Source organism: Macaca thibetana, chromosome 19, assembly GCF_024542745.1.
Source record: "Macaca thibetana thibetana isolate TM-01 chromosome 19, ASM2454274v1, whole genome shotgun sequence".
Classification (NCBI taxonomy): Eukaryota; Metazoa; Chordata; class Mammalia; order Primates; family Cercopithecidae; genus Macaca; species Macaca thibetana.
Genome location: NC_065596.1, coordinates 25,032,681 through 25,176,859, shown reverse-complemented (window position 1 = coordinate 25,176,859; position 144,179 = coordinate 25,032,681). Strand labels below are relative to the sequence as shown.

The following is a 144,179-nucleotide window of genomic DNA, read 5'->3' as shown; positions in this document are numbered from 1 at the left end:
TCTCTTGGTGACCTCATTCTTCATCCCATTGATTTCACAAATGTTCATCCAGGCCCCTTAGCCGCAGCTGCCTTCCCTTAGAAATGGGGAAAGGTTGAGGAATTTCCCAGGGTCTTTATTTAGTGTGTTATCTTGGCTCCTAGTAGTGGGCCGCTGAGTCAGTAAAGGCTTACGCCGTTTCAGCGCTGTGGTAGGGAAGAAACGCGGGGTAGAAATAATTGGAGTAACTGTGATGGTGTATATGAACTGAGTGCTTACTGTATGCCAGGTATTACGCTCTACCCATGGTGTCTAGGACAGTGCCAGGCTTGCTAGTAAATATTTAAATAAATGAATGTATTTCTATTGAATTTTCTGAGCAAGTTTGTATGTCAGCTGTTATCCCCATGTCACAGATGAGTTGCTGAGGTTTAAAAAGTTTAAAAAACTTAAAAAGTAAGACCTGGCCAGGAGACCTTCTAACCAGAACCAGGGTCTTTACACTTATGCTTCCTTCTGGGCTTGTCTCATCCCAGCTTTTTTCACAGCTGATTTATTTTTCAAGCAGCTCTTAGAGACTGTCCCTGATCACTTGATTTAATGTTGCTCTTTCCACAGTTACCACGTATGTTTCACCTGATAGAACCTACATTTGTTGGAAAACAGGAATCTTACCATGTTTGCTTTACTTTCTTCATAGCCCTTTTTGCAATCAAAAGTCACCTAATTTGTAGAGAGATTAACCCACCCGAATGTAGGCACCATGGGAACAATTACTTTTTCCATCTTAATTTACTGCTGTATTGTCATGCGCCTCCTGTGAAGAGACCACCAAACAGGCTTTGTGTGAGCAACATGGCTGTTTATTTCGCCTGGGTGCAGGCGGGCTGAGTCCGAAAAGAGAGCGAAGGGAGATAAGGGTGGGGTCGTTTTATAGGATTTGGATAGGTAAAGGAAAATTACAGTCAAAGGGGAGTTCTTTGGCGGGCAGGAGTGGGGTCACAAGGTGCTCAGTGGGGGAGCTTTTTGAGCCAGGATGAGCCAGGAAAAGGAATTTTGCAAGATAATATCATCGCTTAAGGCAAGGACCGGCCATTTTCACTTCTTTTGTGTTGGAATGCCATCGCTTAAGGTGAGGCCGGGCATTTGCACTTCTTTTGTGATTCTTCAGTTACTTCAGGCCATCTGGGCGTATACGTGCAAATCACAGGGGATGCGATGGCTTGGCTTGGGCTCAGGGGCCTGACATGTATCTCTAGTGTTTATTCTTCTAAGATGTTGTGTTAGACTCTGAATGTACATTTACTAAATGCATGAGTTCCTGTATTCCTAGGTTAATACTGGGTTGGGTCAATGGTAATAGTTTATTGATGATTTTCTGTGTACAGGTACTGGGCTATGAAGTTTATTCACATAGGCATGTGTGTGTGAAAGAGTCTGTTAGTTTTGCAAGTAAGGATTATCTTTATTTGACAAGTACAGACTCATTCAAAAGGTTAAGTCATTCCTGTGGTGTTAATGTAACTACAAAGTAGCTGAACCAGAATTCGAACCTAAACCTTTTGACAACTCTAGTTTTGAGAAACTAGAACTGCAATTTTCAAAACCCGACTCTTCCTTTTGCTATCTTATCATAACTTCATCATTTACCTGGTTTTTCCTCAGACTTCAACCTCAGAATCATATTTATTTCTCCTCCTCTTCATCCCTACGTGGAATTATTCTTTTAGTTTTGTTATTTCTACCTCTGCAATATCTCTTATTCCCACTACTTCATTATCCCACTGCCTTTGTACGAACTCTTTCTGTCACCCTCCTTTTCTCCCAGTGTGAGCTCCATGCAGTCCAGAAATGTATCTTTTACTGTATCCTAAGCACCTGGAACACAGTAGAAGTTCATTATGGCTGCTGATTTCCACCTAGATTGTTAGCAGCTGCATGAGCACAGAGTCCTTGTCTTCCCTGTTCACTCTTGGATCCCAATACAGCCAGCATAGTCCTTAGCACCCAAATTACAGTCCATGAACTGGAGAACAAAATCACTTCTGCTCTGAAGATGACATCAAGAGGACCCAAGGATCCATATCAGTAAGCTGAGTTCAGATTACTTCCATTCTCCTATTTAAATATTTGTTGAGTACCTGCTGTGTGCCAGGTGCCAACTGAAATCCTAGCCCTCATAGAGTTCACATTCTTGTGGGTGGAGAAAGATGGTCAACAAGAAAAATAGACTGTAGGTAAGGTGTCAGTTTCATGGAGAAAAATGAAGCAGAGGAGGGTGTAGGAAATGCTGGTTTGCCAATTTGAGAAGGATAATGAGGGATGAATTTCACTGAGAAAATGGTGCTTGAATAGGGACCCAAAGCAGGTGAGGGGCCTGCAGGCATCTGAGGAAAAGCAGTTTTCTCATTCTGCTCAGCTGAGCAGAATGAGAAAGAGGGAGGGATAATTGAGAAACTGAATATTGGGAAGGAAGATAGTGTAAGGTCTTTGGGCCATTGAAAGGACCTTGGTGCAAGGTTTTGAGCAAAGTGATGGTTTTGGTCAGAGAAGAATATGAGTTTATATAAAAGATCACTCCAGCTGCCATGTAGGAAGTAGACTGAAGTGAACAGAAGTAGGAACACAGAGGCGATTTAGGGAGCTGTCACATTAATTCAGGTGAGACATGATGGTGGTGTGGACGGTGGCAGCAAGAATATTTGATCTGATTCTGGTTCTGATTTGTACGTATTTGCTGATGGATTGGATGTAGAGTACAAGGAAGAAATCAAGAATGACTCTAGAATATTTCCTCTTCATTTCAAAGGAGAGAAGTACCTCTGGGGCAAATCTAGAGTTTGCTTTTGGACATGTTTTTTAAGTTGCTTTTTAGACATAAGAGTGGAGTTGCCAGGTTGCCATGGAGTCATCAGTATGTAGATTCTACTGAAGGCCTGAGGCTGGATGTCTTCACTAAGGGAATGTAGGAGGATAGAGAAGAACTTCATGTGCTGACTCTTCAGGCTTCCTGACCAGAAGAGTTCAGGGACAGGAGGAGGAAGCACAAGGAAAATTTGTACCCACTGGAAGTTTCTGGAAACCCTGAAAATCAGCCAGTCGGAGGAAGTGAGGGTAACTTAGCAAGTTTGCTTCAAATGTGGCCCCTGGACGCACTTTGTCACCATCCCCTGGAAACTTGTTTAAAACACAGACTCCTGGGCTCTACTGCAGAGATACAGAATCAGAATCTTTGCAGAATCTAGCAGTCTGTTTTCATCATTGCTCCTGGTGATTTGTAAACATACTGAAGTCTGCAAAGTGCAGTCCTAGAGGATCCTGAAGTTTGGGTTTAAGTGGCATTGGGGTGGAGGCCTTGTTTCAGATCTGGCCTCTACTCTTCCCCTTTGTCCTTTGTGTAGGAGGGTAACGTGTTGCCTGGTTGTCCACACCTGGGTCAAAGGGCCATCCCAAGTTCAGGGCAGTACATGAAGGGAGGGAGAGAGAAAGATGCTTGTCACTGTGGGCCATGCAGAGGGCTGGTACAGATGGTTAGAGGAAAGAAGGAGATTTGAGTTCCTGAAGCAGTAAAATTCAGTGAGTGTCCTAGAGTAGACAGCCCAAGTATGTGTATCGGTTTGTCTGAACTTGACCTCATTGAGACTTGAATTTCAAGAGGAAAGAGTTCAGGCAAGGTGGGGAAGGGTGGGAACTTATGCCTGCTGTCTTTGCACTACCTCCTGAGTAGCTCTGAGCAGATTGCAAGAGTTTTGTTCAATCTCTGTGCATTGCTTCCTGCTGATAGAATTGCTTAAGTGCTTCCCATGTGCCGGAGCCATGAAAGGTAAATAAAGAAAAAGAAGTCTCAATTATTTTGATGACTTACAGATCTGACCATGGAGGCAGTGTGAAAGGTGGTAACCAGCAATTTACACCATGTGTTGCTGGATCCCAGAGTAATTAATTCAGTCTGGGGAGCGACGGGGCAGAAGAGACTTAATTTCAAAAAGGAATTCTTGCCCTGGGTTCCTTGAGCATAACTCAGGAGTTCCATGAATTTGAGTGGGAAAAAATTTTATACTAGTCTAAGTCACAAGTAGCGTTTCACTGTGAACATAGGTGCTAAGCCACAATATTAGCAGTAGTTGTGACTTTGTCATCCATATACATCATAGATATTTTTATGTCATATTCTGGTTTGCACAGATATTTCAGAGTATTGTTTATGCTCATTACTCTTTTGAAATTGTAGTAAATTTGTTGTTTATATTGAATATGTTAATAAAGTAACACTGTACTTGCACAGTGAGCCATGCGGAGTTGTAATAGTTTTGAAGTTTGTATTTCAGTATAATTCTTTGCATTTCTTTCTATGCATTTAAAACTTTATTCTGAGTAGAGGTCTTTAGATAACATCAGATTAGTGAAGGGGGGTCATGGCACAAAAAAAGTTAAAAACGCTGACTTAAAGATGGCTCTAATCTTTTTTTTTTTTTTTTTTTTGAGACGGAGTCTCGCTCTGTTGCCCAGTCTGGAGTGCAGTGGTGCGATCTCAACTCACTGCAAGCTCTGCCTTCCGGGTTCACGCCATTCTGCCTCAGCCTCCTGAGTAGCTGGGACTACAGGGGCCCGCCACCATGCCCGGCTAATTTTTTGTATTTTCAGTAGAGACGGGGTTTCACCGTGTTAGCCAGGAGATGGCTCTAATCTTTATCCTGATTTCTGTAATCCCTAAGTATGGAGATTTAGTTTATTTTATTTTTTGCAAGTCCAACATTATTGCATTAATAAAGCTTTTTCTCTCCAGGTGTTTCTTCACAGGGCACAGGTCCCATATGTTTGTGGAGTCTCCCTGCCCTTCTGAGGAGCCCTGTGCCTCACTGAGAATTTAGCTGCAGGGCCCTTCTCACAGACTCTTCTGTGACTGTCCTTACCCATCTGCAACATTCTTGGCTTTCTGGACTATGAGACCCTTCAGTGTAGGGGACTAAACCTGACTAGTACTGAGTAGATGTCCGATAAACTACTGAGTGAATAGTATCCAGAGGATACGAACCACAGCCTTGGGGCCCAGAAGAAAGGACTAAGTAAAGTTCCCTCCTGAACCTATAGGTCCCCCGACCATGGGAAGCAGTCACGCTCTGGACAGTAAAGGTGAAGACAGCGACTTGTCAGAGCTTGGAGAGTCTCTAGAATGAAGAAGGCCTGGATCTTCTGTGTCTCCAGCTTAGGAAGACCAGACAATAAACACAATTGCTGCTGCTCTCAGAAATCCTAGCAGAAGAGACCATGGAGACTTTGACCTCAAGGCATGAGAAAAAAGGTGACGGTTAATAGAGGGGGTGGGCAGAGGGAGAATCCGAACTTAATGTGGAGCAGAAAAAGTTGGGTGTTGAGGAATTTCCTCAAGTGAGAAGAAACCAGTCTGTAAAGCTGGGCACTTTCCTACCAGATAGATGACCTAGAGCTCCGGGCAGCACCAACTCCTCCTCATGGCCTCTTTCTCCTCCTACAGCTCTTCATTCTCAAGCCTCAGCCCTTTCCCAAGATAGGAAGGACAAGACCATGTTTCAGGTGGGTTGTTTTCTTTTCTCTCCCGAAATACCACCTTAGGCATCAAAGAGAAAACATACATCCCTTCTTGGTAAAAGGAAAAAGAGTGAAAAATGTATTGGGTGAATACATTACATTTTTCATTGCATTTATCCATAGAATAGTGATGTGAGACAGATAGTATGATTCTGTTTTAGAGATGAAGAAATGAATGGGAGATTCAGGATTTGAACTCAGGCCAATTGGATTCGATAATCTACCTTTCTGGTCTGCCTTTCTGCCACCACAGTAGCTTCATGCAGAGGCCCAAGCCTAGATGAGCAGAGAGATGACTCTCCAAATACTGAATCATTTCTGCCTAGGTTGTTCTCTTCTGTGGAACATGTATTGATTTATAGATGTAATATTCTCCATGTAGTAGACCCTACCAAAAAGTATACCATGCACAAAGTTTAAAAACAACATATTAGGGGAGAAAAGTTTCATCTGTGAAAAAATTTTAATATCCTTATTTTCAGAAGAGGGCTATGCATAAAGACCTGAGGATTCTTGTTCAGGAAGGGAGCAGAGAAAAACTAATGCCCACTAATCATATGAAAAGATAATGAGCCTTTATTAATCAAAAGGATTCACTTTGGAATAAGATTTATGATTCTTCCAGCAGACAGCCAAAGATTTGAAAGGTCAGCATTCACTGTTAGCTGAGATATGGAGAAATGGGTACATCCACATAGCTGCAGGAGTATTTCAGCCTTTCTAGAAGTTCTCCTTATTCTGGTCGAGCATTTCCCACTCTAAGAATTTTTTCTAAATGAGAACAAATGTGCAAAGAATGATAATTGCAGCCTCGTGCATAACAGCCAAATATATATACACACGCATACATGTAAACACACGTATATATACATATGTATACATATATACACACACATATACACATATATATACACATGTGTATACACATATACATATACACACACATGTATCTGTATATATACATACAAACACATAGAAGGATTCCGTGTTCATCTCTTAGTGAATTGTGGTTTCATTCATTCTTTTGTCTGGATTCTAAGCTGCTATCAAGTGAGATAAAGTAAATGAAAAAATAAGGATATGGAAATAGGCTATCCTTTAGTATATACATATTTCTTAATTTTCTTTTAAATTGAAAAAAATCATAGCCATTGCAGAATTTTAAGATTATGTTTTTTCAACACATAAAACATTATTTTCTAAACCTTTCTTTTATGAAAAGAGATTGTGAAAGAGTTTTGAAGATTTGATTCACGTCTTTTATTGTATACCTTAATTTTAAATATTATTGATTACTTCCTGCTGTGAAAGTTGAAGCAATTAGCACGTTTTTACTTCCCACCATCTTCTGATTATTATATTGTTATTGTCATTGTTACCTTCTGATTCATAACCGTCAGTTCCCCCAGTTGAGACTCACTTCTGTGTATTTAGGTAATTGCTCACCACCTCTCCTTTTACCACGACTTTCTTACTTGAATTTATTTGTTGATTGCCTCAATTTCATCTACAAAAACTTTGGATGCAGTCTTTTTGTTCCCCCATGCTAAAGACTTGCCTGCAGTATCCTCTGCATTTTTCCAAGTTTAAGAATGTTGTGGGCCAGGTGAAGTGGCTCGTAATCTTAGCACTTTGAGAGGCTGAGGCATGCGGATCACTTGAGCTCGGGAATTCGAGACCAGCCTGGGCAACATGGTGAAATCTCATCTCTACAAAAATACTAAAAAAATTAGCTCACTCATAATATTAAACCTCTGTAGCTCAGCCATGTTAATAATACTAGTTTATATATATTTCATTATAACTTTTAAAATAAAGATTTAGTAGAAGACAGACCATACCAAAGTCTATAATGAAATAAATTAGGTTTCCCCTAATTGAAATTCTGTCCTCGCTAATGTGCCCAGCATTAACAAAGAGGTGTCCATCCATCAATATCTTTGTCGTGTGAAAATATATGTTACCCTCTTTAAAAAGGAAATGGGGCCAGGCACGGTGGCTTACGCCTCCAATCCCAGCACTTTGGAAGGCCTAGGTGGGCGGATCACCTGAGGCCAGAAGTTCAAGACCATCCTGGCCAACATGCTGAAACCCCGTCTCTACCAAAAATAAAAAAATTAGCTGAGCATGGTGGCGCATGCCTGTAATCCCAGGTACTCGGGAGGCTAAGGCAGAAGAATCACTTGAACCTGGGAGGCGGAGGCTGCAGTGAGCTGAGATCATGCCAGGGCACTCCAGCCTGGGCGACAGAGTGAGACTCCATCTCACAGAAAAGGAAATGGAAACATGTATGCTTTCCGTGTAGTAAGTATTTTACTACTATAAGATACTCAGTTCTGATTACTACCAGTTTTAGCGCTACAGACAGTACAAACACATGTGATTTTCGCATCCTATGCTTTAATCTGTAAATTCTATGATGTAGACGTCTAAATATTGCTGGCCCAATGGGGTATACTTTGTGTGGGGAAAAAACCACTCAAACTCTAAGTGCTTTCTGTATTCTGACACTCAGCAACAGTAATCACAGGCAGAAGACTTATGTGGTCAACCGTGTGGGTTTCTCCTCAAACACCAAGTAAGCAATCAGTTTTGTGACAGTTTTGCTGGGTTCCCTTCAGTTCAGTTCTGACACTGTTTACCTGGAGGTAGTGTCAGATCCCACAGGTTGAGGATTCGGTCCCACAAGAGACTGCTCCTCCCTCCCACCACTTGCAAGTTTAGGCTTCCAGAACTTGTAACCAACCAGCTGCAAGTTGGGGTTCCCGCAACCCACTCTTTGGGTTTGATTAATTTGCTAGAGCAGCTCACAGAACTCAGGGAAACACTTATGTTTACTGGTTTATTATAAAGGATTTTACAAAAGGATACAGATGAAGAGATGCATGGGGCAAGGTACGGGGGAAGGGGCATGGAGCTTCCATGCCCTCTCTGGGCATGCCACCTTCCCAGAAGTTATCTGAACCTGGTCCTCTTAGGTTTTTATGAAAGTTTCATTAGGTAGACACCAGTGATTAAAACCATTGGCCAGTGGTGATCAACTTCACCCTCAGTTCCTCTCCCCTCACTGGAGGTTGAGGGGGCGGTACTATAAGTCTAATCCTCTAATCCTGCCTTGGTCTTTCCAGTAAACAGCCCCGTCCTGAAGTCAACTCATTAGCATAGAAAAAGACATCACGGTTCTTTTTTTTTTTTTTTTTTTTTTTTTTAATTATACTTTAAGTTCTAGGGTACATGTGCACAATGTGCAGGTTTGTTACATATGTATACATGTGCCATGTTGGGCAAGGATCTAGAACTAGATGTACCATATGACCCAGCCATCCCATTACTGGGTATATACGCAAAGGATTATAAATCATGCTGCTATAAAGACACATGCACACGTATGTTTATTGCGGCACTATTCACAACAGCGAAGACTTGGAATCAACCCAGATGTCCATCAGTGACAGACTGGATTAAGAAAATATGTCACATATACACCAGGGAATAGTATGCAGCCATAAAAAAGGATGAGTTCGTGTCCTTTGTAGGGACATGGATGCAGCTGGAAACCATCATTCTCAGCAAACTGTCGCAAGAACAGAAAACCAAACACTGCATGTTCTTGCTCATAGGTGGGAATTGAACAATAGAGATCACTAGGACACAGGAAGGGGAACATCACACACGGGGACCTATTGTGGGGAGGGGGAAGAGGGGAGGGATAGCAGTAATAGATATACCTAATGTAAATGACAAGTTAATGGGTGCAGCACGGTAGAGTTTCTAAGGGCATTTGAAATTGTATGCCACAGAGACCAAATACCCATTTCACAGTGTCACACACTTCATTGTAAACTGTTAATATATTATTGCCACAGTATTTGAGAAGAAATCGTAGCAATTTTTGCTCTTCTGCACACATGCAATTCCAAGAATTATTAGTACTAAATACTTTTGCTCATCTGACGGAGGATATATGGCAAAGATGCCCCCATTTTATTTTGCAGTTTCCTGCATTGTAAACATGATAAGCACTTTTTCATATGTATATTGGCTATATTTGTATTTTCTTATCAGTAAATTGCTTAGAAAATACTTTTGCCTATTTTCTCATTAATTCATTTTTTACCATGTTTTTAGAAGCCCTTCTGAACACCTATCAAAAGTATAGTAATTATTTTTTCTCAATCTTTACTTTTTTAAAAATTTCAGGTTCAGGGTACATAGGTTTGTTATATAGGTGAATTGCTTGTCATGAGGGTTTGTTGTACAGATTATTTTGTCACCCAGGTAATAAGCCTAATGTCCATTAGTTATTTTTCCTGATCTTCTCCCTCCTCCCACTGTCCACTCTCAAGTAGGCCCCTGTGTCTGTCGTTCCCTCTTGTGTGTCCAAGTGTTCTCATCATTTACCTCCCACTTATAAGTGACAACATGCAGTATTTGATTTTCGGTTCCTGCATTACTTTGCTTAAGATAATGGCCTCCAGCTCCTTCCATGTTGCTGCAGAGGACATGATCTCATTCTGTTTTATGGCTGTATAGTATTCCATGGTATATATGTTCCACGTTTTATTTATCTAGTCTACTATTGATGGACATTTAGTTTGATTTCATGTCTTTTCTGTTGAGTAGTGCTGCAGTGAACATGCGTGTTTATGGTAGAATAATTTATATTTCTTTGAGTATATACCCAATAATGGGATTGCTGGGTTGAATGGTAGTTATGTTTTAAGTTCTTTTATGAATCACCACACTGCTTTGAATAATGTCTAAACTAATTTATATTTCCACCAGCAGTGTATAAGTGTTCTTTTTTTCTCCACTTGCCAGTGTTTATTTTTTGACTTCTTAGTAATAGCCATTCTGACTGGGGTGAGGTGGTATCTTGTGGTTTTGATTTTCATTTCTGTAGTCATGTTGAGCATTTTTAAATATGCTTGTTGGCTGCATATATGTCTTCTTAAATTTTACTTTTTTTTTTTTTTTTTTTTTTTGAGACGGAGTCTCGCTGTGTCGCCCAGGCTGGAGTGCAGTGGCCGGATCTCAGCTCACTGCAAGCTCCGCCTCCCGGGTTTTTACGCCATTCTCCTGCCTCAGCCTCCCGGGTAGCCAGGACTACAGGCGCCCGCCACCTCGCCCGGCTAGTTTTTCGTATTTTTTAGTAGAGAGGGGGTTTCACCGTGTTAGCCAGGATGGTCTCGAACTCCTGACCTCGTGATCCGCCCGTCTCGGCCTCCCAAAGTGCTGGGATTACAGGCTTGAGCCACCGCACCCGGCCAAATTTTACTTTCTTAATGGTAACTGTAAAGAAGTTTAAAGTTCTTATATAGTTAAATGATTTATTAGTTCCTTTTTGAAAATTTGGTTTCATATAATTTCAAAAGACCTTATCCATTCTCAGACTAATCAAAAAGTCATCTAAATGGCTGTTTAACATTTATATTAAAAATGTTTTTCTCAGCAAGGTCTGAAAAAATGTTTTATCTCTAGTATAACTGTAATTTATTTTTGTAAATGACATGAGGTTGACATTTAAGTTCATTTCTTCAAGATGGATACCCAGTTATGAAAATGTTATTTTTACATCAATCATTCTTTTTCAAGTCAACCAAAATACCACACTCATTTGTGTGTGTGTAAATATATATATATGTTTGTACATATAAATATACACACACATATGTATGTATGTGTACATATCATATACAAAGACAGAAGGAAATACAGCAATTGATTGCTATTTCACATGGACCTGACTGCTCTGCATTCTGTACTCTGGTTCACTGAATTACTTGAACACCTGCATTGAGTACCAACTTATTTTTTTAAAGACACAGTCTCGCTGTGTCACTCAGGCTGGAGTGCAGTGGTGCAGCCACAGCTCACTGCAGCCTTGACCTCCCAGGCTCAAGTGATACTTCCACTTTAGCCTCCCAAGTAGCTGGGACTAAGGTGCGCCATCACACCTAGCTTATTTTATTTTTTGTAGGGATGTAGGTCTCCCTGTGTTGCCGAAGCTGGTCTCAAACTCCTGGAATCAAATGATCCTCCCACCCCGGTCTCACAGAGTGCTGGGATGACAGGCAGGAGCCACTGTGCCTGGCTTAAACACCTACTTTTGAAATTTAGAAATTTGGAAAAAAAAATGATGTTGGAATTAAAGTTTGGCTAGAACTTAGTAATGGTGCCCTTTGTTTTATGGTAGTTTTTGGGTTGGTGGTGTTGGTTTTTTTTTGTTGTTGTTGTTGTTGTTTGAGACAGGGTCTGTCTGTCACCCAGGCTGGAGTGCAGTGGTACAATCTCAGTTCACTGCAGCCTTGAACTCCCAGGCTTCCACCTCAGCCTCCCGAACAGCTGGGCCTACAGGTGCGCACCATCACGTCCCACTAATGTTTCTATTTTTTGTAGATATGGAGTCTTGCCATGTTGCCCAGGCTGGTCTAAAACTCCTAGGCTGAAGGAATCCTCCCACCTTGGCCTCCCAGAGTGCTGGGCCTATAACTTGGAGCTACCTCACCGAGCCCATGGTAGATCTCGAGCTACTTTTTTTCAGTTACTTTTGTGGCATTGGTCTGTTCACATTTTCTTTCACTTATTCATTCAGCAAATATTTGTTGAATACCCAACTATGGGCCAAACATTAAGCACTTGTAATATATTAGAGAAGAAAATGGATAACATCCCCACCTCATGGGGCTGACATTCCAGAAGGGGAAGATGGGTAGCAAATCAATTAAAAAGTAGACAAGTACCCTTGAGTATTTTAAGGGACATAGCCAGGGTGAATGGGTGGCTGCAAGGTTTTTGGCCTGAAAAACAGGTTTGGGAGCACCTCAGTTTATCCATGTAGGGGAGATTAGTAGACAATAACTTGAGAGTAACAGCTCCATTCTGATTGGGCTCTTTTAGGTTCAAGATTCCTTTAGATGCCCAAGTAATAGCTGGATATTCCAGTACTCAGTGGAGAAGGCAGGGCTGGATATTAAAAAATGAGAGTTGGTGTCTAGTCAACAGCTGTTTAATTAATTGCCTAACTGACCTCTTCTGGCCTGAGCTTTCTCCCTTCCACAACACCTCTAGTCTTGGGATTGATGGTTTAGTTCAGGATTCTGCCGGGAAGAGGGCTCTGTTGGTGTTTCTGCCTTAGTCCACTCGTCACTCAACATTTATTAGGTGTATATTTTTGGACAAATAATAACTCAATTTTCTGAGACCCCATTTTTCTCATCTGTGAAATGAGGATAGCAATGGTAACTATCTTGCAAGTTCTGTGAGGATTAAATGAGATAGGTCCTATAAAAATTCTTAGCCTAGTACCTACCTACCTTATAATAAGTTTGATGTAAGTGTAAGGGATTGATATTATCTGCTTTAAATCTTATTTTCTGGTCTCCTGCTAACACACATCTTGGCTTTTATAGGACAGTTGTTAAAGCATAGCGGCTCTGGAACTAAGCTCTATGTGTTCAAGTTCTAGTTGTGTATCTTCCTAGCTCTGTGACTTTGGCCAAGTTACTTGACCTTCTGGTGCAGGGGTCCCCGGGGTCACCTTCATATTTGGTGCTTTGCCTGGACTCCTGGGCCTAGTGTGTAGTTTTCCTTATGGCTAAAATTTATTATAGTGGCACAGTAAGAATATACATCTGGATTAGGAAGGGAGATAGACACAGGCGGAGACTGGTGGAATTCACGTGCAGGCTTCCTGTGCTCTCCCTCACATGAAAGGTCTCCCACAACACACTCCCCAGCGCAGCATTGCAGCCACTTGTGTACAGTGTTTCTGCCCAGAGGAGCCCAGTACAGGCTCAGCAACCAGATTTTTGTTGGGAACTGGACACATTGGCACCCTCTACCTTCCATGTACCAAAATTCAGACTCCTGGAAGAAGAGTAGGCATTCATCATAAGTCACATTGTTCCATAAACCACAAACAGCTGGTATACCAGGGTTCCGTGCCCCAACCCTGTGTGTGAGGGGAACATTTAAAAAGCCGAGTTCTCAGACCCCAGCCAAGGGCCATCCAACCCTGGAAGCCTTTATGGAGATACCAGTCTTGGGCCTGCTAAGTTAACCCTTTTCTGCCCATCTCCCTGTGCCTCAGTTTCCTCTGTAAAGAAATTATCCACCCCAAGGAACTTTTAAAATCAACTTTATTGAGAGAGAATTTACACACAATAAAATAAACTTATTGAAAGTGTTCAGTAAATTTTAAGACATATATTCACCACCATATCCAAGATACAGAGCATTTGCAACACTTCAGAAAGTTCTCTTATGCCTCCATGCAGTCAGTCCCTCTTAATAATACAATCTGTCTGCTTATTTCCATTTCCCAAGCCATGTCCAAGTCCGGGCTAACATGTCTCCCTGTAACTATTGCAGTGGCCTCCTATGTGGTCTCCTTGTGTCTATACTTGATCCATTCCTGTGTTTTTCCATGCTGTGTCGGGTTCATAATTTTAAGACAGCTCATCTAATTTTATCACTACCCCCTGTAAACCACCCTTCAGTGTTTGTTTCCTGCTTTGAGGAAAGACCAAAATCATCAATGTAGCCTAAGAGACCCGGAGTGATCTGGCCGCCGCCTGCTTCACAGCGGCATTGCCTGAGGCTGAGATACGTGTGCCCTGCTTCTTACCACTTCCAGGTTTTCACCAACTGTTCCCACTGTCTGGAATTTCCTCTCCTCTGTTTTCCCTCAGTTAATTTCTACTTGTGCTTCAGAATTGAGATCCAGTTTTGCTTTCTCAAGCAAAGCATTTGCCTCTGTAAACATTGCTTCTGATAAGAATGGCATACAGTACCTGGACTGTTTGTGCAAACAATATGGTTTCTACTGAAAACCTGCTTTTCTGGAAGTCTGAAACTTTGGTATGTGCTAGTCAGGAAGTCAGGAGGTGACTAGCCCCCAGTGAAAATCCTGGACACCAAGTCTCCACTGAGCTTCTCTGATAGATAGCATTTCACAGGCCTTGTTGCAATTGATTTTTGGAGGAATTAAGCATACCTGTGTGACTCCAGTAGGAAAGGACTCTTGGAAGCTTGCACTTGGTTTCTTTCCAAGTTCACCCCATGTGTCTTTTCCCCTTGCTAATTGTATTTTATTTTCTTTCACTGTAGTAAGTCTTAGCCATGAGTGTCATTGTATATCAGGTCCTGTGAGTTCTCATGGCCCATCATACAACCTGGATCTGGTTTTAGGAACTGCCAATACTAGCTCCATGAAGCTCTAGCTTTTTGGCTCATCTCTGTAATTCCTGGTGACTAACATTATTTTATAGGTACTGAATATTTCTTGAAAAAGTAATATGGCATGCATTCTGTATTAGTCTGTTCTCATGCTACTAATAAAGACATACTCGAGACTGAGTAATTTATAAAGGAAAGAGGCTTCAGTCACAGTTCCACATGGCTGGGGAGGCCTCACACTCATGGTGGAAGAGCAAAGGATGTCTTACATGGTGGCAGGCAAGATAGGCTGTGGAGGGGAACTCCTATTTATAAAGCCATCAGATCTTGTGGGACTTATTCACCATCATGAGAACAGCATGGGAAAGACCCACCCCCATGATTCAGTTATCTCCCGTCAGGTCACTTTCATAACACGTGGGAATTATGGGAGCTACAATTTAAGATGAGATTTGGTTGGGGACAGAGACAAACCATATAACATGCACTAAAACTTTCTATAGCTACCATGCCTTCATATCAAAAATATATGCATGACTTAAACAACAAAGTCAAGTAAAAGTAGTCACTCATTCTTGACTTGTAATACCTTGTTGCAGGTACTCCAGGGACATGCTGAAGGCAAAGTATACTTCTTCTTTTTTTTTTCTTTTTTGAGACAGAGTCTTGCTCTGTCGCCCAGGCTGGAGTGCAGTGGCGCGATCTCGGCTCACTGCAAGCTCCGCCTCCCAGGGCCATTCTCCTGCCTCAGCCTCCCGAGTCGCTGGGACTACAGGCACCCGCCACCACTCCCAGCTATTTTTTTTTTTTTTTTTTTTTTTTTTTTTGGTATTTTTAGTAGAGATGGGCTGGTCTGGAACTCCTGACCTTGTGATCCACCCGCCTCAGCCTCCCAAAGTGCTGGGATTACAGATGTGAGCCACTATGCCCAGCCAAGGCAAAGTATAATTCTGAGAGCTCCCATATGCAGTTCTCAAGAAAGCTTGCCACTGTCCAAGCGAAAACAGCAATGATATTACAGTAATATTTTGATGATCACTGTATTGCAGAATACGCGACTGCCATCTGTTCTTACTGGACTGGAACAATTAGCTTTAAAAACACAGGTCACCATTCAGAGCTGAAGGGGACACAGCATAGTTTGAAATTCCTTGGTTCGAAATGCTACTTTTGAGGTCTCACCTGGTTGAGGAGATGGTTGCATGACATACATTAGCTGATTTCTGTCAGTGGTTGACATGGAAGTCCCTTAAAAAGGGTGTGGAATGGAAGAGGGGCTGTGGTCGCAGAGAACAGGATTTGCGCACCTGGTGATGAAAGAATAGATTGGGAAAGAACCATCATTCTGGCAGAGAAAATGATTTCAGGGTACATGCAGGCATGGGCACAGTAAATTAGGCACTGTTGGAACTGTAAATTGTAACAGCCTTCTTGGAGAAAAAATTGGCAATCTGCAAGTCACAGATTATAAAATGTGCAGACAAGTGATTCACGTGATCTAGTTCAGAGAAATTTCTCCAAGAAGTGCTCACAGTAGGCTGGGTGTGTTAGGCCATTCTGGCATTGCTACAAAGAAATACCCGGGTGGATCAGGAGATCAGGCGATTGAGACCATCCTGGCTAACATGGTGAAACCCTGTCTCTATTAAAAACACAAAAAGATTAGCTGGGCATGGTGGCATGCACCTGTAGTCCCAGCTACTCAGGAGGCTGAGACAGGAGAATCACTTGAACCTGGGAAGCAGAGGTTGCAGTGAGCCGAGATCGCACCACTGCACTCTAGCCTGGGTGAGAGAGCAAGACTCTGTCTCAAAAAATAAAAAACCCCAAGACTGGGTGATTTATAAAGAAAAGAGGTTTAATTGGCTCACAGTTCTGCAGGCTAAACAGGAAGCATGCTGCTGGCATTTGCTGGGCTTCTAGGGAAGCCTCAGAAAGCTTATAGTCATAACAGAAGGTGAAGGGAGAGCAGGAACTTTACGTACTGAAAGCAAGAAGTGTGGTTGGGGGAGGGGAAGTGGAGGTGCCATACAATTTTAAATGACTAGATCTCACAAGAACTCACTATCATGAAGACAGCACCCAGTCATGAGGGATCTGCCCACATGATCCAAACACCTCCCACCCCCGCTTCCTAGTACTGGGGATTACAGTTCAACATGAGATTTGGTCAGGGACAAATATCCAAACTGTATCAGTGGACAAATTTCCAAATATCAGTGGCTCACCCCTGTTAATCCCGACACTTTGGAGGCTAAGATGGTAGAATCGCTTGAAGCCATGAGTTTGAGACCAGCCAGAGCAGCATAGCAAGGTCCCATCTCTACAAAAAAAAAAAAAATTAGCTGGATGTGGTGTTGCAAGCCTGTAGTCCTAGCTACTTGGGAGGCTGAGTGAGGCATGGGGATTGCTTGAACCCTGGAGATTGAGGCTGCAGTGAGCTATGATTGCACCAGTGCACGCCAGCCTGAGCCACAAAGTAAGAGACCCTGCGTCCAAAAAAAAAAAGTGCCCTAAGTGAGCACAGGATACGATGTGTTTGTTGCTTGACGCTGCATGTCTGGGGTAGTTCAGTTGGTTAGAATTGAAATTATTGGCACTAAACATTAATAAACTGAAGTTGACACATCCGGCCGAACAACTTCCTGCTGTCTTGTCTTCTTTTTTTTTAGAGATGTGCAGTTTATCTTTAGATTTTTAAATTCTGTTGTTTCTATAAACCTCCTCTGTGGACACCAATTTGTCTTCATCTAGTAGATGTTTGTGTTAATGGTTTTTCATTGTAGGAGCCATTAAGCTTCAAGGACGTGGCTGTGGTCTTCACTGAGGAGGAGCTGGGGCTGCTGGACTCTACCCAGAGACAGCTGTACCGAGATGTGATGCTGGAGAATTTCAGGAACCTGCTCTCAGTGGGTGAGAGGAATCCTCCGGGTAATTGGAACTGAACTTCTTGGAGTGTTCTTGTTCCTGGAGAGAAGATATTTTTGACTTTTTTACACAGGTTAAATCTTATTTTTATAGAACTCGTAGCTCCGGCTGCTATAAAAAATTGCCAGACTGGGTAGCATATAAACAACAGAAGTTTATTTCTCAGAGTCTGGAAGGCCTGGTCCGAGATCAGGGTGCCAGCATGGTTGGGTTCTGGTGCGAGCCCTCTGCCAGGGTGCAGATAGCTGACTTCCTTTTGTGTCCTCACATGGCAGAGAAGAGCTCTCTGGGGATCTCTTTTCTAAGGACACTAATTTCTGTTCTGGGGGCTCCACCTTCATGACTTAATTACCTCCCAAAGACCCACCACCTCCTAATGGTATCACATTGGGATTTAGGATTTCAACATAGGAATTTTTGAAGACTGGGGTAACAGGTGGAGAAACTCCAAGAGATGCATCTCCAGGTGAGAACCATGGGGCCTAGAGGTCTTGGAGACAAGAGCCTGGCTGGGCAGTGAGGAGTGAGCTTGCCACACAAGAGGTCCCATTCATCACCCCTTGTGTTGCCTGTGGGTACTGTTGGCAGCATCGTAGATGATTGTTCTGCCACTTCATTTATTCCGTTCAGTTCCTACCTTCTCATGGTTTCTGTGTGTCTTTCACAGAATATCATACCCAGAATGAGTGAGGGACCTCTGGACTTCCGTCCCTCTAATAGAAACAGCCAGGCAGTAGAAGGCAAGCCAGTGGCAGAGAGACTGTCCCAGAATATTGAGAGTCCTCAAATGAATTTCTCACTTTCTTCTAGCATTATACTAGTCCCTGGTTATAAACAGGTTCTTGTTACTCAAGCCCTAAAAGATAAAAATAGCCAATAAAGAATATCAGAAAACATGGACACAATTTTTAAATCATCCAGAACTATGGTCAATATGCCAGTTTGATCCTTTGCAGCCTGGGATCCAGAGGATGTCAAGGCATAAGTAATGATTGTAAGTCAAATATGTGTGTGTCTTCCTGCCTTAACAGTGTTTTCTGGATTCCTGTTGAATCTGCTCACACGAGATGACACAGGTGGTGCACTGTGGAAAATTTGGCACCCTCCTGAAGTATGGCTTACACATACCCAGAGTACAGTCGCTCTGAGACACAGTGCAGGGAGAAGGCCGTGTGGGCTTCCTGCATTTAAATGCCAGCTCCACCACTGCCTCACAGTATGGTGGAATAATGTGCTAGGTTACCTACCCTCTTTCTGACTTGGTTTCATCATTAGAAAATGAAGATAATATAATGATTTCTACTTCGATATTATTCTGAGGTTTAAGTCAGTTAATATGTGTACATCATTGGCAGATAGGAAGTGTTACAATTGTGTCAGATATTATTTATATACAGTGTCAGATACAGGATCATACTAGCATTTAGCTTCAAAACTTCTTAATAGGAGCCTCTTCCTGTCATAAACATAAGTGCTCTAATAGTTATGATACATAAAGCGTAATTTTTCTCTAGGCTATTATTACTTCAAGTCTGAAACTCTGATGTCCCTGAGCCAGTCTTTTACTAGTTCTCATCTCTGAATTGTCTTTAACCTCATAGGAGACAAGAATGGAAGGGATATGGAATATATTCAAGATGAAGAATTAAGGTTATTTTCACACAAAGAGCTCTCCTCCTGCAAAATCTGGGAAGAGGTGGTGGGTGAATTACCTGGGAGTCAAGACTGTAGAGTAAATCTGCAAGGAAAAGACTTCCAGTTCTCAGGAGATGCTGCTTCCCATCAAGCGTGGGAAGGAGCATCTACACAGTGTTTTCCAATTGAGAATTTCCTGGACAGTCTACAAGGGTATGGGCTTACCGCTTTAGAAAATCAACAGTTTCCAGCCTGGAAAGCTATAAGACCAATCCCCATTCAAGGATCTTGGGCAAAAGCATTTGTGAACCAGTCAGGGGATGTTCAAGAAAGATGTGAAAATCTCAACACAGAAGACACTGTATGTAAATGTAATTGGGATGATTACAGCTTTTGCTGGATGTCTTGTCATGTTGATCACAGATTCCCTGAAATAGACAAGCCATGTGATTGCAATAAATGTAGAAAAGACTGCATTAAAAACTCTGTACTTCATCACAATAACCCTGTAGAGAATGGCTTGAAAAGTAACGAATATGGAAATGGCTTCAGGGACGATTCAGACCTTCCCCCCCATCCAAGGGTACCTTTGAAAAAGAAAGGTAAGGACTTGAGGCAGAGTTCCTATCTTAACAGACATCAAAGAATTCCCACAGGAGAGAAATCTGTTAAGAGTCTTGAGAACAGGCACATACACAACCACCCTAGAGCCCCTGTGGGAGACATGCTCTATAGATGTGATGTCTGTGGAAAGGATTTCAGGCATAAATCGGTTCTTCTTATTCATCAAGGGGTGCACACAGGAAGGAGACCTTATAAATGTGAGGAGTGTGGGAAGGCGTTTGGTCGAAGTTCAAACCTGCTTGTCCATCAGAGGGTCCACACTGGAGAGAAACCGTATAAATGCAGCGAGTGTGGGAAGGGCTTCAGTTACAGCTCAGTGCTTCAGGTCCATCAAAGGCTGCACACAGGGGAGAAGCCCTACATCTGCAGCGAGTGTGGCAAAGGCTTCTGTGTGAAGTCTGCACTCCTCAAGCACCAGCACGTTCACTCTGGAGAAAAGCCCTACACCTGTGTCGAGTGTGGAAAGGGATTCAGCGGCAGCTCCAACCTCAGCAGTCATCAGAAGACGCACACTGGTGAGCGGCCCTACCAGTGTGACAAGTGTGGCAAAAGTTTCCGTCACAACTCGTACCTTCAAGCTCACCAGAGAGTTCACATGGGGCAGCATCTGTACGAATGCAATGTGTGTGGTAAGAGTTTCATTTACAATTCAGGGCTTCTCACCCATCAGAGACTGCACACAGGAGAGAAACCCTACAAATGCGAATGCGGGAAGGGCTTTGGCCGGCGCTCCGACCTCCACATCCATCAGAGGGTCCACACAGGAGAGAAACCCTATAAATGTGGTGAGTGTGGGAAGGGCTTCCGGCGGAATTCAGACGTTCACAACCACCAGTGGGTCCACACGGGAGAGAGGCCCTACGTATGTGATGTGTGTGGGAGGGGTTTCATCTACAGCTCCGACCTCCTTAACCATCAGAGAGCCCACACTGGAGAGAAGCCCTATAAATGTGCTGAGTGTGGCAAAGGCTTCAGTTACAGCTCAGGGCTTCTGATTCACCACAGAGTCCACACTAGTGAGAAACCTTTCAGATGCCAAGAGTGCGGAAAGGGCTTTAGGTGCACGTCAAGCCTTCACAAACATCAGCGAGTCCACACGGGGAAAAAGCCCTATACGTGTGATTGGTGTGGCAAGGGATTCAGTTATGGCTCTAATCTTCGCACCCACCAGAGGTTGCACACGGGAGAGAAACCCTACACTTGTTATGAATGTGGGAAGGGTTTCAGTTACGGCTCAGGTCTCATTAGTCACAAGAGAGTTCACACTGGTGAGAAGCCATACAGATGTCACGTGTGTGGGAAGTGCTATAGTCAGCGCTCACATCTTCAAGGTCATCAGAGGGTCCACACTGGTGAGAAACCCTATAAATGTGAGGAGTGTGGGAAGGGCTTTGGCCGCAGCTCCTGTCTTCATGTTCATCAGAGAGTCCACACTGGAGAGAAGCCCTATACATGTGATGTGTGTGGGAAAGGCTTCAGGTACACCTCAGGGCTGCGGAACCACCAGAGAGTGCATTTAGATGAGAACCCTTATAAATAGATGTACATAGAGGATTCCGTCTGGGACCTGGGGCTTTCTGTCCATCTGAGAGCCAACACAGGAGAAAAACCATAGGAAAGTGACATGTAGGAGGGCTATAGGAGAAACTGATGATTTTACATTTATCTCATAGTCTGCATAGGAAGGGAAGACCTGGAAGTGTGATAAGTAAGCACTTCAGTTACAAATTTCAGTCTTTAAGAGTCTGTTGTGCAGCAGAGCAGGCTTTAAAGAAACAATGCAGCAGTGGTTTCACTAAAAATCCTCACTTTCATCAGAATCTGCCTGGGAGGGAGCTTTTACAATGTACAAGTGGTGAGAATGTATCCAAGGTGTCAATTATGGACAGATTCTTTGTGTGGGTTGTATAGCTATATCAATAGGACAGTGTAGGAACAAGTTTTCACCTTCCTAAAACCAGTGTGGTACATACCTTATAAAGATCACTTTATAAAAACAAAAAGGTAACATTAACAGTTATTGAAACAAGTCACTCTGAGAAGACCAGGAAGAGTCCTCTTAGCAGATCTGTGTGTGTCTCACTTTTTTTTTTTTTTTTTTTTTTTTGAGACGGAGTCTTGCGCTGTGTCACCCAGGCTGGAGTGCAGTGGCGCGATCTCGGCTCACTGCAAGCTCCATCTCCCAGGTTCACGCCATTCTCCTGCCTCAGCCTCCGAGTAGCTGGGACTACAGGCGCCCGCCACCACGCCTGGCTAGTTTTTTGTATTTTCAGTAGAGATGGGGTTTCACCATGTTAGCCAGGATGGTCTCGATCTCCTGACCTCGTGATCCACCCGCCTCGGCCTCCCAAAGTGCTGGGATTACAGGCTTGAGCCACTGCGCCCGGCCTGTCTCACATTTTTATTATGTTTTTGTGACTGTATTTTATCTCGTAGGTAAGCTTTACAGCTCTCAGAGGAGTTGTAGTAAACTGCAGAAATAGTTTACTTTCCAGGTTTATTGTTTTTTTTTTTTTTTTTTGAGACGGAGTCTTGCTGTGTCTCCCAGGCTGGAGTGCAGTGGCGTGATCTCGGCTCACTGCAAGCTCCGCCTCCCGGGTTCACGCCATTCTCCCGCCTCAGCCTCCCAAGTAGCTGAGACTACAGGCGCCCGCCACCACGCCCGGCTAGTTTTTTTTTTTTGTATTTTTAGTAGAGACGGGGTTTCACCATGTTAGCCAGGATAGTCTCGATCTCCTGACCTCGTGATCCACCCGCCTCGGCCTCCCAAAGTGCTGGGATTACAGGCTTGAGCCACCGTGCCCGGCCTACTTTCCAGGTTTAAAAAACAAAATCTGGCGTTGCATTGAGTTATTAATTACATTTATTTATTTATTGGCATTGCATTGAATTTATAGGTTAATTTTGAAAGAACGTGGCATCTTTGAAATGCTGATTTTTTTTTTTCACTTAAACAAATGACTTTTTCCCACTGATAGTATTTTATATGGTCCCTTAGTAATATTTCTTAGAGATGGTTAAAAATAGGTTCTGAGTCATCTTAAGCATATTTCTAGGAATTTGTTTTATTGCTGTCATGAATATAATGGTTTTGCTCCAGTTCATTTCATAGTTTAATGTATCAAATATTAGATATCTTAAAAATCACAAATGCCATTTCACCCTAAAGTAGTAAAATTAGCAGTAGTAAAATAGAGTCATCAAATCCCCCATCAGTGGGGGGGGGTTGTGGAAACATGCAGTCTGATATGGTTTGGCTCTGTGCCCCACCCAAATCTCATCTCAAATTTTAATCCCCATGGGTCAGAGGAGGGCCTTGGTCAGAGATGATTGAATCACGAAGGCAGATGTCTCCCTTGCTGTTCTCATGATAGTGAGTTCTCATGAGACCGATGGTTTTAAGGTGTAGCCCTTCCTCGCTGTCTCCTTCCTGCCCCCCTTGTGAAGAAGGTCCTTATTTCTCCTTTGCATTCAGCTGTGACTGTAAGTTTTTGGAGGCCTCCCCAGCCATGTGGAACTGTGAGTCAATTAAACCTCTTTCCTTTATAAATTACCCAGTCTCAGGTAGTTCTTTATAGCAGTGCAAAAATGGACTTATTTTTGCAAAAATGGACATAAGTCTTATGTACTTATTGGTAAGAGAGAAAATGGGTGCACTGTTTTTGAAAGAATTCGTTAACATATCAGTTCAATTTCTATAACCTTTGAAGTGGCAGTAAATAGGTGGAGTTTTTTAAAGGTTTTTTTTTTTTTAAATAGCAAATGTTAATATTTCCAGTTTCCATTGGTAGGAAATTTTTTAAAATAAGTTCAGGCATATGTATGCAACGGAAAGCCATTAGAAATCTCCAGGCACACAGATAATGACGATGAAGGTTGCTCGTGAACTGTTTAGTGAACCAGGAGAGGTTTAGAACAATTATAGCACGACCCCATTTTGTTAATATGTTTTTCTATTTGTATGTTTAGAGCAACAGAGAAAAAAATACTTATGAGAGGTCACTATCATAACTCATCTCTAGTGGTGGGATTCTGAATGTATAATACATACATTGTACTTTTGTGTATTTTACTTTGTAACAAAGTATCTTTCAGTTTTATAATAACAGTAAAGCTATTTTTAAAAAATTATCCTGATGGAACAATCCGTTATGATTAAAGATTCATGTTGTAACCTCTACAACTTTTTTGGCTTTTTCTCCTGTTCACCCAACTCCCTGTACCAAAGATAAGGCATACAAATGAGTGATGTGAATACTCTCAGAGGGTACATCATTTTTGCTGACTGGTAGGAGATGAGGCCATCTAGATAATTAGGAGCCACGGTGTATCCATTTTGCAGTCCTGCCTTCTTGGACTAGTGAGCTCACAAGCCTGGTTTTGTAGAGGGCAGCACATCATCATGTGTTCCTCCAGGATAACCTCTCTGTCTTGGTGACTCGGGAAACCTGGGTCTGCTCTGGTCTGAGCCCTCTGCTGCCTGGAGCTGCCAAAGAGAGAAGACGTGTCAGGAGGTGGGGAACAGGCACTTTATATCTAAATAAAGAACATAACCAAAGTATTTACTGTGGGAAATAAGGTTTCGGAAGAGGGCAAGGGATAAAAAGTAATTTATGGAACCGCAGCAGGGTCACTCAGGATGTAGGATTTCATGGCCAATAGAACAAATGCAGACACCATCCCCATCCCTCCTACCTCAAAGTTTGTGGCTGAAAAGTTTAACTCATTCTGTATTCCCTGAGGTTGTCAGCAGACTCCTCAAATTCTAGGCAGTATCTCCCCCAATGTTCTAGAGGCAGCTGTCAAATGTTGGCAGGAGCTGCAGTCATCTGAATGCTGGACTGGGGCCTGCAAGTTCTGCTCCCAAGATCACTTCAGGCAGGAGCCTCTCAGTTCCTTGCTGGCTGTTAAGAGAAGTCTGTTTCTCACCTTGTGGGCTTCCCAGGGCTAAAGGCCTTCATCATGCAGCAAGTGACATCCCCCAGAGTAAGTAATCAGAGAGGAGAGAGCAAGCTGGAAGCCAGGGTGCCTTTTATGACCCAATTTCTTAAGTCATCATCACTTCCGCTATATTCATGAGGAGTCACTAAGTCTAGGCTACACGTATGGGGTGGGGTCACATCTTAAAACCACAGCACCTGTGTAATCATGGGAGACTAATGTGGATGGAATGGTCACGCCAACAGTGGGTCTGCCTTGTGCACTTGTGATGTCTCTTCTACTTCGGGGTCTGCAGTCCTTGAGGTCTCACTGGGTTGCCTAAAGTTTACTCAGGTGCCAACCAGCTGCTAGGATTTCAGTGGCAATAAGGTATACAGACAGTTAAGGAGAGAAAGCTGCAACTGTTGTGCAGTGGGTTGCTGTGGGGGTAGGAATTCAGTGCTTTCTATTAGATAAAATGAGGCATTACTCTGGTGTCATTTTTTTTAATGCTGTATGGTAGAAAGGTTAATACAAGTTTAAGGGAATTTGCAGAGTTGTAAAAGCAGCCTGTCTGTGGGGACAACATTGGAAATAAAATCTGGTAGTACATAGATATTAAGCAAGTTTTCGCTAACTGGAGTGGGTTGGTAGGGGAGATGGGTCTGGTCAGAATCTAAGGTTCATGCTGATAGTAACATTGTATCCTGCCAACAAGTTGATGATGTGGACTTGTTGGCATTACTTGTTTGGTAAGGTGGGTTCAGATACAAAGGACACCAATATCCCAGAAGCATTTGTGGATCTAAACAAGTTGCAACTATACTTCAGGACAGTCGTCAGCCTGAATACACATATCTCAAGTATAATAAGGGCGTTGTGAAGTAACAGTATGCCTTCAAAATGAAGCATGCCAAGTTAGCAAGGGAATCTCCCAGCAACCATTAGGATGAGACAGTTTGACGGGAGGTCAGAACTTAAATTCAGCTTAGCTATACTTGAGCGATCTCGTGCATCCAGATGTGTTGCTAAGAATACCGAAAACACCTCAGCCTGTTGCACTGAACCCTGGAGTCACAGCATAACATGGGATTGTGCAATCTGGCCATCAGGAGTGACTGCATGTCACATTCAGCCTCTCGAATGGCTATTATTGACATTTGGCCAGTCAATAGATACTATGTCAGACCCTATTTTAACCACTAAGAGTTCAGCCATTAAGAATCATGCTTCTCCATAATCTGGGCATGGGGCCCTGCATGCAGCTGTCACAGGCAGGCAGCATGCAGAGCAGAAAGGCAGATCATGAAGTCGTACTGACCTGGGTTTAAGTCTGAGATCCGCCATTCCTTTCTTCATCTCTAAAACAGAATCACACTCTCTGCTTCACATAGAAATGTGATGTATTCACCCAATACATTTTTCACTCTTTTTCCTTTTACCAACGGGGTAGGTTTGTTTGCTTCCTTCAGGCCTGTTGAATGAAGCCTCCATCTAGTCCCAAAAAGACTTGGTTCCTTCTGGATGGAACACTTGGGAAGGCAGTGCACCCCTCCCCCAAAACTTGGTCCCATGCATCTCTTCACCTGTACCATTCTGCAATTTCCTTCAGAATCAACTGCTAAACATAAGTGTTTCCCTGAGTCCAGTCAGCTGCTCTAGGCAGATTAATGGAATTCAAAAAGGAAATGGTAGTGGAATTCTGATTTCTAGCCGGCCTGTCAGAAGCACAGGTCAAACAACCAGGGGCATGCCACTGTTTTCAATGTTTTCATTTTGAAAAGTCGTTTTAGACACACGGTCTCTGTGCAATCGTCCTGAATCGACCCCCTGAGTAGCCAGGACCACAGGGGCACACCACCATGCCTGACTGTTCACCCATTTTTCCATTATTCATTTTTCCCCCATTTTGTGTTGTGTAGCTACTGTCTGTCATGTGTTCAGGATAATTTTCTCCAATAATTTGATCTCTGTTCTTCCTTTAATATATGATCAAATTCATAGACCTGACCTCAGGGCATGTAGGTTGAGAAGCACGATTTCAACCAAAAATTGGTCCTTCCCTTTTTCGGTTTGAGACTTTATTTCACCACTTGTTTCCTTAAGAATGTTTGCATGTTGCTAGGACTTTATTTCTTCCTTTGGAACCAAAACTTGGTCTGTCACTTCTTTGGTTTGAGACTTTATTTCACTCCTAGTGTCTTGTAAATATGCATATTTCTAGGACTTAATTTCTCTTTTTCCTAATGCAAATTACCCATATGTTTAAGATAATAATTGGCTTATGTTAAAATGCAAGCCCCCTTCCTACATCAACCACCTCTCCCTTAATTTCATTTCTCTCCCAAAATAACCATCAGTTTCACCTCTGTTGTTTCAGATCAGCTTCTATATATTCACATGCATATTTGTGTACAGATAGAGCACAGATAGAGTGTGACAGTTTTTGTTTGCTTTCACTTAGATGGTGCCATATTGACTAGATATTCTGCACCTTAGTTTTGTTTACATTGTCTCAGAGTTATTTCCATGTTCATATATATTAGTTACCTTATTTTTTGGGGGCATAGTATTCCATACTATGGGTCTATCAAGTTAATAAACTGCTATAAACAGGGTATCACCACTGATCCCACAGAAATACAAACTATCATCAGAGAATATTATAAATACCTCTACACAAATAAACTAGAAAATCTAGAAGAAATGGATAAATTCCTGGACACATACACCCTCCCAAGACTAAACCAGGAAGAAGTTGAATCCCCGAGTAGATCAATAACAATTTCTGAAATTAAGGCAGTAATTAATAGTCTACCAACAAAAATGCCGAGGACCAGGTGGATTCACAGCCGAATTCTACTGAATTCTACAAAGAAGAGCTAGTACCATTCCTTCTGAAACTATTCCAAACAATAGAAAAAGAGGGATTCCTTCCTAACTCATGTTATGAGGCCAGCATCATCCTCATACCAAAACCTGGCAGAGATACAAGAAGAAAATAACATTTCAGGCCAATATCCCTGATGAACATCAATACGGAAATTCTCAATAAAATACTGGCAAACCAAAATCAGCAGCACATCAAAAAGTTTATCAACCACGATCAAGTTGGCTTCATCCCTAGGATGCAAGGCTGGTTCAACATATGCAAATCAATAAACATCATCACATAAACAGAACCAATGACAAAAACCACATGATTATCTCAATAGATGCAGAAGAGGTCCTTGATAAAATTCAATCTCCCTTATGCTAAAAAAAACTATCAATAAACTAGGTATTGATGGAACATACGTCAGAATAATGAGAGATATTTATGACAAACCCATAGCCAATATCATATGAAATGAGCAAAAGCTGGAAGCATTCCCTTTGAAAACCAGAACAAGACAAGGATGCCCTCTCTCACCACTCCTATTCAACACAGTATTGGAAGTTCTGTCTGGGGCAACCAGGCAAGAGAAAGAAATAAAGCATATTTAAATAGGAAGAGAGGAAGTCAAATTGTTCCCGTTTGCATACAACATAATTGTATATTTAGGAAACCCCATCATCTCAGCCCAAAAACTCCTTAAGCTGATAAGCAACTTCAGCAGTCTCCTCAGGATACAAAATCAATGTGCAAAATTCACAAGCATTCTTATACACCAACAATAGACAAGCAGAGAGCCAAATCATGAGTGAACTCCCATTCACAATTGCTACAAAGAGAATAAAATACCTAGGAATAACACTTACAAGGGATGTGAAGGACCTCTTCAAGAACTACAAACAGCTGCCCAAGGAAATGAGAACATAAACAAATGGAAAAACACTCCATGCTCATGGATAGGAAGAATTAGTATCATGAAAATGGCCACCATACTGCCTAAAGTAATTTATAGATTCAATGCTATTCCCATCAAGCTACCAGTGAGTTTCTTCGCAGAATTAGAAAAACTACTTTAAATTTCATATGGAATCAAAAAAGAGCCCGTAGAGCCAAGACAATCCTAAGCAAAAAAAAAAAAAAAAAAAAAACAAAGCTAGAGGAGGCATCACGCTACCTGACTTCAAACTATACTACAAGGCTACAGTAACCAAAACAGCATGGTATTGACACCAAAACAGATATATAGACCAATGGGACAGAACAGAGACCTCAAAAATAACACTACACATCTACAACCATCTGATCTTTGACAAACCTGCCAAAAACAAACAATGGGGAAAAGATCCCTATTTAATAAATGATGCTGGGAAAATGGGCTAGCCATGTGCAGAAAATAGAAACTGAAACCCTTCCTTACACTTTATACAAAAATTAACTCAAGATTGGTTAAAGACTTAAATGTAAAACCCCAAACCATAAAAACCCTAGAAATAAACCTAGGCAGTACCATTCAGGACACAGGCATGGGCAAAGACTTCATGACTAAAACACCGACAGCAATTGCAACAAAAGCCAAAACTGACAGGTGGGATCTAATCAAATCAAAGAGCTTCTGCGCAGCAGAAGAAACTATCAACAGAGTGATCAGGCAACCTACAGAATGGGAGAAAATTGTTGCAAGCTACCCATCTGACAAGGGTCTAATATCCAGAATCTTCAAGGAACTTAAACTTACAAGAAAAAACAAGCCCATCAAAAAGTGGGCAAAAGATATGAACAAACACTTCTCAAAAGAAGACATTTATGCAGCCAGCAAACATATGAAAGAAAGCTCATCATCACTTGTCATTAGAGAAATGCAAATCAAAACCACAATTAGATACAATCTGATGACAGAATGGCAATCATTAAAAAGTCAGGAAACAACAGATGCTGGAGAGAATGTGGAGAAATAGAAACGCTTTTACACTCTTGGTGGGAGTGTAGTTTAGTTCAACCACTGTGGAAGACAGTGTGGCAATTTCACAAGGATCTAGAACCAGAAATACCGTTTGACTCAGCAATCCCATTACTGGGTACATACTCAAAGGATTATAAATCACTACGATAAAGACGCATGCACATGTATGTTTACTGCAGCACTATTCACAATAGCAAAGACTTGGAACCAACCCAAATGTCCATCAATCATAGACTGGATAAAGAAAATATGGCGTATATACACCATGGAATACTAAGCAGCTATAAAAAAGAATGAGTTCATATCCTTTGCAGGGACATTGATAAAGCTCAAAACCATCAATCTCAGCAAACTAACACAGGAACAGAAAACCAAACACCGCATCTTCTCACTCATAAGTGGGAGTTGAACAATGAGAACATATGGGCACTGGGAAGGGAACATCACACATCGGGGCCTGTTGGTGGGTGGAGGGCAAGGAGAGGGATAGCATTAGTAGAAATATCTAATGTAGATAATGGGTTGATGCTTGCAGCAGATCACCATGGCACATGTATACCTATGTAACAAACCTGCACATTCTGCATATGTATCCCCGAATTTAAAGCAAAATAAATTTCAAAAAAAAAAGACTAAAAGCCAGAGTCCTTCCATTGGTTTACAAGATGGTGTATCATCTGGCTCCCATTTACCTGACTTCATCTCCTGCTGCTCTCATTCACTCTGTCATGCAAGCCTAACAACACACAGTAGTCACCTAACAAATACGTGTTGAAGAAGCTATGCAGTCCCTCCCCTCTAAGCTTGTAGCTGGGTCTGAAGATGAGAAACCACAGTATAGTGCGATGATAAGAGAGGTGCCAGACACAGTGAGGACCTAATATAGTGGGGGATATCAAAGAAGGCTTCTTGGAGAAAATATCTAACCAGAGACCTGAGGATAACAATAATAACAACAACAACACACAGTCTTCAAACTCTTTAGCATGACCTGCAAGATTCTTCAGCATTGGGCCCACAGTGATGTTTCCAGCATCATTTTGGCCACTCTTCCCTGTGATCCCGGTGCTCTGGTCCCTAGCCTAGTGCTTCCTATCATTTCATTGGACCACAGTATTTTCCACAGTCTGTATTTCTATTAAATAAGGATAATAATTCTTATTTGAAAAGCTGAAAGGAATAAGCCTTCTTTCTTTGACACAGACATAGCTATTTGAATAAAGCTCACAGCCCATTGCATGGTGTGGGCGGCAAGCCACCCAGGTGCCGAGGCAAGAGACTGAGGGCATGAGCTGTTCCACTATAATACAATATATAAAATAAGAATATGTATACTAGATATAGATAATAGATGTGATTATATATGAATATCATTAATCATTAGTTTGTAGCAATTACTCTTTATTCCAGTATTATAATAATCCTCGCTCTACAATTATAACCTAGGAAACACCAGGCCATACAGAGATAGGGGCTGAGGGGACATAGAAGTGACCAGAAGACAAGAGTGCGAGCCTTCTGCTATGCCCAGACAGGACCACCAGAGGGCTCCTTAGTCAAGCGGTAATGCCAGTGTCTGGGAAGACGCCCGTTGCCAAGCGGACTGTGGTCTAGCGGTAGCGTCAGTGTCAAGTAAACACACCCGCTACTTAGCAGACCGGGAAAGGGCGTCTCCCTTTCCCCAGGGGGAGTTTAGAGAAGACTCTACTCCTCCACCTCTTGTGGAAGACCTGACATCAGTCAGGCCCACCCGCAGTTATCCGGAGGCCTAACCGTATCCCTGTGATGCTGTGCTTCAGTGGTCATGCTCCTAGTGTGCCTTCATGTTCCATCCTGTACACCTGGCTCTGCCTTCTAGATAGCAGTAGCAAATTACTGAAAGTACTAAAAGTCTCTGATATGCAGAAATAATGGTGTAAGCTATCTCTCTCTCTCTCTCTCTCTCTCTCTGCCTCCGCTGCCAGGCCGGGAAGGGCCCCCTGTCCAATGGATACGTGACCCCACGTGACCTTACCTATCATTGGAGATGGCTCACACTGCTTACCCTGCCACTTTGCCTTGTATCCAATAAATATCAGCGCAGCCCAGCATTCGGGGCCACTCCCAGTCTCTGTGTCTTGGTGGTAGTGGTCCCCCAGGCCCAGCTGCCTTTTCTTTTATCTCTTTGTCTCGTGTCTTTATTTCTACAATCTCTCGTCTCTGCACATGGGGAGAGAAACCCACCGACCCTGTGGGGCCGGACTCTACAACATGGCATGTAGAACATTTCCAATAAACTACTATCATTACAATCATTCATCCATCCCAGCAGTAACCCAGGAATGTAGAAACTCATTCATTTAATAAATACATTTTCAGGGTCTATCGACATCTTAGACACTACAAGAAACAGTAGGGATACAGCAGTAAATAAGTACAAGGGCTTTTTCTTATGGTGCTTGTGTTCTGGTGGGTAAACCAGTCTACAGATGAGGCGACCTTTCATTGAAAAAAGGACTATGAAGAAAATGAAGCAAACATGACAGATTCCGGTGTTTCAGGGAGAATGTAACACGTGAAATATACGCACCAGCAGTGGGAGGGGCAGCATTAAGCAGGTGGTCAGGGACAGTCTCTAAAAGCTGCATGGAAATAATCAGCTGTGCAAAGATCTGAGATGAAAAGAGTTGAGACTTCTACTTCTACTACAAAGGCCCTAAACAGATCTTACTTGTTAAGTTTCTTTACCTTTTTAAGCTTCAGCATTCTCATCTGTGACATGAGGCTAATAAAAACGAACAGCATTGCTCACAAAATACAATAGCATGATATTTATTCATCCAAATATTTATTCACAGGGTACTTTATGCCAGGCATTGGTCCAGGCAACAGGTACACAGTAATGAAAGCGTCATCATGATAATCATGATACTTGGTATATACTAAGCAGTCAGTTATACACACCATCACAGTTACTGTAATTATTTCTTCCCCGTGTTTCATCCTAACACGGCCCTGAAATGCTATAAACCTGAGTGATTTACCGACCCAATGACCCACTACTAGGAGACAGGAGATACACTAAATAAAGGAACTGCAAAATTCCTCACCCCTTAGAAGAAACCCATTTCTGGGGCAAGGCAGCCGCAGTGAAGCAGACTGGGTGGACATCTGTAAACCATGGGATAAAGAATGAGGTCATGACGAGAGCTGGCATTGCCACAAAAAGCAAGAAACCAAAGATCACTCAACTGGAGGTCTAGTGCCAAGAAACCAGGGGTTGTTTCTCCCTCTTCCATACAGCTCTCTCAAGGCTGTGAAAGAAAACTGAGCAGTGAGATAATATGATTTAATCACAGTTCCCAACACACCACAGGGTGAGATCTCTCAGTGTCAGCTGGCTGTAATCTACCTGATCCTGTAATCTACCCCCCTACTGGCTTCGGGATTCTAGGAAAGTGACCTGCCTCCCTACAGGACTCTCGGGACAAAGGGCCACGCCATTGTTGCTGTCCAATGCAACACCTTTCAGGCGACAATGAGAATTAACACACGAACTCAAAATGTGAACTCAGAGCCGTGACTCTCTTGTGCTGTGTGGCACTTAAGAGTGGAACTCTGCTTGTGTGTGCCTAGATAGGTACAAAAGCAGAGCCAGCAACAATACAGAAAACCATCTCTCGGCGGGGGGTGGTGGCTCACGCCTGTAATCTCAGCACTTTGGGAGGCTGAGGTGGGTGGATCACAAGGTCAGGAGTTCCAGACCAGCCTGACCAATATGGTGAAACCCCATCTCTACTAAGTATACAAAATATACAAAAAAAAAAAATATATATATATATATATACACGAACAATTAGCTGGATGTGGTGGCGTGTGCTTGTAATCCCAGCTACTCAAGAGGCTGAGGCAGGAGAATTGCTTGAACCCAGGAGGTGGAAGGTTGCAGTAACCCAAGATCATGCCACTGCACTCCAGTCTGGGCAACAGAGTGAGATTCTATCTCAAAAAAAAAAAAAAAGAAAGAAATTAAAAAAGAAAACCATCTCTCACAACTTACACAATGCTTAGTAAATTTCAAAAGAATAAAAAGAGAACACAAGGAATCAACTTCTGCAGCTCTTTACAAAAATGACTTCACAGACCCAAAACTCTTAAATTAGTACAGAAATGGGCAGGCGGCTACCCTGAGAGAATTGATCTGAGACTGCCGTGACTGGAGTCTCCCACGCTGAGAGATGTCATCTCAAAGCCACAGCTGCCCAACCGGGCCCCGCCCAATGCCCCAGGCCAGGATGCTCAGTGCCTCGGCCTCCTGAAACCCCTTCTTGGCCAGGCCAAGCTTCTGGAAATTCTCTGGCTCTGATTCTGCACCACAGGCCGCCCCTTCCTGCAGGGCCTAGAGAATCAACCATAATTGAGGACAGAGAGAAGACCCCCCACTGAGACCCACCTCCTCATACACCTAACCGTTGTCTGAGAGGAGCTCAGTGGGATGGCCAACGGAAGTGAGTGACTCCAGACTGTCGGACATTTCCCAGAACCCTCAGTGGTGGGGGGTTAGGGGGGCGGTCTGAGTTAGGGTCAAGATAGGGCCATAAATGCCTGCCCCCTCGAGTTCTGCCCACTGCCCAGCAAGGAGAGCTGTCCCTGCATGGTGTCCTATGGTTGGGTTTCGGCACCACCCCACCCTTCTTTCTTTCTTTTTTTTTTTCAGATGCAGTCTCGCTCTGTCGCCCAGGCTACAGTGCAGTGGCTCGATCTCGGCTCACTGCAACCTCCGCCTCCCGGGTTCAAGCGACTCTCCTGCCTTGGCCTCCCAAGTAGCTGGGATTACATGCACCCGGCTAATTTTTTCTATTTTTAGAACGTCTTTCCTCACTCCTGACATATTCGTGTTGAAGAAAACCTTACAATATTCTCAAAAAATCCATATCCATCACCATTGGATATGCAGTATTACTGGTTGTGTTGGTGTAAATTATGTTTAAAGGTTTATTTCAAAAGGTATGCATACTCAATATAAAGAAAGAAGAAAATTCTAACTAATTTAAAGACTTCTGTAATCCTAGCACGCGGGAACACACTATTAATATCTTGGCTTATTTATTTTCTGATGTTTGTGAGTTTATATACATTTTCTTTTTAAATCCCCTCTCCCAAATGGCCCATAATAGCTTGTAACCATTTTTTTCATTCACAGATCATATATTGTAGATGGTTTTTCACTGCATACTGAAATCATTTGTAATGGTTGCCTAGGATCATTTAGTTTTTAGATTCCATACTACCTTATCCTCCAGGAAACTTATACTTACAATTTCAGTGTAAACCAGAAATAATCATTTTCTTAATTTTATCACTACGTGATAGACTAAACATGCTGACTTATTATTGACTGCATTTCCTTGATCATGGAAATGTTGAACAGGCGTCGATATATCAATGGTGGTGAATTTTCCTTTTCTATCCTTTGTAAAGGACTTTTAAATTAAAAACACCTTGATTTGTCCAAATTTGTATCTTTTTATTCTAGATTCTGTATATTCCTGTAGGATCATAAAGACTTTCCTTACCCTGACTCCCAGTAAACTCATGTCTATATTCATTTCTAATGCATCTATTGTTTTTAATCCCTGTGTGTGGTATGAAAGGAAGATCATGTTTTCTAATTCTCCAAATGTTTGTCGAGTTTTGTCAACATTATTTCCTGAAAAATGTATTCTTTCCCTGTAGAATGAAATGCTATTTTGATCACTTACTACATTATTCTACATAATTACGTATATTCTGGGATACAATTCTGTTCCCAAGATAGAACAGACATGTCTAAAGATAGACATGTCTTTTTCTGTGCCATGACAAGAGGTTTCAAGTAGAGTGATAACACATTTCCTTATTTCTCCATTCTCATTATTGTTCAAAAATTACATCGTAGAAGTTCCAGGACTCTCTCTTCCAAATAGACTATTTAATTGTTTTGATACATTCTCAAAAACTGTCAAGGGCTCCATGGCATCCAAAGCCTCCAGGCATTTGGCTACAAACCTACCCCTTTTTGCTTGGATATGAACTGTCCTAGTTTCCAGCCATCTTCCATTTTCACAAGTCTCTGACTTTGCCGCTATTGTTCTTCTGTCTATCCTCTCCTTTGTTTTTGAACTATTACTCAGAATTCATGACCCAAATTGAATATCACTTTCTCCATGGAATCATGGAGAACTGAGGACCAATCCCTATAAAATGTGGGCCCGTGAATCTGTTCAAAGACGCAAGATGAACTTTCAGCCCTAATCCTCCCTCATAAATGACAAAATATTATGTAGGATCCCTCTAATAACGGATTTTTTAAATGCTATAAATTGTATCAGTTTGCCATTGTTAAAGGTGTACAGCATTATTGAATACAATGGAATTGATGAAACCCATATCCATGGACAAACCATGACTTATGATGGTTTGATTTATGATTAAACTTTATGATGGGTTTATTGGGATATTAAATATATTTTCGAGTACACTGGGTTTATCAATATGTAACCCTATACTCCAGAAATAGCTGTAAAAAGAAAAACAGGTGTACCGAAGTAATAAATACTTAGTGACTTCAGAGAAAGCAACAGATGTTTACAATTCGAGAATCATGGAAGAGACATACCGGTAAATAAAAACAATAACACAATTTTCCTGCAACTGTCAAGGATTTCTGAACAAAACAGAGGAAGTAGGATGCACACAATGAATATAAAAGAGAGAGGGCAGAAGAAGCAAGAGAGAAATAGAAGGAAGGAAGGAAGGAAGGAAGGAAGGAAGGAAAGAAGGAAGGAAGGAAGGAAGGAAGGAAGGAAGGAAAGAAGGAAGGAAGGAAGGAAGAAAGGAAAGAAGGAAGGAAGGAAGGAAAGAAGGAAGGAAGGAAGGAAGAAGAGAAGGAAGGAAGGGGAAGGGGAAAACTGGTGTTACTGAAACAAAAAAATGGCTTCTCACATTTAAATATTTGAAATACAAGGGGAAAACTAAATGTTTGCATATTTCAATTATGTGTGGACTGCGAGGTCAAATAAAAAGAATATCTGTAAACAGTAAAAACACAAACATTTCCATCATGACTAAAAATAATTAATCCTGAAAGAGAGTTTTGGAGACCTCAATGTAAAATACATATACTAGATTATTAAAACACAAAAACCACATGATGATTTCAATAGACACAAAAGAGCATTTGACAAAATCCAACATCATTCATGATAGAAAGACTCTAGAAACTAAGAAAACGTCTTTAGGCCGGGCGCGGTGGCTCAAGCCTGTAATCCCAGCACTTTGGGAGGCCGAGATGGGCGGATCACAAGGTCAAGAGATCGAGACCATCCTGGCTAACACGGTGAAACCCTGTCTCTACTAAAAAATACAAAAAAAAAAACTAGCCAGGTGAGGTGGCGGGCGCCTGTAGTCCCAGCTGCTCGGGAGGCTGAGGCAGGAGAATGGCATAAACCCGGGAGGCGGAGCTTGCAGTGAGCTGAGATCCGGCCACTGCACTCTAGCCTGGGCTACAGAGCGAGACTCCGTCTCAAAAAAAAAAGAAAACGTCTTTAACCTGGTAAAGAACATCCACCAGAAACCCACAGCAAACATCATGTTTAATGGCAAAATGTTAAATGCTTTCCACCTGACATCACAAACAACACAAAGGGCCGGGTGCAGTGGCTCATGCCCATAATCCCACTACTTGGGAGAATCGCTTGAGCCAAGGAGGTTGAGACCAGCCGAGGCAACAAATGAGAGCCAGTCTCCAGGATAAATGACAATTATGAAAAATTAGTTTTAAAAAAAGACAAAGATGTCTACTCTTGCCATATTTAGTCAAGATTTTACCAGAATTTCTAACCAGGAAAATTAGGCAATAGAAAGCATCCAGATAACAAAGGATTAAGTAAAAAAAAAAAGATTCCGTTTCTCAAAGACATTATCCTGAATATAGAAAATCTTAAGGAATGCATTAAATGATCTATTCGAACTAATACATGAGTCCAGCAAGGTTTCAGGATACAAGCTTAATATTCAAAAATCCATTAAATTTCCATACAATCACAATGAACAATTTGAAAATGAAATGTAGCAAATAATTCTATTAACAATAGCATCAAAAAGAATAAAAGGCTTATGGAGGCTTATGCCAGTAATCTCAGCACCCTGGAAGGTTGAGGCAGGAAGATCACTTGAACCCAGCAGATTTAGACCAGCCTGGGTGACATGGTGAAATCCCAACTCTAAAATTAAAAAAAAAAAAAAAGGCCAGTAGTGGAGGTAAGCACCTGTGGTCCCAGCAATGTGGGAGGCTTACATCAACAGTGTCACTGCCATGTAGGACAGTCATGCTAGCCATGTCAGCGGTATTGTCACCCGCAGGGACGCCGACATGCTGGAGGTCGGTGTCAGTACGGGCGCTGGCAGCCACGTCGGCAAGCAGGAGGGTCCCGCTGCACAGCTGTGGGGCGATGATAGTCTGGGTGGTGATATCGGCCGTTAGAGGAGCCTCTTCTGCTGGCAAGAGTGTGACAGTAGCAAGTAGATGGACAGGCCTGCGTGTGAGGACGGAATGCAGGAGGGGCTCTTCTGCGGCTGGGTGTGGGGCCCTCACCAGAAATGTGGAGAAATGGCCAGGTAACTGTGTCATGTTGGCTAGTAGATTGGCCAGGCCTTCGAACTGAAGGACAATAACAGGGAATAGCTGTGAGGCCCTGGGAGTGCCTGAGTGTAAATGGAGATGGGTTCGGGGTCACTGAGGGATACGTGGGAGCCATCCCCGTATAGACACAGGTCACAGGGAAATAATCTCGTGAGGCCTGTGAGTTTCTAGGGTTCTCCTGGGTGCCTGGGGCTGACTGCCGCAGAAATCTGGGGAAGGCGGGAGGGAAGGTGGGAGACACCGGAGAGTCCCTGAAGCCTGGGGGTGAAGAGGTGAAAGAAATGGCGGAGGGCTGCAGTAAGGTCTGTGAGTCTGTAGGGGATTCCTGGGTGTAGGAGGCTGACTCCTGCTGAAATCTGGGCGTGGTTGGAGAGTAGCTGGGACAGACAGGAGAGTCCCTGAGAGCTGGCGGTGAAGACATGAGAGAGACTGGGGAGTAACTCAGTGAAATTGGTGAGTTTGGTGGTGATTCCTGGGTGCCTGGAACTGACTCCCGCTGAAATCTGGGCGTGTTTGGAGAGTAGCTGGGACAGACAGGACAGTCCCTATGGGCTGGGGGTGAAGACAAGAGAGAGACTGGGGAATATCTCAGTGAGGTCTGTGAGTTTGTAGGGGATCCCTGGCTGCCTGGAACTGACTCCAGCTGAAACCTGGGCGTGGCTGGAGAGCAGCTGAGAGAGACAGAAGAGTCCCTGTGGTCTGGGGATAAAGACATGAGAGAGATTGTGGAGTAACTCAGTGAAATTGCTGAATTTGGTGGTGAGTCCTGAGTGCAGACAGGAGAGTCGCTGAGGGCTGGGGGTGAGCTGCTGGATGATGGCAGTAAGAACATATGGTATATTATTGAGGAACGGGGTGACTGTGAAGAATCTCCAGAGGAGGACACGGGAGAGCACAATGACATCAGTGACTGTCCTGCTTGGTTAGCCGGGGGAAATGTAAAGTTGTGAAATTCCGCTGATGATGGATGTGCGCGTGGTGAAGTCCTGAGGGATGATGAAAGGTACTTCCACATCCCTGGTGAGGAGCTGCCCCTTGGGTCTGAGTTTCTGGGAGGGGAGAGGGAGAAGCTGGGAGAGGCAGGCATGAATCTTGAGGAGTCAGGGCTGGGGGACCGCTCAAAATCTCCTGAGACCTGTGAGTTTCTGGGGGACTCCTGGCTGCATGGGGCTGACTCCCGCAGAAAGCTGGGGATGGTTGGAGAGTAACTGGGAGACACAGGGGAGTCCCTGAGGGCTGGGGGTGAAGAGATGAGAGACATAGGGGAGGAGCGCCCTGAGGCTTCTGAGTCTGTATGTGATTCCTGGGTGTGGGGGGCTGACTCCAGCTGAAATCTGGGGTTGTTTGGAGAGTAGCTGGGAGACACAGGAGACTCCCCTAGAGCTGGGGATGAGCTGCTGGGTGATGGCAGTAAGAACATGTGGTATATTATTGATGAACGTGGTGACTGTAAAGAATCCCCAGAGGAGGACACGGGAGAGCCCAGTGGCTTCACTGATTGCCCATCACGGTTAGGAAAGGGAAATGGGAGCTTGTGGGTTTCTGGTGATGACGGAGGTGAGTGGGGTGAAGCCCTAGAGGATGGTGAATGGTAGCTCCAGATCCTTGGTGAGGAGCTTTCTCCTAGGTCTGAGTTTCTGGGAGGGGAGAGGGACAAGCCAGGCGAGGCTAGCCTGACTCTCGGGGAGTCCCGGCTGGGGGACCGCTCATAGGAAGAGCCAGACAAGACCCCACTGTTCTTAGACGCAGACATGATTAGGAAACCTGCAGCTCCCGGGGCCCCCTACCAATTTTCTGACCCCCAGAATAAAGGAGTGTGTGGGTATGTGTGTGTGTGTGTATGTGTGTGTGTTGTGAGGTATGTGCTCCTTAAGAAAATGGAAATAAACAAACCAATAAGACAGACAGAGATTCACTTACCCAAGTATTCTGTCCTGTCGTCTGAATCCGCTTCCAAGTCGCAAGACGCTGTAAGCTCCAAGTCCACGCAGAGACCGCAAAACGCTCCGGACGCTGCTCTCCTCTGCGAAGATCTGAGCAGAGGCTCGCCAGGGCGGGTTTAAGTAGTCTTGGGCGCAGCCTGTCAGCGGAAAGGGCGGAGCTTCACTCCTTCTTTCCAGGAGTCTCCCCCAACTTTCCCAGGCTCCACCTCATAGGAAATTGCTCTCCTGATTTGATGTCATGTCACGCATTTGAGACAATCTAAGAACTTCAAGTTTCATTGGCCAAATATAGTATGAATTAAATGTGCTTAAACACTGAAAACCATCCTGTGCTGTGGTTCTGACATTGTGGTTTTGAGACCAGCAGCATCCTTGCAACCCTCAAACCCTGGAGATCCACAGATCTGTTTTGTAACAAGCCCTCCCCTTGACCGTGATGCACGGCAGTTTAAGAATTACCCATGTAAGCGAAAAGACTTTTAAGAAAAAGTGGAGTATGCGTTGTATAAACATTCTGCTGCTCTGGAACCATCTAGAGACTTCAGGGCCAGTTGAGTGGAGCATTCATTGGATGAGGGTGATTGGGTTAGGAATATCAAGGTGTGGTTCCAGATAATTCAATCATCTAATTAAGTTTTCAGTTATGCTAATCTGTTTTAAAATTCCGTTTGTGTAAATCCTATTACTCAGACTGAGAATGGCAATGCCCTAACCCCAATTTCCAGGAGGATTGAGAGCCTGAGGTTGAGTTGATCACCAATAGCCTATGGTTTAACCCATCATGCCTATGTAATGAAGCCTCCATAAAAACCCAAAAGGACTGGGTTTGGAGAGCTTCTGGATAAAACTTCCTGGAAAGTAGGGTACCCCTCCACCCATGCGGGGCCCCATGAATCGTTGTTCCAAATTTTTTGCAATATCCTTTATAGTGAAATGGTAAATGTGTTTCCCTGCGTACTGTTAGCTGTTCTAGCAAATTAATGCAACTAAAACAGGGAGTGGTGGAAACCTGATATGTAGCCAGTCGGTCAGAAGCACAGGTAAAACAACGTAAGATTTGCCATTGTTATGAGAGTTGGAGGCCAGTCTTGCGGAACGGAGCCCTGTGTAATCTAATACTATGTCCAGGTACATAGTGTCATAAATGAATTAGAATATACCCAGCTGGTGTCCCCAGCAGAATGGATTGTGTGCTTGACTGACCGGGAGAAATCCCCATACATATGGTCACAGAAATCTTCTGTGTTGATTCTTGTGATGTGAGAGCAGCGGAAAAACCATTTTTCTTTTTTCGCTGAACCTAAAATGTAAAAGTGTCTATTTTCTCACACTATTGAGGTTCACGTGATTTATAATAAACATGTTTAATCTTTGTCAACTTGATATATAAAAAGGATGTTGGTTTTCATTTCATTGCTAACAATCAAGGTGTCTTTTTGACATTTTTCATTTCACTGACTTGTCAAGCCTTTCACCCATTTTTAATTATTTAATTTTTAATTTAAAAAAATTTTAGGCCGAGCACAGTGGCTCACGTCTGTAATCACAGCACTTTGGGAGGCCGAGGCAGGCAGATCATGAGGTCAGGAGATCGAGACCATCCTGGCCAACATGGTGAAACCCTGTTTCTACTAAAAATATAAAATTTAGCCAGGCGTGGTGGCACGTGCCTGATAATCCTAGCAACTCAGGAGGCTGAGGCAGAAGAACTGCTTGAAGCCGGAAGGCAGAGGTTGCAGTGAGCCGTGATGGCACCATTGCACTCCAGCCTGATAACAGAGCTAGACTCCATCTCAAAAAAAAAAAAAAAAGTGTAGAGACAAGGTCTTGCAGTGTCACCCAGGCTGAACTGTAGTGGCCTAATCATAGCTCACTGCAATCTCCAATCCCTGGGCTCAAACAATTCCCCTGCATCAGCCTCTTGAGTAGCTGGGACCACAGGCACACAGCACCAGGTTTAGCTGTTCACCCATTTTTCAAGTGTTCATTTCCCCCCCTTCATTGTATTGTGACCACTTCCTCTTCACGAAATTAGCTACTAACCGTCATTTGTGTTGAGAATAATTTTTCTAGTTATTTGCTGTATGTCTTAATTGCAATATGGAATCAAATTCTTTGTCTTTACTTTATGGCACCTGGGTTGAGAACCAGAATTTGAACCAGAAATTGGTCTGTCACTTTTTCAGTTTGAGACTTTGTTTATTTTGCCACTATTGTTTCGTTTTTGTTTTTTTGTTGTTGTTTGTTTGTTTTGTTTTTAAGTTCTGGGGTATATGTGCAGATTTGTTACACAGGTAAACGTGTGCCATGGAGGTTTGCTGCACCTATCACCCCATCACCTAGGTATTAAGCCCAGGATGCATTAGCTATTTTTCTTAATGCTCTCCCTCCCCCAACCCCACCCCATGACAGGCCCCAATGTGTGTTTTTCCCCTTCCTGTGTCCATGTGTTCTCATTTTTCAGCTCCCACTATGAGTGAGAATGTGTGGTGTTTGGTTTTCTGTTCCTGGGTTAGTCTGCTGAGGATAATGACTTCACATCACTAGTCTTTTTTTAAATGTCTGCATATTTCTAGGACTTCATTTCTCTTTTTGCTATTGCAAATTACATGTTTGTTGAAGATAATATTTCCTTATGTTTTAATTTTTTTAAGTTAAAATGAAAGTCCCATTGCTATATCAATCTCCTCTCTCTTGTTACTTTCATTTGTCTCCCCAAATTACCATTATTAACGATTTCACCTTAGTTGTTTCAGATTGGTTTCTAAATATTTACACCCATATTTGTGTATAGTTAGGAACAGAGTTTGGGGTTTGTGTGTCTGTTTTTACTTAAGTGCTGCCATATTGACTATCTATTCTGCATCTTGTTTTGGTTTGGTTTTTTACATTGCCTCGGAGATCTTTCCATGTTCATACATATACATTACCTTAATCTTTTTCACTGTGCATACATTTCATACAATGGGTATCTTAGGTTAATAAACTGCTATTGGTGAACATCTACTTTTTTCTCTTAATAATTCTGCAGTGAACTGCTTTTTTACATATTCCTTTAAATGTGTATTTCTGTAGGATCGTTCCCTAGAAATCGTAAATTTAATAAATAAAAAGGAATTTTCTTTTATTTTTTATTTTTACTTTTAAAAATTTATTTATTATTATTATTATTATTATTATTATTTTTTTTGAGACAGAGTTTCGCTCTTGTTGCCCCAGCTGGTGTGCAGTGGCATGATCTTGGCTCACTGCAACCTCTGCCTCCCAGGTTCAAGCAATTCTCCTGTCTCAGCCTCCTGAGTAGCTGGGATTACAGGCATGCGCCACCACACCTGGCTAATTTTGTATTTTTAGCAGAGATGGGGTTTCTCCATGTTGGTTAGGGTGGTCTCGAACTCCTGATCTTGGGTGATTCACCCGCCTCGGCCTCCCAAAGTGCTGGGATTACAGGTATGAGCCGCTGTGCCTGGTCTAGGAATTTTCTTGTAAAAGGCTGAACCAACTTATACTCTAACCAGAGTAGATGAGATGTTCATCTCCTCAAGCACACAATAAAACTGGCTGTTACTTTGGGAGGCCAAGGCAGGAAGATCACCTGAGGTCAGGAGTTTTCACCATGGCCAACATGGTGAAACCCTGTCTCTACTAAAAATACAACAATTAGTGGAGCATGGTGGCAGATACCTGTAATTCCAGCTACTTGGGAGACTGAGGCAGGATAATCACCTGAACCTGGGAGGCGGAGGTTGCAGTGAGCCAAGATCACATGCCACTGCACTCCAGACTTCATGACAGAGCAAGACTCCAGCTCGAAAAAAAACCCAAAAACTGGCTCTTATTAATCCTTTTAATTTTTATTTTTTTTCCCATCAGGTGAACAATTATGGCATTATATTACTGTGAATTTTTCCAGGTAGAAGATATTGGCCATCCTGTTTTTTTTTTCAGTTAGGATCTCACCCTGTCACCCAGGCTTTAGTGCAATGGTGGGATCAGAGCCTCAAGCGATCCTCAGCCTCTTGAGCAGCTGGAACTACAGGTGTGCACCACTGCACCTGGCTAATTTCCTTTTAAATTTTTTTGTACAGTCAAGGTCTCACTATGTTGCCCAGGCTTGTCTCAAACTCCTGGTCTCAAGCGATCCTCCTGCCTTGGTCTTCCAAAGTGCTGGGATTTGAGGTGTGAGCCACCTCTCCCTGCCTCTTCATCCTCTTATAAGCTTATTCTTTTGTATTTCCCTTGCTATTTACTCCTTGTTTCTTTCTGTTTAGGTATTTCTCTTATTTATGAACTCTTTTTGTGTATTTTTATAGGTTTTGATGCTTTTTCTTCTGTTATATGCATTAACAAGAAAATTACTTTCAACCTGTTGATTGACATTTATTTTCATGGTGATATGTTTTATAAAGTAATATTTCTTAATAAGATGAATTATATTGCTAAAAGTTATAATTATGAATTTCCATGCATCACTGTTGTACTGTAATAATTTTAATATATTGATGAATTTTGTTTGCTGCTTTTCATAAAATTTTGCAGTTCTATTCATTGAGACATTTTCCTTTAGTTTTCTGGCTTTTGTTGTTGTTGTTCTCTTATGGTATAATTTGGTTATCAAGATTATACTAGGATTTGCACTACTAATGTAGTAAGTTAAGAAGCCTCCCAAAGTGCTGGGATTACAGGCGTGAACCACCACCCCCAGCCTGGGAGCCTTTTTGACATGCACTTTTCAATAATTGACAGATGCATAATGAAAAAATCTAAGCAAGCACACAAATAAGCATGTAGCAAATTTAAATAGCACAGTTAGCAAGTTTGGTGAAAACATAAATGTATGCATATCCATCTGATAGAGGACACACATGGTTTTCCAATAGACACAGATGTCACAAAAATTAACCTTGTATTAGGCCAAAAATAAAAATATTCCTGAACTCGTTAAAATTCAAGTATGTCAGATTAAATCAAGTAATCCTTCAACTTAGAGCAACGTATAAGAACATCAAACATGTAAACATCAAAAGACACAGATAAGCCAAAAGAATTTCACTGTCCCTTTATGTGCCCTAAGTTGCAATGTCAAGCTATAGTTGGATACTATTCAACCATTTCCTGCCCATTGCCTAGAGGTGGGGGTCTTCACTTACCTGTCTAGTCCAGGACTGGAACTGCCTCACAATCCCTACAGCTTGAGGGTGTGTGGAAAAGAGAATGCCAGCCAGATATTCCAAACAGAGCCTCTGCCAGCAGGACCAGGCGACTATTCCTAGGAGAGATTGTTCTCACCCGTTATTAGGGCTTTCGTCCAGGCTAAAACTGTGGGCCTCTAATGGAATTCTTATTCAATTTTCTTACCCCATTAGGGTACCCAAATTTTTCTTTAATAGAAATCTTAAATCTTAAATGCAATAACATACAGCAAAATAAAGCCTAAGGCCAAACAAGGGGAAATTTTCAAAAAAGAATCTGAAAACTTCCCGTTTTCTTGTTATGCTGTGTTGTATCTCTTCTAGGAGGCTCTCAGTACTCCTGCAATTCCGCTGTTAAGGATTCAGACAGTGGTTGTTAATTCTTTCTGCTTCTCCTGAGACTAGGAAACAAATTACAGGGCTATGTTATATCGCAAGTGTAGATTATCCAGAGTCTTCATCAACAGAAACAAATCATGGTGAGGGGCGGGGAGGGAAAATATTTAAATGAATTTTAATTGAAAAGTTTCGTGGTTATAACATTGAAGGGCATGCCTATAAAAGTCTTCACCATAAAAGTCTTCAGTAGAATGGTAAAGTGCTCATTTCCAAGTAGTAAAATATTGAAACTTTTTCTTTTCATCGTTGATAGTGATTTATTTAACATTTCATTAGTGATTTATTTTACATTTCATTATTTTATCGTTATTATGATTGCCATTATTTTAGACGAATGCACGGAAGTCAAAGGACTTCCGGCCAACCCCTGACTTCACCCGGGTAGCCTTGCGAATGGTCACAGCGGCGCGCGGGGCTTTCTGGGGATTGTGGTCCATAGGCCTTCTAGCGCATGCGCCGTGGTACCGGACCCACGCTGCAGGCGATATTGTTTGGGATGTTGGGGTGAGTCCCGCCTGGACCGCGCCCCTCTTGGAGGCGTAGCCAGGAGTAGGGGTGTCGGATGTGCAGCTGTGACCCGTCCCTGTGGACTGAAGTAGGAGAAGTGGAAGAGGGGACTGGTGACCAATGATAAGGCCTCGTGGGTGGGGTAGGCTGGGGAAGTTCAGCGGCGCGACCCACCTGGGATGGGATGGGGAGAGCTTGGGCTCGGTTTGGGGAGCAGCCCTGGGTTTGAGAAAACAGTGCATCTTCTTCACGTTTCGTGACAGCGACTCGCGCTGTGCGTCCTCGGGTCGAAGCTTAGTGTCAGTCTTGGGATGTGCATCTCTGGATGAAGGCAGGGGGGCGCTGGCTCAGGGTTCAGGAGTAATGGCTGGGTCTGTGCGTCCCTGAATGGGATAAGGGATTTGCCTAATCAGCGTGTCTCTGGGTATAGAGGATGGTTTGGGCTGTTCTCGCTCAGTTTGGTGGGGGCGATTCTGGCTCAGCACCCCTAGGTTCTTGGAGGGGGAGTTGTCTTGGGTCTGAACTCTGGATTTTGGCAGCTCTGACTCCAGCGGGGCATTTCTAACGTCAGGGCAGAGGTTCTGGCTTCTGGCAATAAAGAAACAACTCAGACCGTAATAACTCTGGAGTTTAATGTCACCGAATTTATTTTGAAAAGAACTGCCCCAGGCCGGGTGCGGTGGCTCACTCCTGTAATCCCAGCACTTTGGGAGGCCGAGGTGGGCGGATCACGAGGTCAGGAGATCGAGACCATCCTGGCTAACACGGTGAAGCCCCGTCTCTACTAAAAAAGATACAAAAAATCAGCCGGGCGTGGTGGCGGGCGCCTGTAGTCCCAGCTACTCGGGAGGCTGAGGCAGGAGAATGGCGTGAACCCGGAAGGCGGAGCTTGCAGTTAGCCTAGATCGCGCCACTGCACTCCGGGTCACAGCGAGACTCCGTCTAAAAAAAAAAAAAAAGAAAAAGAAAAGAAAAGAAAAGAACTGCCCCAAATTATTAACTCCATTCTCACCTCACATGCTGTGAGCCAGGGAGTAGGGACTTTGAGGATTATAAAGCAGATGAGCAAATATAAGTTGTTAAATTGCACTCAACAAATTTGAAGTTTGAACGCTCTCTGTATATTTGATAAAGTTAGAGAATTTGTGTTAATTATTTTAGGTGTAATGCAGGATTTATTACATTTCTGATTGTGTTTCTGGGCAATTGCAGTTCCAGATTCAGCTGCACTTTTCCTCTAGGTCCTCATTCCCTGAAGAGGTTGATGTGGGCTTCTGGTCTCATTCCTGATGCATTCCTCAGATCGGAGTAGTTGTCAGGTTGAAGGATGAGAAAGGCATTTGTGTGCGAGAGCTGTGTGGACTTTGGTAGGTAGGGAAAAAACAAGAGTCTTGAGGTGCCATGTGCCCCATGTCTTTGGCTGCCCCACCTTTTCCCCTGCTGTCTGCCCTGAAAGGCCACAATTGCCTTCTGGCCTTGCTTGTCTTTGGCCAATGGGAAGTCTCAACAGAAAAGTTTGGAGAGAGGAAGAATTGTGATTTGGAGTATCTTGTCCCCCAGTTCTCTCTCTGCAGGATTGTCACAGATTAGCTGCCCTTCTAACAACAGATCATGGTTTGGGTGGCCCTGGCCACATGGTCCTCTCAGTTCCCGGCTCCAGGGACTGCTCCCTCCCCTTACCTCTTAAGGCCCAGGTATTATAATAGCACCTCCCTGTCACTTCCCAGGATAGAGCCTTATCCACTGTGATTTCCTTACCCCCAGCCAACACCATTGTAAGCCATCTGTTTATTAAATTCCCCTCAAATTTGAATATGCCATTCTGGTTCCTGCCATGGCCCTGACTTGATACAGGCAGGTAGTGTCTGAAGCCAGAAATTCAGGAAACCAAACCCCCAACCATATATGTGTGAGTGCATGTGTGTAGATGTGTGCTTGAAAATAAACCTGTCCCATTTTTGGCTCTTAAGTGAGAACAGGTACTGGAAGTAGAAGGTGAGTTTATGTCTTTGCAAATGCATCTAATGTATAATATCCAAGCCAATTCTATCTCTGCATTTATTAATATCGAGAAACATTGAGTGCTTGTTAAATGATAAGATCCTTACCAAGTGCAGTGGATAAAAGACTATAGCTTGGTTATTTTTGTTTTTAGGATTTGTAGTTTTTTGACAGGGGAAAGGAGGAGTGTTTTCTTGGTAGCTTTTAATTATTATAAAACGATGTAATTCATGCTGTACTGATGAGTTGAATACTCCTTATTTTGCCCTTTGTTGGAACCCCAAATAAGATGTGATCAATGATGTCTCTTAAAGGTAGGAAAGGAGAGAAAAGGAGTCCAAGGATTTACCAAAAAGACATTTCATAGTCTTTTAATCTGATTTTATAACCCTGTGAGCTGCAATTCAAAGGGTAGCCAACAGACCAGTGCCAATAAATGATGTTGGTCTGTGACCAGATAATTTGAGAACTTGAGTGCAAATGTTTAAAATTTTGTCTTATCGATTAACAATTATTATTGTTATTAATAATAATAACAATTGGGCTTTAAATTGCATACCTTCTTAATTTCCTTTTTCCAGTAATTTCTTTTTACTGTATCTTACCAAAATATCAGTCTGTGACAGACTTTATCACTTTATCACAGATAGTCTGAAAAGCACTATCTGAGAAGGCAGAAACATGGTTTTGGGCTTTTATTTTTTAATCTTTGCAGTTTCCACAGTACCTAAAGTGGCAATTTTATACACTAAGTTTCTCCACAAAGGCCAGAGACAATTGTGTTTACAGGGTTTATCAGATGGAATCCCAATAAAAAATAAATAGAACACTCAAATTGGGTAATTTGAGAAGAGCTTAATAAAGGCACAATCTATAAAGTTGTAGGCAGGCTGTGGTAATCAACAAAGGATATTGCAATATTTCAGAACTAGTGATAGCAGGATAACTTACTGCCTTTAGGACTGAAGGGCTAAGTGAGGAGGCAGTCACTAAAACCTGAAGAAAGATTTATGGGATGACAGCTGCCTGATGGAGACCATGACCTTTGGTAAATGGATATGGAACATAGCCATTCCACAGCTTACCTGGGGGGATAAATATCCTGACTTCACTCTTGTCCCTTCTCTGGATCTCTTGCTGGCTTTCCCCATTGGCTGAACCCAACTGGAAGCTAATTGGCAAGGGAATCCACTGATAAAAGCAGAACAGGAAGGGGCTTTAGTGTATATGAAGTGGCAAGCTTAGAAGGTCTGTGTCTACCTACTTTGGACTACCTGCAGTCTGAGAACATTTATAGTTCAGTATACTGTGAGCATTTCCAGAGCAGAGGATGTGTCTTTTATGTCATAGGTGTGTCATCAATATTTGCAAAAGCAGGGGATAGAATGGGTGCTGGAGAGATAGTTTAGGAAGCCAAGAGTCAAGGTGTAGATGTTTAAAAATTTGTATTATTGATTAACATAATAATAAAAATTGAGATTTAATTTGTATATCTTGGCTAACCTCAAGTTTTTTAGACCACGGGCCTAGCCATACAAAATCAAGTCTTGCATGTGAAAAGTGGAAATAGCAGAAGGTCCCTGTCATCCTGAGATTGCTCTCTCCTCTCTCTCTTCTTTTTTTTGAGACAACTCTGTCTCTGTTGCCCAGGCTGGAGTGCAGTGGTGCAATCACGGCTCACTGAAGCCTCCGCCTCACAGGTTCAAGTGATTGTCCTGCCTCAGCCTCCTGAGTAGCTGGGATTATAGGCGCCCGCCACCACAGGCAGCTAATTTTGTATTTTTAGTAGAGACAGGGTTTCACCATGTTAGCCAGGCTGGTCTCGAACTCCTGGCCTCAAGCGATCCACCCATCTTGGGTTCCTAAAGTGCTGGGATTTCAGGCTTGAGCCACTGTGCCCAGCCCTGAGATTGCTCCCTTAATCAGCAATTCTAGGGCCTCTTTTCCTGCGAAATTCAGATGTAGATTATGTCAGTTCATTCACAAGTCTGAGCAAAGGAAAAGAATGTGCAGGTTTTGACCCAAAACCTTGAGGAGAGAGAGAGGAGTTACACAGTGGTTTGAGATTGAGGGACTGGGGCCAAATCGAGGGAAGTCTTGAGAAGGTGGGAGTTCAGTCTGTTCAGAGTGAGAAGAGATGATATCTAGGGAGTGGAGAAATTGTGAGAAACTTTTACAGATAAGGAAGGAACAAATGTTCATTCATAACTTGTTGAATCCATGATCTCATGGATTCTTTCTTCTTTGCAGTTCTGCTTTTCCAGAATCCTGCCCTTTCCAAAAGGAAGACGATATGATGAAGTTCCAGGTAAGTTAAGGGTTTCTTTCTCTTTAAATATACTGTTCATTGTGAGGAACCAGATACTTCTGTTTTCTGAAAGGAGGTCAGCATTTTTTGAGTGACTGCTATGTATTAGGTACTTTATCTTGCTCATAATGACTTTGTGAGGCAGGCGGTTTGACTCCCTTTATAGAAGTGAAGAAATAACTCACAGATTTCAAGATGTCTGCTTTGGTGCTACTCTAAGTGTGGTTCATGTACCAGTACCAGTACCAGTACCAGTCCATGAACTGCTTGTCACTGCCCCATGAGGGAAAAAGAATTAAGAGTAAGTTCAGAAACTTTTATAGCAGTTTGGTGTTGCCACAGCATCCGAGTGCATGGGCAGCATATACATGACCATACTCTAAATGTCACTGGTCTAGTTGAATAAGTAGCAAGATTTGAATGGGTATGTATTGGTCAGAGTTCAACCAGCAAGGCAGAACCAGTAAGAGATATATATTAAGAGATTTATTGTAAGGAATTGACTTATATGATTATGGGGGCTAACTAGGCAAGTCCAAAATCTACAGGGCAGCCCATCAGGAAGGGTAGGCCAGAACTCTTGGACAGACTGAAGGTACTGTCTGTGGGGGGAATTTCTCCCCCTCCCAGGGAAGCCTCAGTTCTGCTCATAAGACCTTTCAGTTTATTGAATCAGACATACTCAGATTAGTTAGAATAATCTCCCTTAAAGTCAACTGATTATGGACTTTAATCACATCTACAAATTATCTTCACAGCAATACCTGGATTAGTGTTTGATTCAATAACTGAGGACTGTAGCTTAGCCAAGTTGACACATTAAAAAGACCATCACAGTATGGAGGAAGGATTTTCTTTTAATCATGAAAAAATTAATTATGAAAATACACAAAAAGAGCAAATGGTATTATGATCCTCCATTTGCAGTACCCATCATGCAGTTTCAACAATTAACTTTTTGCCAAAGAGATTTGCTTAATCTCTTTTTCCGTTTTTTCTTTCCCAAAGTATTTTAAAGAGGTATGTTATTTCACACTGTATTGGTTTTTCTCTGAGTACCTCACTCTTGTATAGTACCTTATTATATATGCAACTAAAATGAATGGGCTCACACTTTTATCCTTCTGCCTAGAAACCATCTTGCCCAAGTCCAAGATTCATTATGTCCATTTTCTATCTTCTGACTTACAGCAACAGTTTACCAAATATTCACCACTACATCACCCAGGTCACCATTTTTCCAGCCTCCTATAACAGCGTCCTCAATGGTTATCTCCTGGACCTAAAACCAATGCCATGAATATTTGGTAGCACTCTGCTGGTTTTGATTAGCTTGGGTGTGTCCTCATAGTGAAGAAGAGGGGCAAGAGAGCAAGTGGACACGTGAGATCTCTCGAGGCCCAGGTTTAGAACTGGCACGTTATCACTTTTGCTTCATTTTGGTAGCCAGAGCAAGTTCCATTCCAAGTCCAAACTAAAGGGGTAAGGAGACAAACTCTGGTCCTTTAGTGGGACTGGAGAGCATGGAAGAGGATATTTCTAAACAGCAACCTAATTTACCACACTCTCTATGTATTTCAGTATATATTTCCTTAAAAATGGACTAATGAGATAATCAATAATTATTTGGTATTATCTAATACCCAGACAATAATCAAATTTCCCTGATTATCTAAAAAAAAATTTTTTTAACAGTTAGTTTGTTCAAATGGGATCTTAACAAGGTCTATACTATCATATAGTTGGTTGTTACATCTCATAATCTCTTTTAATCCAGAGAAATCTGCCCCTCTACTTTATTTTCTCCTGCTATTAACTTGTTGTAGAAACCAAGTTTGGTGTCCTGTGTTCTTTCCTACATTTGGAATGCATTTGTTTGCTTCCTTTTGGTGTCTTTCAATGTGTTATTCTATCCACAGTATTTCTTGTAAGTGGAAGCACCAGATGCTTGAATAGATTTAGGTTTAAGGTTTTACAAGAATACTTCATAGATGGTTTTACAAGAATACTTCATAGAAGAAAAGATTTAAAGATTTTTGCATGTGTTTATTAGTTTATAAAATTTGGTTTCTTAATATTTTGGGGTTGTCCTTGTACCTGTATCCTGTGACAATCGCTGCCTAGGATTCCTACAAGGGATCCATCCAGCTACAAGGGTGGTGGAGAAATGAGTGTTTTATTTTCCCAGGCTCTATAGTTGAGGCGGAGAATGGAGAATGGGGAGTATGCTGGGTGAACCTCTATTCCTAACCCCTTCTCCCTACGTTGGAACACCCCAAGCAGGCTTCAGGGTATCTGTATTTTCTGAATGGTTAACTCCAATTCAATTTTGTTGCCTCTAACAGTAGTGCTACTGAGAGAGTGGTGCTATTAGGACAACAGTGCTGACTCCCCTAGATTTTGGTTTTAATCATTGTCAGATTTTGGTAGTTGGACAATTGTTAGTAACATATTCCTTGTGAAGTCCTTTGTAACTGCTTACAACTTTTGTTTGAAAGCTCTGCTTTATTTAGAGATGCAGCGTCTATTGAGAGAACATATCTGTAAATACTTAACTCTGAGCAGTGTGATATATGCAGCGATAGAAATATTTTATGTAAAAATTGGTTTCTTGATTAGGAGATGGTTATTAATATCAGCTTATTCCCCACATCCTTTTATTTTGAGAAATTTCAATTTATCAGGAAGATGAAAGAATAGCATAATGTGTAATCTTCACCTTGATTCACCAGTTGTTCAGAATCACCCACAAACATATGCATAATATACGTATATACACACACATATCTATATTTTATTTTGATGACCCACTTGGGGATAAATTGCAGGCATCATTATAATTCATCCCTAAATATTTCAGCTTATAGCTCCTAAGAATAAGAGCATTCTCCTACATTTCCACATTACTGCTAACATACTCAAGAAATTTCACATTGATACCACTATTTTTTAATACCTAGTTGATATTGAAGTGTTCTTATTTATCCTAATCTCCCTTTTCTCTTTTGTGTTTTTTGAATCTAGGGGCCAATGCTTTTAGTTACCCTGTCTTCTTAGTTCCTTTTAACATGATAAAAATAGATTAATCTGCCATGAAAAAGTGAAAATACCAAATCTTGGTGTGTGATGAGAAATGAACTCATGGAACACTACTAGACTTATGTATTGGCACAACACCTTAGTGTAGATTTATCTGCGCCTGTTCCCTGGGCCATATTTTATAATTTGATTAATATTGTCCTTTGGGAATCCCTGATCCAACAGGATTAGTGTCCTTATGAGAGAGACTCAACACAGCTTGCTGTCATTCTCCCTATGCCACGTAAGGACACAGTGAGAGGACAGCTGTCTACAAGCCAAGAGAAGAAACCTGAATGAAACCTATCTTGGTGGTACTTGATCTTAGACTTTCCAACCTCCAGAACAGGAAGAAATAAGTTTATTTTGTTTAATCTAGTCAGACTGTGGTATTTTATTAAGGCAGCCCAAACAGACTTAAGACCAGTCATTTGTGTGGATGATTGATGTGGCGTGTGGTTGATGTTTTAGGAAAGGGTGACATTCAAGGATGTGGCTGTTGTCTTCACCAAGGAAGAGCTGGCACTATTGGATAAAGCCCAGATAAACCTGTACCAAGATGTGATGCTGGAAAACTTCAGGAACCTTATCTCAGTGGGTGAGTAACTGAGCATCAGACCACTGAACCTGTTTCTTCAAATCATCATTTCAAACCAGATAGAATATTCCAGTTAGATCACAAAAAGATGCATTGGCCACTGGAAAGAAAAATCCTAAGAGATTCATGTGCAGGTTAGAACTCTGCAGTTAATGAGCTTTTACAGATCAATGTGAGGATGTGGCCCCTTGTGATGTGAGGGAGCTCTCCCCAAATCTCATACCCCTGGCCTGTGGGCATTCAGTGCAGGTAGTAACCCCTCCCTCCCTACTCACACATTTAGGCTATCATTCTTTCCTCATATTTCTCAGAATGAGACTGATAAAATTCACACATCACCAACGGCCTTGATCTATTGGTTGCTTCTGGAGAAAAATCAATGTTTATCCAATGTTTTGGATAAACCAGTGTTAAAGGAACCAAGGGAGAACTTTGGTTTCATTGGCAGTTACAATAGCCAACACTTACTGGTATGTAGTAAGTGTAATCTAAGTGTTGGTTTATTTGATTACTTTTTGATAAATATCTAACCTCATTTTTATTTCTCAGAGGTTCATATACAGTTATGTGTTACCTAAGTTTAGTTTATGAGATAGAGATATGGTTTGGCTATGTCCCTACCCAAGTCTCATCTTGAATTGTAGCTCCCATAATTCCCACATGTTGTGGGAGGGACCTGGTAGGAGGCAACTGAGTCATGGGGCAGCGGTCTTTCTCATGCTGTTCTCATGAGAGTGAATAAGTCTCATGAGAGCTGATGGTTTTATAAATGGGTGTTCTCCTGCACGGGCTTTCTCTTTGCCTGCCGCCATGTAGGACGTCCGTTTGCTCTTCCTTCACCTTCTGCCATGATTGTGAGGCCACCCCAGCCATATGGAACTATGAGTCAATTAAACCTCTTTCCTTTATAAATTACCCAGTTTGGGGTATGTCTTTATTAACAACGTGAGAATGGACTAATACAGATAGTTACTGTTATTAGCCCCCTTTTATGATGTATTACTCTGTTTTCACACTGCTGATAAAGACATACCCAAGACTGGGCAATTTACAAGATAGAGGTGTATTGGACTTACAGTTCCACATGCCTAGGGAGGCCTCACAATCATGGTGGAAGGTAAAAGGCACGTCTCACATGGTGGCAGACAAGAGAAGAGCGCTTCTTCAGGGAACCGCCCCCTGCCCCCTTTTTTTTTTTTTTTTTTTTTTGACAGAGTCTGGCCCTGTAGCCAGGCTGGAGTGCAGTGGTGCTATCTTGGCTCACTGCAACCTCCACCTCCCGGGTTCAAGCAATTCTCCTGCCTCAGTCTCCTGGGTAGCTGGGACTACAGGCATGTGCCACCATGCCCAGCTAATTTTTGTATTTTTAGTAGAGACGGGATTTCACCATGTTGGCCAGGATGGTCTCAATCTCTTGACCTCGAGATCCGCCCGCCTTGGCGTCCCAAAGTGCTGAGATTACAGGCATGAGGCGCCGCATCCAGCTGGAAACTCCCCTCTTTAAAGCCATCAGATCTCATGAGACTCATTCACTATCATGAGAACAACACAGGAAAAACCCGCCCCCATAATTCAATCACCTCCCACTGGGTTCCTCCCATGACACATGGGAATTGTGGGAGTTACAATTCAAGATGAGATTTGGGTGGGGACACAGCCAAACCATATTATCCCACCCCTGGCCCCTCCCAAATCTTATGTCCTTACATTTGAAAACCAATCATGCCTCCCAACAGTCCCCCAAAGTCTTAACTCATTTCAGCATTAACTCAAAAGTCCACAGTCCAGTGTCTCATCTGAGACAAACCAAGTCTAATCCGTCTATGAGCCTGTAAAATCAAAAACAAGTTATTTACTTCCTAGGTACAGTGCAGGTACAGGCATTGTGTAAATACAGCTGTTCCAAATGGGAGAAATTGGCCAAATCAAAGGGGCTACAGGCCCCATGCAAGTCTGAAATCCAACAGGGCTGTCAAATCTTAAAGCTCAAATGTGATCTCCTTTGACTCTATGTCTTGCATCCTGGTCACACTGATGTAAAAGGTGGGTTTCCATGGTCTTGGGCAGCTCTGCCCCTGTGGCTCTGCAGAGTATAGTCTCCCTTCTGGCTGCTTTCATGGGCTGGTGTTGTGTGTTTGTGGCTTTTCCAGGCACACGGTGCAAGCTGTCAGTGCATCTAGCATTCTGGGGTCTGAAGGACAGTGGCCCTCTTCTCACAGCTCCACTAGGCAGTGCCCTGGTAAGGACTCTGTGTGGGGGCTCTGACATGTGGGAATTATGGGACACGACACGTGGGAATTATGGGAGTTACAATTCAAGAAGAGATTTGGGTGGGGACACAGCCAAACCATATCAATGAATGAAACAACTGAGTCACAGAATTAATAACTTGCCCACGATCACAACTGCTTGTAAGAACTAGGATTTGAGCCCTCCTAATCTGGCCCTAGGTCCTATGTTTGTAATAAATAACCTCATGAAACCAAAGTGTAAACTGTAGACACAGGGCCTTTTGCATAAATCTACATATCCTTGCAGTTGTTTCTCAAACTGCAGGATAAAACCCTCTTGGCGAGTCCTGAAATCAAATTACTGTGTCATAACTAGCAATTTTTAAAAAGCAAAGTAGATTAATAGAACAGAAAACAAAAGAATTTATCAAAGTGCATTGCACATAGTATGTAAGTATCAGCAGATAAAACTTCTGTTTTAGTGACCAGTCTGTGTTGATGCTTGTGCCTATTCCTACTGAGTCACAATGCCGATTTTACTGTGGGTTACAATCAAAACAATTGGGAAACCACTGCTTAAGCCCATTCGGAGCAGCTCATGGTCTCCCTTTCCCTGATACTATTTTATAAACTTAAAGTCACTTTCAATTAACCCAGAAAGGAGCTTGAACCAAAGCGGTATCCAGTGGGACTTGACTATGATATTCATGCCATTTTGAAACCCATCTTAGGGTCCCAAGAATATGATCATCCTCTTCTGCCTCAGGCCCCTGTTTGTTATATACCACAGTCTTGCTTCCCTGGGTGCCAGGCCATTGACAGTGCCACAGTATCTGTTCCCCATTCTCATAGTCATGGCTGTTTGAGATTCTGCAGTAACTTAAAAGGGTAGAACTTAAGGAAATGGATTGTAGGATCTGAGTGGTTTCTATCTTTTCATGAAGACAAAGAACCTTGGGGAAAATAAAAAGGATGTATCTTAAAGCTCATCTCAGAAGTTTAACATATGCATCCCCGCACAATGCCAGGACCATATTTCACAATGTTTATCCCCATTTTCATCCCCATTGCCTTTTCATCCCCATCCCCTTTAGGCTCACCATGTACAGTTGTGCAGGTTGTACACAAAGATACATGATAGTCCTCCATACGACAGTGATGTGAAGGAAGGGAAGCTATCAGGAGATAGGACTTGTTGCTTGTTTCTGAAACCTCTTGTGACCCTTTGGGTCCCTCACTCTGCCCAACATATAGAAAACACTCCATCAATATGTATTATTTACATACACACATACACTACATAAAATGGGAGCCTTTCCCATACCTTTTGTAGCAAGATTATTGAAAGCTTTTTATTGACTACTCTTATAGCAGGGAGGTGAATTTCTTCCTTCATAAATTTTTCCTAAGACTTCCTTTTTTTCTTTTTTTGTGGCGTGGGGGTGGAAAGATCTTGCTCTGTCACCCAGGCTGGAGTGCAGTGGCACAATCTTGGCTCACTGCAGCCTCTGCCTCCCAGGATTAAACAATCCTCCAACCTCAGATTTCCAAGTGGCTGGGATCATAGGCAAAACTGACCCAATTTTTAATTTTTTTGTAGAGATGGGATCTCACCATATTGTCCAGCCTGGTCTTGATCTCCTGGGCTTGAGTGATTCTCCCACCTCAGCCTCTCAAAGTGTTGCTACTACAGGCATGAGCCACTGCACCTGGCCAAGATTTCTCTTAATTTCCCTACAACACTTGATTTCTAATTGGCAGCTCACAGGTTAGAATTACCATGGCTCTAATTGTTTCACAATTAGAACAGGGACAACTTCCCACCCCATCGTATTTCATTTTCTCAAAACCTCTGGACAGATGATTGACTTGTTCTCTTAGCCACATTCTCTTTCTTCTCATAGGAGATGGGATTAAAAACAACATTTTGAATCTTCAGGAAAAGGGGTTAAGTTACCTTTCGCAAGAAGTGCTTCGTTGCTGGCAGATTTGGAAACAAAGGATCCGGGATTTAACTGTGAGTCAGGATTATGTCATGAACCTTCAAGAAGAGTGTTCCCCACATTTAGAAGATGTTTCCCTCTGTGAAGAGTGGGCAGGCGTGTCTCTTCAGATTTCTAAAAATGAAAACTATGTAGTAAATGCCATTATCAAAAATCAAGATATCACAGCATGGCAAGGCCTGACACAGGTTCTTACCCCAGAATCGTGGAGGAAAGCCAACATAATGACTGAGCCCCAGAACTCTCAGGGAAGATATAAGGGAATTTACATGGAAGAGAAATTGTATAGACCTGCTCGGCATGATGGCAGCCTCAATTGGACCGCACGTGATCATCATGAGTCCCAAGAATGTAAAGGAGAGGACCCTGGTAGACACCCCGACTGTGGGAAAAACTTGGGTATGAAATCAACAGTTGAACAACATAATGCGGCCCGTGTAGTACCACAGCCTTTCACATGTAATAACTGTGGGGTGGCCTTTGCAGATGATACAGATCCTCGTGTCCATCACAGCGCTCACCTAGGAGAAAAATCTTATAAATGTGACCAGTATGGAAATAACTTTATTCAGAGCCAAGATCTTATCGTTCATTGTAAAACCCACTCAAGCGAGACTCCCTATGAGTTCCATGAATGGCCTACGGGCTGCAAACAGAGCTCACACTTTCCCAGGTATCAGAAAGTGCCCCCGGGAGACAAACCCTACAAATGTAAAGAATGTGGCAAAGGCTTCAGGCGCAACTCCTCCCTTCACAACCATCATCGAGTCCACACAGGAGACATGCCCTACAAATGCGACGTATGTGGGAAAGGGTTTGGATTTAGGTCCCTTCTTTGTATTCATCAGGGAGTACACACAGGGAAAAAGCCCTATAAATGTGATGAGTGTGGGAAGGGCTTTGATCAGAGCTCGAACCTTCTTGTCCATCAGCGAGTCCACACTGGAGAGAAGCCCTACAAATGCAGTGAGTGTGGCAAGTGCTTTAGTTCAAGCTCCGTTCTTCAAGTCCACTGGAGGTTTCACACAGGGGAGAAACCTTATAGGTGTGGTGAGTGTGGAAAGGGCTTCAGCCAAAGTACACACCTTCACATTCACCAGAGAGTCCACACAGGGGAGAAACCATACAAATGCAATGTGTGTGGAAAGGATTTTGCATATAGCTCTGTTCTTCACACTCATCAGAGAGTTCACACTGGAGAAAAACCATATAAATGCGAAGTGTGTGGAAAGTGCTTTAGTTACAGCTCATATTTTCACTTACATCAAAGAGATCACAACAGAGAGAAACCATATAAATGTGATGAGTGTGGTAAAGGCTTCAGTCGGAATTCAGATCTTCATGTTCATCTCAGAGTCCACACAGGAGAGAGGCCCTATAAGTGTAAGGCATGTGGTAAGGGCTTCAGTCGTAATTCGTACCTCCTTGCCCATCAGAGAGTGCATATAGATGAGACACAGTACACACATTGTGAGCATGGCAAGGACCTTCTGACTCATCAAAGACTATGTGAGCAGAGAGAAACATTATAAACATAGTAAGTCAGGGTTAAATTAGGAAAACAGAAGCCACACTGTATTCCAGATGATAGGGGCTTACTCAGCCTGTGGGAGGGCTGGGGGAGCAAAAGACAGCAACACTCTCATCAATGATGTCAGCCTGCAGCACTGGAGTGTGCCAGGCAAGGATTGTGGATTTCAAGAACTTCTGTGAAGTTCCCATCGACTGCTGTATGCTGCAATGGCAAAGTAGGTGACTCTCGACAAATGGGTGGTTTTTGGTAGTGGTTGTAGTTAAAGGTCAAATTTCCTTTAAAGGGTGTATCCAGGAAGGAAATTCTAATTGGGATGATTATGGTAAGGTCTTCAGTTCAGCCAAAGTCTTTAGATATTTTTTAGTCCCCACTAGAAAAATACTCTCTGTATGAAGAACATTCAAAAGTGTGCTCAGAAATGAAACCCATGCTCTTACTATGAAAGAACATTAGTACTCAGGTTTTCCATGAGATTCTGTACACAGGTGAGAAGCTCTAAAGAAGTGGTATTTGAAGGATATGGCAGAGGCAGTGCTGTGTTTATCATTTCCTTGCAAATAAGGCTCTGTTTCCCAGTAACCCCTGCAGTTAAGAATGTGCCCATGTGATTGAGTTCTAGCCAATGGAGTGTGAGCAAAAGTGATAGAAGCCACTTTCTGGTCTAGCCTTTACACACATCCTCAGGCTTTTCTATCCCTGCCAAGGTGACCTTGGAGGCTGCTTATTCCAGACTGGGTTGATAGAAGGTCACTATCTGATCTGTGTTGGATTTCTTTTTAGAGTAAGAAATAAAAATTCATTGTGTCTCACCACTGAGATTTTTGGTGGTTTATTTTGTTACTGCAACATTTCCTAGGCTATCTTGACTAGCATGGAGGGATTTTATAGCAATATGTTTCATTGTCATTGGAGTACATATACAGAAGTAACAATATAATTCAGAGTTCAAAACTTTTAAATCTTTAAGGCTTGATGTGGCAGTGCAGCCATCTAAAATGGTATGGATGCGACTTCTTCAGTGATAACTTCATTCATTGGTGTGTCCACCAAAGAGAAATGTGCCAGATGATATAGCTGTGGTAAAACTTTACAGAAAAGTACAACCCACAGTCATAAGAAATCTCATACAATAGAGAAACTCTATAATGTGGAATGCTGAATAAGTTTGTCAGCTCACACCTTAAAATGCGATTAAAAATTAACTAGAAGGCCGGGCACGGTGGCTCACGCCTGTAATCCCAACACTTTGGGAGGCCGAGGCGGGCGGATCATGAGGTCAGGAGATCGAGACCACCCTGGCTAACATGGTGAAACCCCGTCTCTACTAAAAATGCAAAAAATTAGCCGGGCGTGGCAGCAGGTACCTGTAGTCCCAGCTACTTGGGAGGCTGAGGCAGGAGAATGGTGTGAACCCGGGAGGCAGAGCTTGCAGTGAGCGGAGATTGCGCCACTGTACTCCAGCTTAGGCGACAGAGTAAGACTCCGTCTCAAAAAAAAAAAAAAAAAAAAGAAAAACCAATATTGAGATTAATTCATTGGTGGATTCTACTAAACAGTAAAGGTGTGAATTGTAAATAAACCCAGAAACGAAAAGAGAAGGGAACGCCCACCCACCCCCAGCTTGTCTCATGAGGCCAGTATTAAGCTGACAATACCAAACCAGACAAAGAAATTATAAGGAAAGAAAACTACAGATGAATATCCTTCATGAACTAAGTGAAAAATCCTGAATACAGTAGTCCCTTGGTATCAGTGGGGAATTGGTTCAGGGACCCTTATGGATATCAAAATCCATGGATTCTCAAGTCTGTTATGTAAAATGGCCATAGTATTCTCACGTAACGTTTTCATATCATCCTGTATACTTCAAATTATTTGTATACTTCAAATTATTTCTATCTCTATACAATAAAAATGCCATGTAAATAGTTGTTATACTGTATTGGGTTTTTTATTTGTGTTATTTTTATTGTCGTGTTACTAATTTTTATTGTTTTTTTTTCTTAATATTTTTGATCCCTGTTTCATTGAATCTGTGGATGATTCTGTAGTCTCCAATGGCTTGAAGATCTCGATGACAGAGATTGAGGTGACCACGGGACCTGGAAAGTGAGGAAAGAAATCCAGGGAAAAAGATGTCAAGCAAAGAATTGCCCCTTATTCTACATTAAACTCGGCCCAAATTTCAGACTGACTGACACCCAGAATATATAAAGACTTGTACAATACAATATTAAAGAGCCCAACATCTCAATTATAATGGGCTTGAACAGTTACTTTACAAAGGAAGACATACAAATTGTTAATATAGCCCGTGAAGAAGTATGACATTATTGATCACCAGGAAAAAGCAAATGAAAACTTCAGAGAGATACAACTACACAACCACCAGAATGGCAGATATTAAAAATACTGATAACAGGCCAGGCGCAGTGGCTCACACCTGTAATCACAGCACGTTGGGAGGCCGAGGTGGGCAGATCATCCAAGGTCAGGAGTTCAAGACTAGCCTGGCCAACATGGAGAAACCCCATCTCTACTAAAAATACAAAAATTAGCTAGGCATGGTGGCAGGTGCCTGTAATCCCAGCTACTCGGGAGGCTGAGGCATCACTTGAACCCAGGAGGCAGTGGTTGCAGTGAGCCAAGATCATGCCACTGCACTTCAGCCTGCATGACAAGAGTGAAACTCCGTCTCAAAAAAAAAAAAAAAAAAAGAAAGAAATTTACAGATAACAGCAAATGCTTGTTAGGATTCAAAACAATCAGAAATTGCATATATTTTGGGAGGCAGTGTAAAATTAATCTTTTGGGAGATGATCTGGTGGTTTCTTAAGCAGTTAAACACATCAAGCAATTCTAATCATAGATATTTATGCCAGAGAAAATAAGGCATATGCCTGCAAAAAGACTTTTATAAGTATGCTGCAGGATCTTTATTCATAAAAATATTTAAACAATTAAAATGTAAGTAAGTTTCCAAAGACATATATTCATGCAATAGAACATCACTCAGTAATAAAAAGGATCAAATGACTGATATGTGCATCAACATGGATGGATCTTAAAAACACTATGCTCAAAGAATTGTAATGCAGAAGAGTACTTACTGTATGGTTCCATATATTTCATATTCTAAAATTGGTAAAATTTATGGTGGAAAAGTAGAACGGTGGTTGCCACTGGGGGAAGGAGTTAGAGACTGACTGGGAAGTGTCATGAGGGAATTTGTAGGGGTAATGTTAATGTTCTGATGGATAAGTGATAAGTAAAATAGCTAGATGGATGGCTAAGACATAAATGTTGCCAATTTTAGAATCTAAGCTGAGAATATATGGGTGACTACTGTATAATTCTTCCAACTCTTCTTTATGTTATACAATTTCAGGGCTAGGCACAGTGGCTTCTGCCTGTAATGCCAGCACTTTGGGAGGCCAAGGTGGGAGGATCACTTGAGGCCAGGAGCTTGAGACCAGCTGGGCAACATAGTGGGACTCCATCTTTGCAAAAAAAAAAAAAAAAAAAAAAATTAGCCAGGTGTGGTTGGGCACACCTATACTCCCAGCTACTTTGGAAGCTGAGATGGGAAGATGGCTTGAGCCCAGGTGGTCAAGGCCACAGTGAACTGTGATCATGCCAATGCACTCTAGCCTAGGTGACAAGCTGAGACCCTGTCTCAAAAAAATTTTTTTTGTAGTAAACTACTGAGAAAAACATAATTTTGAGTGAAAAATTTTAAAAGAGTTTTATAACACTATATATATATATATATATCTCTCTCCAAAATTCCATACATTTTGCCAAAAAGACATACCAGCAACAGACACATGTTAAACAGATCCACCTGGCTACTGATGCAGCAGGGGAGAAAATGAGAGTGGGTAGTGGGGGATATAATGGAATAAATAAATGATATGGTTTGTTTTTTTCTTTTTCTTTTATTTTATGTATTATTTATTTATTTATTTTGAGACAGAGTCTCGCTCTATCACCCAGGCTGGAGTGCAGTGGTGCCATCTTGGCTCACTGCAGACTCTGCCTCCTGGGTTTATGCCATTCTTCTGCCTCAGCCTCCTGAGTAGCTGGGACTACAGGCGCCCGCCACAATGTCAGGCTAATTTTTTTGTATTTTTAGAAAGACCGGGTTTCACCGTGTTAGACAGGATGGTCTCGATCTCCTGACCTCATGATCCACCCACCTCGGCCTCCCACAGTGCTGGGATTACAGGCGTGAGCCACCGCACCCGGCCTTTATTTTTAATATGTATGCCCTCAAACATTCTCCTATTCAAATAAATATTTTTATGTTCACATTTTATTCAGCAGTTCTATGTAAACAAACTAGGAAGACAGTCTGTGGAAGTTTTATCTGTGTTGTTGCCAAAGGCTTGTAATATTTCTTGAAGAATATTTTCCAGAAATAATTTAGAAGTGATTCACAATTGAATCTTGTATGCCAAGAATACAGCACATGAACAAAACATTCTCTGACCGTGGATCAATCTTTTCTTCTCAAAATTCCATAGATTATTTTTATATTACTACTTTTAATGTTGCAGACAATAATTAAAATGCAAAGCTTATTTTTTCATTCCTTTGAATTGACTCAATTCTTTATTCTTCAGCCTTGCCGTTAAAAAATTTCTCAATGTGTACAAGTGCATCTCTACAAGTCTCTTCCTCCTTTTACTCTTACTCTTCCTCCTCCTACTTCTCCTTCTCCTACACACCCTCGCCTTCCTCCCCTTTCTCCTCCAGCTTCTTCTCCTCCTTCCAATATGTGATTTTGCCCATGAGGATAAATTGTTTATTCTCTCTTAATGATTTATTTGTTACCATCTGCTTCCTTCTCTAATCCTCATTTTTTCTCATTAGCTTATAAGATACACCTGATCAATATGCTTATATTCATTATAGAGTTTCTCATTATTTTTAGCCCTTGCCTCTAAGTTCTGAAAAAAGTTCTATGCCATGTATTCAGTTTCCTTTGAAGCATATCATTGATTTTTAAAAATAGACTTTATTTTAAGAGCAGTTTTAGGTTTACAGAAAAATTGCAGAGAAAGTATTAATATTTCCCATATACTCTCCTTTCCCCTGCCCAGTTTCTTCCATTATTTGCATCTTGCGTGTGTGTGACATATTTATTACAACTAATGAACCAATATCGATACATTATTACTAACTAAAGTCTGTGGTTTACATTAGGGCTTACTCTTTGTGTTGTACATTCCATGGGTTTTGACAAAGCATAATGTCCTGTATCCACCATACCATATCATACAGAATAGTGTCACTGCTTAAAAATACCTTGTGCTCTACCAATCAATCTCCCACCCCTGAACCTCTAACAACCACTGATAACTTTACTGACCTTTAGTTTTGCCTTTTCCAGATTATCATATAATTGAATTACAGTATGTAGCTTTGACAGATTAGCTTCTTTCCATTAACAATATGCATTTAAGGTTATTCCATGTGTTTTCATAACTTCATATCTGATTTCTTGTTATGGCTGAATAATACTTGATTGTATTGATGTACCACAGTTTGTTGGTCATATATCATTTTTTTTTTTTTACAGATTTAAATGTCACTCACATTCAGAAAAGTGTCTAAAATCATAAATATACATGTGAAAGCATGAACATAAAATGAACAAAGCTGTATAATCACCCCCCACAACAAAAAATGAAGCATGGTAGAATTGCAAAAACCCCACTCTCACAGCATCATGATGCTTTCTTCCCCATGAAAAGAAACCACTACCCTAAGTTTTAAGATTCCCTTGCTTTTCTTTATATTTTTACTATTTAAATGTCCAAAATCATCCTACAGATGAATTTTGCATGTCTAGTGAACTTTGTACCAATGGAATCACACTGCATCTACTGGGTTTGTCTAGTTATTTTGCTCAACATATTTATGGGAGTAATCATGGTGTTGCATGTACAGCTAAAGTTTGTTCAATGTCCTTGCTCTTACCTTGTGTAAATAACAAAAATATTTATCCATACTATCATCGATAGACATCTGGAGTATTCTCAGCAAGTCATTGTGATGAATGATGCTGTATGAACATTCTTATATGTGTATTTTGGTACACATTTCTTATGGGTTTATACACTGAGTAGATTTAAAGTGTCATAAGAAATGCTTTTCAAATAGGGCTCTACAATCCACCAGCCTTAGATTGTTGCATATAGTCGGAGGTATAGGTCAATTTCAGTTTTATTTCACAATACTCAATTTAACAGCAACATGTATTGAATATTTGCCCTGTTCCCATGGCGCTGCAGTGCCACATTTGTTGCAGTTCTGAAGTCAACATGAGAGTGCATGTAAAATTCAAAAGATCTACGCATAAATTATTAAAATTAATTAGATTAGTTGGCAAGATTGAAGGATAAAGAAGCAAATGTGGTATTTAGTAGAAATGGTTGGGGTGAACATCATTATTTTCTTCCCCGTCGTAGAGGAAATGTTTTCAATATTTCACTGTTCCTTTTGATATTTGTTGCCATTTTTGTAGATCTTTATTATTGCTTAGTTGCCTAAATTTTCTCGTGATGAATGGGTGATGAATTTAATCAAACTCTTTTTTTCAGTTTTTGATACCTAGGTCATGATGTGTTACCCTGTTATATACTGTTGGCGACATTTTGTTCAGGATTTTTGCAAGTTAGTATTTATGATGAGATAGACCTGTCATTTTCTTTTTATCTCTTTCTTTTTTCTTTTTTTCTTGAGATGGAGTCTCGCTCTATCACCCAGGCTAGAGTGCTAGAGTGCAGTGGCACCATTTCAGCTTACTGCAATCTCCGCCTCCCGGGTTCAAGCGATTCTCCTGCCTCAGCCTCCGGAGTAGCTGGGACTACAGGTGCGTGCCACCACGCCCCCCAATTTTTTTTTTTTTTTTTTTTTTGCATTTTTAGTAGAGATGGGGTTTCACTGTATTAGGATGGTCTTGATCTGACCTCGTGATCCGCCTGCCTCTGTCTCCCAAAGTGCTGGGATTACAGGCATGAGTCACCGCGCCCAGCCAGACCTGTCATTTTTCTATTCTAATGAAGCCTCTCACAAATTGTGTCAGTGTTATTATAGTGGCCTCATAAAGTTAGTTGGAAAGTGTTTCCTATTTTGTTATTCTCAGGAATAATTTTAAGATGAACATGATTTCTTCTTTAAATATTTGGTAGAATTCACCGATGACACCAGATTTCAATGCCATACTCTTTTATCTGTGGCTTACTTAAAAGTGCTTTAATTAATTTCCAAACACAGTTTATAATTTAGGGTCCACTGAGGAGATAGAAACCTTACCAATTATTTGAAAAGAAAAATTCATGTATTACAGAGTTGGTAGCTAGATTTCTGAAAGAGCAGAAAAAGAACTCTAATATATGATACAAGTAGCAACTGCTGGAAGTAGCACCTGCAGCAAGCAGCAACCACCTGAGGTCTGCGGAAACAAAGTGAAGAGACAGGAATTACTAAAACTTAGAAGTCTAGAGGAAGGTCATGCTCTTCTGAAACTCAGGCCTCTGAGGAGAGGCCAGTGTTCGGCTGGTTCTGCTGTCTCTGAGCTCAGAAGCAGGGCCCTGCAGTTTCAGGACTTAGACAACTAAGGATCAGTCTTTGGGAAGTTGTTTAATAATGTTTACAAGGAGCCATGATGAAATTGGTTATTCAAGTGTTAGAAAAACTGCAAATTAGGCAGCTGCTACAAGAAAAAGTACTGTTGACTGGCAGGCACAGGATATAGTATATCTCCCTGCCCCCACCACCCCTATACTCTTCTGCTAATAGTTGCCGAACACAGAACCAGATGGGGGGTGTGGAGGTAGGGAAAGATTGGCTGCAGATTCCGCCATTCCAGCCCTGTAAAGCAGAGTGAAAAATGGTGGGTTTGGAGATGAGACAATATTTATTAAATGCACACATGAATCATTTAGTTGTGTTTTTATTGATTTCTAGCCAAATTTCATTGTATTCAAAAACACATTTAGTATTTCAGTATTTTGAAATCCCGTATCATTTTACTCATTTGTACAAATCTTATGCGTGCTTGAAAAGATGTGCATTTTAGTTTTTGCTAGAATCTTTTGTTCCCCCAGCTTCACATAGGTGTCAAAATTGCTGCAGAGCTTCTAGGCTTTTCAGATCCTAGACTAGACCATTCATTCCCAGGAGAAAAGTAGCCCCAAATGCATGACTGTCCCAACTGTTTCTGAATTTTGACCCACCATTTCTCCATTATCTTGTCTTTTGATGCCTTTTGACATTTAAAAAGTTTGCTAACTTTTCATCTGCCAGATGTTTGTTCCAAATCACTAGTTTTATTATTACTGGAAGTGGAAGTACACAAAGTATTATTCTGTCCCTTGTATTTTTAAATTTCCCTTTCATTTTATCAAAAAAAAAAAAAAAAAAAAACCTCACCTATTATCAGATTGATCCTCTTTAATAGGTAAACCATATGTATTTTCAAAAACATTTCCTTGGAAAGGAGTTGTTAAGAATCAAATAGTCTCATCTCTTAATAGTGTCTTTTAAGCCACTGAGCATTTTCAAAGATTGGTCGTTACGTCTTTTTATTTTCACCTTCCTTTTCTTGATTGAGTCAACCCCTTTACGGTCCTCCCTAAATCATCCTGTCCTCCATGAGACAACTTACAGTGTTGGCTAGATCAACAGCAGGGTGAAAATAGGTGATAGATTTTTCTCAAAGAAGAAAAAAATTTCAAGATTTTACAAGGGACTTATCCCTTCTCATAATAATAACATTTTATCTGTATCACTACAGCCCTTCCATTTGCCTTATGACTCGCATTTCATCATCAGTAGTTAAAGCAGAGGAAACGTGGGAACCATTTGCTGTTTCTGCTTACGGCCTCATCAACGGCTGCATCTGTTTTTTGTGGATTCTTGGCATCTACGTTCTTGTGGATCAACAAACACAGTATGGTAGGTAGCAACAGCACTATCAGTTTCAGACGCGTCCACACCAAAATGGAATAAAAAAGTAATCCAAAGAAAGGTTGAGATCCTGTATTCCTTAAATTCGGTGTCCAGTACAAGTCAGCCCAATTTCCTTTCAGTACCTGCATTTTTAGCGCACACATCGCTTCCATTCTGTAATTCTTTTTTTTTTCTTCCTGTATTGCAAGCTTCTCCGTTCTCTCCTTTATGGGATATTTTCTTGGTTGGTAGGTAGGTAGATAAAGTCCGATTTGGTTGAGTTTATTTGGGTTTGTGTTGCGTTTGAAGAAAAAATAAATTCAAACTCTAGGGGGAAGGCAGTAGAGCTGGACTAGCAGTAGAAAATTAGACGGCTAACCAAAAGAGAATAATAACTATACAAATACTGACTATCCAAAAGAGAAAGAGACGACTTAAGGGGAAGTGCTGCCCTGCAAGAAATTCCGGGAATTGTCCATAAGATCCACAGGGTCAGAGACACACGCGCCAGGAAAGGCGCCTTTCATGCACGGTCCGCTGGGGAAAATAGAGAAACATATATTCGAGCTCTCTGTCTTTGGAAGCATTTCGGTTCCGGGAAGGGGGAGTTAAGGAATTCCTTTGGGACCCGCACATGCGAAATATGATCCAGGCTGTCAGCTTGGCAGCCTGCACTTGCGTCCCAGGCAGGCAGAGAGGTGGAGAGTTATTCTAGGAATTCTGGGAAGTGTAGTTTGGGAGCCCCGTGTAGTCGGGTAACTTCCGCTCTAGGAGGCTGAGGCCGGCTCCCTGATCCCGTCGGGAATTCTGGGAAGCGTAGTCCAGGAGGTCTCTGCAGGCAGAGCCACTTCCGCCCCAGGTACGCTAGGCCGCGGCCTTCGTTCCTCCCAGAAAGGTGAGCCCTCCCCGCCCTGCGTCCTGCTCCTTCTGTCCATACTGATGTTCCTTTTGCTGGGGGCCCGTAGCAACCGGGCAGTCGCTCTAGGGGAGGAGAATCCACTTGCGGCGAAGGGCGGGATTTGTGTTTTCTTTGAATGAGCCTTCTCCAGTGTGGGGCGGCTGGCGCATCCCCACTTAGCGCTGGGAGTTCAGGATCCTACATCGCAGGGACTGGGGATCTCCTGGGTTCTGTACTCCCCCAGCCCTTTCCCCTGGCCATCAGCCAGCTCTGCCACTTAATAGCAGTGTAATAACAGGCGCATATCTTAATCTCTCTGCCTATGTTTCTCTTTCTTAAAAATGGTACTAATATCTATCTAATGGAGTTCTTTTGAGAGTTAAATAAAAAGAGAACAGAGCCTGACAGATGGTAAAAGATGGGTCTCTTGTTATTAGCACTTTTTCATTTTCTGAGAAGCACTCAGTTCCCCGAAAGCGTCTGTGAACCCAGGATGGGGTCAGAGCTCCAGCTGCAGAGTATCCCTGGCCCTTTTCTGATCAGTGAGAGATTTTTCTTTAGGAGAGGTTCACTCCCGGCTGTCTGGGTAGTCCGCTGTAATTCATGCAGGAGTGCTGATTTCTCCCATCCTCCTTTCCTTCTTTAGCCTTGACTTCTTGAAAAAGGCTGCAGGGAGAAGGAGGGAATGATCCTTTGGCACTTGGCAGCGGAGTCTCACCTGAGTAGTACTTATCATCCTTTCTTTCCAGGGGAGACGATATTTCCTTCATTCCTTGGGAAATTCTGCTCGAAGATGCCCTGATATTTGTTCAATAAATGCAGAAACGGATGAGGGAGTACTTGGGTATGAGTAATAAAGACAGTATTTAAACATTTAGTGTTGATTATTCTAAGAGTTTGATATGAATTAACGTATTTAATCCTCACAAGAGCCCTTTGAGGCTGGGTTGGGTACTACCATTTTCATCTTAAAGATAAGCAGACACAGAGCATAGGCTGGTTTAGGTCACCCAGGTGGTAAGAGCCTGAGCTGGGATTTGAATTCAAATAGTTTCCATCCATTGCTTTAGTTCTTGATGTGTTTAGTATCAGCTTCAGAAGACATGTTTGGATTTTTCTTTTTTCTTTTTTCTTTTTTTGAGACGGAGTCTCGCTCTGTCCCCCAGGTTGGAGTGCAGTGGCATGATCTCGGCTCACTGCAAGCTCCGCCTCCCGGGTTTATACCATTCTCCTGCCTCAGCCTCCGGAGTAGCTGGGACTACAGGCGCCCGCCACCGCGCCCGGCTAAATTTTTGTATTTTTAGTAGAGACGGGGTTTCACCGTGGTCTCGATCTCCTGACCTTGTGATCCGCCCGCCTCGGCCTCCCAAAGTGCTGGGATTACAGGCGTGAGCCACCGCGCCCGGCCATGTTTGGATTTTTCTAGAGGACCCTGAAAGCAAGGTTAATGAGCTTTGAATTTTTGATGTTGTTTTAGTTATCTGTAATTTAATTTTACTTGAAATATTTATGGTTCACATTCTAATTATATAAATGATTGCATATTGTAAAAGATTAAGAAAGTATAGAAAGTGTAAACGAAAAAAATTAATTATGCTAACCACAGGCTATAACAACAACAATATTAATATTTCAATATTTTCCTCTTCGGTAGACTTCTTTTTGAATTTTTACCCATGTTTAACCAAATAAGCTTCATAGCTTTAATTTTCCCTTAAGTTTTTACTACGGAAATTTATAAGCATAGCCAAATGTAATATGACTAAAATAATTCTGTGGAAGCATCACCCAGCTTCAACCCTTATTAACATTTGCCAATCTTGTATCAACGCCCCGTCCCTATTTTTTTGTTTCAGTATTTTAAAGCAAATCTCTAACATCGACTTAGTATAATATTGTTTGATTGATTGTCATAATTGTCAAACATTGAGGATCATAAATTGCTTATATCCAAGACCGTGAAAGGGAAATGCCAGCAGCTACTCTAAGGTTTTCATTCGTTGCAGCTTACAGAATGGTCCTTACTTGGGAAAGCTAGGGGATGCAAGAGAGTTGTATCTTGGAGAAGGATGGTGATGAATTTTGTGTTCCAGTATAGAGTTTGCCTTGCCTAAGTCTTGTAGCTCTTTGTTTCTTATTTCTCTGTATCTATATCTATACACTGAAAGTTCTTCTATTTCTGGGACCATGTCATATTTTTCTTTGTGTGCCCAGTACACCGTACAAGGTTGTTAAAGGTTTATGGTTAGAGTAGCTACTCAACAGACAGCTGGCATCAAGGATTTGCAGTGTAGAATTGGACTTAGGTATCAAAATAGAATAGGAATAACCCCTGGAGATATTCCTTAATCTCACTGAATATTGGTAGGTTATAGAATCCACCAACTATTTCAGAGTATTGAAGAGTTGAAGAACAATGATTGGTTATGTTTTGATAATCTAAAAAAAATTTCCTAAGAAACCAGTTGTTAGAAATGATAACATTTATAGACCATGCCTTATAACTGAGGTCGTGTTTCCAGGTTTTTAAAACAAGTTTTTAAAAAATGTTTCTACAGTAAAATTGGCTATTTTGTTATTTTTGGTGTACAATTCTATTACAACACAGGTATAGTTTGTATAACAACTACCATAGTCAGAAAAAGAACAGTTCCATCACCCCAAAAACTCCCCTCATGTCTTCCCTCATAATCACCCCTCACCATATCTATAACCACTGGCAACTACCATCACCACTAAAACTCTATTTTTGTCTTTTTGAGAATGTCATGTAAATGAACTGATGCTGTATGTAAAATTTGAGACCTGATTCTTTTACTTAGCAAATTGCTCTTGACATTCATCCAAGTTGTTGTATGTATCAATACTTCATTTCTGTTTACTTCTGTTTAACAGAAGTATCCACTTTATGCATATATCACAGTTTATCTATTCACTGGTTGATAGACTTTTTCCCCTACTTTTTGGCATTTATGAAGAGAGCTGATATAAACATTCATGTACAGTTTTTTGTGCTTATTTCTGTAGGGTATGAAGCCAGGAGTGGGGTTACTGAGTCATATGGGAAATGTATGTTTAAGAAACTGCCAAACTGTAGTATCTGTACCATTTTGCATTCCCACTAATGATGTAAAGTTCCAGTTTATTTACATCTTCATCAGCACTTAGTATTTTTCTTATTTTTAAAAAAATTTTAGCCATTCTAAGCATTGTGACTTTAATTTACTTTTCCCTAATGGCTAATGGTGTTCAGCAGATATTTCTTTTTGTTGTTGTTGTTTCTCTGCCATCCTTATATCTTCTTTGCTGTAGTGTCTGTATGCATGCTTTGCCCAGTTTTACATTGGGTTATATTTTTCCTATTGTTGATTTTTGAGAGCTATTTATATATTCTGGATGTAAGTCCTTTGTTGGATGTGTGATTTGCAAATATTTCTTCTCAGCCTGTAGCTTGTCTTTTCATTCTCTTAATAGTGTCTTTACAAAAGTTTCTAATTTTAATGACATCTGATTTATCAATGTTATCTTTTTTGGATTGTGCTTTTGATGTCATCTCTAAGAAGCCTGCCTAGCCGCAGGTCATGAAGATTTTCTCTTGTTCTAGAAGTTTTACGGTTTCACACTTAAATCTGTGATCCATTTTGAGTTAACTTTTTTATAATACGTGATGGTTAAGTTGGGGTATATTTCTTTACATATGAATGACCAACCACCCCAACACCACTTGTTCGGGTTTATTTCTGTACCGTGTTCTGCTAAATTGATCTATGTGTATATCTCTTCACCAGTACCAAGATATCATATTTACTGTAGCTTGATAGTAAATCTTAAGACTGGATAGTTTGATTCCTCCCAATTTATTCTTTTTTTCCAAAATTGTTTTTAGCGATTCTGGTTCCTTTGCCTTTCCATATGCATTTTAGAATTGGCTTATTTACATCTACCAAATATTTAGCTGGGATTTTCATTGACATTGTGTTAAATCAGTAGATCTGTGTTTATCACATTGAGTTTTCCAGTTCATGAATATAACATGTCCCTTCATTTAAGTGTTCTTTAATTTCTTGCATTAGTGTTTCATGATTTTCTGAATACAGATCTACACGTTTTGTTTAGACATATGTTACATTACATAATATATAATTTATTCTTCTAGAGCTATTTTAAATCATATTGTTTTAAAATTTTGGTTTCCGGCCGGGTGCAGTGGCTCATGCCTGTAATCCCAGCACTTTGGGAGGCTGAGGCAGGTGGATCACGAGGTCAGGAGATCGAGACCATCCTGGCTAACATGGTGAAACCCCATCTCTACTAAAAAATACAAAAAAATTAGCTGGTACTGGTGATGGTCACCTGTAGTCCCAGCTACTCGGGAGGCTGAGGCAGGAGAATGGCGTGAACCCGGGAGGCGGAGCTTGCAGTGAGCCGAGATTGGGCCACTGCACTCCAGCCTGGGCAACAGAGCAAGACTCCGTTTCAAAAATAATAGTAATAATAAAAAAATAAAAATTTTGGTTTCCAGTTGTACATTGTTAGTGTATAGAAATACACCTGATTTTTATGCATTGACCTTGTATTCTCTGGCGTTGCTATACTCACTAGAAATTTTTGTTTTTTGGTAGATTCCTTGGGATTTTCCGTAGAGACACATGTTGTGTATTATTAATAGGGTCAGTTTGACTTCTTCCTTTCTAATCTGTATTCCTTTCTAATCTAATCTTTTCCTTGCCTCACTACACTGGCTGATTTTCAGTACAGTGTTGAATAGGTATGTCAAGAGTACACATCTCTGCCTTGTTTCTGATCATAGGGGAAAGCATTTTTATAAGTTCCATTATATTTTTAGTCTGCGAAAGTTCTGTCATGAGTGGATGTTGTATTTTGTCAAATGCTTTTTCTGCTTCACTTTTACTGGAGCTGGTGATTGTTGTGCACTTAAAAGTTTGACAACTACCTGTAGAACAGCCTTATTTAATTTTTTAACATTTGTTGTTTAACTTATCTACTTATGGAGAATTTATTCTTTTTGGTGTACATTTCTGAGTTTTGGCAATTGCATTGTCATGTAGACTTCACCACCACAATCAAGATTCACTAGAGTTCCATTGCCCAGAAACATGCCCTTGTGGTACCTTTTTGTAGTCAAACTCTTCCCCAACTCTTAACCCCTGGAAACCCCTGGTTTACTCCCCAACCCCATTGCCTTTTCTGTAACATCACATGAACAAATCAATGCAGTATGTAGAATTGTGAGTGATTTTTTTCCACTTTTCTCTTTGATTTCTCTCATCAGTATTTTGTGTTTGTGTCTTTGAAGGAATTAAACCATTTCATCTATCACTTTGAATTCATTAATGTGAATTCATTTATGTTTCTAATGCCTGTTGAGTCTGTAGTGATATCTCTTCTTTCATTCTCGATTTTGGTAATTTGTGTCTTTTTTGTTCTTCATCTGGAGTTTAATTTTTACTAGTCTTTGCAAAGAACCCCCTGTGGGTTGAATTAATTTTGTCCAGGAGCCAGCAAACCTGTTTTTTTAGGCCCAGACTGTAAATATTTCCGTTTTTCAGTTAACTAGAAATATCAGTACCATTATTTAGGTATTTATATAATGAAAGGAAACTTTAATTGACAAAATTTAGGATATAATGATTGAGTACAACTTAATTGAAGTTCAAGGTTGCTATTCCCTGTCATCAAAATTGACTGTAAATGTTCATCTGTTAATGCTGATTTGTAATGAGATTTTATGTATTTTATCTTTGAAAAGAACTTTTTTAAACAAATAGGTCCTACCAAGTACTGATACTAATCCACAAGCAAATGATTTCAATTGTGAATATTAATGAGTTGAAAGATGTGGTAAACTGAATAATAACTCCCTAAATATATTCATATCCTAATTTCCAGAGCTTGTGAATGTTACTTCACATGGTATGAGAGATTTACTGGTGTGATTAAACTTATGGATTTTAAGATGCGTAGGTTATCCTGGATTATCTGGTTGGGCCCAGTGTAATTACAAGGATTCTTATAAGAGAAAAGCAGAAGGATCACAGTTAGAAGAAAGTGACATGATTAACAGAAGCAGAAATTGGAGTGCTGCAGCCATAAGCCAAGGAATTCCAGCAGCCTCAGGTGCTGGAGAGGATGTGGAGAAATAGGAACACTTTTACACTGTTGGTGGGATTGTAAACTAGTTCAACCATTATGGAAAACAGTATGGCGATTCCTCAAGGATCTAGAACTAGATGTACCATATGACCCAGCCATCCCATTACTGGGTATATACCCAAAGGATTATAAATCATGCTGCTCTAAAGACACATGCACACGTATGTTTATTGCGGCACTCTTCACAATAGCAAAGACTTGGAATCAACCCAAATGTCCATCAGTGACAGACTGGATTAAGAAAATGTGGCACATATACACCATGGAATAGTATGCAGCCATAAAAAAGGATGAGTTTGTGTCCTTTGTAGGGACATGGATGCAGCTGGAAACCATCATTCTTAGCAAACTATCACAAGAACAGAAAACCAAACACCGCATGTTCTCACTCATAGGTGGGAACTGAACAATGAGATCACTTGGACTCGGGAAGGGGGACATCACACACCGGGGCCTATCATGGGGAGGAGGGAGGGGGGAGGGATTGCATTGGGAGTTATACCTGATGTAAATGACGAGTTGATGGGTGCTGACGAGTTGATGGGTGCAGCACAGCAACATGGCACAAGTATACATATGTAACAAACCTGCACATTATGCACATGTACCCTAGAACTTAAAGTATTATAATAATTAAAAAAAAAAAAAAAAAAAAGAAAAGGCAAGGAAATGGATTCCAGTGAGAAGCAACCAGTCCTGCTGACACCTTGACTTTAACCCAAGGAAACTGATTTTAGACTTCTGATCTCCATAACTAATAAAGAATAAATTGCATTATTTTAAGTCACCAAGTTTGTGGTAATTTATTATAGCAGCAATAGAAACTAATACAGAAGACATTTAAAGAATTCTTGTAGACTCTTGATATTTACCTTTTAGTATGTCACTACATTTCAGAATAATCACTTCCAGTGGAAGGTTGGGAGAATTATGCAGTGTGCAATGAAATGGACTTTGAAATGTGGAAAGGTCCTTTGCACTTGCATCAAGGTCTGAAAACACTGTTACAATTCTGAAGTTTGGGCTCAGATAATATATATGCTACAAATTTATGTGAGAATTGAGATAACAACTTTTGACAGCACTGGAAATTTGTAAAGTAGCTTAGCATTACCTGTGATTCAGACATTAATTTGTCTTTGAAATAATTCTCCTACACTATACGCTTCACAAATAAGTACTGTTTTGCCTTCTAATTTTAGGTTGAATTCATTAAGAAACATTATCAAGTCTGCAGCTAAAGCTAATTTCCAATGTCATTCACGCTTGAGGGAAGTTCTTACTCAGAAATATTTCAGTCTCAGCCTTGAGATTTTAAAAAAATCACAATAAAACTTTATTGCTGCTCAGACATTGAACTCTCATGTGGTAGGGCAAGTCAGGATTTTTCTACTTCTCATGAAATTCATGAAACTGATGATGGTTAAATCTTTGAGTTTGAATGAAGTTCACTGTTGCCATTACTGGTTCAATAGCACATGATAGATTAAAATATTCTCTGCAGAGTACCTGCTGATGAATAATACAATGAGTAACCATAGGCTTTAAATACATGTTTTTATAAATCCAACCTCTGCCTTTTTCTGCTCCAACATATCTTTTACCACTATCAATTTTAACACATCATTTAAAACTGCCTCAGGTTTACTGAATTAATATTTGCACCTTCTTCGGTAATATTTTCACCTGTGGTTGTTCCATATAGACTGTTCCTAGAGGCTAATTATTCAACCCCTCAAACTTGGCATTGATTCCTTAAATACACAACATCTGAGCAACATTAGTAACATCTGTGAAATCATCAAGAGCCAAATAAAATTTATCAGAATCATTTCCCTTGTATTTTAATGGTCCATAATGTTGTTCCCATTGTCCTCAACTCTTAGAGCAGTTGGTCTTGCCCAGAGTCTAATAATCGTAAACAAATTTATTTTATCTGGACACATTTTTTTCCTTCTACAATCAAACATGATTTAATTAACTCATCACTGGTAAATTACTTTCCTTGCTTGGGGCAGAAATAGAAGCTGAATATCGATTAAACTTACCAAACTTGAAGATCTTAAAACAAAAGACTGTAGTATCTAAAGATTTTTAAAGTACCCAAGTGGAATAATTAGCAAATCATTACTGAAAGATAACTCACTGACATTTTCTGACATTTAATTATGTTTAAGATCTGAAATAATGGGATGCGCTAAATTGACAGTGAAAAAATAGATTTCAAAAGGTTGCATGCTTCAGTGTAATTTATTTTAGTGTCTGAAAAATTGGTTTTATCCAAAAATAGTTTGTCTTTTAAAATGGCCAGTGCTAGCAATTAAAATGCAAATAAAAGCCGCTGGTTTACTTACATGTGAAACATATTGAGCAGATCTGCATTAGAAATGGAAAGACTTTCAAATCTGCCTTAAATGTGTTGCACTCTTGATACCATTTTCTGTACTCGCTCATTAGAAAATATCTTACATAGTTTGGGATTGTGGTTAATTAAAACAGGAAAAAAGAAAAGAAACTGAATATCTGAATATCGAAATGTACTGTAGTTGCTACCCCATTTTCATTTTTTTGGTGTGTGAAAAAATTCTGCTCTGATGAGACATTTTATTTAAAATTTTCTACTTTTTCTGACCATTTATTGTGAATTGAGACTATTGTGATGAGTGCTTAGTGTGACAGTGTTGACATATGTCTGATTATTTTAGCATAGATATGTTGTCACTGCATAGGAAGCACAATAAGCATGATAAGCTTTGTCATCTAATTCATTAGCAAAATATTTCACCTCCATTGTGCCTTCAAAGTGTAACAAAATCTGTTTTTCTGGTTTTTTTTTTTTTTTTTTTTTCCTTGTTTGGCTTGATAAGTGTGTACTAGTAATACAGAAATTAAAGTGTAGTGGTACAGCAATACATATGGTACTTGAAATGCTGTTCAATTAATGGCATTTAACCCAATTGAGTTAACCTAATGCTGAGTCACTGTGGTTTAAATTATGCTTAGCAACAATATGAAGAAATGAGAGTGCTACCTATGGTCTCTGTTATAACTACATAGCCCTGCTGCTGTAATGCAAAAGCAGTCATAGGCTGTACATAAACAAATGAGCATGGCTGTGTTACAGTAAAACTTTATGGACACTGAAATTTGAGTTTCATGTAATTGTCACATCACAAAATAATCTTTTTAGGATTTTTTTCAACAGTTAAAAAGTAAAATTCTTAGCTTACATCCTGTACAAAAACAAGCAGTGGGCTGGATTTGGCCCAGCCGTATTTTGCTAGGCTTGATTTGTCTAGTGTTTTTGTGTTTTCAATGTCATTGATTTCTGTCTTAGGTTTATTATATTCTTTTTTCTGTTTGCCTTTAAGACCTCTTTTCTAATATATGCATCATTGCTACACATTTCTTTATAATACCTGCTTTAGCTGTATCTCTTACATTTTGATATGTTGCATTTCAGTCTTGATTCCATTTAAAATATGCTCTAATTTATTTTCTAAAAAGTATTTCCACTTCGCTGCATCTAATATCTTTTGTAACTAATTTCATTGGTTGCTTAGAAGTATGCTGCTTAATTTCCAAACATTTGGAGATTGTCCAGATATCCTTTTCTTGTTCATTTCTACTTTAAATCTATTATAGTTAGAGAAAACACTTTGTCTGATTTGAATTCTTAGGAAATTAAGATTTGTTTTATGAAAAAGATAACATCTGAGGTAAAAAAAAAATTATTCAATGGGCTCAGTAGCAGACTGGAGATGACAGAAGAAAGAATCAGTGAACTTGAAGACAGATTAGTATAAAAATGCTATTTAAGCAACAGAGAGAAAAAAACATTGAAAAAAAAAAAAAACGAGCAGAGCCTTTGGAACCTGTGGGACGATATCAGAAGTCGAATACTCCTGTCTTTGGAGTCTCAGGAGGAGAGGAGAGAAATGTTTATTTGGAAGTACTAGCTGAAAATTGCCCAGATTTGGTGAGAGACATAAATTTACAGATTCCAGAAACTCATTGAATACCAAATACGATAAACTCAGAGAAAATCACTTCTGGATACATCATAATCAAACTTCTGAAAATTAAAAATAAACAAAAATTCTTGAATACAGCTAGAGAAAATGACACATTATATATCTGGTAGAACAATGATTCAGATATATGTAGATTTCTCATGGGAAGCCATGGAGGCCAGAAAACTTTGGAACATCATCTTTAAGATTCTTAAAGGAGTTGTCGGTACAAAATTCTATATCCAAGGAAAATGTCCTTCAGGAATGAAGGGAAAAATGCCACACCTGTGCTAAAAGGAGCACTAAAGGAAGTTCTTTAGGCTGAATAGAAATGATACTAAATGGAAACTAGGAACTTCAGAAATGATGAAAGAGCACCAGAAATAGTAAGTTTTTTGGCAAATATAAAATACTGTTTTTCTACTCTTTAAAATATGCAGGACTGTTTAAATAGAAATTATAACTTTCTTGACTAGAGGTTTATGTTATATAGAGTAGTATATACAAATGAAACAAAGTGGGGAGGTAAAGGGAACTATTTGTTGGTAAGGCATCTGCATTTTACAAAAAGTAGTAAAACAGTAATGCTAAATACACTGTGAAAGATTAGATATGTGTATTACAACCCTGGAGCAACCACTGGAAAAAAAAAAGGACATGTAGCCAAAAGCTAATAGATAAAATGAATGGAATAGAACACAAAACAAAACAAAACAAATCAAATACCCAAAAGAAGGCAGAAAAAGGAGTAATAGAGGGACAAAATCAGGGAAGACAAACAGGAAAAAAGATAATGGTATACAGAAATCCAGCTATATCAGTAATTATAGGAAATGCTAATGGCCTGAATACATCAATTAAAAGAGATTGTAAGATTGGATAAAAAGCAAGAACCAAGTATATGCGGTCTGAAAGAACTCCATTTAAATACAAGGGCATAAATAGTTTGAAAGTTAAAAAGAGAAAAGGAGCTATACTATGGAGTGGCTATATTAATATCAAAGACTTCAGACCACGGCCAGGGATGCCGAGGGACACTATGCCAAGGGTCAGTTCCCCAAGTAGACATAACAATCCTAAATGTGTACCCCCAAAACAACAGTTACATGAAGAAAAACTGACAGAATTAAAAGAAAAAATAGAGAAACCCACAGTTCTATGTAGAAATCTCAACACTCTTTTATCAATAATCAGAACAAGAAGACTGAAAACCAGGAAGGATTCAAAAGACCTGAATAATGCTATTAACATCTTGACCTCATTGACATTTGTAGAGCACTCTATCACCAACAGAATGCACACTGTTTTCATGTGCTTCAGGTTTGATTGTTTCTGCTGACCTATCTTTGAGCTTGCCGATGCTTCTGCTGCTTATTTCTGATCTGTCTTTCCCACTTGGCTACAGATTTCTGTGTGGTGGGAACTGTGTCAAATTCTCCATTTGCTTATAACCAAACATAGGGATTGGCAGAGAGGAATTATTTGGTACCTGTCTGTGGTTGTGCAGCTTTCCAGCAGGCAGCAGGAAGTAGGGACCTTCAACTCAGTGAGAGTGTATTCAAATTTTCTGAAAATAGATGTAGGAGAAATAAAAGATGTGAATATTCCCTGTCCCTTATCTCTGATCAGTTTTGGTGGGATGCTGAAGCCACCCACCAAATGATTTATTTCATAGTGATAACAATGAGGATGGTAGTAACAATGGCTAACGTTGATCAGATTTTATTACCACTCACACTGACTTTCTAATATTATGATGTATGATGAATAGTATGATGTATTATGATGTATTGAACTCATTTATTTCACATAACAACCCAACTTTTATCTCCATTTTACAGATGAAGAACAGAGGCATTGAGAGGTTGATTAATGTATGTCAGTTTATGCTGCCAGTAAGTGGTAGAGTCAGGATTAAAGCTTGGCAGCTTGATTCTGTAGCCTGGGCTCTTGGCCAAAGCATTCTGCTTTCATTAGGCTGGCGAAATGGGCTTTAGGAGCTAATAAGCCTGCAGCAAAACCTTCTTAAAGGTATCATAGAGCAGAGCACATACAAGCTCAGTGTTAAAAGCTAAGAGGATCTGTGATGCAGGTGGGCAAATTGCCTGTGGCTTGTTTTTGTGTGTCTCCCCTTCAGCTAAGAATGGTTTTTACATTTGAAGGGTTGTGAAAAGAAAGAACAATATTGTGCAGAGACAGTATGTGACCCACAAAGCCTGAAATACTCACTATCTGTCCATTTTACGAAAGCTTTCCAACCCCTGCTCTAAGTGAAAAGAGGAGTACAGGAGGGATGGCACATGCAAGGGCCTGGAGACGTTTTTATGAGATCAAGTGATTTACACGGCTGGAGATCAAAGGGGAGAGAAGATTTGCAGAGAACATGAGCAGACAGACATGAAAGATTCCTGTATGGCTTGCTAAGAATCTAGACTTTATCCCAAAGGCAGCTATGCACATGTTTTAACCAAGAAAGGAACATAATCAGGCTTTAATTCTATCAAACATGAAGAAGCAACAATAGTCTATAGGATGGCCACTGTGTGACTTCATATTTAACAAGAATTCCCTTTTCTTTTGAATTTCAAAGTCCCTTGGCTGATTAGTGACCCCGTGCTTGATAAAGGTGATCAGAGAGGTCTAAACTGGAAGGCTATCTTCACACGGAGTGCGTGCCTGCAGACATCTACAGCGCATGTTACTGCTCCTTCCTCTTAGCGACAGCTCCAAGAGTATCTTTTAAAAGAGAGAAATGGGGATCTGGGAATCAAGAGGCCTGGCTCCCAGGCCCTTCTCTGTTCCTGGCTTGAATGTTCTCTGACAATTTTCTTGAGAGGCCAAATGGCCTAGTGGTTAATTGCATGGGCTTATTCTGCAAACTGCCTCTATTTATGTCCTGGTCTGTGGTTTACAATCCTCTCTGCACACTGTAGTCATCTGGGGAATTTCATAAAAACTCTTCTTCCACAGATCCTCATTTATGGATCCTGGACTTGGGTCTGGGCGTTGGTATTCTTTTTTAAACCTCCCCATTGATACCGGTTAGCTGGCAGCTTAAGAGCCACTGTCCTAGTAATTGAGAACACAGACCCTGGGCTAATAGTCCTGGCTGTTCTGCTAGCTAAAATGACAAAGCCGCTTAAAATATTGATGCCTCAGTATTCTCAACTGTAAAAGGAGTTACAAATTGTCCCAACTTCTTGGGTGGTTGTGGGATTAACTGAGGGAGTTCCTCTAAAGCATATGCGTTGGTCTTCTCACCACATTTTCTGCCTCCTCTCTTGCCCTAGATACCCACTAACTCTCATTCTGTTTCAATAGTCTGATGACTCCTTTCTCTTTGAGCGGCAAATATAGGTCAGTCAGCTTCCAACACTAAGATAGCCCTCATTTTCTCCATCCTCATCCATCCTCCCTCATCATGTATGGGTTTGAGGGCCCTTCCATGCTCTCTCAAAGGACTCCATGCACCCTCTACCCTGGCATCTATCTGGGCACTATATCCCTTTTAGAAGGTGATCCATAAATACTGGATAAGTGAAAGAAACCTCAGCTCTTTTACTGCTGATTACGCAGCCAAGTTCATACTTGTCCTTGGTAGTTGTGCTGACATCCCGTGGATTCTACAGCAGAGGCCAGGTGGAGGAGGAGGGAGCAGGTGCCTACTGGAGTAGTGGACCTCTCTTTGAGGTGGTGCTAGAAGGCTCTGCCTTACTCACAGTTCATGTTCAGTTCCTTTTTTATTTTTTTCAGTTCTTTCTCTTGCACAGATAGCCTTAAAGTTGCCCGAGAACAGTAAGTAAAGTAACAAACCTTGAGGAAGAACCATGAAATTAAACTCCTGATGTCCAGTCCTCCCCAGGGTCAAGCACTGAGCTGCTTTTCACAGAGGAGCACACACAGCCCCGCAAACAACCCTGCAGGCTAGGTGTTCTCATCACCAATGAGATTTTGTCATAGCTAGACAGAGGATCACATTGTTGTTTAAGAAATGTAGTAGTCTCACAGGTTTCATTAGTCTTTTGTTGTACCCTGTGGGAAGAGGGATGTACCACTGAACTTCCCCTGAGCTCAGGAGGAATATTTACTAGCCGCTGTATTTTTCATTTTCGATGTATATAGTATATACCGTGGCAACAAATAAAAGTAAGAAGCCAGAGCTACAGACATTCCAGAAGTTAGGGGTGACTTTCCCGGGACAGAGCAGTAATCTCTGCTGTCCAGATGTCTTACAAAATACATTTGCCAGGGCAATTTTGTGATACAGAATACTATCTGCATCTCTATAGTTGCAAGGAAATAGAGATCCCTGGTGTAGTTATAATAGGTTTCCTCTGTGCACACAGATAATCCTAATAACAATCATGTATTGTTGGCACTGTATGGTCTGGATTTTGCAGATGACAGAACTGAAACATTAGAAAGGTTCATGAATTTAACCATGGTTACTCAGAAAGTGTAGAGTAGCACCGGGTTTTCAACATAGACATTTTGTCCCCAGAGTCCACTTTTAACCGGTACGTGACATGCCACTGCCTCTCCTTTCCCACCTCTCCCAGGATCAGAATGAGCATGCTGGGAGCTGTAAGGCATGTGAGGCTATTGGGTACAGCTGTGCACGTTGCCCTATGCATGAGGGCACCCTGCCAGGAGGGCCAAGTGGTAGCTGGAATCCAGCCCATGCTACCTGCTCCTTAACACAGGTGTGTGGCCACCACATCTGCTGGGGGAGGGGACACCTTTTTCTAATTTGCACAAAGATACATTTCCCTTTTAATCGTGGCTTCTTTCGTATTACCCTGTTCTCCCTTCTCAGGTCTCTGCCTTTCTCTAGAACAAGAAAGAGAAAAATGACCAAATTCCAGGTGAGCTGGTTTTCATTTCTGCCATTTTACATGTGACCTCATTTTGCAGTGAGTGGACACATCTTTTTCCCCCTTCTTTGCCAAGGGTAAAGAATGACAGCAGGCATGTAGTATCATTTATGTATCAGGCTCTTGCTTTTGCTTTTGTCCTTTTCTAAAATTTCCTTTTAGTTGTAAATGGGTTTTATTATTTATTTCATAAATAATAGTACAAAAAAAGAATAGAAATTTTAAAATCCTACACCTTATTACCCTGCTTACAAATCTGTTTTTGTCCGTGGTCATTTTTTAAAATATAACTAGTCTTGCAGTAATATATAACAATTTTGAATTAGGCTTTTTATCTGCATAAAATAATAGCAGTTAATTTTTATCATCTAATATTATTGAAGTAAACTGTTGTTATCCCTCTCCCCCCCTTTTCTTTTTCTTTTTCTTTCTTTTTTTTTTTTTTTCTTCAGTTGAGATGGAGTCTCGCTCTGTGGTCCAGGCTGGAATGCAGTAGCGTGATCTTGGCTCACTGCAACCTCCATCTCCTGGATTCAAGCAGTTCCCTGCCTCAGCCTCCCAAGTAGCTGGGATTACAGGCGCCCGCCACTACACCCAGCTAATTTTTTGTATTTTTAGTAGAGACGGGGTTTCACTGTCTTGGTCAGGCTGGTCTTGAACTCCTGACCTTGTGATCCATACACCTTGGCCTCCCAAAGTGCTGGGATTACAGACTTAAGCCACCGTGCCCGGCTCTTTTCTTTAAATTATTTCCAACTCACAAGCTTTTAAGTTCCTGAGGATTCTTGCAGTTTTACATTGCAGTTATCAGTTTTCCTACAAATAATCTTGACTCAAAAAGCAATCTGAGAGAATTTTGATATTATTTGTCCATAATGTTCTAGGGACTCAAAACTAAAAATATTTTCTCCAAAGTGATGTCTCAGGTGGAATACACAAAATATGGTTTTGTCTAACAAGATTATATTGAAGCTAAAGTTGGGGGAAAAAATAGATGTTTTTGTACAAGAAGAGCTGGATTCTTCTTAGTACCTGTAGCTATGTGTTTATATATGTTTGTATGTCTGTGTGTGTTTCATTATTAATTTTATTAGAGTAATACAGGCACTTAAAGTTTTTAGTCATACCATAGGATGTATAGGCACTTTGCATCTGTCACACTATTCATGGCCCCAGATGACTGTTAGAGGGGGACCGTAGAGTCATTTGCACTGTTACCTTGAAGATAAGAGGTTCATGTTCATACAGGAAGATAAGCATCTGGCCAACTCTAAAGCCTTTGCCTTCTGGGTCAAGAGTTTCAGGCGTATCACTGGGGTGGAAAGACTGACAAAAAAGCAAAGCAAATCAAACCAAAGCAGAGTTCTGCATTTAGAGCTGAAGTTGTTATGCTCAGAACTGCAGCCAGAAGAAATATGGGAATGAACAGTTGTTCATTTAAAAATTTAAAATTATCCTACAGCAAAAAGTTGCAAGACAGCAAAGTGGAATGAAAAATATTTACAATGTCCATGGAAGAAAAGACCTCATTGTCCCCCAAATGAATTATTATTACAAAACAAGAAATAGAGATGAACAGCAAATGTGTGCAAAGAGAATGAACTTTATTACTAATAAGTTTGTGAGAATTTTTTTAATAACTGGTTTTTACTTCCCAAATTTACTCGTGAGATTATGAAAGGTTTTTTTTAAAAGCTTTTGTATCCATTGTTGACTAGGATTTATACTTTCTTGGAAGAAGGCTAAGATGGAAGGCAAAAATCTGTCTTGGGAAAACACCTGCCATTATGATTTCAGAACTTTAAAGGTCATTATTCTTCAGCATTGCCATTTTTACTTTTTGCTATTTATTTTGAGGAGATAATCAACAGAATTCCAGAGGCTAACATCAATGCAAAAGGTTGTTTTTGCAACATTGTTCGTATAGGTAACCTCAAACTAAGTATGCATTAGTTGGATCAAATCATTATATTCTAGACCATTAGTTTTCTGAATTACTTTGCAGCCCAGAAATGGGATAGAAGATATGATGAAAATATTAATAATGTAGCTAACATTTGTTGGGTACTTACTGTGTACCAGGCACTGCTTTTCAATGCTTTACATGTGGTCATTCATTTTATTACTAGGACTTTATGGGATAAGTTTCACCATACAAATGAGAAGGAAGGAAACTTGTCCAAGATCATAGAGCTAGCATTGGGCAGAGCGCCCAGATCCAGACACAGGCAGTCAGGCTCCAGAGCTGTGCCTATCACTGCAACAGTCTCCAGATGAGCACAGAGGATGAGCTATATATTTGAGCAGTAAGGATGACTGATACCCTGTAAATCTGGCAAATTAAATAAGTGATGTGTGTGTGTAAATGAGGAGAAACAGGTAGCATCAGTCACTGTTAGAACTAAAGCTTTTGTGGAGCAAATGACATTATTAATACAATTTAAAATATTGGTAACCTAGGGTGCAACAGAGTTCCAGAGGCTTACTTATAAGTGCTAACCAAAGGAAGTAATTTTAAAGTGTAAGGATTTCTTTTCTTGCAGCCCTTTTGGTGAATGGTATTAGCATTAAAGAAGGCAAACAGAAGAGAACTGCAAATTTGATTCAAGTTGCCCAGACTCCAGAACAGCTTCCCATCCTTTACACCTTCTCAGCACTGCCCTTCTTCTGTAAACTTAGTGTGCGTGTGTTTGGTATGGTAGGAGATGGTGACATTCAAGGATGTTGCTGTGGTCTTCACCGAGGAGGAGCTGGGGCTGCTGGACTCTGTCCAGAGGAAACTGTACCGAGATGTGATGCTGGAGAACTTCAGGAACCTGCTCTTAGTAGGTGAGGATGGGTGCTCTTGGTAACTCAACGGCAGTCTCCTGGGGTGTCTTTGTGTGCTCAATTGTTAGAAACTCTGAAGCCCCTGAAATTATTCTCTGAGATTGGGTGCCTGAGAGTCCTAATAATCCCTGTGCAGCACAGACAAGATGTTTCTGACAGCTCTCTCCAGTCTATCCTTGGAATAGTAAATATGGTCCTGCTTCATTGATTTGCCATCTAACAGTTTAGTAAGTTGTTTCAGATAAGTAAGTTTTTTTTTCAGGGCACCAGTAACTGTTGATGAACTTGACTTTTTAGAGGGGTTTTTTAAAAAAAATAATGTATTTGTAAATAACTTTAAACTCACTGAAAACTTACAAAAGGACAAGAATACCCATATAGATTCACCGAGATTCTACCTAGATTCACCTCTAATAACATTTTACCCTATTTGCTCTATCATTTATGTTCATGTTCTTTCTCTCTCCATACATACTTATGTATGTATATGAAAAAATATATATAGTCGTTATCTTTTTCTGAACTTGAGGGTAGTGAATATACCATGACTGTTTTTCTCTAAATACTTCAGTGTATATGCAGAGTTCAGGAGTCCCCAAGTTCCCTCTTACCTCTGATACCAGTTGCAAGATTAGGAGTCCCCAAGACCCAAGAGTATTGAGCCCCACACTCAGGCTCAATAATTCGCTAGAAGGACTCACAGAACTCACTGAAAGCAGTTGTCCTCATGGTTAATGATTCATTACAGGGAAAGGAATCAGATTAAAGTCAGCTTAGGGAAGAGGCCCAGGGAGCAGAGTCCATGAGTGTTCCAGGTGTCGGCTTCCACTTGTCATCTTCAGTGGAGTTGTGGACAGCACTGACTCTTCCCAGCAGTGATGTGTGACGATACACAAGGAGCATTGGCAGCCAGAGAGGCTCATTCGAGCCTTAGTGTCCAGAGTTTTTGTTGGAGCTTAGTTCCCTAGATATGATTGGCCACCTGGGTGGCCGCTCTTAGATTCCAGTTTCTCCAGAGATTAAGCTAATACCACGTGGCTCAAAGCCCCCACTGTATATCAGTTGTTTAATTATCTGGTGTGTGGCCCAAGGCTTCTGGGTAAACAAAAGACACTCTAATTGGGCAGAATATTCCAGGGACTTAGAGATTACCTTCCAGAAGCCAAAGGCTAAATCCAAATCTCTCTTTGGACAAGATTAATTCTTTCCTTTACTGCACAGTCTGTTTTAGAAAAAGAGGAATATTCTCTTACCTATTCTCAGGATAGATATAATGCTTTTATCTTATTTATCATTTATGCTGTAATGTTATCCATAAAGCCAATTATATATATATATTTTATATATATATATATATCAATTTTTTTTTCTATTGAGACAGAGTCTCACTCTGTTGCCCAGGGTGGAGTGCAGTAGTGCAATCTCAGCTCACTGAAACCTCTGCCTCCCAGGTTCAAGTGATTTTTGTGTCTCAGCCACCTATAGCTGAGATTACAGGCATCTACTACCACGCCCAGCTAATTTTTATATTTTTAGTAGAGATGAGGTTTCACCATGTTGGCCACGCTGGTCTCAAACTCCTGGCCTCAGGTGATCTGCCTGCCTCGGCCTCCCAAAGTGCTGGGATTACAGGCATGAGCCACCGCGCCCGGCCTAATTTTATTCTTTAAAGCTTGTTTTTCTCACTCCAGAACAGGATCTAGTCTACAGTCTAGTATAGTTGTTCTGTGTCTTTAGCCTTCTTTAATTTAGAACATTTCCACAGCATTTCTTCGTCTTTCATGACAGTAACATTTTTGAAGAACATTATCACCTCTTCCCTTATTTTTAATAGAACATTCCTAATGATTCCACAAAATTATATTCACATGATCCATGCAGCAGGAACTCTACGTAGGTAGAGTGTGCACTTTTGAGGGAATCACATCTGGAGGCACATGAAGTCATTTGTCCCTCAAAGGTGGTGTTAACTTTCCTTACTCAGTCACGATGTTATGCAGTTTCCCCACTATATAATTACTGCTTTTTTTTTTTTTTTTTTTTTTTTTTTTCCCATTTGTAATCATAGGGTAACACAAGTATTTTCCTGTAGATTTAGCACCCGGTGATGATCTTGCCTTATCTGGTCCTTATCATGACGGTTACAAAATGACGATTTTTCTAACTTCACCTCCACATTTAGCAGCCAGGACCTGCATAAACTTGCAGTCAACAAGAGTCCCCCACTTCTCAAGCATCAATTCATTTGTTATTTGTAGGGATTTGTGAAATTTTTTAAAGGTTTATAGTTTATTACTGTAATTTTTCAGATGTTAAAATTGTCCCAAGTTTGGCCTCTTTAAGCTGGCTCCTGTGACCTTGTAACATGTCCACAATTTTTTTTTTTGAACACTTTCTTACTTTATTGGTAGAGCACGATATTTTGTGCTCATCTGTACTTTGCCTTGGCTCTGCAATTATCCATATTTTGTTTTTGTTTTTTTACTGGGGAATGGTATTTAATGCCAAAGTCTGGATGCTAGGTATGGTCATTGTAGTATCTATGTTTCTTTGTCTCAGAACATGGAGCTAGGATGTGTGTGTGTGTGTGTATGTGTATATATACATACAAATATACACACATATAAATATGTATGCATATGAATAGATGTTCAGTTTATTGCAAAAGAAATGTTCATTACAGTTATACTGAAATGCCATTTCTCACCCATGAAATGGGCAAAAATTAAAAAACGTAACAATATACATTTTTTGGCAAAGCTGTGGGGAATGAGGAACTCTCATGCATTGAAAGGAAGAATGCAAATTGATACAACCCTTAGGGAGGGCAAGATGACAGTATCTAACAAAGCTAGGTATTTCCCCTTCCCCAGCAACCCATTTCTAGGAATTTTCCCTAAAAATAGCCAAGTCCAAAAGAATATTAATAGTATACTACAATTCATTTAAGAAAGAAGGTAAAATAAGTAAATAGACAGTGTGTGGGTACAGACATATATATATACTTATTTTTATAAGAAGAAACACAAGAAGGAAGGTTTAACCAAAGTAATGGCTGGGCACAGTTGGCTCACACCTGTAATCTCAGCACTTTGGGAGGCCGAGACAAGAGGATTGCTTGAACCCAGGAGTTCAAGACCAGCCTGGGCAACATAGGGAGACCCTGTCTCTACAAAAAATTTAGCTGGGCATAATGATGCACACCCATGGTCCCAGCTACTCTGGAGGCTTAGGTGGGAGAATTGCTTGAGCTCAGGAGGTTGAGGCTGCAGTTGTTGTAAGCCATGATCATGCCACTGCATGCTGGCATGGGCAGAAGAGTAAGAGCCTATTTCAAAAAAAGAAAATCATGAAGTTAGTTTCTTAGAGTGAGTGGAAGGTAACAGGGTGGAAGGGATGTGGGGGAGTCACACTTGTCTGTGTATACCTTTTTGTCTAGTTTTGACCAACTGAATGTCATCAAACTTAAAAGCTTTTGCTCTCCTTGCCTTCTTTACAGCACATCAGCCCTTCAAGCCAGACCTAATATCCCAGTTGGAGAGAGAAGAAAAGCTTTTGATGGTGGAGACGGAAACCCCAAAAGATGGGTGTTCAGGTAAGAACTGTGCTGCAGGAACACAACAGCCATGGAGCCCCTTCTAGAACGAGTCAGAACACATCACTTCTCTGTTTAAACTTTCCTGTGGTTCCCCATTTCACATATAGTAAGTTTAAAGTACTTAAAGTGGCCTATTAGGTCCTAAGGTATTTGTCCCCTCAACCTGCTCTCACTTTCCATATTCACCTACTATTGTTTGTTTTTGCTCATTCAGTCTGTTTCAGAGGCACTGCCCCATGATTGCCCCTCAGACCTCTCAATTATGCTTCTGTGTCAGTTTCTTTGACTTGCTTTTCTCTCTGAATGAATTGGGTAATAGATGCATGATCTTTGCTCTCTTCCATTCACCTTGAGGCAGCTAATAGGTGTAGAATAAATCTGTGTAATTGAAGGATATTCTAGAATACTGTTTCTCATCTGATGGATACCTGTTCTGACTGCTTAGCTGTCCTTGGGTATTCATAGATGGATAGCCATTAATCCTAAAAGATAAGAATAGCCAATCAGCTGAAGTAAGTATCAAAAATGACCAATGCCAACATTATAACTGGTCTTCCTCATGCAGCATTTTCAAGTGAGACACGCTTGTATTCTTATGTCCAGCTTCTTATCTTCCCATTCTGTCCCATACTCTTGCCCGAAATAGTCTCTTGACATAGCCACAGTCTTAAAGTAGAATTTTCAAGTTGGACATTTGTGTGAATTGAAACATTTTGATAGTTTCTTGAGTCCTCAAGACTGACATCAAAAGCCACTGTCACAACTGTGTAGCTAAGAATGCTGCTGGGTAAGAAGAAAGAGTCAACAAAAAATTCAAAACAAATTAACTTACTTCTATAATTGTTTGTTTCCATCTTGGTCAAGATTCAGGGTCCTACATGACCCTTGAGAGTAGGAGTTAAACTTTTTCTCTAAAGGTCCCAGTATTAAATACTTTAGGTTTTCCTGGCTGTATGTGCTCTTTGTCACATAGTCTTTGTTTTTCTTACACCACTTTGAAAATGTAGAAAGCACTCTTGGCTCCTGGGTTGTACAAAAACAGGCTGAGGCCATGCCGTGCCAATCTACCTTCCTGATACTGTCAGCTGGAACATAATGTCACCTTTTAAAATACCTCAATTTTTTTTACATATACTAATATGATCATATACCTCATAGTAATGTAAAAATTTGATATGTATATTCTTATTTTTAATATACTAATTTTTCTTCTTTGCCATTACCTTGGGGAAATCCCTCCCAGTCTAAGATTATAACTTGTTTTTGTAAGGGATGCATAATATTCTAGTAAACAAGCTAGTTACTTCCAAGATACAATGGGGGTACAGCCTCTGGGTAAATGCCCCCATTCCAAAAGGGAGAAATCAGCCAAAACAAAGGGACTACAGGCCCCATGCCAGTCTGAAACCCAGCAGGGCAGTCATTAAATCTCAAAGCTCCAAAATCTCCTTTGACTCCATGTCTCACATCCAGGCCATGCTGATGCAAGGGATGAACTCCCAAGGCCTTGCCCCTGTGGCTCTGTAGCATATAGCCCACTTGGCTATTTTCATGAGCTGGCATTGAGTGCCTGCATCTTTTCCAGGCACATTGTGCAAGCTGTTGGTGGGTCTGGGGTCTGGAGGACAGTGGCCCTCTTCTCACAGCTCTACTAAGCAGTGCCTCAGTGGGGATTCTGGGGGCTTCACCCCACATTTCCCCTCTCCATTGACCTAGTAGAGGTTCTCCATGAGGGCTCCACCCCTGCAGCAGACTTCTGCCTGAACATCCAAGTGTTTCTATAAGTCCTCTGAAATCTGGGCAGAGGTTCCCAAGCCTCAGCTCTTGCTATCTGCATACCCACAGGCCCAACAGCACGTGGAAGCTGCCAAGGCTTGGGGTTTGCAACTTCTGAAGCAATAGCTTGAGCTATACCTTGGCCCCTTTTAGCCATGGCTGGAACTGGAGCAGCTACAATGCAGGGTGCCATGTCCTTAAGCTGTAGAAAACAGCAAGGCCCTGGGTCTAGCCCACAGAACTATTTTTCCCTCCTGGGCCTTCAGGTCTGTGATAGGAGGGACTGCCATGACTGGCTCTGAAATGCCCTGGAGGCATTTTCCCCATTGTCTTGGCTATTAACATTCAGCTCCTCTTTACTTAGGCAAATTTCTGAAGCCTTAAATTTCTCCCCAGAAAATGGATTTTTCTTTTCTATCACAGGGTCAGGCTGCAAATTTTGCAAACTTTTATGCTCTGCTTCTTTTTTAAATACAAGTTCCAGTTTCAGATAATCTTTTTGCCCATGAATATGAACATATGCTGTTAGAAGCAGCCAGACCACATCTTGAATGCTTTGCTGCTTAGAAGTTTCTTCCACCAGATAGCCTAAATCATCTCTATCAAGTTCAAAGTTCCACAGATCTTTGGAGCAGGGGCATAATGCTGCCAGTCTTTTTGCTAAAGCATAGCACCAGTGTTGGGAAAATGTATAAATGCATTTACAAACCTAAATATATCTAAATATATCACCAGTACCAGTTCCCAATAACTTTCTCATCTCCATCTGAGACCACCTCAGCCTGGACTTCATTGTCCATATCATTATCAGTATTTTGTTTAAAACCATGTAACAATTCTCTAGGAGGTTCCAAACTTTCCCTCATCTTCCTGTCTTCTTCTGAACCCTCCAAATTATTACAACCTCTACCCATTACCTATTTCCAAATTGACTTCCACATTTTCAGATATCTTTATAGCAGTGCCCCACTTTTCTGGTACCAATTTTCTTTATTCATCCGTTCTCCCATTGCTGTAAAGAACTACCTGAGACTGGGTAATTTATAAAGAAAAGAGGTTTACTTGACTCACAGTTCCATAGGCTATATAGGAAGCATGGCTGGGGAGGCCTCAGGAAACTTACAATTATGGTGGATGGTGAAGGGGAAGGAGGCATGTTTTACATGGCAGAGAAAGAGGAAGAGAAAGAGGGTGGGGAGTGCTACACACTTTCAAACAACCAGATCTCATGAGACAGCACTTAGGGGATGGTGCTAAACCATTAGAAAGCACCCCCATGATTCAATCACCTCCCACAGGCCTCAACTCCAACATTGTGAATTACAATTCAACATGAGATTTGGGTGGGGATGCAGAGCAAAACCATATCAGTGGTTAAGAAAGGAGTCAAAATATTTTTGCAGCTTAAATATTTGTGATCTAAACATTGTCACCACTATACCTTGTAGTGCCCACAAAAATGCCTTAGTTTCTCTATCTAAAAGCAAAGTAAGAATGGAAGGTGATCTCAGCTGGGTTACCTGAGCTGATGTTCTCACTTAGCTTTTGTTAAAGAAGAAGAAAAAGAAGAAGACATAAAGATTTTTTTTCTCTGAGTTCCTTATAGCTAAGTATTAAATTCAAAGGAATTATTTGTTTTTATGACAAATATAGCACCTTTCTTATTGAATTGATTGATTTGGGATGCTTGAATGATTGACTTTCTCAACCTCTAAGTGCTAAAGCAGGATTGCTATGAAGACGTAATAAATTCTCAACCTTCTTACCTCAAATGAGGTCTTTGTCATCTTTTGTCATGCTTATTTTCTCCATCAAATAAAGTTCATTTATAAGCTTAACATGATTTCTTATTACCACTCTACCATTGATATTGAAATATAACTTAAATGTTGAGATATTTAAATAAAGTAACAAGGTGTTTCAGTCTGTACCATTGACTAAAGGAAATTAATGTTGTTAACGTGTGTGGTCCTTTTTAGAAGAATTTGAAACAAAGTGAAATGACCTTTTGTTTTTTTTCTTCTTCTATGTCCTTAACATTGCAAAACCCACTGGTCAGAGAGAAACTTTAATCTCTTATATATTTGAGATATTTTTATATCATGAATTATGTACTAATTTGCATTGAAGCAGTTGCTTTGTAAGAAATTGGGTTTAGACTAACAAGCTGCTTTCATGTTCTCAAACCACTGTATCAGTCCCAAAAGACAGGACATACTCCACTGTATCTTTATGGGTATATATTGAGTGTTTTTTATAATAGTAAAACAAAACTACAAGGATTATGATTAACCCAAGCTGGAAGCTCAAACTTCTCACATATAAGCTATATACTTTATCTGATATGCCTCCTATAATATATGCCTTCATTTCATCATTATATGATAAAATATCATTATAATAACTGAAAGCTTTGCTTTTGAGAAGGCAAAGACATCAGTAAATGTGCTTTTAAAGTACCAAGATGCATACCTATGGACATACCTTGAAGTGTTGTCCCACAATCAGTGTGCTGCCCCAGAGCCTAGTGACACAGAGTCATCAGTGTGGCCTTTTCTTTTTTCCTTTTTTAAAAGTTGGGATAGGGTAGGGCTCACAGGGAAGATTTTGTTCAAGAAAAATTACACCATTTTGGGTTTTTTTGAGAGAGTCTTGCCATGCTGCCCAGGCTGGAGTGCAGTGGCTGTTCACAGGTGTGATTATATTAATAGGTCACTATATCCTCAGATGCCTGGGCTCAAGCATTTCTCCTGCCTCAGCTTTCTGAGTAGCTGGGTCTACAGGATTGCACTACCATGCCTGGCTCAAAGTTATACCATTTAAAAAGTTACTTTAAAAATGAGAAAGACTCAATCCACAGGCCCTGCCTATTGGTCTTTTTGATCTTACATTTTTATTTCATCCACAGTAGACTCTTGTGACCTTTGCTTTTCTCATCAGCAGTATCACTCTGAATTGTCACCCTACCTCTCCTATAGCCTTTCAGCTTTCCAGCAGAGTTGTCACCATCACCAGTTCCTTTCCCATTTAAAAAGCTACGTTACATGCCCTTTTAGTTCTATGAGTGAGAGCAACTCAAACTATGATTTATTCATCAATGTTTATTGAGCAACTACTGTTCACTTGGCAGTGAAAGGAATGCAGTGCACAAAACAGTGTTTGTTTTCATGGACAATACATTCCAGTGTGGAGAGGCAGACAAACACAAAGAAATAAGGCAGGATTATGTTTGAGGGTAATATTCATGAAAAAACATTCCTTTTACTGCTTTTCTTCTGGATATTATAGAGACTTAATCTACTTCTAAGTGTTAGAAGAGTGCATGTTATTAATTCAACCCTGTTTAACCAGTTGTCCTTAGGGAGGATATTTGTCACTAGTATATGAAGATCTGCTGTCTGCTTATAATCTGAACTTTAATAACTTGGTAATAAAATATTTCTACTCAAATATCCTATCTTCAACCCCTTCTGGTGCCTCAAATTTCCTAAACATTAACATAATTTTCCAGCAAAATGGCACAAGCCAAAGTCAGTATTCATTGAGTTTTGTTCATGGCTCATGAGCACCTCAGAGGACACCTACAGGTGCCATAATTTTTTTCTGATTTTTTTTAGTTGAATTCTGTCACAGTCTTTCACATTTTGACCTATGCCATGGCCATTGATAATTGTGAAATATCTTTTGAAAAGAGTTAAAATTTATAATGGCCTACAGGGACTTAGAAGAGCTTATTATTCTCATGAGGATAAATAGCTCATTTGTGACAGGATATGTGATGCCTCAAGCATAAAGTAAAGGTCTGTGTTTACCTTCTTCAGCATATCATTTAACGCATACAATACCCTTACAAATGAACAACATTATCATGTTCATGTGCCAGACAGAAAAGAAAAAGTTATTAGGACAAAAGGCGTTTGTCCATTTGCAACTACATTTTTTTGAATTTAAGAACATCATCTTTTCCCCTTCAGATTTCCTGGAAACCCATGATAAATCCATGATAACATGTTTATGGTTGTGTTGTTGCATTTTGTGTTTGTGAAACAGGGTCTCATTCTGTTGCCCAGGCTGGAGTGCAGTGGCATGATCTCAGCTCACTGCAACCTCTACCTCACGGGTTCAAGCGATTCTCCTGCCTCAGCCTCCCCAGTAGCTGGGACTACAGGTGTGCGCCACCATGGCTGGCTAATTTTTGTATTTTTAGTAGAGATGGGGTTTCACCATGTTGGCCAGGCTGGTCTCAAATTCCTGACTTCAGGTGAGCCACCTGACTCAGCCTCCCAAAGTGCTGAGATTACAGGCTTGAGCCACTGCACCCAGCCATGTTTATGATTTTACTAGGCCTTTTGAACATAGCTATCATGTTCGCTGTCCAAGTTGTGCTGCAACGTCATGATTTTGAGGCATACAAATATCCTGAATTATGTAAATGCTATTTGTATGTAGGTTGAATATTCCTTCTCCAAAATGCTTGGGACCAGAAGTGTTTTGTATTTCAAATATTTTCAAATTTTAGAGTATTTGCATTATACTTACCAGTTGAGCATCCCTAATCAGAAATCTGAAATGTTTCAATGAGCATTTCCTTTGAACATCATGTAGAACATTCAAAAAGTTTTGGATTTTGGAGCATTTCAGATTTCAGATCTTTGGATTGAGAATACTCAACCTGTAACTGGTATAGCCAAAGAAGAGGCATTTTGTAAGTATTCTTAGAAATGGTGGCATTAATTTTCCTCTGGTTCATTCAAGTTTCATGTTATGACCTAAGTGTAAAATCTTCAAATCTCTCGAATAAAGCATTTACTCATGCACGTCTGAATTCTCTTTATCTGTATAGGAAGGAAGAATCAACAAAAGATGGAGAGTATTCAGGAAGTAACAGTAAGCTACCTTTCCCTCAAAGAGCTTTCCTCCTGTCAGACCTGGCAACAAAGTGCAGGTGGGTTAATCAGGTGTCAAGATTTCCTGAAAGTTTTTCAAGGGAAGAATTCTCAGTTGCAAGAACAAGGTGATTCCCTCTGCCAGGTTTGGGCAGGAATACCAGTTCAGATTTCTGAAGATGAGAACTATATATTGACTCATATAGGGAATGGCTCCAATTATATAAAAAGTCAAGAGTATCCATCTTGGAGGGCACATCATTCTTGGAGAAAAATGTATCTGAAAGAGTCATGTAATTATCAGTGTAGATGTCAGCAAATTTCCATGAAAAATAATTTCTGTAAGTGTGACAGCGTCAGTTGGATCTCACATCACAATGATAAACTGGAAGTACACAGAAAAGAAAACTACAGCTGCCATGACTGTGGGGAAGATATCGTGAAGGTATCATTATTCAATCAGGATTCAATTCAAACAGAGGAGAAGCCCTATCCATGTACTAGGTATAGAAAAGCCTTCAATAATGACTCCAGCTCTGAAGTTCATCAGCAGTTCCATTTGAAAGGGAAGCCCTATACATACAGTTCACATGGAAAGGGCTGTAGTTATAGTTCACTTCTTCACCATCATCAAAATATTCAGAGAGAAGATGATATTGAGAATTCACATCTGAAATCCTATCAGAGAGTGCATACAGAGGAGAAACCATGCAAATGTAGTGAGTATGGTGGGAATTTCAATCACTATTCCCCTCTTAACACTTATGAACTTATCCACACAGGTGAGATGTCCTATAGGCGCAACATTTATGAGAAAGCCTTCAGTCATAGCTTAGACCTTAATAGTATTTTTAGGGTCCATACTAGGGATGAACCCCATGAATATGAGGAAAATGAGAATGTCTTTAATCAGAGTTCATGTCTTCAAGTCCATCAAAAAATCCACACTGAAGAGAAACTATACACAGATGTAGAGTATGGAAAGAGTTTCATTTGTAGTTCAAATCTTGACATTCAGCATAGGGTTCATATGGAAGAGAATTCCTACAATTCTGAGGAGTGTGGTAATGACTTCAGTCTGGCCTCACATTTTCAAGACCTTCAGATAGTCCACACCAAGGAACAACCATATAAACGCTATGTGTGTGGTAACAGCTTCAGCCATAATTTGTATCTTCAAGGTCATCCAAAAATTCACATTGGAGAGAAACCACATAAGGATTGTGGGAATGGCTTCAACTGGAGCTCAAAACTTAAAGATCATCAGAGAGTCCACACTGGACAGAAGCCATACAAATGCAATATATGCGGCAAAGGTTTCAATCATAGATCAGTTCTAAACGTTCATCAGAGAGTCCACACAGGAGAGAAACCTTATAAATGTGAGGAATGTGATAAGGGATTCAGTCGGAGTTCATATCTTCAAGCCCATCAGAGAGTACACACTGGAGAAAAACCTTATAAATGTGAGGAATGTGGGAAGGGGTTCAGTCGAAATTCATACCTTCAAGGCCATCAGAGAGTTCACACTGGAGAAAAACCATACAAGTGTGAGGAGTGTGGGAAGGGCTTCAGTCGGAGTTCACACCTTCAAGGCCATCAGAGAGTCCACACTGGAGAAAAACCATTCAAATGTGAGGAATGTGGGAAGGGGTTCAGTTGGAGCTTTAATCTTCAAATTCATCAGAGGGTTCACACAGGGGAAAAACCCTATAAATGTCAAGAATGTGGTAAAGGCTTCAGTAAGGCCTCAACACTTTTGGCCCATCAGAGGGTCCACACGGGAGAGAAGCCATACCAATGTGATGAGTGTGGTAAGAGTTTCAGTCAGAGATCATACCTTCAAAGTCATCAGAGTGTCCATTCTGGAGAAAGACCATATATATGTGAGGTATGTGGAAAGGGCTTCAGTCAGAGAGCATATCTTCAGGGTCATCAGAGAGTCCACACTAGAGTGAAACCGTATAAGTGTGAGATGTGTGGGAAGGGCTTTAGTCAGAGTTCGCGCCTTGAAGCACATCGGAGGGTTCACACAGGAGGGAAACCATACAAATGTGAGGTGTGTACAAAGGGTTTCAGTGAGAGTTCACGCCTTCAAGCACACCAAAGGGTTCATGCAGAAGGGAGACCCTATAAATGTGAACAGTGTGGTAAGGGTTTCAGTGGGTATTCAAGTCTTCAAGCCCATCACAGAGTCCACACTGGGGAGAAACCATACAAATGTGAGGTATGTGGAAAGGGCTTCAGTCAGAGATCAAATCTTCAGGCTCATCAGAGAGTCCACACAGGAGAGAAACCATACAAATGTGATGCATGTGGTAAGGGTTTCCGTTGGAGCTCAGGTCTTCTGATTCATCAGAGGGTCCATACTAGTGATAAATTCTATAGAAGCGAAGACTTTGGTAAGGACTACCCTTCATCAGAGAATCTACACAGAAATGAAGATTCTGTTTTGTTTTGAAGTCCTCAAATGGGAGCTGAAATGTTCCAGTCACTAGAGTTCTTTCAGTAGAAAAAGAATTTTTAAAAATTAAAATGTAATTTTCTGCCCAACTTCAACATTCATAATGGCCAGGAGACCACACAACAGAGACATTTAATGAGAGGGGTTTCATGAGGGATTTTGTTAGAACTTTAACATCAGTCATTGCACAGGAGCTAAGGCTTATAAAATATGAGTATGGTCAGGAATTTAATCAAAGTACAGTGATGAGCATACCTAAATCCATGTTCTCTAGAATGTAAGCTTGGTGAGAGAAGGGACTTTGTTCATTGCTAGTCTACAAAACTATGACATTTCATAACTCAATGTAGGTGCTCAGTACTTTTTGCTAAATAAGTAAAAGTATATAAAGGTAAAATGTTTGAAAACTTTTAAGCTCATTTTTTAAAACTTCACTTAAAATGTATTTGAAAGAGGAATCTTGCAAGTAATCTTAATAAAATCATTTCAAGTAAATATTTGAAATGTAGAACAATATGCATTATTATGATCTGAAATAACATTAATTTGGTTGTAACCCTATTGGGGTTAGTTCCTATCCTTTGTTCCATCTTGAGCAGAGATGTACTGCACTTCTTAACGTTTGGTCTCTATACATTATACCATCTGTTGAAGTTTAGCTTTGTGTGTGTGTATATGTACACATGTGTGCACTTTAAATATCAGTACAAACTGATAAACAATGTTTCTGGTTAATATTGCAAAAATGGAACACTGTATTTTACATAATTGATTTTCTACTCCTGCCCTGTGAGTTAAGGCAGAGTTTTACTGTAATATTTGCAAGTATCCAAAATGGTTACTGATGACAAATACTTTTTAATAAATGTCAAAATCACAATACTTGTTTTTTTTTTATTCTCCATATTTCTCTCAAAGTCCATTTGATCTGACTGATTTGTAAATGTTGTGGCCTTTTCCAATCCACACCTCCTTAAGCAGGGTCAAGTTTGAAGGATTTTAATTTTGTCAAGTTTTCCATTCCCATACTTCTCCCACTGACACACAAAAAAGGGGGAAAATCTTGAATTTTTCTAAGCATATTTATCAATGTATTGACTAGTAGGATAGAGTTGCCATTTACTTGCTAGTGTCTGTCTTAAAGAATGATGCATTTTGGCCTGGTGCGGTGGCTCAAGCCTGTAATCCTAGCACTTTGGGAGGCCGAGACGGGCGGATCACGAGGTCAGGAGATCGAGACCATCCTGGCTAACATGGTGAAATCCCGTCTCTACTAAAAAATACAAAAAAACTAGCCGGGCGAGGTGGCGGGCGCCTGCAGTCCCAGCTACTCGGGAGGCTGAGGCAGGAGAATGGCCCGAACCCGGGAGGCGGAGCTTGCAGTGAGCTGAGATCCGGCCACTGCACTCCAGGCTGGGTGACAGAGTGAGACTCCGTCTCAAAAAAAAAAAAAAAAAAAAAAAAAAAGAGATGCATTTTGTTGGTGAAAGTGAAAAATACAAGCTTGTCATTTAATATATATAAAAATATTTATTAAGCCGCCCATATGTATCAAAATGTAAAATGTGCATGCCGATCTGGAAATCATAGAACAGTAATTTATAATTAAGCAATTTTAGCAGGAAGGAAGGATTTTACAATGATAGTAATGTTTTAAGCTGGAAGTAAATGTCCATCAATATGAATTTGGGTAAGTTTCTATATGTTCTATACTGTAGATCTACAGAAAGTATGATTTAGCTCTAAAATGACAAGAATAGGTCATGCATATTATTTGGTAAAAACCTGGATTGTACATTCATAATAACCAGCTAATTTAAGTCTGTTTACATGTATGTTCAAATATATGCTTATAGATAATGTGTGAAAGATTACTCATTATTATATATACAGTAGTTTTCTCTGGAAAGCAAAATTTTTGGCTTAGTGGTTTTTTTTGTGCTTTATTTAAAAATATTTGTAATGGACATTTACCAGTTATACCAAAGCAGTGAACAGCTATTGATATTATCCCTTATACTTAAGAACTCATGATATGATTACTCGATTTCATTGTATGACATTAGGACCAACAGTAAAGAATAAACCCCCTGAAGTTAATTTTTTAAATTTCCTGGATTTTTGAGAATACAGATAAATTAGGTATCCAGTAACTTTATATTTCTGTGAAATTTCCTTATGTCTCAAAATCCATGTTGCCTAGGATGTCCTAGTGCAATCCAGTTTTATAAATTGATGCTCACAGCTTTTCCATCAGATTTCCCCTTGCTGGATGAATATGGTGACCAAAGTACTGGCATAACTTGGCTTTCAAGGTGCTGGTTCAAGTTGCACAGTGTCATCAGAAATCCAGGGCTTCTAAAGCATGTCTTTGATATCATCACTTACAGGGGAGAGCTCATGGTGGTTTTATCAATTGAAATGCTTTTAGTTCTAAGTAACAGAAAATTTAGAGTTGCCTAAACCAAAACTATTTCTTAGTTCATATAAATGAAAAGATACAGATAGTGTAAGGCTAGGGTCTGGGTAAGGTAGGGGGATTTTATATTGCTTTCCTTTAATTCTCTCACCTCTCTTTTCTTGTGAATTCTTGTCTTCACATTATTCACAGTATAGCAGCCTCACCTGCTTTCTTATTTCACAGCCGAAGGAAGAGATATTCTGTACCATTTTAGTCCTGTGTGGTTCTGGCTCCCTAAAATGCAAAATGCATAGAATCTGTCACACTCCGATTCCCACTAACAACTGAGACTAACCAAGACAACAAAGGACACTGCTGGTCCCCAGCCTACTCTTAGTGAGAGGCAACAGCAGGCTACCATGAGGAAAGGGAAGAACATGGAGAATCCTTCTGTGGCCCCAGTGCAAAGGGATGGCCAAAAGCTGAGGATGGGGCAACAGGAACACTGAGAAAACTTTAGCACTCCAGTTCTCACCCTAAGCACAAGATAGCACTAGAGAAATTTGAAGCCAGTGGTACAACTAAGATATATATTGCAACAATAAAACCCAATTCCAGCTTAATTCCTGACAAGATTAATTCAGCACTCCACTCTGACATCCTAGCAGAACATGTGTGCCCAGTTTTAGGCAAAAATTAATGTTTTCTTCAGTCTCTACTGTTCTGTATATGTTTTCTGGCATTTTGTTTTAAAAATACAAGATCAAAAGTTGAGAACAATCTTCTGCCAATAGATAGCAGACCAATTAATAAAACCACACTTATAGATAACCATATTTTGGAAATATTGGGGAATTTTACATAACTGATTGATGTACTAAAGACTCCAGTGAAAAGGGCAGATAATATGCATAAGTTGATAGGGATTTCAGTAAAATTTAATAGTCAAATGGGAAATGCTAGGAAAAGAAAATTTATGCTACTGCTTTTACTTTTATCAGAACGCTTTTGAAGGACTTATGAGTAGGCTCAACATAGTTAAGAAAAGTGTCAGAACTTGAATATAGGTCAGTAGAAATCACAGAAAGTAAAACACAAAAAGAAAAAGTGTGAAAACAATAGAAATCTAATATTTGCATACTTGGAAACCCAGGGGCAGCGGGAGAGAATGGGAAGAAAAGATATTTAAAGAGATAATGACTGAGAATTTTCCAAAAATAATAAGACTTCACCCAGATTCAAGAACCTCAGAATACCAAAGCAGTATTTTTTTTAAAAAAGAACAAAACTAGATTATTGTCAAGTAGCTAAAAATGGATAGACAGTGCAAAGAAAATATTAATGGCAGACAGAGGAAAGGGACACATTACATGTAAGAAGCAGAATGAGAAAAACATCAGACTTATCACAAACCATGCAAGCAAAAGACAATGGAGTTATATCTTTAACATTTAGAAACAACAACAAAAAATATGATCAATCAAAAATCTAAGCCTGGTGGAAAAAAATCTTTCAGAAGGTATGCGAAATAAAGACATTTTCAGATGAATGGAAGCTGATAGAATTCACTGTTAGCAGACCTGCACTGTAAGAGATATTTAGCATACCAGAAATAGACTTGGATCTACCAAAAGACATAACTATGAAAATAGTTATTTCAATCATTTTAAGTGTAAAATAATTTATTACTCCAAAATATAATTCAGTAAAGCAAAATTAGGAATGAGGTTTTATTAATTTAGAGGATATATAAAAGTAAGATGTTTTGTAAGAACACTGCAAAACAGGGAAGACAGAAATTAGAAATATACCATCAGAAATTAGAGGTATATGTTGGTACTCCATACATTAATTGGCATAATATGATTTGAAGATAGACTGTGAAAAAATATAGGAATATATTTTAAGCCCTAGAGTAACCATTTAAGAATTTTTTAAAGTACAACTCATAAGTCAGTAGTAGAGATTAAATTCTGGTTCCAAAAATAGCAATGTAGAAGCAAGCTGGCTTCACTCCTTTCAATAGAAAACTAAAGACAAATATACAGCACCAAGATTATCACCAGCAATATCCCAGAACTCAAATAGAAGGAGACAGTTCCTGAGGATACAAATAAGTGAAAAAAACTGAGCAGATGGTAAGAGAATTGGACTTTCCTATCCACATGCGCTTCCCCCTAATCTGCCTGGCACCAAGACTGTGGAAAATTTTCCCCGTCTCACAGTTTCTACACTGGAAAATGTTAAGGTGGACAACCAGCCTCCTCACCATCTTGGGTTCCCTGGCAGGAGACGTCCCTGACTCAACCTACAGAGAGCATCAGGAGTAACTGAAGAGAGAAATATCCCTGAGGACAGCCAGAGACAAAGGAGGGAGGTGGGAATACTGCCCCCGTCATGGAAACTCTATTCTGCAACTCAGCCAAAGGAGACAAAAATCAGAGTGGCTGTTCAGCATCACTACACTGTAGGTCCCCAATCATGAACCACTAGCCAGCTTTCTTACAACTAGAATATGCTCTGTGGGACCTACCCCTTTTGGGATGGGTGGCACTATGATTATTTACTAGAACGGAGGCAAGCCTGGAGTTAATGTGCCATCTAGTACCAAAAAGAAGTCAGTAACCTAGCAGGAAAGAAGAAAATCAACAGGTAAAATAAAAAGAATCTCTAGGGAGCCATATCCAATAAAAAACAAAACCAGCCAGACAGAGAAAACTGGAATATGTAATCATTCGATGCAAAGACAGACACACATTCACAAGCAACAACAGCAAACAGGGAGCCATGGTGTCCCACAAATGGACAAAGCAAGGAACCAGTGACGGATCCTAACAGGAAGACAATATGTGAACTCTGACCAAGACTACAGAAGAGCTGTTTTAAGGAAACTCAGTAATCTCCAAGATAGCACAGAGAAGCAATTCAGAAGTATATCAGAGAACCTGAACAGAGAATAAAATAATTTTTTAAAATCAGAAGTCTTGGAACTGAGAAATATGTTTGCTGAACTGAAACATGCATTAGAGGCTCTCAATAGCAGAATGTATCAAGCAGAAGAAAGAATCAGTGAGCTCAAATACAGGCTATTTGTAAATACACAGAAGAGAACAAAGAAGGAAAAAGAGCAAACATTGCCTGAAAGATACAGAAAATACCTCAAATGACCAAAACTAAGAATTATCGATGTTCAGGAGGGAGTTGAGCAAGAGCAAGGAATAGAAAGTGTATTCAACAAAATAACAGAAAACTTTCCAAAATTTAAGAAAGAGATGAATATGCAGGTACAGGGAAGTAATAGAACAGCAAACAGATTTGACCCAACTAAGACTACCCCAAGGCATATAATAAACTCTCATAGGTCAAGGAGAAAGAATTCTAAAAGCAGCAAGAAAAAAACAAGCAAATCACATATAAAGGAGCTCCAATTCATCTGGCAAAATACTTCTTAACAGAAGCCATACAGGCCAGGAGGAAGTGGAGAGACATTTTCAAAGTGCTGGAAAAAACAAAACAAAACAAAACTATCGTCCAAGAATACTGTATCTAGCAAAGTTATCCTTCAAATATGAAGGAGAGATAAAGTCTTTGTCAATGTCTGGAAATGTTTAAGGCCCCGGTTTGGGTTCAAGCCTGCTGGAAAAATGTGCAGCTGGTTGGGTCACAGAGTGGTCAAAGCACTCTGTGATTTTTGATCAGGACACAGAAAAAGAGGGTGACTGGAGGACTCTACATTAGCCATTTGTGTGTACTGGACACTTCTTTGGAGGACTACCTATTGAAATTCTTTGCCCATTTTAAGTTGGGTCTTTTCTTCTCATTGTCTTCCACATGCTAAATGTTATATAACAGTCTCCTCCATTGCTGCCTGTAATGTAAAACCATCTTGGGAAGGAGATCCTGGGAAAAGGGTAGATGCTTGCTTTTCTTCTTCAATACAGACAAGTTGTTAGAAGGGGTTGTTGGTGATGCCAAGTTAATAACAGCCAACCCAACACAGGGATCTAAGGGTTTGAAGAATAGCAAGAGTCTTAACATTAGAATCCATACATGTGTGTGTTCAGACCCTTTATGTGGTACTGCAATTAGGGCTATGGTAAGATTTTACCTCCTTGGAGACAATAAAAGTGCCCACACAGCTGAATATCCCGGACAGTGATATGTGAGATAAATAATATTTCACTGTGTGAACAAAACCAAAGGATTAGAAATCAGAGGGAGGAAACCCCAACAACACATATTGCAAAATATATATATATAAAATAGAAAAAAATGTCATAATGAACAGGTAAGTCACTAAAATAAAAGTTCACATTGACAGTGAAAATATGTAAAGATACCCAACCATCTTAGTAACTAGGGAAGTCAAAACTACAACCAGATCTATTTTTATCCCTTAAGGTTGTCAAAATTTTGTTTTGTTTTGTTTTGAGATAGAGCTTCACTCTATTGCCCAGACAGGAGTGCAGTGGCATGGTATCGGCTCAGTGCAATCTCCGCCTTCCAGGTACAAGTGATTCTCATGTCTCAGCTTCCCAAGTAGCTGGAATTACAGTCATGCACCACCACATCTGGCTAATTTTTTTTTTAGTAGAGATGGGGTTTCACCATGTTGGCCAGGCTGGTCTCGAACTCCTGACCTCAGATGATCTGCCCACCTCGGCCTCCCAAAGTGCTGGGATTAGAGGTGTGAGCCACTGCACCCTGCCAGGTTGTCTAAATTTTTTCAAGAAAATGTGGTGAATCTGCTACTCTCATAAACTGTTTGTGGGAGTGGAAACTAGTGCAGTTGCCTTGAGGAATTAATTAGCAGTAGCTATTAAAAGTTTAAATATGCTTACCACATGACCTAGCAATTGCATTTTTTCTGCGCCTCCCGTGGAGAATGCTCACACGGGCATGAATGAGACGTTTATTGCAGCTTTTTTGTAATAGTGGAAAAAGTGAAAATAATTTCAATGTCTTTCATCATATAAACTGTATAAACAGATTTGCAAAATATTATGTAGCATATAAGGTGAATGATGTTCTTTAAGTCTTACAAGGGTACACATTCTACACATTTAAATGCATATAAACGAGTCCAGAATAGTAATAAATAAAAAAAAAATAAAAAAGTCCATAAGAATAGATACTAAACTGATAATGGTCTCTACCTTAAAGACAGGGAATGAAGAGTACTGGGCAGCTGTGGTGGTCGAAGGAGATGTTAACTGTATCTTTAGTATTATAATAATTTAAAAGAAAATAGTAGATTATCATTTTATAATTTAAAAATATTAATACTAATAATATCGTTACTACTGATAGGGGAAATCGAGTTAACAAATACCCAGTTATATGATAGAAGTGGAAAATGCAATTTCTCAATCCGGAATCCATGAAAGAAGTATTGCTTAGCTAAGCATGGTACCAAGAGAAATATGCACTGACTGGGTGATGTGTCAAAGATTAGCAGCCTTTAGAGAAAGGAGCCTTTTGCCCAAAGAGAAGCATTGTTACAGGTTGCATTCCCTGGGAAGTAGACTCTGAAATGGACAGTAGCACTCAGGTGGTGCAAATGTATTACAAATATCAAGAAAAGTATAATTTGAAGTGGAGCATGAAGATGTGACAAAATGGCTACAATTTCATGATAAAACTTGATAAGGAGTTATCTCTTAAGGATGAACAAAGAAAGTGGTTTCATGAAATGGAATCTACTTTTAGTGAGGATGCTGTGAGCACTGTTGACATGACAACAAAGGATTTAGAATATAATGTAAACCTAGTCGATAAAGCAGTGGCAGGGTTTGAGAAGACTGACTCCAATTTTGAGAGATGTTCTACTGTGGGTAAAATGCGATCAAACACCATCACATGCTACAGAGAAATCTTTCATGAAAGGAAGAGTCAATCACTGGGGCAAACTTCATTGTTGTCTTATTTTAAGAAATCTCCACAGCCACCCCAGCCTTCAGCAACTATCACCCTGATCAGCAGCCATACACATCAAGACAAGACCCTCTCCCAGAAAAAAGATTACACAACTCACAGAAGGCTCAAATGATTGTTAGCATTTTTTTATCAACAAAGTATTTTTAAATTAAGGTATGTACATTGCTTTTGTTTCTTTTTTCTTTTTTTTTTTTTTTTTTTTTTTTTTTTGAGACAGAGTCTCACTCTGTCGCCCAGGCTGGAGTGCAGTGGCACGATCTCGGCTCACTGCAAGCTCTGCCTCCTGAGTTCACGCCATTCTCCTGCCTCAGCCTCCCAAGTAGCTGGGGCTACAGGTGCCCGCCACCATGCCTGGGTAATTTTTTTGTACTTTTAGTAGAGACAGGCTTTCACCATGTTAGCCAGGATGGTCTCGATCTCCTAACCTCATGATCCGCCCGTCTCAGCCTCCCAAAGTGCTGGGATTACAGGCGTGAGCCACCGTGCCTGGCCGTACATTGCCTTTTTTTTAGACATAATGCTATTACACAGGTAAATGGTATGTTTACAGTATAGTATAAACATAACTTTTATGTGCACTAAGAAACCAAAAAAATCATGTGACTCACTTTATTGAGATATTCATTTTATTGCGGTGGTCTGGACCCAAACCTGCAATATCTCCCAGGTATGCACATATTAAGAAAACTTTGGTCAAGTAAGGTGGTCATGCCTGTAATCCTCTGCACTTTGGAAGGCTGAGGTGGGAGGATTAGGATTGCTTGAGGCTAAGAGTTAGAGACCAGCCTCTGCCACATAGGAAGACTCCATTTCTACAAAAAAATTACGTTAAAAAATTATCCACGCATGGTGGTACATGCCTGTAGTCCTAGCTACTCAAGAGGCTGAAGCAGGAGGATTACTTGAGCCCAGGAGTTTAAAGTTACAGTGAGCTATGATGATTTCACCAGTGCACTCCAATGTAGGCAACAGAATGAGACCCTGTCTCTAAACAAAATACTTTCTGCCCTGAGGTTCATAAAGGTATTAGCCCATATTATTAAGTGGTGTAATTACTTCTGGAACTAATTACCCAGTGTTAGGTCAAACTTCACAGATTAAGTGCACAGTCCTCATAAGACTTTTTTCATTCCAAACTGCAAGTTCAAGGGTTTCCATGCCACCCTCACTTCTGACCAGCTGACCACTTCTGATCACTAGCCTCTCAGGTTTAATAATTTACTGAAACAACTCACAGAACCCAGGAAAATTATATTTATTAATTACAGCTTTATTATAACAAAAGGATACAAATCAAAACCAACCAAAGGTAGAAAATGCATAGGGCAAGGTCTGGGAGGGTTCCAGATAGAAAATTCCATGGTTCTTTCTCTTGAAATCAGGACACATTACCCTCCCAGCACACAGCTGTATGAGAATACTTGCCAACCAAAGAAGTCTATCCAAGCTTGTGTTCATAGATTTTATTAGGGCTTTATTACATAGGTGTGATTGATTGAAGAACTGACATGTAACTCAATCTCTAGCCCCCATCCTCTACACAGGCTGATGTTATTTGGCTCAGAGTCCTAAACTTCAAATCACATGATCGATCTGTCTGGTGTAACCAGCACCTATCTGAAGTAATCTCACTAGCATAACTTATCTAGAGGCCCATGATGTGTCTCTGTCAGAGACAATCTGTCAGATAGAGTGTGAGTGGCCCACCGTGAATAACAAACAGCTTCTATAATTCAGGATATTTTAAGAGTTTAAATGCCATCTCCCAGGAACTAGGGACAGAGGCCAAAAAAGTTGGAGAAATCCAGAATGTGTAACATCATAACAACTGACCTAATTCCTTCAACAGGCCAGGGTCTGAAAAAGGGGATGATGCAGTAGTGTTCAATAATAAATACACCTAAGTAGATAAATAAAATGAATAGACTGGATATTGATTTGACAAACCAGTCATAAGATACTTTTAGGTAATCAGGAAATTTTTAAAGCAGATTGGGTATGTAAAGGAAAATAAAAATCTCAGGATCCTCCAAACTTAGGCAAATGTGGAGATTAAGCCCTGGAGTTCATGAATTGTAATACCCTCTTCCAAATGAACAGCTATGCATTAGCCCGATCCCCATGAAAGGTGAAAAGCCTCAGGTATTTGGGAAGAGCTTTCCCCATAGATCATTCATAAGTAAACTTATGTGCAAGTAAAACCTTGCAGTCTTTCTCCAAGCCCATGTGTGATACGATTTTTCTGGTACACCAAGGCAAGAAACTCTGGGATACAAGACGCCTCTTGTGCTTGCGATAAGGCAGGGGTCTAATTGAGCTAACACAAGCCTCCTATGGATGGCTAAACTAAAAAAGTACCCTGTGAAATACGCCCACTGGGGCTTCAGGAGCTGTAAACATTCACCCCTAGACACTGTCGTTGGGTTGGAGCTCTGCAACCTGCCGTGTGCAGGCTCCCCCTAGAGGTTTGAGCAGCTGGGCACGAAGAAACGAGCCACACCCCCATTACATGCCCTGGGAGGGGGACAAGCGAACTTTTCCCGTTTCATCACAATTTACTTTCGGCACTAACATGATTGTTCAGCTGTCTTCATCAGCAGGCCTTTATTCGAGGAGATTCCTGCCCAAGCAAACTGTTTAATTGTTCATTATGCTTCCGCAGAGACCCATCAAATTTTCAATCTCTTCCAAAGAAAGTACCAATAGATTGCACCTTAAGATTTTTTGTTTCAAAAATCCTTGCTATATCCACCAATCCCGGACTGTAGTATCATGATCATTATGCAATACTAATAAAATCCCTTGCAATGAAAGACCCGCCTTAAACATCCAGTTCTCAATCAGTTCCAACCTTGCCTTGACACTTTGCTCTGTGAAGGTGCCAACGCTCCGTCGAAGTGTTGTCCTCCATTGCTGCAATCAGCAACAAATTCCGTTGTTTGTCGTATCAACAGGTTGAGCTGATGATATTCGGGGAGCCGGCATTTGACACAAGTTTGAGATCTGGTATTCCTTAACGTTCGGCGTCCATCGGAGCTCAGCCTAAGTCACTTTTACGCTTCCCATTTTTAGCCTACCCTTTGTTTCTGCTAAAAATTTTGGTTTCTAGCTTATTTTCATAATACAAGCTGAACTTTTCACTTTTATATGCCATCACTTTAAAAATTTTACAATTATTTTCTCATGAATTTTTAAAATGAATAAAACTAAAAGGAATCTGACAGTAGTAGCGCCAGAGAAGTGTCTCAAACCCAACCGGCTTGAGTCAAAACAAAACCCAGCTGGTGGGAAGCGCGATCCTTGGAGCATTCTGGGAACTGTAGTCCAGGAGTGAGAGAACTCTGAGACGCTTCCGCTTAGGAATTCTGGGAAGTGGAGTCCACGAACCGTGGGCACTCGCAGGCACTTCCGCTCCAGGAAGGCGAGGTCGGACCTGAGATAGCTCCCAGGGAGGTGAGTCAGCTCCGGGTCTCCAAGACTTCTCCGAGTCCTTTTGGCCTGGGCGTGGGGCCAGCGATGAACCGGTCCTTGGCTTGGGGAAGAGAAGCTGTGGCCAGCGCTCGAGGGCAGGGTTGGGAGACTGCGGGAGTTTGCGTCCCCTCGGCGGAACCTCTTGCGTTGGGGGCGGGCTCGCGTCGTGCTTCGAGGTTGAGGGTCTCCCGCCCTCTCTGCTGCCCTAGCCAGCCTCACGCACTTACGAGCCAGTCCTGCCTGCTCCTCGCGGCAAAATATTGGGCAAGTTACTTAATCTCTCCTTGTCTCAGTTTCCTCGTGCCTGTAAAGGGTTAGTGCGTTCCCAGTGATGTTCTTGTGAGAATTAAATGAGATTTTATAGAAATAAGCTTAAAACCAGTGCATAGGAAAATGTTAGATGCCGCCGTTGATTCTGTTATATTCAAAAAGACGCCTGTTGTTTGGAAACTCCTCTGAACCTGGGATGGGGTCGGAGATCCAGCTACGGAGCCGCTGTCCCTTCTCTAATCCTTGCCTGATGTGGGGCCGTTCCTGGATTCTTGTACTTTTCTAGCCTCTTGACAGGAGATTAGTTCCAGCCGGAGCCTGGGGAATGTCCTCTGTGTTTTATCTCAGAGAAGCGATCGTCATTACAGATTTGCAGAGTGCCAGAGGTGTCCTGAGGCGCTAATAAATGTTCAGTATTATGTGGTTGTAACCAGTAATCCCGTGTGGTTAACTTAAGTGTAACAGCATTTCTTAGAGAGTTTTAGGTTTTTAGTAGTCATTGCTTTCATGCATATGGAAAAAGAGACTTTCTTGAGGCTCCTCCAGCTGAGTAACATTTGCAAGTAATTACATCTATTGGAGGAAAAAAAAATCCGTAGCAGTTTAACTGTCATTACCAACGAACCTAATTATGTTAGACAACCAATCACAGTTACAGACTTTTCTGAGGGTCATGGTAACTCACAGGACAGAGCAATTATCTTTGAGTTCTGGATTTCTTGAAAGATTCATTTTCTAGAAAGCATACTCAAAAGGGCAGTTTTATGAAGCATAATAGCACTTGCTTGTCAGAAGCTGCAGGAAATAGAGAATACAGGCATTATTTTCCCCATTTACAGGTGACTGAATTAAGGCACAGAGAGATTAATAATTCGCTTAAGGTTTATACTGCTTATACTGTTTATACTGATCAGTAGAAAATAAGTAGAAATGCCAAAATTTGAAGCCAGGCATTTTGGCTCTGTTACATTACCCTGCCTGTCTTTGTCTCATTTCCTTGGAGACTAAGGTTCAGAAGGAGTACGCAGGGAGCTGCATTTGATTTAGGTCTGTTAATATGAAATGTTCATGAACAAAAGCAGCTGGGTGAGGGGGCCCAGTGGTAGCTGGGATCCAGCTCCCGTTCTCACTAAGCTGTGTGTAACTGTGCCTGCCTAGAGAAAGGGAGACCTTTCTCTAAAGTGCCACATAAAGTGCCATGTTGACTAGTGGCATCCCTAACCTATCTCATGATGCCTTTGCCTCCCCCAGGTTCACTCCCCCGGAACTCTGCCTTTTCCCGGAAGGAAGAGGGGGAAAATGACCAAGTTCCAGGTAAGTTTATTTTGCCTTTCTGTTTCTTAAAATGACATCTCATTGCACAAAGATTGGACACATTTTTCCCATTTGGAAGAGTAAAGGGAACGAAAGGTGCTTGAAAGATTGTTATATGCCGGGCTCTTGCCTTTTATTTCCAAATAATAGTATAAACATTAACAGATATATATCTTAAATATTTTAAAATCTATTTCTGTGTAATATATTTATATATGTAAATATAAATTTCTAAATATATATATTTAGAGACAGAGTCTCACCTTGTTTCCCAGGCTGGAGTGCAGTGGCTTACTGCAGTCTGGGCCTCCTGGGCTCAATAGATCCTCCCACCTTAGCCTCTTGAGTAGCTGGGACCACAGGCACGTACCGCCACAACCGGCTAATTATTTTTAATAGAGAGGGGATATTCCTGTGTTGCCCAGGCTGGTCTTGAACTGCTGGGCTCAAGCGATCCTCCTGCCTTGGCCTAACAGATACATTTTTTAAGTGGAAAACAACTTTCACATTACAAATATGTTTACCAATAATTTCCCACCTTCCTTTTCATTTGCACTCACAAATACATATAATCGTACTTTACGTACAATTTTGAGTTTTTTAAATTTAATTTTATATCACCTACGTTTTATCATGTCATTTTCCATCTTTTATCTGATTTTATTTTTCCTCATTCTCCATGTTTATGTAATCTATGAATTTTGCCATTTTAAGGACATTGACAATAGCAGTTTTTCCCCATATAACTTCTCTTCCCAAATAGGAATTTTGAGAATTCTACCATTTTTTTAAATCTTTAAAGTTTTAGACTCATTTTCTCATACACGACACCTCATTTTATGGAAAGAATAAAGTATAGCTTGGTGCAGTAGCATCTGACTGATGCCAAACTCAGAGAAAGTAATTTTAGTTTCAAACAAGAGCTAGATTTCTTTCTTTAATTCTGAGTAAAACCTTGTATTATAGTTAAGTATCTGTTTTATTCATTAACATGTTATTATATTTTAAAGATGTACATACTTAGTTTAAAAGTTTTATAGCACTTGGAGATTCGCCAGGAAATTTGCTCCATGGAACAGCTTTGTGAGGATGTAGATGGCCTTACCTGTATTTTAAACATAGACAGGTGTGAACCTTTAGACTTAGTGAAGTCCACTCAATGCCCAGCTGAAGTTAAAGCTTTCAGTGCCTAAGCCAGAAGTTTCAGGTATTTCATTTGGGTGAAGGCCAGACACAGTGGCTCACCTGTAATCCCAGCACTTTGGGGCTGAGGTGGGTGGATCACTTGAGGTCAGGAGTTTGAGATCAGCGTGGTCAACGTGGTGAAACCCTGTCTCTACTTAAAATACAAAAATTAGCTGGGTGTGGTGGCACGTGCCTGTAATCCCAGCTACTCGTGTAGATGAGGCAGGAAAATTGCTTGAACCTGGGAGGCGGAGGTTGCAGTGAGCCGAGATCACACCACTACACTGCAGCCTGGGCGACAGAGTGAGACTGTCTCAAAAAAGGAAAAAACAGAAGAGACTATTCAGGGACCTGAGGCTACGCTACACGTGTATGTGTCCCTGGCATGTCCTGGTGGATGAAGAGCTCCAAAAATAACATTGCTCTTCACCATATTCCCTTTCTCAGTGCATGACTCTTTGCCAGGTATGTCATCAAGTTGTTTAGTACATGGATGATCAGAACTCCAGCCAAAACAAATGTAGGGATGAGCAGTGTCTTCAGATAAAAAATGTTAATTTCCATACAGAAAAATGCCATATACAGACTTTATGAGACAAATAGGAAACAGGTGCAGGGGTAGGAATTTATATATTCTAGAAAATGACTTAATATCCTTAATAGTAATGTTATTGATACATGAAAAATCCCAATAGGATTAAGCAAAGGCAATATGTGAAGAAAAATAATATCAGATCACCTTTAAAAAAATTAAATAGCTGTTTATATCACTCACCAAATTGTTCAAGATTTTAAAAAAATAATATAAAGTCCAGTTTTGGCCAGAGTACAGAGAATCGGGAGTACTTACAATCTCTTACAGGAAGAGTTAGTTGAGAAAATTAACATTATACCAGCAAAACAAAGACCAGCAAAACAAAGGTATATATATATTTTTTACAATGTAATTACCACTTCTCGGAACTTATCTTTTTTTTTTTTTTTGGAGACAGAATCTTGCTCTCTCATTCAGGCTGGAGTGCAGTGACATGAACTTGGCTCACTGCAACCTCCACCTGCCAGGTTCAAACGATTCTCCTGCCTCAGCCCCCCGAGTAGCTGGGATTACAGGTTTGCGCCACTATGCCCAACTAATTTTTGTATTTTTAGTAGAGACAGGGTTTCACCATGTTGGTTGGGCTGGTCTCGAACTCCTGACCTCAAGTGATCCGCCCACCTCGACCTCTCAAAAGTGCTGGGATTACAGAAGTGAGCCATTGCGCCCAGCCGGAACTTATCTTAAGGAAATAACCATATGAGCTGGCCGAGATCTATGTAAAAATATGTTTTTTGTGGCGTTGTCATTTTTTAATTTAAAATGATCGAATGTGCATTATTTAGAATGGTTAAATATATTGTAGATCATGTTTGTGAGCTATCATGCAGCCATGAATGGGATGAAAGAGATGATGGTGATGATAATAAGAGTAATGACTAACATTTATTGAGTACTTACTGTATGTCACACAGTGTCCTAAGTTCCTTATAGTATTCACTCATTTAATCCCTTCAAGGATCCTATGATAGAGGTCTTCTTATACAGATGTGGAAATTGAGGTATTGAGAAGTTAGGTGACTTGAGCAATGTCACAAAACTAACAGTGGATATACCATTGGAATGTGAACTAAGGCAGTCAAACTCAAGAGCCTACACTGTTAACCTTGACCCTAAATGCTGCTGCAATTGACCAATATAGCATGTTCCTGAGAACCCAGAGAATGAACTGCATACTTGTCCCAGAGCTTCATGAAGGCCTGTTGGATTGACAAAATAGTGGTACTATCCAATGAGAGAAGATAGGTACCATCAAACACTGTTGGGAAGAAATTAATGCAAAATTTCTTATAAAATTTGGCGCTATCAGTCAGATGGTAAAATGTGTGTATGCCATGATTTAACAATGACAGTTCTAGGGATTTAATTATATAAAGGGCACCACGTTACATGTACAAGGTATTTTCCTTTTTCCCCCTAGCATTTTTGGTGTGATTGTGGAAAGGAAAGAATAGTAACTCTACAGAAAGAGTTGCTTAGGTGCCAGTGGCCATTGGGTACGAGATTGAGGTTATGTGTGCTTGATGTTCTAGGAGGCAGTGACATTCAAGGATGTGGCTGTGGCCTTCACTGAGGAGGAGCTGGGGCTGCTGGACTCTGCCCAGAGGAAGCTGTACCGAGATGTGATGCTGGAGAACTTTAGGAACCTGGTTTCAGTGGGTAAGGACAGGCACCCTCTGTAATTCAGCAGGGTTTCTCAACCTCCATGCCATTGATGTTTTGGGCCAAATAATTCTGTGTTGTATCAGGCTATCCTGTGTATTTTGGGATGTTAGTGGCATCCCTGGCCTCTGTCCCCTTGTTAAGGCTTTGGGACTGCTCAGAGACTAGAGTTTTTCTGTCTCTTTAGAGCATAGAGACAAGATGTTTCTGGCCTTTGTTCCAAGACAAATGATTTTCTTTTAGAAATGAACTATAAAAGAACAGTTGAGCTTGGCTCCTCCTGCTTTCTTTAAACTTGTCCGTCATGATCCATTGGTGGGTCAGGAAATTAGTAAGTTGCATCAGCATTTCTGTAATAAAATAGAGTAACAATATCAGAGCCCCTTAGCCAGAATGGTGCACGTTGTGGCAATAACTGCTGCTGCTTGCAGTAAGGGATGTGATGGAAACAGATACAGATTAGAAACAGGTCCTTTAATATTTTATTTCAATAGTTTACATAGGGTAATGTATTTCCAATGATAGTAAATGTATTTCTTATAATGTGTTGTGATTAAAAAAAAAAATGTTTCCTAAACATTGCATGGAGGGGCAGGGAGGAGATTTACATCATGTGATTGGAACCAGAATTTTTCAGTACTCTTTGCTTTTAACACTTCAACATTTTCACTTAAATACTATCTTTTTATAGGACATCAGTCCTTCAAACCAGATATGATATCCCAGTTGGAGAGGGAAGAAAAGCTTTGGATGAAAGAGTTTCAGACCCAAAGAGGTAAGCATTCAGGTGAGAACTGTGCAGCTGGAATCATAGTTAACAGCTGTTATTTTTCCTTTATTCAGGATAATTTCTTCTCCACCCAGCTGAGAGATTTTTTTAAAAAACATCTGTCATGGCTGGGCGCAATGGCTCAAGCCTCTAATCCCAGCACTTTGAGAGGCTGTGGCAGGTGGATCACTTGAGGTCAGGAGTTCAAGACCAGCCTGGGTAACATAGCAAAACCCTGTCTCTACAAAATATAAAAAAATTAGCTAGATGTGATGGATGTGCCTGTATTCCCAGCTACTCAGGAGGCTGAGATGGGGGGATTGCTTGAACCTGGGAGGTATGGGTTGCAGTGAGCCGAGATCCGCTACTGCACTGCAACCTTGGTGACAGAGCAAGACTCTGTCTCAGAAAAAAAAAAAAGAATAAAAACATCTGTCACATCATGTCACTCCTCTGCTTCAGACCCTCCACTGGCTTCCCATTTCACTGACTGAAATCCAGTGTATTTAAGGAGCTTGTAAGACTGTATAATGTTTGCCTACTCACCTAGCTTTATTATTCTGTTTTTTCCCCTCCCTTTGTCTCTGCCATCCTCACTTATTCCTCAAATATGACATCTGCATCACAGCCTTTTACTTTCTGTTCGCTGGCTGGAATGCTGTTTTTTCTTAAACCTCTGTCCTCTTTCTGATTGATTGATTGATTGATTGATTGAGATAGGGTCGCACTCTGTTGCCCAGGCTGGAGTGCAGTGACACAGTCTCCACTCACTGCAATCTCCAGCTCCTGTGCTCAAGCGATCCTCCCACCTCAACCTTCTGAATAGCTGGAACTACAGGTGCGCACCACCACACCCGGCTAATTTTTGTATTTTTTGTACAGACAGGGTTTCCCCATGTTGTCCAGGCTGCTCCTGAACTCCTGGACTCAAGCAATCTGCCCACTTCAGCCTCTCCAAAATGCTGGGATTATAGACGTGAGCCACTGCGCCCAGCCCCTCTTCCTTATTTCATTCATACCTCTGCTCAGAAGTCATTTCATGAGAGGCTTTCTTAAAATATCATCTTCTGGCCGGGTGCAGTGGCTCATGCCTGTAATCCCAGCACTTTGGGAGGCCAAGGTGGGCAGATCACGAGGTCAGGAGATTGAGATTATCCTGGCTAACACGGTGAAACCTCATCTCTACTAAAACTACAAAAAAAAATTAGCTGGGTGTGGTGGCAGGTGCCTGTAGTCCCAGCTACTCAGGAGGCTGAGGCAGGAGAATGGCATGAACCCAGGAGGCAGAGCTTGCAGTGAGCCAAGATCATGCTGCTGCACTCCAGCCTGGGCAATAGAGCGAGACTCTGTCTCAAAAAAAAAAAAAAAATTCCATCTTCCCTTCACTCTCCATGTCCTTAATTTGCCTGAATTTGTGTGTAAGCACTGTACCACCAAGGCTTATTCACATATATTTATTTTTTAATTGTGGTAAAATATATATAACATAAAACTTTTAACATTTTAACCATTTTTGAGTATATAGTGACATTAAGTACATTTACATTGTTGTGTAGCCATTACCACGATCCATCTCCAAAAGTTTTTCGTTGTTCATAACGAAACTCTGTACCCATTAAACAATGACTCCACATTCCACCTCTCTCTCCAGCACCAATTAACCATTGTTCTGCTTTATGACTCTGAATTTGACCATTCCACGTACTCAAGTGGAATTATATATTTGCCCTCTTGTGTCTGGCTTATTTCCCTTAGCCTAATATCTTTGAGGTTCATCTATGTTGTAGCATGTGTCAGAATTTTCCTCTTTTTTATGGCTGAATAATATTTCATTATAGTACAGTTGACCCTTGAACACTGTTTTCCACAACAGCAGCACCATTTTACATTTCCACTAGCAGTGCACAAGGTTTCTAATTTCTCCACATCCTCACTAACACTTGTTATTTTCTGTTTTTTTTTTTAAATAATATCCGTCTGAATGGGTTTGAAGTGGTGTCTCATTGTGGTTTTGATTTGCATTTCCCCAGTGATTAGTGATGTTGAGCACCTTGTCATATGCTTATTGGCCATTTGTATTAATATATCCTCTTTGGAGAAATATGTGTTCAAGTCCATTGTCCATTTTTGAATCAGGTTTTTTTGTTGCTGAGTTTTGGAAGTTCTCTATATATTCTGGATGTTAGTTCCTTATCAGATGTATGAGTTGAAAATCTTTTCCTCCTTTCTGTTTGTTGCCCTTTTTACCCTGTGGATACAGTGTCTTTTGATATAAAAAGTTTATGTTGTGGCCGGGCGCGGTGGCTCAAGCCTGTAATCCCAGCACTTTGGGAGGCCAAGACGGGCGGATCACGAGGTCAGGAGATCGAGACCATCCTGGCTAACACGGTGAAACCCCATCTCTACTAAAAAAAATACAAAAAACTAGCTGGGCGCGGTGGCGGGCGCCTGTAGTCCCAACTACTCAGGAGGCTGAGGCAGGAGAATGGCGTGAACCCGGGAGGCGGAGCTTGCAGTGAGCTGAGATCCGGCCACTGCACTCCAGCCTGGGCGGCAGAGTGAGACTCCGTCTCAAAAAAAAAAAAAAAAAAAAAAGTTTATGTTGGGCGCGGTGGCTCACACCTGTAATCCTAGCACTTAGGGAGGCCGAGGTGGGTGGATCACGAGGTCAGGAGTTGGAGACCAGCCTGAGATGGTGAAACCCTGTCTCTACTAAAAATAAAGAAAATTAGCCAGGCATGGTGGCGGGCACCTGTAATCCCAGCTACTTGGGAGGTTGAGGTAGGAGAATTGCTTGAACCCAGGAGGTGGAGGTTGCAGTGAGCCAAGATCATGCCCCTGCACTCCAGCCTGGGCTACAGAGTGAGACTCCATCTCAAAAAAAAAAAAAAAAAAAAAGTTTTTAGTTTTCATGAAGTCTAGTTTGTCTGTTTTTTTCTTTTATTGCCTGTGCTTTTGTTGTCACATCCAAGAGACTATAAAATCCAGCATTGTGAAGCTTTCGCCATATGGTTTCTTCTAGAAGTTGTGTGGTTTTCATTTTTTTTCTCTTTTTTTTTTGAGACAGAGTCTTACTCTGTCGCCCAGGCTGGAGTGCAGTGGCACGATCTCAGCTCACTGCAACCTCCTCCTCCTGGGTTCAAGCCATTCTCCTGCCTCAGCCTCCCGAGTAGCTCAGATTACAGGCACCTGCCACCACGCCTGCCTAATTGTTTTTTACTTTTAGTAGAGACGGGGTTTCACCATCTTCACTAGGCTGGTCTCGAACTCCTGACCTCATGATCCACCCGCCTCGGCCTCCCAAAGTGCTAGGATTACAGGCGTGAGCCACCACACCCAGCCAGTTTTCGCTCTTACATTTAGGGCTTTGATGCATTTTGAGTTGATCTTTGTGTAAGGTAAGGGTTGACCTTCATTCTTTTGCATGTGGATATCCAGTTTTCCCAGCCCCATTTGTTGAAAAGACTGTCCTTTCCTCATTGAATGGTCTTGGCAGCATTATCAGAAATGATTTGGCCCTACATGCAAGAGTTTATTTCTGAGTTCTCTAGTCTGTTCCTTTGGCCTATATGTCTTTATGACAGTTTTGGTTAATGTAGCTTTATAATAAGTTTTGAAATCAGAAAGGAAAAAAGATTCCTCCGTATTTTTTCTTCTTTTCAAGATTGTTTTGGCTATTTGTGGTCTCCTGCAATTACATGTGAGTTTTAGGATGAGTTTTTGTATTTCTGCAAAGAAGAAATTGGGATTTTAATAGGGATTGCATTAAATCTATAGATTGCTTTGGGTGATTTTGGTAACAATATTTAATTGGTAACAGGTTTTTTCTGTAATCTTTAGGGTTTCTACATACATCTTTTGTGAACAAAGATAATTTTACATTTTCCTTTCCAATTTAGATGCCTTTTCTTTATTTTTCTTGCATAATATCTCTGACTAGAACTTTCAGTACTACTGTGTTGAATAGAAATGGTAAAAGTGGGCATCCTTGCCTTGTTCTGGTACTAGAAGAAAAGCTTTCCATTTTTCACCATTGAATATGATGTTTGCTGTGGGTTTTTAATGTATGGACTTTATTATGTTGAGTTAGATTTTTTCTATTCCTGGTTTAAATATTTTTATCATGAAAGGATTTTTAATTTTGTAAAATGCTTTTTCTACATCAATTGAGATGATCATGTGTTTTCTTCTTCATTCTGTTGGTGTGGTATATTACATTGATTGGTTTTCATATGTTACACCATCCTTGCATTCCAGAACTAAATCTCATTTGGTCATGGTGTAATTCTTTTAATATGCTGCTGAACTCTCTTTACTAGGATTTTGTTGAGGATATTTATATCAGTGTTCATAAGGGACATTGGTCTGTAGTTTCCTTTTCTTATAGTATCTTTGTATTTGGTATTGGGGGAATCCTGGTCTCATAGAATGAACTAGGAAGTATTCCCCCCTCTTCAGTTTTTTGGAAGAGCAAAATGGATTGGTGCTAATAATTCTTCAGATGTCTAATAGAAATCACTAGTGAAAGTCCAGGACTTTGCTAGGAAGTTTTTGATCACTGATTCAATATCCTTTGTAGGTATAGGTCTATTCATATATTGTTTCTTCCTGATTCAGTGTTAGGTTGTGGGTTTCTGAGAATTTGTTCATTTCATCTAGGTTATCTAATTTGTTGGCGTACAATTGTTCATGATACTCTCTTATCCTTTTGTTTCTATAAAGTCAGTAGTAATATACCAACTTTCACTTCTGATTTTAGTTGAGTCTATTTTTTCTTAGTCAATGTAGCTAAATGTCAATTTTATTGATATTTTCAAGGAGCCAACTCTTGTTTTATTTTCTCTATCCTTTATTCTCAATTTTATTTATTTTTGCTCTTATCTTCATAAGATTTAATTCCTGGCCGGGCACGGTGGCTCATGCCTGTAATCCTAGCACTTTGGGAGGCCAAGGTAGGCAGATCACCTGAGGTTGGGAGTTTGAGACCAGCCTGACCAACATGGAGAAACACTGCCTCTACTAAAAATATAAAATTAGCTGGGCATGGTGGCACATGCCTGTAATCCCAGCTACTCGGGAGGCTGAGGCAGGAGAATCGTTTGAACCCGGGAGGCAGAAGTTGCGGTGAGCTGAGATCACACCATTGCACTCCAGCCTGGGCAACAAAAGCGGAACTCTGTCTCAAAAAAAAAAAAAGATTAGATTCCTTTCTTTTGTCAACATTGGGTTTAATTTGGTTTTGTTTTTTGGTTTTCACATTTTTACTGGAAGCCACTGGGGAGGGTCCTCCTCTCTGTCAGTGGAGGTGCTCACAGTTTCTTCAGCCACTCCAGGCTTGAGCCCTAGGAGTCCTGGGGTTGGCTGGACACGTAAGGCACACTGCCATCATCTCAGACAGGCATTGGGTAATTGTAGGGTGTGGCCTGGTTGATCATGATGGCGTACTTGGTGTAGGGGCTGAGTGGGGGCAGAATTATAGCATGGCCTGCAATGGTAAAGGACACAACCAGCACCGACTCTTTGGCCCAGGCATTCTTGAAGAAGGCAGCAAGTCTTGCAGCCGTCTTGGTCTCGGCAATGGCAATGGCTTGTTATTTTTTTCAGTTCCTTAAGGTGTAAGGTTATGATGTTGATTTGAGACCTTTCTTCCTTTTCTTTGTAAGTATTTATAGCTATAAATTTCCCCCTTAGCACTGTTTTTGCAGTGGATTTGTTTTCATTTATCCCAAGATATTTTCTAATTTCCCCTGTGATTTCTTCTTTGATCTATTGGTTGTTTGTGTATTAATTTTCACATATTTATGGAATTTTCAGGTTTTGTTCTGCTGTTCATTGCTAGTTTCATTTCATTTTGATCAGCAGAGATACTTTGTGTGATTTTAATCTTTTTATATTTATTAAAGCTTTTTTGTAGTTTAACATATGGAGTATCCTAGAGAATGTTCTGCATGTACTTCAGAAAAATGTGTATTCTGCTGTTACTGGGTGGAGTGTTCTGTATAATCATAGTCTACATGTATATATTTCCATATACTTCAAAAATGTATAAAACATAGAACTTTGATTCTAAAATTGCTTATGTCCTTTGTTAAGATATCATATAATCCACCAAACTGAGGGAGATATGTGATAAAAATGACTTAGTAGGATACCATTTGTAATGCCACCATTCAGTTCAGTTTTAACATTCATTTTACATCTTTTTCTGTTAATGAAAATTGACTTGATAGTTTAAATGGATAATTTCTGCTTCTCCACCCTTCTCCCAACATACACATAATTTGGATGACCTATTTGTTTTCCTTTCTATGACTTTAAACTTTTTATTTTGAAAACTTAAAAAACATAGAAAAGTAAATAATGCCACAAACTGTATATCCATACTGTCTTAGCAGTTATCAACTTTCCACTGTTCCTGTTTTATCTATTCCCTTCTGTTTTTTTCTGGAGAATGTCTTATTTTTTTCTGGAGACTGTCTTATCACCCATAGATTTATCAGTGTCTGTCTACAACAGTAACTCCTTATTGTCACTTAATATCCATTCTGTAATCAGTATGGGCTCGTATGTATTTATTGTATACTTTGTGTTATAATCCAGTATTGCATTGTTTATTTTGTTACCAAGTTGTTTCTACTTTGACCACTTGGAGCTTTTTCAGGTTGCCTCCTGTGGTTGAAATCACCAGTGATTTCTAGAAATGCAAATTAAAACAATAGTGAGATATCATCTTATACCTGTCAGAATGGCTATTACTAAAATCTGTCATGGATCTCAGGAGATCTCAGATAATGAACTCAAGATGGATTAAATAGCACCATTTATTCAATAGGATGTGCTTTCCCCAGTGTATGTTTTTGTCAACTTTGTCAAAGATCAGTTGGCTGTAGGTATGTGACTTATTTCTGGGTTCTCTTTTCTGTTCCATTGATCTATGTATCTATTTTTGTATCAGCATCATGTATCTATTTTTATATCAGCATTATGCTGTTTTGGTTACTATAGCTGTGTAGTGTAATTTGAAGTCAAATAATGTAATGCCTCCAGCTTTGTTATTTGCTTAGGATTGCTTTGTCTATTTAGGCTCTTTTATGTTTCCATATGAATTTTAGAATTGTTTTTTCTCATTCTGTGAAAAATGACATTAGTATTTAGATAGCCATTGCACTGAATTTGTAGATTGCTTTGGGCAGTATGGTCATTTTAACAATATCGATTCTGCTGATCCATGAGCATGGGATATTTTTCCATTTTCTTAATGTCATCTGCAACTTCTTTCATTATTGTTTCATAATTTTCCTTGGTTAGCACTTTCCCCTCCTTGGTTAAATACATTCCTAGGTATTTTAATTTTTTTTGTAGATATTATAAATTGGATTATGTTCTTGATTTGGTTTTTAACCTGATCATTATTGTTGTATAGAAATGCTACTGACTTTTGTATATTGATTTTTTTAATCCTGAAACTTTACTGAAGTCATTTATCAAATCTAGGATTCTCTTGGAGGAGTCTTTAGGGATTTGTAGGTATACGATCAGATTGTCAGAAAATAGATACTAAATGACTTACTCTTTTTTCCAATTTAGATAGTTTTCTGCCTTTCTCTTGCCTGATTACTTTTCCTAGGACTTCCAGTGCTATGTGGAATAGGAGTGGTGAAAGTGGGCAATTCTTGTTTTATTCCAGTTCTTAGGGGGAATGCTTTTAGCTTTTCCCCATTCAGCATGTTACCTATGGGTTGTCATATATGACTTTTATTATTTTGAAGTATGTTTCTTCTGTGCCTAGTTGGTCGAAGGTTTTTATCATGAGAGGACGCTGAATTTTGTCAAATGGTTTTCCATATCTGTTGAGATGATCATGTGATTTTTGTTTTTAATTCTGTTTATAGACTTAATCACATTTATTGGTTTGTGTATGTTGAACCATTCTTGCATCTTTGGAATAAAACCCGCTTGATCGTGGTGACTTATCTTTTTGATGTGCTATTATATTTGGTTTGGGGTGTTTTGGTGGGGGTTGTGTTTATTTTTGGAGGATTTTTGCATCTACGTTCATCAGGGATATTGCTCCGTAGTTTTCTTTTTTTGTTGTGTCTTTGTCTGACTTTGGTGTCAGAGCGATACTGGCTTTGTAGAATGAGTTAGGGAGGATTCTCTCCTCTTAGATTTTTTGGAAGAGTTTTAGTAGAATTGATACCAGTTCTTTGTTCCTTTTGTGGAATTCCACTGTACATTTGTCTAGTCCTGGGCTTTTTTGTTCTTGGGAGGTTTTGCATTGCTGATTCAATCTCACTGCTCATTACTGGTCTGTTCAGGATTTCTGTTTCTTCCTGGTTCAATCTTGGGAGGTTGTATGTTTCCAGGAATTAGTTCATTTTCTCTAGAATTTCTAGTTTTCAAGTGTATTGTTCGTAATAGTCTCTGATCATGTTTTGTATTTCTGTAGTATTAGTTGTAATGTCTCCTTATTCATTTCTGATTATGTTTATTTGGATCTTCTCTTTTTTTGGCTAGTCTTACTGTCAGTTTATCAGTTTTATCTTTTCAAAGATAAAAACAAGCTTTTCATTTCATTGATCCTTTGTATGGTTCCTTGGTTCTCTATTTTATTTCATTCTGCTGTGGTCTTTGTTATCTTTCTTCTGCTAGCTTTAGGTTTGGATTGTTCTTGTTTTTCTAGTTCCTGGAGGTGAGACATAAGGTTGTTAATTTTTTATCTTTTTTTTTTTTTTTTTTTTAAATGTAGACATTTAACGCTATAAACCTCCCTCTTAGCACTGCTTTTGCTTTGGTATATTGTATTTTCATTTTCATTCATTTCAAGAAATTTAAAAATTTGTCTTAATTTTGTCATTAACCCAAAGATTGTTTAGGATCATGTTTAATTTTCATGTATTTGTATAGTTTCTAGAGTTCTTCTTGGAATTGATTTCTAGTTTTATTCTGAGGTATGAGAAGATACTTGGTATGATTTTGGTTTTTAAAAATGTAGTGAGACTTGTTTTGTGACCTAATCCATGCACTAATCAGAAAAGTGTATATTCTGCTGTTGGGTAGAATGTTCTGTAAATATCTGTTAGCTCCATTTGACCTAAAATTTAAGTCCAGTGTTTCTTTGTTGATTTTCTGTCTCAGTCATCTATTTAGTGGTATCTGTGGGGTGTTGAGGTCCCCCACTGTTATTGTATTGCTGTGTATTTTTTTAGGTCTAATAATACTTGTTTTATGAATTTGGGTGCCCTGATGTTGGGTGTGTATATATTTAGGATTGTTATATCTTACTTGTTTATTGATCCCTTTATCATTACATAATGACCTTCTTTGTCTTTTTTTTACTGCTGTTGATTTAAAGTCTTTTTTTTTATCTGATCTAAAAATAGCTACTCCTGCTCGTTTCTGGTTTCCATTTGCATGGAATATCTTTTTCTACCTCTTTACCTTCAGTCTGTGTCTTTATCAGTAAGATGAGTTATGTTGCCATTTGATTTCTTTATCTTCTTTCTTTGTGTAATTATTTTATAAGGCCTGCGAGTTTTATACTTTTGTGTCTTTTATGATGGCAAGTATCAACCTTTTGTTTTCATGGTTAGAACTCACTTGAGCATTCCCTGTAGAGCTGGTCTAGTGGTGACAAACTCCCTCAGTGTTTATTTGGGGAAGGCTTATTTTTCCTTCATTTATAGAGCTTATTCTAGTAGGATACACAATTTTTTTGTTTTTTGAAGTAACTTGAAAATAGAATCCCAATCTCTTCTGGCTTGTAAGGTTTCTACAAGTTGAATCATCTGATGGAGCTTCCTTTATAGGTGACTAGACACTTTTCTCTTGCCGATTTTAGGATTTTATCCTTTATATAAACCTTAGTCTGATGACTGTATGCTGTGGTGAGTTCCATCTTGCAATGTATTTTCCTGGAGTTCATTAGATCTCTTTTATCTGGATGTCTAAAGCTCTTGCTAGATTAGGAAGTTTTCCTCAATTATTTCCTTAACTAGGTTTCCAAACTTTTTACTTTTTCTTCTCCCTCAGGAATACCTATGATTCGTAGGTTTGGTTGCTTTATGTAGTTTCATACTTCTTAAAGCTTTGTTTTTTCTTCTTTATTCTTTTTTCTTTACTTTTGTCTGACTAAATTAATTCAAAAGACCTGTCTTCAAGTACTGAGATTCTTTCTTCTGCTTGTTTAGTCTATTGTAAATGCTTTCAACTGTATTTTGTAATTTCTTCAATGATTTTTTCATTTCCAGAAGTTTTTATTCGTTTGGCTTTTTAAAAAAGATATCTATCTCTTTCTCTTTGATAATCTAAATGATTATCTTGAGATAATCACTACTTTGTCGTGATTTATCCTTTTTATACATTGTTAGATCTGATAACATTCTGTTAAGAATTTTATAAATATGTTCATTAGGAATATTAGTCTGTAGTTGTCTTTTCTTGGAATGTGTTTGTCTTATTTTGGTGTTAGAATAATGCTGGCTTCCTAAAATGTGTTGAGAAGTATTTACAGCTTTTCATTTTTCTGGAAGAGTTTGTCTAGCATTGGTATTGTTTCTTCCTTAAATGTTTAGCGAAATTCATGGATGCAGCTCTGTAAGCCTCAAGTTTTGTTTGTGGAAACGTTTGTAACTATGAATTCTATTTCTTTGGTAGATAAGGGCTATTAAGATTATCTGTATGTTCTCAAGTAAACTTATTTTGTGTGTTTAAAGAAATTTGTCCATTTCATCTGCATTGTTGCATTTATTGCCATAAAGTTCATAAGTCCCTTATCTTTTTAATAATGTATACAGGATCTATAATTATGTCACCTTTCATTACTGATATTTGTAATTTGTATCTTCTTTCTGTTTTTATCATGCATGCTAGAGTTTATTAATTTTATTGTTCTTTTCAAAGAACTAGCTATTTAATTCTCTTATTTTCTGTTTATGCTTACTTTGCATTTAATTTGTTCTTGTGTTTTTAGTTTCTTTGACACATTTCTGCTTTATAAATTTTGCTTTAAGTAGAAATTTTTATATGTTGGTTTTTTATTTTCACTCAGTTTCTAAAGTTTTGAATTATTTTTGATCCACAGTTTATTTAGAAGTATGTTGTTTATTCTCTGAATATTTGAAGATTTTGCAGAGATATTTCTATTCTTAATTTCTGATTTAAATCAGTTGTGGTTAGAATACCCTTTGTATGACTTGACTCCTTTTGCTTCTGTTAGAACTTGTTTTATGGCCTAGAATATGGTCTATCTTGGAGTATGTTCCAGGTACACCTGAAAATAACATTTTCTGCTCTTATTGGATAGAGTGTCCTGTAAAGGCCAAGTAGTCAACTTGGTTGGTAATATTGCTTCAAGCCTATATCTTCACTTATTACCTACTTGTTTTCAGTTGTGTTTGCTTTATTTTTAACATAATTGATTGTTTCTGTTTTGTTTTGTTTTCTGGCTGCTGCTGCTGCCGCTGCTGCAGCTAAGACCTTTTTTGTTTCTTCAGCTTTTGTGCATTCTGGAAAACCTGGATTCACAGAGCCTTCTTAGTCAAAAGCCACGGTCAGTGGGCTGTTTAATAATTCAGAGGGGAAAGGTGTCTTCAGTCCCCAGTTCCCTACGTGTCTTCCCAGAGTTGTCATAATAGGTCTTTGGAGGTTTTTGAGCATCTTTTTCCTCTGGTTGATGTTCATCAGCAGATAGCATTTGTGGGCTTTGTCCTTTCAATGTATCGGCATGTGTTTTTCGTAACTGCAGATCTTGGCCAGGCGCAGTGGCTCATGCCTGTAATCCCAGCACTTTGGGAGGCTGAGGTGGGAGGATCGCTTGAACCCAGGAGGCAGGGGTTGTAGTCAGCCGAAATCGTGCCACTGCACTCCAGCCTGAGGGGCAGAGCAAAACTCCATTTCAAAAGAAAAAAAAAAAACCGTGGACCTTGATGTTCAAGTCAATAATTCTAGTCTCTGGGGAACTGGTGTCCTCAGGGCTTGCCATGTCCTTTTTAATGAACTATTCGGCTTAATTTTTGGCTTCTACTGGTTAGCCATCTCCAAAGACAAGTGTCTTCACAGCGTCATCAACCTTCTCAATTCTGGGAAAGTTCTGGTAGTCTTTGAGCAGCGTACAAGGGCACAGGTCATCATCTTGGCTGGGCTGGACTGGTTTCTGGATGGCATATCCACAGGCGGCCTGGAGGAAGAGACTTGGAGGCTACCAGCACCACTGTTTGAAGGAAGTCTGGTGCTCCCTCCTCTTGGCTTCTCAAGAACTGGAGCTTGGGTCCCAGTGGAACTTAGTGCCCTTCACACAGTCCTTGGCATGGTGGCTTCTGACCCCCAAGGGGCCAGGGCAGCTGTCCATTTCACAGCATGGACTGGGTTACATGAGTGCCACCATGCATCTTCCTACTTGCTTTGCTAGCTGTTGGAAAGCGGTATTGAAATCTCCAGCTATAAATATGGATTTGTCTATCAGTTATTTTGAGCACATTTCTAACTGTGCAGGTTGTATAATGAGAGCCTATAATTGAGGCATGTATTTTGCCTGATTTATGTAGTTGCTACTTATGATTCAGTTCCTGTAGCCAAAGAAGAGGTGACTTTTAATTTACCATTCTTATAGGCAAGGAAGTCAATTTTTCCTTTCCAAGTACTTACTGAGATATCATTTTGTTGCTCTGCAGCTGGCTGGTTTCTACCCCCTGTCCTATTCTTAGATCTGTAGTTCTGTGTTTCCACAGGCCATAAAATCCAAGAAAATCCATGATGGTAAAGATAAGCTGAAAATTTCCATCACGAACTAAAGCCCGATACCGAAGGAACTATGTGTAAAATTTGGAAACATCTGGACAAAGCATTCATTTTGGAGTTGTGTATACTGGAGAATACACACAGACAGCAAGACACATACTCAGAAAAGACCCAAGATATACCTTAAGCACTCACCCTGGGCTGATCTCAAATTTTCTCTCTTAAATATGGCTTTTAAAAAAATTTAGTGTTCTCTTGGTTGTAGCTGCTTTTCGGAGCTCCTATAAATTTATTTCAGCCAGTCTAGTTGTTTTTTTAACATTTCCATGGGGAAAATTAGAGCTTAGATCTTCTTAATTTCTCTACTTTGCTAATGTCAGTCTCTGGTCCTTTATTCCTTATTCTCTCTATCCTTTCAGGAGACAGGAATCAAAACGAGATGGCGACTCTTCACAAAGCAGGATTAAGGTGCTTTTCACTGGGAGAGCTTTCATGCTGGCAAATCAAGAGACATGTTGTGAGTAAATTAGCCAGAAGTCAAGACTCCATGATAAATATTGAAGGAAAGAGCTCTGAGTTCCCCAAGCACCATGATTCCCCCTGTCAGGTGGGAGCAGGAGAATCTGTTCAAGCTTCTGTGGATGACAGCCTTCTAGTGAATCACGTAGGGGATCATTCCAGGATCATTGAAAATCAAGAATTTCCAACTGGGAAAGTTCCAAATTCTTGGAATAAAGTATATCTGAATGAGACACAGAATTATCAGAGAAGTTGTAAGCAGACTCAGATGAAAAACCAATTATGTATATTCGCTCCATATGTTGACATTTTCAGTTGCATTTCACACCACCGTGATGATAAGATACTGCACAAAAGAGATAAAGCTCATAGCAATAGTGACTGTGGTAAAGATACCCTAAAGGTATCACCTCTTACCCAGTGTAGTGTTCACACAGGACAGAAAACCTACCAGGGTAATGAATGTGAAGAAGCCTTCAATGATAGCTCCAGTCTCGAATTTCATAAGCAGGTACACTTGAGAAAGAAGTCTCCAGCGTATAATACGCACGAGAAGGACACCAGTCATAACTCACGTATTCCTGTTCAACAAAGTGTTCGTACTGGAAAAAAACGCTACTGGTGTCATGAATGTGGTAAAGGTTTCAGTCAGAGCTCAAATCTGCAAACTCATCAGAGAGTCCACACAGGGGAGAAACCCTATACATGCCACGAGTGTGGTAAGAGCTTTAATCAGAGCTCACATCTTTATGCTCATTTGCCTATTCACACAGGAGAGAAGCCCTATAGATGTGACAGTTGCGGGAAGGGCTTCAGTCGTAGCACAGATCTTAACATTCATTGCAGAGTTCACACTGGAGAGAAACCTTATAAATGTGAGGTGTGTGGGAAGGGCTTCACTCAGAGATCACATCTTCAGGCCCATGAAAGAATTCACACTGGAGAGAAACCCTATAAATGTGGGGATTGTGGTAAACGCTTTAGTTGTAGCTCAAATCTTCATACCCATCAGAGAGTCCACACTGAAGAGAAACCATACAAATGTGATGAGTGTGGTAAGTGCTTTAGTTTGAGCTTTAATCTTCATAGTCATCAGCGAGTCCACACAGGAGAAAAACCATATAAATGTGAAGAGTGTGGTAAGGGTTTTAGTTCAGCCTCAAGTTTCCAGAGCCATCAGAGGGTCCATACAGGAGAGAAACCATTTCGATGCAACGTGTGTGGTAAAGGTTTCAGTCAGAGTTCATATTTTCAAGCACATCAGAGAGTCCACACTGGAGAAAAACCATACAAATGTGAAGTGTGTGGGAAGCGCTTCAATTGGAGCTTGAATCTTCACAATCATCAGAGAGTCCACACGGGAGAGAAACCCTACAAATGTGAAGAGTGTGGTAAGGGTTTCAGTCAGGCCTCAAATCTCCAAGCCCATCAGAGCGTCCACACTGGGGAAAAACCATTCAAGTGTGATGCATGTCAGAAGCGATTCAGTCAGGCCTCACACCTTCAAGCCCATCAGAGAGTCCACACCGGAGAGAAACCATATAAATGTGACACTTGTGGTAAGGCCTTCAGCCAGAGGTCAAATCTTCAAGTCCATCAGATAATTCACACTGGAGAGAAACCATTTAAATGTGAGGAATGTGGGAAAGAATTCAGTTGGAGTGCTGGTCTCAGTGCTCATCAGAGGGTCCACACGGGAGAGAAACCCTATACATGTCAGCAGTGTGGGAAGGGCTTCAGTCAGGCCTCACATTTTCACACACACCAGAGAGTCCACACTGGAGAGAGGCCTTACATATGTGATGTCTGTTGTAAGGGCTTCAGTCAGAGGTCACATCTCGTCTACCATCAGAGAGTCCACACTGGAGGGAATCTGTAGAAATGAGAGAGGTGTGGTTCAGCCTTCAGTTAGAGCTCACATCTTTGTCGCCGTTGGGAAGTCCATGCTGATGATTGTGAAAAGTTCTTGTAAAACTAGAAGCTTCAAAGAATCTTGGCGGGAAAGAAGTCTCTCAAATGCTGTGTTTTAGACTTGGTCAGGACCTGAATTCTTTACAAACGTCATATTTCACAGATGAGAGAAAACTTTGTTCTGTAAATATGATCAGTGTTTATATCAGAGTTACCAAGTGTCCCAGTTCTCAAGATGTAACACAGCAGAAAAGTCTTGTCAGAGTCTGCGCAGGAGAGAGGCCTTCCTTTAACAAAAATATGATTGACAGAAAAAATTGATGTCAACTAAAATGTAACCTCTATGTAAGGAGGTGTTTTTCACCACTGTATCTCTACCATGTAGAATTGTGCTTAGCTCATAATAGGGCCCAGCAATTACTGAAGAAAGTGAAGAAAATACCTCTAATTAGGACAAATACTTGAAAATTCTAGTCTGTTTTGTACCGTAAATTTGTATTAATTTATATTCAAGAGGAATCCTGCAAGTAGCCTTAATAACGTTAGTTTCAGTAAGTACTGAAAAGTGTGTAATACTGCCATCCATACTAATACAGATTTGGAAAAAAGACACGACTGGCTCCCATCCTTCAGCCTTAGTTCTTTGTACAGTGTATCAGTTGTGTACAGTATGATTTTTAGCGTCATTAGTTTGTAGACTGAACAATACTGTTTTTATCTAATGTGACCCTGCAATTTACATGATTAGAATTTTTGGACACTAAGCTTTACTGTAACTCTGAAAGTGTTAAAAGTAGTTACTGATGACAAAAAGTTTCTTAGTAAACTTGAATTGTTAATCATTGGTTTCATTATTTTCATTCAGGTTCAGGTCTACTTGCTTTTCTACGTATAGTCTTTCCTGCATCTAGACCACTTTAGAAGGAGCTTTGGCAGATTTCAAGCACATTAATTTGTCACATTTATCCCCTTAAAAGGAAGTGGCAGGGCAAGAAACCTGTTGGGTCTTTATTGGAATTTTATCTTCTTGTTTATTTATTCTGTTGAATAGAGCCTTGCAATGTTGCCCAGGTTGTTCTCAAACTCCTGACCTCAAGCATTCCTCCCACCTTGGCTTCCCAAAGTGTTGAGATTATAGATGTGAACCTCTGTGCCCAACCTTGAAATTGTATTCAATGTAATGATTTAGATGGATTACTGTTTACACAGCATTCTATGCTTAACACCTCTTGGTATTAGTGGACAATAAATACTCTTTGACCTGGCAGTCCTAGCACTAGAAATTTCACTTAGGAGATTGTGACAAAAGCGAGAAAGATTGTACACAAGGATCTTTATCCTGAATTCAAAAAGGAAAATGTCAGTAAAATATTTGAGTAAGTCTTGATAAATCCTTATAATATACAGCCATTAAGATGATCAGAGGTCTATAATGACTAGAGAAAACATTATTCATGAGAAAACTAGGTTAGCTCCTTCCTGGGATGGATCCAATTAATAGAAGTCTGTCCACCTAATGATGTGATTATATGCATAGAAATAATAGAAGGATATTAATATGCTAACAGTTGTTTACTGTGACATGGAAGGTTGGGATGATATTTTAACTGTTCAAAAAATTATGGTGACTTCAATTTTATCAAAGTAAAAGTGATTCACTTTGATAAAATTGATGATAATCCCTTACAGCTAAATCTTGTTTGCTTTATCTCATTATATGGCATGTAATCCTGTGTTATGGATGTGTAACCGGCTTAAGTCCAGCTGTTTGCTACTCAGAGGCTGAAAACATGAAAAGCAAAATGTAGTGAAAGGAAAGCAGTTTTACTAATCAAATGTTAGCAATTGGGAAATGGCCAGGCTCATGCCTTAAAAGACCATTCCAACGTTTTGGGCTGAGTGAGGGAGTTTAAGAGGGAAACTTGGTGTGGGAAATAAGTGGGAGCGGTGCAGTCAGGTGCAGGTCTTGCATGTCGTCTTCTGATGGTTTTCTTGAGTAATCTGCCCATCTGGAGTCCAGTTTGCATCATCTTGATATTGGCCCAGGGGTGGTGGATGAACTGTTCATAACTGCCCCTAAGTGGGAGGATTGCGCGGCTGATTTGTTTAGTCTCTGTGTCTGTTTTGCTTTAAAATTAGTCCCTGGAATTCTAAGTAAGCACAATTATACAAGGGAGCACTGTGCATGAAGTACCTGGTGGGAAAGGGAGAGATGAAGAGTTTTAACATATAAGGCCACATTCTGAGATTGGGGAGGAAAGGGAGAAAAGTTTTTAAATGCATTTCAAAGCTGGAATACTCTGTTAGAATTCCCCACTGTCGAACTTCATCCTATTTTTATGGAAAGTGGGCAACACAGTTAATCTGGCTGCTTCCTGCTGCAAGGGGGCGTAGTTGGGAAGTACCAGAATGGAATCTATTCACTTGGAGTTGGAAATATATCCGCATTCCCAGATCTGTAGCAGGAACTTGCTGGAGCCTTAACAGTGGGAGGACCAAGGACCTAGGAACTTTTGAGAAAGTCTGTCCTCAGTGTATAACAGAGGTAAAATCCACAGCAGCTGATGAGGACAATGAGAAGAATACCAACCATACTGTATATGAAAGTCTTTTATGAGGAAGTCAGCTGGACCATACTGTTCAAGGGTCCTGGGAGAGGATCCTATATCTGTATCAGAAATATGGGTGTCCAATGCATGCATAGCTTGGGTCATATTGTGAGAATAATGTGGTATATATACATAATACTTAGTCTTTTTTTTTTTTTTTTTCCTGAGACAGTCTTGCTGTGTCACCCAGGCTGCAGTGCCATGGCACAATCTTGGCCCACTGCAACCTCTGCCTCTCAAGATCAATTCTCATGCCTCAGCCTCACCAGTAGCTGGGATTACAGGTGTACACTACCATGCCCAGCTAAGTTTTGTATTTTTAGTAGAGAGGGTTTCACTATGTTGGCCAGGCCAGTGCAGGGCCACTTGTCTAATCTTGTGAGGGTCTTTCAGTGAGAAAGGGAATGGCATGATGGATATTATTAAAAGTAGCAGCCGTATGTTTAACCAGGTCTTTTATTTGTAATTTTACATCTATGGCCACTGCCTGGGGGGGGGAAAAAAGCCTAGTGGGTACAACTACCTTGATGCCTATTTTTGATGGGGTTGTCTAGCCTTTACACTTTCCCAGTTGGCATGGAGAGAGTCTAAATGGGAAAGGATACATCCTGGTAGGGAAGGTGTGCCTACCAGTCCAGTTGTAAGTGTTGGGAAAAGGGCTTGTGGGGTGCCTACATAAACTGGCCATAAAAATATGGGACAATAATTTGTGGAAAGCCACAAGAGGCCTCTGAGGAAGAAAGCCTCCTAATTGCCATCATGTTCCCATACTCAGAGCGAGACCTGCTGTCTTACCTGTAAACACTGTGTTCAAGAAAAAAGACACTCCTTTAAAGCCTTGAAGTGTAGACAGATATGCAGGCTCCTATTTAAGCCCACTCCCACCAGCTACTCTCCGATAAATTAAAGATAACACTGTTTAAGCACAAAGGAGATTCACTTAAACCACCACTGCTATAGATCACGCGTATAACGCACTGCCTCCCTTTCACTGGTTTGCCCTGAACATCTTAGATCTAAGTGATTATACTCAATAAATAGTGTAGAGACCGAAACTCTGGGCCTTTGCAGCTTCTGATTTGCTCTGGCCCCCTGGCTCCCACCTTTATGAACTCTTAACCTGTGTCTTCTCATTCCTTTGTCGCCACTTTGCCACTGGACTTCGGGTACCCTACGGGTGGTGTTAAGGCTGGTCCCCAACAGTAAGGCCAACCATGAGTGCTGCAGACCCATAGCAAACCCCAGGGGGAAGGATAAGGCTCTGTTATGGAGGTGGATGCTATTTTGATTGTGCGTCCTGGTCACATGTTATTAGTCAGTCCAAGGGTTTGGCCACATTGTTGAAGAGGTAATCATCCCATATCGTGGGAGATAGTGCAGGGTGTACTGTTACTGTGTTTTTCAGTGCATAGAAGTCTTGACCCATTACCTGGATTTACGCTGCCATCAGCCATCCTATGCCATCGTGTATGACATATCCTGTAGTGGGGGTGGCGTTAACCTGTTTATGAAACAGAAGGAAAATATGTTTATGTGTTTTCTCAGAGGTGGGGAACTCATGGTAAGTGCTGCTCTAATCATAGAAGGGAAACAGGTGAGTATTTTTACCCCAAGTATAAAAATACTCAAGTGCTCAGGTTAGCAGTTTGTATGCACCATGGCAAGCCTGTGATTAAAGAAAGGGGTGGCACCCCGCAGACCCAACAGTCTTATTTTAGGGTAACTCACCAGCTGTGCCCATTCAGCAAACAGGTTAGTTTTAGCAAAGATAAAGAATGTACTTATAACTGTACAATTCATTAACAATTCATGTTAACAGAAGGGTGTTACTTATTTGTATGATTTTTCTTTAATAAATAACTTTAGGTCCTCTTGGTTTACATGACCAAGCAGTCCGGTTGTCTGAGGCATCAGGTTGAGGAGGAGCTGCCTTCACCTTAGTGTGATGTATCCATGGTCTTATTCCGTCCAATCTGACAGATGAATGGAGGTTGAGTTACTGTCTACTTTTTGGCTAGCTGTTGGTCTGGCCCTTGGTTTCTCTAGGATTTTAGTAGCACTTTATTTTCAGTTCATAAATGTCTTGACCCATTACCTGGATTTACACTGTCCTCAACCGTTCTATGCCTTAATGTATGGGAAAGTAGAAAGGGTGAATGAGTATTATTTAATTTAAAATTTTTAGGGTTTTAAATTACACAAAAATCTATAAGCATTTATCTCATTTATATGTACTCAATATTTTCTCATTTTTAACAGCCTATCTAGATTACTATTGAAAACTGAGATATCACATAAAGTTGGTCATTATTTAAAGTTATTTCCCTGTTAACCATTTTTAAAGTCTGAATATCAGATATACATCTAACTAAGAACCTTAAACACTAGGCATTTTGCCAGTAACTCAGAAGATTTAGCTGTTTTCGTTAAACTAACAATTGTAAAGTTTATTTTTTAAAAAAAAAATTGCACAAAGATTACTCTGTTTTCAGTTGGGTTTATAGTCTCAGAACCTTTGTGCCAAACTGTGACACCTTAAAACATTTAGCCAAGGCAACTATAAAGCTATAAAACTTATTTACCCAGACAAAAATGTATGCTGACAATTCTGAAGACATTTTAATCTTACTAATGATTTTAAAACCAGTTTTATTTACTGAAGATCTATGTGAACTTGAAAAGCATTTGTACTTACTTAATTTATAATTACTCATCTACTTACAAGGCCATTTGGTAGCATGCTAGAGCAACACATAACAATACATGTTACATACATGTAATAATGCAGTCGAAAAAACATATCTAAATATGTACACACATATACAAAGATCCAATAGCTTTTACCTTAGAGTTCTAGCCGTAAGACAGCAATACACACTCACCATTTTATAAAAGATAGCTGTATCCAAAATTTTTTTTTTTTTTTTTTTATGAAATGGAATCTGTTTACATGGCTAAACTTTGTTTGCCCTGATAGGTAATCCAAGAAGAACGGTGGATCAAAATTTTGGGTAAAACAGTTTTTATGGCAGTTTTAATTTTTAAAAACCTCTTTTACCTTTTTAAAATTAAGTTTTAAAGGAGTTTGCAATGTTTATATTTTAGCCAGAACTAGATGAACTGTATAAGAATAAAAAATTATCTACATTACTTTGAAACAGTGAGTTTTATCTCAACATCAGTAGCTTACTAACAGTAGAGTCAACACAGGCTGAAAACAAAAGAGAGACATAAATAGAGAGCTTTAGAAGATTCTGCTTAACTTTATAGTTGCAGGTTAATCATTTGAGCTCTGAATTTTTATTGCTGTAATTTTCCCATCAATTTAAAATGTGTACAAAAACGGCCATAGATATGTAACCAGCTGGATTCCCAGATAGTCTAGAAAGGAATTCTCACACATTCTCCTCCCCACAAAGCTTGACACAAGTGTCTAAAATATGCTAAAATCTCAGAGTTACAAAATTGGTGGCCAACATGATAAAACCTGCTTTTCCCCTAGCAAAGAGAGGAGCAGCCTATCTTGTTACCCTCTGATAATCAGTTGGACCTGGTCTTGGCTGGTGGGATGGAAACTGCCAAAGCACCCTCAGAAGGATAGGTACCACTAAACAAACCACAGATGGATCCAGTGTAGACAGTGTTCCAGACTGGTACTCAGGGTATTTTAGAGAAAAGTCCTGAGATCTTGTCTCAAACCCAGATGGGACCATAGAGTGACCTGCATTAGGTCCTGATGGCTGAAAGCCCAGATGGCAAAGACAGAGGATTTTTGGATGCACTCTGGTTGCCCAGTTCTTGAAGCCCATCAGCTTCCCAGATGTGGCTTTCCTCACTCCAACACAGTATTATAGCAGCTGATGCCATGAAGAAGAGGGAAGGGCAAATCCCCAAGACAAAGAGTATTGACACTTGGGAATTCTGTAAGGTCCCAACTGCAGGGTCAGCTAGCCATAAGCAGCTAGCATTTGCAAGTGACTGCTGTACTGCCTGGTAGCATGAATGGGTAAGTTCTGGCATCTGCTGTGCCTAATTGCTCCATTCATTGGAAACCAGGTGTACAGGCTGAGCTGCTCAAAACACACAGTTCTTCACATGGGGCACGAAACTTGTAACCAGCTAAAATGCACTGCTTGCCACTCAAAGGCTGAAAACACAAGTGAGGTGTAGTGAAAGAAACGCAGTTTTATTAATTAAATGCAAGTAGTTGGGGAATGGCCAAGCTCATGCCTTAAAAGTCCAGTCTTACTTTTTGGGTTGACTGAGGGGGTTTAAGAAGGAAAACTTGGTGTGGGACATATGTGTGGGAGTGACACAGGAAAATGCAGATCTGTATGTCTTGTTCCAGTGGATATCTTGAGTAATTGCCCATCCAGAGAAATAGTTTGTGTCATCCTGATTTTGGCCCAATTAGTGGTGAACTAACTGTAACTCTCCCTAAGTGAGAGGATTGTGCAGCTGGGTCTCTATGTCTGGGCTGTTTTATAATTAGCCTTGGAATTTCCAAGCAAACACATAATTAGATAAGCGAGCACTGTGCGTGAAAGTACCTGGTGGGAAAGGGAAATACAAAGAGTTTTAAAGTACAAGGCTACGTTCTGAGATTGGGAAGTGTATTAGCTTGTATTCATGCTACTGATAAAGACATACCCCAGACTGGGTAATTTATACAGGAAAAAGGGTTTAATGGGCTTACAGTGTGACATGGCTGGGAGGCCTCACAATCATGGTGGAAGGCAAGGAGGAGCAAGTCATGTCTTACGTGGATGACAGGCAAAGAGAGAGCTTGTGCAGGGATACTCCCCCTTTTTTTCCTTTTCTTTTTTTTTTGTTTTTGAGTCAGAGTCTCTGGATTGCAGCAGGCAAAGAGAGAGCTTGTGCAGAACCCCCCACCTTTTTTTTTTGAGATGGAGTCTCGCTCTGTCACCCAGGCTGGAATGTAGTGTGCAATCTCGGCTCACTGCAACCTCCCCCTCTCAAGTTCAAGCAATTCTCCTGCCTCAGTCTCCTGAATAGCCAGGATTACAGGCACGTGCCACCACTCCCGGCTAATTTTTGTATTTTTAATAGAGACGGGGTTTCACCATGTTGGTCAGGCTTGTCTCGAACTCCTGACCTCGTGAGCCACCTGCCATGGCCTCCCAAAGTGTTGGGATTACAGGCGTGAGCCACAGCGCCCAGCCAAACTCCCCTTTTTAAAACCATCAGATCTTGTGAGACTTACTCACTATCATGAGAACAGCACAGGAAAGACCTGACCGCTTGATTCAATTAACTCCCACCAGGTCCCTCCCACAACACATGGGAATTCAAGATCTGGGTGGGGACAGCCAAACCATATCAGGAAGGAAAGGGAAAAAAGTTTTAAGATGCATTTGAAGACTGAGACACTCGGTTACAGATGTATGTAAATCGATATTCACAGTTGCATTGTTGATAATAGCAAAATTTGCATTTATCAGTTGGACTGACAAAATATTTGATGACTTATCCATTCAGTGGAATACAGAGTGAAATGAGAGGAGGTAAATTTATAATTATTGACATTGGTAGTTACTCAGAATATGTTTAGGAAAGTGGGCAGAGACAGGATTTTGTAGGAATGTGTATATATGTGTATGTGATGTGTGTATATATGTATGTATGCATATGATCTTGTTACTTTAAGGGGGCCAGTGTAGTAATTTTTAACATTTTTGTAATGTTTTTTAAATGTTCTAAAACTTTTATTTTGAATTAATTCTAAACATTAAGAAAAGATGCAAGAATAATACAAAAGAATCCCACATATTCTTGGGGTCTCTAATGTGATTGCAGTTAAACCTGTTCATTTCCACGTCTACTGCCTGAACTGAGAGAACGACACAGCTTTGGTTCCTCAGGCATGTGACCTCTTCAGCATGGTGACTTCACAGAAACTGGACGTTACATGGTGGCTCAAAGCTAGTATCCAGATAAAAGCCAGCGCATGTACTATGGCCTTTTCTAATCTAGCATTGGAAGTTCCAGCATCACTTCTGCCTCAGTTCTAACCCTATCCACAATCAAGAGGGTAGGAAAATAATCTGTAAACATATTTTAAGACCATTGTAGGTTGATACAGTAATGTTTCCTAATCTACAGAGTTTATTCAGTTTCCACAGTTGTCCTATAATGTTTATAGCATTTTCTAGTTCAGGGTCCAATCTAAAATGTATCATGCCCTGGATTTCATTGTCATATTTCTTTAGTTTTTAACCTAGATCAGTTCCATAGCCATTTTTTCTTTCATGAGCCTTTTTGAAGACAACAAGCTATTTTGTAGAACAACCCTAAATTTGAGTTTGAGTCCTCATGATTAGATTCAAGTTAAATGTTTGTAGATTGAGTATTGCATGAATAATGCATACTTCTCAGTGTATCACAATAGGAAACACATGATGTGTTTTGTTGGTGTTAGCATTGATAACTTGTATAAACTGGTGTCTCCCAGGTTTTTCCACTAAAAAATGGCTATTTTGGCTTTGAAATTGGTAAGCAATTTGCGGGAAGATCTTTGAGCAATTTGTGTGGAAGATCTCATCTTTCACCCACTAGTTTTAGTGTTCATTGATGATTCTTGTCTGAATCAATTATTATTGTGATGACTGCAAAATGATGACCTTCTGACTCTGTCATTCCTTCTATTTTTAGGAATTGGCATCCTACTGTTTGTTAGAAGAGCTTTTCCTTCCCCTACCCCCATATCTCTCTACCTGTCTGTTGTCCATATGAACCTTTGTTTTCTGGTACAATAATATATTAGGTTTATCTTGTATATTCCCTGTCCCAGCCACAGATTCTGTAGAGCTCTGATTGCTTTTAGTGGGGAATGATACTTAGAAACCCAGATCTGGGTGCTGTGCATACTAATCATTATTGGGATAATAGTCGTGTGTGTGTGTGTGTCTGTGCAAAATAATGATCCCTCTCATTTTAAATAAGTATTGCAGGATTCTTGCTAAGGTATTTTCCCATTCCATATTTACTTCTTTCTCTAAGAGTCAGAAATTGGCCCCCAGCATCATCAGTATGTTTACTCATCTGTTCAGTTCTCCAGTACATGGCAAGTAGTTTTGGAGTTGCCAAATAACATGAATGCACATAACAAACTTTGTTAGTGTTCATGATTTGTTTGCAGGTCTTTTTCTCTTTAGACCAAGTATATATAGATAAAATTATTCAGGCCAGGCGCAGTGGCTCATGCCTGTAATCCCAGCACTTTGAGAGGCCAAGGCAGGAGAATCGCTTGAGCTCAGGAGTTTCAGACTAATCTGGGCAACATGGTGAGACCGTCTTTATAAAAAATTGGCTGGGTATGTTGGTGCATGCCTGTAGTCCCTGGTACTCAGGAAGCTGAGGAAGATTGGTTGAGTCCGGCAGGTTGGGACTACAGTGAACTAAGATTGCACCACTGCACTCCAGCCCGGTCAACTGAGACCTGTCTCAAATAAATAAATAAATAAATAAATAAAAACAAAAGCCAGACAATCTCCTGATGCAAATGACAGGATTTTATTATTTTAATGGCTGGACAATATTCCATTGTGTGTGTATATACCACATTTTCTTTCTCCTGTCATTTGTAGCAACATGGATGGAACCAGAGGATATTATGTTAAGTGAAATCATCCAGGCATAGAAAGACACATTTTACATATTCTTATTCCTATATGGGAACTAAAAACATTGATCCCAAGGAGGAAGTGATTTAGAATGGTGGTTATCAGAGGTTGGGATGGACAGGGGTGAGGGAAAGATGGAGAGGTTAGTTAATGGGTACAAAAATATGATTAGATAGAACAGTGTCAGTAACACTAGAACTTATTTATTCTATCTAATCAATAACAAGGTAGGGCAACTACAGTTAACAATAATTTATTGTATATTTCAAAATAAATAGAATATTTAGAATGTTCCCAACACAAAGAAATGATAAATGTTTGAGGTGATGGATATCCCAATTACCATGATTTGATCATTATACATTGTATGTGCACAAATCAAAATAGCACATGCATCCCATAAATATATACAACTATTAATATATTAATAAAAACTATTTCAAGTGTTTATTTTTAGAAAAAAATATTAATTTTACTCTGGAAAAATGTATATACTTTAAAAGATTCTCCAGAAGGTTGATGCATGGTTCAAATGGCAAACCATAACCCACAGTACC

General features: G+C 40.3%; 4 protein-coding genes and 1 pseudogene across 14 annotated transcripts in view; 4 read left to right on the top strand and 1 right to left on the bottom strand.

Annotated features, from left to right (window-relative positions):
* The window catches only part of ZNF229 (zinc finger protein 229), a 22,970-nt gene extending 962 nt beyond the window's left edge, over positions 1 to 22,008 (top strand). For 2 of the 5 annotated variants that reach the window (XM_050768331.1, XM_050768330.1), the window contains 5 exons: positions 1,903 to 2,067; positions 5,071 to 5,281; positions 5,474 to 5,532; positions 17,514 to 17,658; positions 19,257 to 22,008. In XM_050768331.1, the coding sequence (XP_050624288.1) occupies positions 5,248 to 5,281; positions 5,474 to 5,532; positions 17,514 to 17,658; positions 19,257 to 21,454 (2,436 nt within the window). In that variant the 5' untranslated portion in view covers positions 1,903 to 2,067; positions 5,071 to 5,247 and the 3' untranslated portion in view covers positions 21,455 to 22,008. The remainder of the gene's footprint in view (positions 1 to 1,902; positions 2,068 to 5,070; positions 5,282 to 5,473; positions 5,533 to 17,513; positions 17,659 to 19,256) is intronic. The other 3 variants (XM_050768332.1, XM_050768329.1, XM_050768333.1) reach the window with 2 other exon arrangements.
* Positions 22,009 to 46,303: 24,295 nt separating this feature from the next.
* Positions 46,304 to 62,263, top strand: ZNF285 (zinc finger protein 285). 4 transcript variants are annotated; one of them, XR_007721420.1, is made up of 5 exons: positions 46,304 to 46,369; positions 50,624 to 50,681; positions 54,231 to 54,357; positions 58,493 to 60,339; positions 62,177 to 62,263. XR_007721420.1 is itself a non-coding variant. In XM_050768325.1 (4 exons), exons 1-4 carry the CDS (start codon positions 46,317 to 46,319, stop codon positions 60,121 to 60,123), a joined length of 1,869 nt encoding a protein of 622 aa, XP_050624282.1. In that variant the 5' UTR covers positions 46,304 to 46,316; the 3' UTR covers positions 60,124 to 60,937. The 4 variants fall into 4 exon arrangements, 3 of the variants coding, with proteins under 3 accessions (XP_050624282.1, XP_050624284.1, XP_050624285.1); XM_050768325.1 differs by lacking the exon at positions 62,177 to 62,263 and having other exon boundaries at positions 58,493 to 60,937; XM_050768327.1 differs by lacking the exon at positions 62,177 to 62,263 and having other exon boundaries at positions 46,361 to 46,460; positions 58,493 to 60,937.
* A 7,645-nt stretch (positions 62,264 to 69,908) lies between these two features.
* On the top strand, positions 69,909 to 101,480 carry ZNF112 (zinc finger protein 112). Of its 3 annotated transcripts, none has more exons than XM_050768322.1 (5): positions 69,909 to 69,981; positions 84,988 to 85,036; positions 87,748 to 87,874; positions 91,374 to 91,469; positions 98,092 to 101,480. In XM_050768322.1, the coding sequence occupies exons 2-5, from the start codon at positions 85,022 to 85,024 to the stop codon at positions 100,593 to 100,595; spliced, it is 2,742 nt and encodes a 913-aa protein (XP_050624279.1). In that variant the 5' UTR covers positions 69,909 to 69,981; positions 84,988 to 85,021; the 3' UTR covers positions 100,596 to 101,480. The 3 variants fall into 3 exon arrangements, with proteins under 3 accessions (XP_050624279.1, XP_050624281.1, XP_050624280.1); XM_050768323.1 differs by having other exon boundaries at positions 69,952 to 69,981; positions 87,589 to 87,874; XM_050768324.1 differs by lacking the exon at positions 84,988 to 85,036 and having other exon boundaries at positions 69,911 to 69,981.
* A 10,819-nt stretch (positions 101,481 to 112,299) lies between these two features.
* ZNF235 (zinc finger protein 235) lies at positions 112,300 to 134,210 on the top strand. 2 transcript variants are annotated; one of them, XM_050772036.1, is made up of 5 exons: positions 112,300 to 112,389; positions 113,929 to 113,991; positions 117,304 to 117,430; positions 118,125 to 118,208; positions 131,360 to 134,210. In XM_050772036.1, the coding sequence occupies exons 2-5, from the start codon at positions 113,977 to 113,979 to the stop codon at positions 133,336 to 133,338; spliced, it is 2,205 nt and encodes a 734-aa protein (XP_050627993.1). In that variant the 5' UTR covers positions 112,300 to 112,389; positions 113,929 to 113,976; the 3' UTR covers positions 133,339 to 134,210. The 2 variants fall into 2 exon arrangements, with proteins under 2 accessions (XP_050627993.1, XP_050627992.1); XM_050772035.1 differs by having other exon boundaries at positions 118,125 to 118,220.
* LOC126943296 (NADH dehydrogenase [ubiquinone] 1 alpha subcomplex subunit 3-like) lies at positions 123,432 to 129,897 on the bottom strand (annotated as a pseudogene).
* Positions 134,211 to 144,179: the final 9,969 nt, after the last annotated feature.

Bases quoted from the DNA above. Each gene is read 5' to 3' on its own strand.
- ZNF285 (XM_050768325.1), top strand. From the start codon at position 46,317: ATGCGCCGTGGTACCGGACCCACGCTGCAGGCGATATTGTTTGGGATG. The intron at 46,370-50,623 runs GTGAGTCCCGCC...TCTTCTTTGCAG, and splicing joins ATATTGTTTGGGATGTTGGG to TTCTGCTTTTCCAGAATCCT. The intron at 54,358-58,492 runs GTGAGTAACTGA...TTCTTCTCATAG, and splicing joins CAGGAACCTTATCTCAGTGG to GAGATGGGATTAAAAACAAC.
- ZNF112 (XM_050768322.1), top strand. The intron at 87,875-91,373 runs GTGAGGATGGGT...CCTTCTTTACAG, and splicing joins CAGGAACCTGCTCTTAGTAG to CACATCAGCCCTTCAAGCCA. The intron at 91,470-98,091 runs GTAAGAACTGTG...TTATCTGTATAG, and splicing joins CCCAAAAGATGGGTGTTCAG to GAAGGAAGAATCAACAAAAG.
- ZNF235 (XM_050772035.1), top strand. The intron at 117,431-118,124 runs GTAAGGACAGGC...ATCTTTTTATAG, and splicing joins TAGGAACCTGGTTTCAGTGG to GACATCAGTCCTTCAAACCA. The intron at 118,221-131,359 runs GTGAGAACTGTG...CTATCCTTTCAG, and splicing joins CCAAAGAGGTAAGCATTCAG to GAGACAGGAATCAAAACGAG.